This window comes from Sarcophilus harrisii, chromosome 3, assembly GCF_902635505.1.
Source record: "Sarcophilus harrisii chromosome 3, mSarHar1.11, whole genome shotgun sequence".
In the NCBI taxonomy this organism is placed as follows: Eukaryota; Metazoa; Chordata; class Mammalia; order Dasyuromorphia; family Dasyuridae; genus Sarcophilus; species Sarcophilus harrisii.
Window position 1 is genome coordinate 2,534,687 of NC_045428.1, and position 140,757 is coordinate 2,675,443.

Sequence of the window (140,757 nt, forward strand, 5' to 3'; positions counted from 1 at the left end):
AGAGGAGCCCACCTCCAGGTTTTTTTGCCCTTTCACTGTCCATACAGTGCTTTCTTGATGGTCTCTCGCAGCTTCCTTGTTAGCCTCTTGTTTGCTGGCTAAAAACCAACTAACCACCAACCCTTTGGTTTCCCCTTGCCTGACAGTGTTGTTTGTTGAGCTCAGTATTCAAAGTTCTTCCTGGTCTGGGAGCCTCCTATCTTTCCTGGCCAACCTGCTTTCCTACTCTTCTTACTGGAAAATCTCAGTTCTAGCTAGGCGAGTTTCCTTACCTTTTCCTCAAGGTACTTGGTTATGAAGATAAGCATTTGCTCCTGGCCAGAACCCTTTCCTCTTATCTAGGCCCTTTCTTTTGGGGTTTATTCTGTTTCTCTGTAAGCACACTCTTAAACTGCTTGTGTTCCTAGGGACTTTTATATGGTCGTCTTTATAAAATATTTCCTAGTCTTTCTACGTAAAAGTTCTTTGAATGGGGCTTTTTGTCTTCTATTCTTTCTTCCTTGACATTCTCATTCGGTTGGGTGCTTTCAAACTCCATCGTATGCAACAATTTTTAGAACAACACATGTAGTGGATGTGGCAGAGGTAGGTGATGTTGTAGAGCTCAGAAAATGGACATCTTGAAAAGTTACAGGTCATGGATCCAGGAACTCAGAAATCATTTGGGCTAGGATGTCTTTGACAGCAAATTATTAGTCATATGATACTTGAAACTCAGGGGATCCTTATTGCACTTAAGAATTGATGCCCTTTTTTTTTTTTTTTTTTTTTTTTTTACATCTGTCATTTCCTGATCTATGTCTCTCACCCAAAGTGAAACATAATGGGCAGAAGAAAAAAGTGACCATATTTGACCATGTGGGCTTTATCCCATGGTCCATAGTCCTCTTTAACTCTAATAGAAATGGTGTATGATATACCTCCTGTTCTATGAAATCAATATTGTTCATTGCAAGTAATCAGTGAAATGGGCTAAGGATTCTTGTGGAACCCTCCTCTCACTGAGCTTCTCATGAAAGTAAAGGCCTCTCTTTTCAGTACTGATATCTGACTGACTTTCCTGTATGGTAGTAAAGGTGAAGGTCCCTTGCAGCTCATGTACTACCTAGCAATGGGACATACTCTAAGGGATTGGAGAAGTGTACCATGACAGGGATGAGGGGCTGCAACACACCATCAATGAAGGAGGCTAGAAAATCAAACTCATTCACTTTAAAGTATATTTCTAAAACATTCCAATATTAGCCAAGTTGCAAAAAAAAAAAAAAAATCATGAAAAGGAAAGTAAAAAATAATATGCTTCATTCTTGACTCAGTCCATCCCTCTGTGGAGGTGGCTAGCAGTTTTGATTGTGGGTCCTTTGGAGCTGTCTTGGATCATTGCCTTGATCAGAGTAGCTAAGTCCTTTGCAACTGATGGTTATATTATTGCTGTCAGTGTGTATACTGTTCTCCTGCTTCTGTTCACTTTACTTGCATCAGTCCTGAAAACCTTCCCCTTCTGTATCTCTTACAACACAGTAATGTTCCATCACACTCACATGCCAAAATTTGTTCAGCCGTTTCCCAGTTGGTGGCCATTGACTCTATTTCCAATTCTTTGCTGCCACAGAAAGAGCTGCTAGAAATATTTGTGTACGGATAGGTCCTTTTCCTTTTCCTTTGGTCTCTTTGGGGTACAGATCTAGCAGCAGTATTATTGATTGAAAGGGTATGCACAGTTTTGTAGCATAGTTCCATATTGTTCTCCAGAATGGTGGAACTAGCTCACAACTCCACAACAATGCATTAGTGTTCCTGTTTTCCCACATCCTCTCCAGCATTTATCTTTTCTGTCTAATGCCCATCTGCATGATTCTACACAGGTCTCCTGGAATGCTCCCCTCCATTCTGCACTCCGTTATCCAAGAGAGTCCCTCTTCCTTCATGAGGCGACAGAGCTCTTCTCCGTGAGGTCTTTCTGGATGCCCTGTAGCTAGAGCCTCCCCTCCCGAATGACTGATTTTTTTTTTTTTTTTTACTATTATGTGCATGTTTACATTTATTCACTTTCCACTACGTGTTTACCGGTGCACTTGTCACCTCTTCCAGCAGGACGTCAGCTCTTCAGGGGTTGGGATTACTTCTTTGTCCTTGTACTCACAGGACCTCACATGGGGTTTGCCATGGACTATGTGACTGATTGGCTAGGAATGAATGATGCCATCTGGTGTTTGGAGGTCAGAGGGGTCCCATGAGAAGAGTGAGCGATGAGAGGTAGGCCCTGGGGTGTGACTGTGAGGTGGGGAGGCCGTGGCCCTGAGTCACAGAGGATGGGCAGGGCCTGCAGGGCTGGTGATGGGCTTCCTGCCACAGTTCTTTATGAGTAAAGGCCTTGAGCCAGGGAGGCCAGTCTGACTATGAGGCCGCTCTGATCCATCGTGACAGGCGAGTTACGTGGTCTCCCCCTTGAGTGAAGTGCTGGGAACTAGATGCTATTAGGGGCCCCATTTTACAGCTGAGGAAATGGAGGCCATGAGGGAAATGGAGGGGAAAACGAGGCCAGGTTCTCACAACTGGATGGGGGGTGGGGAAGGGGCATTCCTGACTCAGACCTAGCACTTTGTGCATGGCTGTAGCCTCGGCTGCCTTGACAGGACCATGCTGTGTCTGGTGCCATTAGAAGAAGATGCCTTTGTACTTGGCACCCATAACTCACCGAGCCCGTTTTCAGTGTATCCTAGGACAGGTGACATTGATGGGGGCCGATAGGTATGACTGGCCATGGAGACACCCAGCCGTGTCCCACAGGCTCATCCATTCGACCCTTGCTGCCCTTCTAGAAAGGGCGTCTTCTTCCAGGAGCATCTCTGGGACTGATGGGACACTCCCTGATTCCAGGCCATCCTGCTCAGAAATGCCCACCCAGCACCGCTTCCAGGATCACCTTGGGACCGTGAGTGACTGTGCCCATATGGGGCCCTTCACGCTGGCGCTGGGGGCCAAGAAGTGGAAATGGCAGGTCCTCCTCAGCCCCTCAGGCATCTTCTTTTCCCAGGAACTTTGAGAGGAGGCCATCACTTTGTGCTCACTCGCACTTTTCAGAGCTAGAGCCAGTGAGGAGCCCAGTTGTTGTGCCTGAGGGGGACTCCTCCCCGGGCTCCGTCTCCCCCCAGTTTTTGCTGCGGCTGCTTGTTAGGAAACTTGGCCTCAGAAAACAGGAAATTGGGCTGCCACAGGAAGTAGAGACGACAAATGGTTGGCACACGGGCTTGCCCGGCCAGGGGCGCGGGCCCATCTACACAGCGTTCCCCCTGGGCTGCAGTCCTGGTTCTTGTTTCTCAGTGAGTCTGGGCGCATGGCGGAAGTAGCATCACCTTAAAAATGTGATAGATCGCGTCTTTCCGGGTCCCCTTCCTTTGTTGTCCTTCTGGGGGATTGGAGCTATGATTTGCCTCCACTCAGTCCTCCCCCGCATTGCCCTGAGCAGCTTCCAGGGAGAGGAGGGCACTTGCCCAGGGTCACACAGTCACCATGGACCTGACTCCACCATGTCCTGGCCGCTTCACACAGGAAGTGCATTGTGGGCCTCCCTGAGCTTTCTGGTCTCTCCCCACTGTGCCGAGGACAATTCTCCCAGAGGGAGCGGCCTGCCAGCCTCCTCGTCCCCTCCTGGTGTCCCTGGCTGAAAGGCCCCTTTCCAAGGAAGTCCTCCTGGTCCCCCTCCACTGCGCCCCTTTTCTCTTGGGGTCACCTCACTAAGCTTTGGGGTTTTGCCTTTCTTTGTATACCAGCACTGAGCACAAGGCTGGCAGCAGAAGAGGGCACTTAATAAATGTCTGTGGGCTCAGGGGAAGCTTGCCCCCCTGCCTCTCGCCTTCCTCCTGGTGAGAGCTGCAGAGGCCGCCCTCCCTTTGTTGTTTCCAGGCTCAAGTGGCTGGGAGCATTTGCCCAGCGTGCACCTGCCTGAGAAAGCCTGGAAGGTTAGTCACTGTGCCGTTCTAAACCAAGAGTTGTTGACCATGGCCTTGCAACAGATGACCCTTTCTTATCCCCTGGGACCCTTGGGACCCCATGTGGTGCGGGGTATGTGGAGTCTCAGTTTGGGGGTGAGCTTGGTGTTGGACCAAGTGACTGCTGGGGCTTGGAGTCAGCGATGGTCAGTGCATTTGTGGGGGAAGGCAGAGGCGGGGATGGGGTCAGGTGACCCCTTAGGCCCCTTTTTGGAGCCTTGGTTTGTGACAGTCAGTACAAGGGGGCTCCTGAGGAAGGAGCAGGTGGTCATCATCCCTGAATGGCTGCGGCCTCATCAGACTGGGGCTTGTTAAGACCTGAGCTTAAAAAGGCCAAGGGCTCCCATTGCTTCTGTCCATGTGAGAGTTGACAAGTTTCTTTTTCTTCTGGCGGTAGTGGGGCTCTTCAGGATCCCATGGGATCTCACCAGAACCAGAACCTCGGTTGGTTTTCAATGAAGATCGCCAAGTCTCTCATTTGGATGATGCCTCTCGGTCCTGCCTGGTGAACGCCAGGCTCTCCATCCTCATCAGCTACCATTCACTCCCAGGAAAACCAGTTGACTTTTGTCCCTTCCTAAAGCAGTGTTCACCAAGCCAACAGAGAAGGGAATCTTGGGTGAAAGGTCATCCTATTTTCCCAGGAACTTGCAGAATTAACCTGGATATGTGACCACCATCTTGCCACATCAGAGCAGTCTTGACAGGGTTGAAAAGGCTGAGAAGAGAGAAAGCTGGATTGTAGGTGCTTGAGCTGACTCTTGGCAATTTTGTCTGCTCACTGAAGTGTTCCAGGGCCTGCAAGTTACTCTCTTTTCTTATATTGTCTGTTTTCTTACGCAGATTATTACCTTTGTGACGCTGGACAACTCACTTCAGCTTTTGGTACCCAGTGTCCTACTGTAAAATAGAGGTGAGGTAGATGGCCTGGGGGCTGTGGGCTCTTTCCATCTCTGGCTCGGAGCCTCTGGGGACTCTAGGGGGAAGATCGAGGCCTGAGCTTCCTGACCCCCATGCCAGCCTTTTCATCACCGCGCCAGGCCGCTTCTTGCCCATGGAGAAAGTCCTGGCAGCCGTGAAGCCAGTGGGATTTCGTGGGTTGGTGCCTGGCACAACTTAGGAGACGGCTACAATGTGCAGTATTGTTTAATATTATCCAAGGCTGTGCAGTAGTTGATTGAATAAAAGTTTCACATACTCATGCGCTTCTACAAATTCATGCTCTCGAGGACAGAGTTCTTCAGTGCTCAAGTCCCATCTGTGCTCTTTCCATCCTGTTTCTAAACCTGGAGAAGTCCCCAGGTTAGGGAAGCATGTGGACCAGCTTCTGCAAACACAGCTACCCGCCCCAGGTTCGCTCAGCCCGACATTGTTGGAAAGCGTTGCTGTCTCATTTGCCTTCCAGCTCTGACATTGTAGGACTTGTTTTGTTTTCTTTTGGTTTATCTGCCCTTCCCACCATCATTTTATTTCAGTGTCATTAAAGTTCCTGAATTCTTCTTTGCCTTTGCACTTTGACAATAAACATTTATGGCTCCTTGTATTTGTTAATTATTATAACTGTGGAGAAAGGCAGTGTTGGACTTGAGAAGTCCTGCTTTTAAATCTTTCCGTTCTAGACCACTTGACTGAGTTATTTAACTCTCTCAGTCTCAGTATCTTGCTCTTTAAAATGGGGTTAACAAGACTTCTAAAATTGTGCTGTAGGATTGTCTTTTTTTTTTTTTTTTTTTTTTTTTGCTGAGGCATTGGGGGTTAAATGACTTGCCCAGGGTCACACAGCCAAGAAGTGTTAAGTGCCTGAGACCAGATTTGAAGTCGGGTCCTCCTGACTTCAGGGCTGGTGCTCTATCCACTGTGCCACCTAGCTGCCCCATGTGCGCTAGGATTTTGAAGGTCAGGCAGGTGCTAGAATGGAGAGGCAGTGCTTCTCAGCACTAAGTTTCTCAGCTTAGAGCCTTGAATTCTGCTGGTGATGCTTATTAGGTCTGACCAGGGGCAAATGAGGAAGAGGAGGTAGCCTTTATCCCCTTCCTTGCAAGGTTCCTGGGGAGCTTGACTTCAAGAATGGCTTTCGGGTGTACAATGTAATACTTTAGATCACTGTGAACATTTATTTGTTTTTTTTCCTTTGGACCAGTTCTGTTTTTATCAGTATGGAAGAAAGTTCTTTTTCCAATGAAATTGGGCACCTGCTCTGCTACTCAGGTATTAAGGAGTTGTCGGTGAGCAGCCGGCAGAGGAGACCAGGGACCCAGGGCTTTCTCAGCCAGTGAGGCTGGTTTTCTGCTCCCTTTGCCCTCCTTTCTTAAATTTTAGACTATTCAGATGAAATGTAACCTGTGGCAGCTACTCAGACCTTGTTATTGCATTCTTTCACTAGCTTTCTAGATAGTAATACTTTTGATAGCCCTTTAAAAAAATCCCTCAAAAAAGTGGAATTGAGGAAGTGATGAGTGAGAAAACAAGCTCTTAGAATATATTCCACTAATAAAGGCTCCTTCCCACAGGGCAGATGGCCCTTAACCTGTCAGTGCCCACATGTCCTGTGTGATTGTTGCCATCAGCCACTGGGGATTCTTCCCTTGTGGCTGAAGGCCTACCTCCTTCTCTTGACCTTGCTTGTGTACTTGTGGGTCATAGAAACTGTCTGTCACCCAGTGCTGATTTTCGATACTTTGCCTCCCTTTTCCTGGATGGATTTTAGATACTGGGGCTTTGTTTCGGGAAGATAACAAATTTCTCAGGAGTGCTTCAGCCTCTTATGGTTGCTCCATGCTCTCCTTGCTTTTTTTCAAGTCCCAGCTCAAATCCTACCTTCGAGAAAAAGCCTTTCCTGGTCCCCTTCATGCCCGGGCCATCCTCTGTTAATTATCTCCACTTTATTTGGCTGTAGCTTTTCTGTGCTTTTTGTTTTGCTTGTGGTCTCCCTCACTAGACTGGGAGCCCTTTGAGGTCTGGACCTGCTTTTTGCTTTTCTTTGTACCCGCAGGGCTTAGTTAGCACAGGGCCTGGCACATCATAAATGATTACCAGCTTGACTTCTTTTCCTGTGTGTATTTATTATTGATTTTGTGTGCATGTGTATCTACGTGTATGCATGTGTGTATATTATGCACAGACCGGGAGAGGAGGGGGGAACAAGGAGGGAGGATGTCAGCACAGCTTTTGTGGGAGAGCCAAAGTCACTCTCTTTCTCATAAACTATTTCCTTAGCAGGCAACCCCCATTAGTAAATGAAAATGGCTCCTTCCTAAAAATGTGCTAGACTCATAAGTGCAGTCATGGGAAAGGGGAGGGAGGCTCGCTGCAGCAGAGAGGCCCAGCCTGGGTGCTCTGTGGCCTGCTGGATCTGCAACTCTGATGTTGACCTAAAGAGTGGGAAACTGCTTTGGTGGTCTGAAAATAATGTTTCTGCTGTTTTAGTAACCCACTTCAGGGTTAGAATTGTCAGAACTGAGATTTGGAGGATTATTAAAGGGATTTTGGGCTGTTTCAGATGGTTTTATAATCACGGCAGCCTAGGGGAAGTTTGGGGATGGGGCGGTGGGCAGAGTCCTGGACTTGGAAGTGGGCAGACCTGAATTCAAACCCAGCTTCAGAGTCGCAGTGTTAAGCTGGGCAAGTCATATAACTTCTCTCTTAACCTCAATTTCTCCATATGTAAAATGAGGAAACAGATTTTTCCGAATCTCACCAGATTGTTGTAAGGGTCAAATGAAATAACATTTGTAAAGTGCATTTGCTGACCTTGAGGTGCCAAATAGTGCAGTTATTATCATTATTGTTATTATTGCGTTTTTGATAGAATAGGTGTTAAGTGCTTCCTGGGGGCCAAGCACTCTGCTAGTTGCTGGAAAAAAAAATACAAGTGAGCAGGAAAGCCCCCATCCCTAAGGATGTTTGCATGGTAGTGAGGAAGCTGGGAGCCAGGAGGAGTAGGGGTCTTCTACAGGAGTCAGAGCGTGTCTGTGCTTAATGGAAAAGTTATGTGAACCACTATCTTGTGCTGCTCCCAGAGGCACACATATTTTAAGGGGCTGACTAGGGAGAGGGTGATCATGGAAACTCCATCCCCCAGCAGTCTGGGGCCAGCAGGTCCCTCCTTGAAAGTCCTGAGTGAAGCTTTCTCCAGACAATGACATTAATTGGAAAATTCTTTAAGCAATGTTTCCCGTCTTCGTTATTTTTATCTGTGAGGTGCCTCGATTGGCGGCTGAGCAAGATCTGGTGGAGGGAAAGAGTTTTAGTGACAGACTCAGGAGCTGGGAGAATCCTGCTTTAGGAAAATCACATCCCCATGCTGTTTGCTGCCCCTTGGCACATGATGGTGATTCTAGAGGCTTAGAATTCCAGGATTTGAGGGCTGAAGGAGAGTTGGAAAGCTCTTGTGGCTTACAGCCTCCTCCCTTATCCAGCCTGCTGCCTCAGGCTACACAGCCAGCTAGCATTAGTTATTCTGGGTGTCTCTGCCCTTATTTTTTTTTTTTTTTTAAAGGGGATAGACACTTTGTTCCTTAAAGACTTCTGGGAATGGAGGGGCAATCTTAAAGAGAGCTGCTGCTTGTATGCTGGGGACTCAAGGCCTTCCCTGGTTGCCCTCCCCAGGATGCTGTCCAATGTCCAAAGCCTCTGAGTCATGCTCCTGTGCTGACCAATCTGCAGAGGAGCTTGGCAGGATTGCCACCCCCATCTTGAAAGTTGTGCATTTGCCTTTACTGAGCTTTCTCCAGTTGGGAGGCCAAATGTAAGACTTGGGCTTAATCTCATTTCCTGTTCTTCCTTTCTGTGCTTTTATATCGACAGTATAATCTCTAGCCTGGATAGTTAACTTTGGGCCAAATTATTATCATTTATGCAGAGTAGAATTTACCATTTTTCTCCCTCTATCTTTAGAAGGCTTCCAAAGATAGTTTTCAACATTCACCTTTGCAAAATCTTGTGTTCCAAATTATTCCTCCTTCCTCTAGATAGCAAGCAATCTGATATAAGTTAAACATGTGCAGTTCTTCTAAACGGATTTCCATATTCATCCTACTGGGCAAGAAAGATCGGATCAAAAGAGGAAAAACTATGAGAAAGAAAAAAAAAACCCAAGCAAGCAAACAAAAAAATAAAGCTGAAAATATGATGCTCTGATCCATACTCAGGCTCCATGGCTCTCTCTCTGTGGATGCAGATGGCACTTTTCATCCCAAGTCTGTTGGAATTAGAAGGCTTTCAAATTTAAGGTGCTTCTTGGATGCTCACATCCAGGCAGGTTCTAGTATGCTCTGACGACCAAAATGCTTCTCTTTCCCCCTCTTTTGGTTATTGTCCATTGGGCTTTTCCTGCTCTGATTCCTGGATTTCCTTACAGGAGTGTCCCTGCAGACTAATGTCCCCACCACCCTCTTTTTTTTGGAATAAGCTACATCATCTGGAACCATGTCCCCAGCCTGGGTTTTATCCTGCTAGCTCTTAAAGATGAGATGGAAAGTACTTCGTCCTGCATTGATTTCCAGTTCCTTTGGGTTGTTGCAGAGTAAAGGATCTAATGAGCCTGTTGTCAGATCGTCATGAATAAGTAAGGAGCCTAAATCTGCAGCTCTGCCTCCCTGACTGTTAGGTGATGATTCACATCAAAGGAAATTTGGAGTCAAAGCTTCTTGCAAAATGTCAAATACTTTTCATATATATGAGAAAAGGTATTTTCTATTATGTCAAAATAAATGGATAGTAAGAATTTTTTTCCAAGGTTCAGATTTATTACTTTAAAACATGTTCTATCTCTGGAACATTAAAATTGATTGTTCCAAAGTTTAACTCATTAAAAACACAATTTACAAACATTTAACCTGCCACAAAAAATTTCCAAGTTAAGAATAAAAATATATATACACTATATACAGTCAAAATACCTTGGTTGAAGCTTCAAATTCCTTCAGCTCCATGATTGTTTTTGGTTCTTCAAGGTCTTCTGTTAAACCTCTGAAGCTGTTTTCCATGACAACAGAAGGAATAGAAATTCTCATCACTTTGTGGATCCCATATATGCTCACTCTGTCACCTGGGTTTACTTGCTGTAGGAAGAAGTTTTCTATGCATCTTTCCAAGTAGAGATTTTAGTTTTCTCGTAGAAAGTTTGTCTTGACCATCCTGAGTTCCAGTGTCCAATAGCGGTCTTTATATTAGGTGATCAGTTACTCTCCAGTTCTGTCAGTTTTGTTCAGAGGTTCTTTGTCTTGTTTCTGCTCTTAGGAAGGATTTCCCCCCCCTCAAGATCACCTTCCTCTGCTCCTTCCACTTCTCCTTGTTTCCTTTTTCTCTGTCCCTCCACTAACAGGCGGTTAGGAGAGTGGATGACTTGGCCTCTTGATGCTGGGGGGGGGGGGGGGGGGCTCGAAAGAATGCTTACCCTGCTCTGTTAAGAAGCAGCAAAAAGGAGTACTTTTCCTTTTTTATTTTTTTCTTCTGTGATACTTTTGTTGTCCAGGATTTAATTGTTGTTTAAGAGATTGAATTCCTCACATTTCTATTTTATGACTATTAAATTGAGCCTCCTTGGTGCATAGAGTTTCCTCTCTGGGAGCTTATGGGATTATAGATCTGGTCCAACCAGAAAAGGAACAGAAAGAGAATGTGTTAAGAATGTCTCGGGTCAGGGACAGCATCTGACCATGTCCCTTTTCTAGAAGGGATTTGGTGACACAGACCTCACCGTCTCATTTGTCAGAGCATCCCCTTGACCTTCCTGCATGGCACAGACGTGAGCCTTTTGTTATTCCAGGGAACTTTGTGGCCAAAAGCTTGCTCCTTAAGTTGGGAAGAAGGTGATGGAAGTCCCGGGGACGGGACCGATGTAGGTTGGGAAGCGAAGCCATCTTAACTAAGTGCTTTATGGTAATTCTTGCAGGGCCGCTTTGGAAGAGGTGGAAGGAGATGTGGCCGAATTGGAACTCAAACTCGATAAGGTAAGTCCAATCAGACTTCCCCTCACGATCCACAGACTCTCAAAATCTGTAAGCAAAGATCGAAGTCACCCTTGTCTTCCATTGTTTCATAGATTCATGAAAGAAGGTTGGGAGATATCGATTTGATCCACAAGATGGCAGCTATCATTCTCTGTTACTTTATAATCTGATAGTGAAATCGTTACATTAGTAATATGATGGTACAGATTCAGCTCCACCGAGTTTCACACCACTTTATAGTAGGAAAAAGTTTGTTTCCTATCTATGGCTTTTCATTTTTAGATACTTTTCCAGAAATGGTCACGGCCATGAAGAAACCTCAGGAAATCAGTTTGCTGATTACTGATCTCTGTGTTGCTGGTGTTTTCTGTGATCTTGCTTTTGAATTTCCTCTTTAATTATTGTATAGAGAGTTAGAATATTCCTGAGGTTCATAGCACACCAGTGATATGGTTCATGTCAAAAAATGCTTATTAAGTACCAGCTGGAAGAAGAGTGCTATGTGGGCTTCTGGATCCAAATAAAAAGATTAGCTAAGACACAACTTCTGTCTTCTGTTTATAGTCCAGGAACACCAAGAGTACTAGAACTTACTGCAAGATGCAGGAGCAACACATGGAACCAGAGACCTGGATTTCTTTGCCTTGGCTCCACCAGCCACCTGGCTGCCTCAAGTGGGCACCTCAGGAAGCCCTTTCTTTATTTTGCCCTCCCATTTCCCAGTTCCCACCTGGCTCTAGACACACCCATTCTTGTCTGGATGTTGACCTACTCATCCCTACTCTTTCCTGAGCTGAAGTCCAATCCTTGGGTCTAAGATATACTTCCCAGCAGCCAATTTTTGGGGGGCCATCTGTCCTCCAATTGCTTCCTAAGCTCTGGTGGGTCTTGCTGCTTCACTCTTTGGACCCTAAATATCATCTAGTATTTTCATTGACTATAAAGTCAAAAGTCAAATCTTCCTTAGTGAGTCCCTCTCAGAGTGCTCTCTGAAAGTCATTGTCATTGTTGATGTCATCCTTCCATATTCTCTGGGGCTTAAAAACCAAGGTGATTAATTAGTTTCCAGTGTATCAGCATTGGTCTCTTTAGGAAAAAAATTTTTTCCTCATCTGAATTATTTCTCTTTGTATGTTCAGAATTTACTTTTGAGCCCTTTATATCCTTTCTCTAGTTCTTTGAAATCTGCTCTTCCTGAATCTAGAGAGCACATCAGATTATACCCGACTTTTCCTCCATTCTCTACCACAGATTGTGAGCTAGAAGCATCTTTTTCCCTGTATTCTTAGCACTCATCCCTCTGTTAGTAACTCTTCCTTGGTGGTGAGATCCATTCCCTCTGGTTCTTATGCCCTTTGGACATTGTTATTGGCTCTTCTGTTTTGGATTGAGTAAGAAAGAGCTCTGTCACCAAGTCTAAATACATGAAGTCCCTTTTCCCAGGTTATGTTTCTCTGTCAGGCTTCTGGTGTTCCTGTGACTCCCAGTCTCCTACTTCCTTCTTCGTTCTTGCCTATGTTGCCCTTTTACACACACCATCTGTCTTCCACCATGTCTCCTTCTGGGTTCCTGGATTTCCTTGGGAGTGTATCTTCTCTGTACCCAAGGCTGCTCTGTTCCTTCTTCTCCCACTCTCACTTTCCTCCCTATTCTACCTTTGGCCAGTCTCTTTCCTCTAGACTTTGATGTACTTTTCCAGTTCTGTGCCCTTCAGGGGTTCCGTTCTGCCCTGATTCAGTGATCCCTGTGAAACCCATCCTTTCATCATGATCTCAGATTCACATGGCTTGTTGCCCACACTCAGTGCATTTTGGAGACTTCAGAGGCTCGGGAGTGAAGTGGTTTGCTCCTTTCTTAGACCTTTTTGTCACATGAATTTCTGGATGCCTTTGCTACTATTCACACTGTTGTAACTTTTTAAATTTGTTTCCATCTTAGTGGGTATATAATAAATAGGCAGTTTTCTCCCTCTCTCTTAACTTTTTAGGTTTCCTTTTGATTGGAAGTACCAGCTATCAGTCAAGCATCCTTTTCTTCTTTCAAAAACTGCCTATTTTCTTGTAAAAAACTTCACAAAATAATAAAATCAGACATTATAGTAACTTAAGTTGTTCAGTCATTCTGGTTGATGGGCGCTCGTTCCCAGTTCTTTGCTACAACAGAAGCAATTTTGGGTTATGTGCATCTTTTCCCTCTTTGCTTAACTCTTCGGGTTGAATGCTGAAAATGGTATCAGCTCAAGAACAAGGGAATAATGATGATGATGGTGGTGGTGATCAGTATTTTTGTGACACCTACTGTGTGCCAGGGATACTATCTCCTCTGATCCTCACAACAGCCCTGGGAGGGAGGGGCCAGTATGATCCTCCTTGTCCAAATGAGGAAACTGAAGCAAGTAACAGTGAAGTGACCAGGGTCACACAGCACAGGGGTCAGGTTCTCCTGCCTCCAGGCCTTACACTGTATTTGATGGACTTTAGGTAGAACTTCAGTTATTTTTGTTAGTATTCATTGCATTATTAATCATTTGGAGAAGTGGTTTTCCCCTCATGTAGCCATCGATTGTTTGGCTTTCTTCCCTTGAGAACTGACTGTTTACAGACTTTGACTGTTTATCTAGTTGGCAATGGTTCTTGCTCTTTTTTATTTGTAAAATTCCCTACATCTAATTGGCTGTTAAGAGTTTTATTTGCTCCAAAAATTTCTTCCCCCAGCAAATTAACTGTTTCCCTGCTATTTTTTGCTTTCATTGGCTTTGTGCTAAAGCTTTTGATTTTATATAGTTAAAATTGTTCATTTTTTTCTCTTCCCCTTGGTCAATCAAGCATTTTTCCCCCAAATGTAAGAAAGACATCTTTTCTAACTTGTTGGGGACTTTTTCTGTCTCAGTTTTATTTCCATGGAGTAAGCTACTGGCGTGTATGTGCAATGCTGATTTAACTCTAATTTCTGGGAGATTGCTTTCCAGTTTTCTGTTCTGAAACCCTGGCCTCCAGCAGTGCTTCCTCATATCTGTGAGGATTACAAGAAGGTGGGTGGTAGGGAGCAGATTTTCTGGTTGCCCTGCTTGGGATCAGGCTCTAGGATTCAGCTGAGCTGCTCCTGTGAGTCCTTGGGAGTTTTGTTCTTAACAGATAAGAGTCTGAAGTGAGTTTGAAAGGGCTCTAACTGGACCCCATGGGCTTAGGGAAAGTTTGGTAAACTGGAGCTGTTTCTGTGACTGGTCATTTTGTTTACTTAATGATGAAATCAAGTGGTCTTTCATCTGTCTTGCAAATAAAGTGTTAAAATTCTGTTATGTAAAGGATTTGTAAAATTGAGATTTGTAAAACTGAGGGTTTTTTTTTTTTTTTTTCCAGCTTGTAAAGCTTTGTATCGCAATGATTGATACCGGAAAGGCCTTTTGTGTCGCAAATAAGCAATTTGTGAACGGAATTCGAGACTTGGCTCAATATTCTAGTAGAGATGCTGTGGTGGAGGTGAGTGTGAAAATAAAGACAATTAGAAAACCCAGATTTTAGACAAGGGCAGCGATCCTCATTGTGCCCAGAGTGGTCCTGCTGGCCCCAGAGAGCTTCTCCCTCCGCCCTTCTTCCCCTCTGCCGAGGCCCAGAGAGAGATGGGACTTAGCATCCATGTCTCCAACTCCCTGGCAAGTCTGTGGGTCATTGTGGTGGCTTTGTCACCGGTGGGGGAGGCTGATGCCATCATAGATGACTGTCCATCCCAGTCAGATGTGCCCACATGGCACTTCATTCTAATTTCACAGTGTTGGGAGTTCAAGGGCTTTCTTCTACAGGACTTGGAACCCAGACTTTGCAATGTTTCACTTTATATCCCGGGAATACTCAGTCCGACGTCATTCATAGGCGTGAACAGGCTGAGAGCAAAGCCAGGCAGCCTGTTTCTTGTTTCAGGGGATTCAGAAGGCTACGGGCACCTTGATTCCAGTATATTCCTGCCTTCACAGCCTTATTGACTTAGACTGTGCAGTCCGTGTCTGGCGAGTCATTGGGAGATTGTCCCTTTGGTGATCGGGAGAAGTATTTGTCCCGCAAATCTTTGCCCAGCTGAACCACAAATATCTGTGGCCTCTATTTTAGTTTTTTATACTAAAAAGAGAATAATATTTATTAAAATAAAAGTGCTTAGCCCAGTGCCTGACACATAGGAGGCACTTTATAAATGCCTTTTCCCTTTGCTTAGATTAGCTCTTGATTTCTTTCTTTTGCAGACAAGCTTGACCAAATTTTCTGAAAGTCTTCAGGAAATGATCAACTTTCACACAGTAAGTGGTGCCACTAACAAGGATGTGAAGAACTATGAGCAATATTTTCCTAAAAATTCCTTAGTGATGTCCAAGTTCTGCAATTGGGAAGGGAGGGGGCAGTTGTTTGGGAGAAAGTTGGAATTCTCTGAGTATCATTTACCGATTGGCCACAGATTGTGTGGCTGGTCTGATCATGGGCCTTCTTTGCTCTTCTTACTTTTGGAATTTTGGATCTAATGAGGTTACTTTAAAATGGAGTGGAATGGGGCATTGAGGGTGGGGTCAGACTCTTGAAATAACTCCATTTAACTCACTAGCTTTGAGGAGTTTCTTTTTTAAAAAAAGAACATTTTATGATTTTTTGCTACAAAATCTCTATAGCTTCAATTTGTTTTAGGATGGAAGGACTGCATTGACTCAGAAGTAACGTCTCCTGTTATCTGAATGTTAAAGAAAATAACAAGTAAAAACAAGTTAAAAAAAAACACTCAAGTGTTTTAGAATGCACTTTATACATTGGTCATTAAAAAAAGAAATCTTTACTTAAGTATTAAAGTACTATGTCTCATTTAAATTTAATTTTTGTTTCTATATTTATTCCTAATAAGATCAATGAGTATAAACAGCTTATATTTTGACAAATGATAAATATTAATTTTGATTTTTTTTCCTTCTAAAACTTCTGATTGTTAATTTTTTTTTTCCATTTCTTTCTTAGCTTCTTTTTAGTCAGTCTCAGGAAATAAATTGCTTGTTAAGATTGACTTTTGGAGGAGCCATTTCAATCCAATTCATGCCTCCTGCTTTCTTTCTCTGGGGAAACATCCCTCCAGTCCCCATCCTGGTCCTTCTTCATTCTCTGTCCTAGTTCTTGGTGACCTCGTTGGCTCTCTGTACACAACTGATGATGTTTAGTGCTAGACTTCCATCTCATCCAGTCACGAGCTCTGTGACCCTGGGCAGATGGCCAGAGCCTCAGTTTTCTTGTATACACAAAGAAGGTCTTAAATGGGACTTCTGTGAGATTCTGTGGGGTTTTTCCCATCCTTTTTCTTTCTTTCTATTTTATAAGGCAATTGGGATTAAGTGACTTGCCCAACGTCACATAGCTAGTAAGTGGTGGCCAGATTTGACCTTAGAACCGGTGCTCTAGTCACTGTGCCATCCAGCTGCCCCCTTTCCTGTGCTTTTTATATGGAAATGCATGTCAGTATTTTTCAAGGGTATAATAACTTTTGTTAAATTATAGCTTTTTATTTACAAGATATATGCATGGGTAATTTTTCAGCATTGACAATTGCAAAACCTTTTGTTCCAATTTTTCCGCTCCTTCTCCCCACTCCCTCCCTCAGATGACAGGTTGACCAATACATGTTAAATATGTTAAAGTATAAGATAAATACAATATAGGTATACATGTCCAAACAGTTATTTTGCTGCACAAAAAGAATAGGACTTTGAAATGGTGTATAATTGGCCTGTGAAGGAAATCAAAAATGCAGGCGGACAAAAATAGAGGCATTGGGAATTCCATGTAGTGGTTCATACTCATTTCCCAGAGTTCTTTCGCTGGGTGTAGTTGGTTCAGTTCATTACTGCTCCATTGGAAATGATTTGGTTCATCTCATTGCTGAAGATGGCCCCGTCCATAAGAGTTGATCATCCTATAGTATTGTTATTGAAGTATAGAATGATCTCCTGGTTCTGCTCATTTCACTCAGCATCAGTTCATGTAAGTCTCCCCAAGCCTTTCTGAAATCACCCTGTTGGTCATTTCTAACTGAGCAATAATATTCCATAATATTCATAAGGGTATAATAACTTTTAAAAACTTCATAAAGCATCCGTCAGTTAGTAAGGAGATGGGCTGTTCTCTGAGAGCAGCTAGGAAGGCCGGGCTTGCCGGGCGTAAAGTACATGAACCACAAAGTTGGGAGGGAAGAACCAGGACAGGTCACACTCCAATGAGCTGCTGTTTGACCCTGGAGGTCCTAGAGAGTGGCGGGGGTGACAGTGGCCCTACCTACACTAGTGGAGAATCTTCTCAGTGCCAGAGCAGGGAGAGGTGCCAGGCAGACCCATGGCTGTGGGGACCTAGAGGACAAGACTTGACAACAGGTTGTCTACGTTGGATGAGCTGTGGACATTATCCTCAGCAGATGCAGGGAATGGGGAAGAGGAGCTTTGGTGAGCGAGATGAGGACTTTTGCTTTTGACAGGGGAGTTTGCTTATGGGACATCTGGCTTGAGATGTCAGAGATGTGAGACTGGGGCTCGGGCTGGCTCTGTGGGCCCGATGGTGCTCCTGAGAGCTGATGACCTGAGCTGTGGACATCCCAGAGAAGGGGAAGCTCAGGAGGGAGCCTTGGCCATCTCCCCTGTGAGGGAGCTGGACCAAGATCCAGCAAAAGAGATTGAGAAGGGAGGAGGAGAGCTGGGGGAGATCCATACTGTGGAAATTGAAAGGGAAGGGGGCTCAATTGTGTCATGCCACAGAGCAATCAAGAAGGACCAAAGCCAGGAAAAGAGATTTGGGGACTGTGGGGGGAGAGTTTTGAGTCCAGGGGAGAGTCAAAGCTCGATTTCTGAGAACTTAGAATGAAGCAAGAGGATAGGAAACGGGTGTGATTGCAGAAAGCACTTGGCCCAAGAGGAGAGGAGGTGGCTAGGACATTAACTACCAGGCTAGCTTCTGAGTGTTTTGTGGGGAGCAAAGAAAAGCTACCACTTAGGGAGGAACTGGAAAGCTTAGAGGGAGAATGAGGGTGAGGGAGGGGACATACAGATGGAGAAGATGGGATCCCGGATGCACATGGATCTGGCTAAAGACCTCTTCAAGAGAGATGTGGATGCTGGGGGAGCTGCTGGGGGAAGGTGTCTGAAAGATGTGAGATGAGCAACAGGAGAGAAAGAGGAGCTTTCTTCTCTGTGGTTCTTCTGTGTGAAATCCTGGGAGCTGCCCCTTGGCTGAGGGAGTGGGAAGATAGGGAGCCAAGGAAAGCTTTGGGAAGCTGCCGGGGCAGTTGATTAGGAGCAGGAGAAGTATTGATTGCTGCAGTGAGAGCCCTGAGGAGATTATGGAACAAAGTCACCGTAGCACACAAAATCATAATAGAGACAGGATGCATATGTGCAGGATGTGTATTCTCTCTGACCTGTGTGGTGACTGTGCCTTTGTGCCTGGAGACACAGATACATGGAGACGTGTATTGGAGGTAATGAAGCCAGCTTTCCCAGTGCTTTCCTTGTCTGGGCTCTCTAAAGTAGTCCCGTTTTCCCGAGGGCTGGCAACAGAGTGGCGACATGAGAAACTGAATTTTACAGAAAAAGAAAATGGGGCTACGAGGGGTCACTGATTACACGGGGCAGCTTCCAGAGCTCCTGCTGGGCATCTGTGGCTCTTTTGACTGTACTACAGGGCTGTCTGTGAGGGAAAGTCAGCTGAAGAAGCATTGTCCATTAAAAGAAACTGACAGAACAGGCCCCTCCCCAGGAGGTCGTTCACCCTGCATGATGTCCTAGCCCATGTGATTGCCTTATTCAGAGAAATCTGCTCTTGGTTAATTGAACTGTTTCAGACAGGATCAGATTCCGGAAAAACGGCAAGTTTGCCAGGTTACTTGTGAAACAAGTCGGGCCCTTGGCTTTTGTTTAAAACAGAAGCAGAATCACAGAAATTAGAGATGCGAGGCTCTCCCTGCTCCATTCCAGCCTTCCCTCACCAGCAGAAGGGATTTTCCTAACACTGGGGTTTAATTGCCACCTCTTCCCCCTTGGTAAACCCCAGTGACTCTGCAATAATTCTTGCATTGACTATGAAATACTCCCGCCTTTAAAGAACTTCAGAGTTGGTCCTGTTCTTACCTTTCCCTCTTGCCCTCTGTGATCCAGTCATACCGGCCCACGTGCTGCTCCTCGTATACACCTGTTTCCTGTCTTTATGCTTTGGTACTTGCTTGTCCCATAGAAGTTGCCCATTCCTCTTCTCTCTTTATCTTTACTTCCTGGAGTCTCTGGCTTCGTCAAGACTCAGCTCAGATGCCCCTTTCTGTAGGAGGACTTTCCCCATTTCCCCAGCTGCTGTTACCAAATTTTCTTGCATTTACTCTATAAACCTTATATGTACCTAATTATTTGCATCCCGCTCCCCCACTAGAAAGTAAATTCTTTGTGGGCAGGAACTATTGATACCTGATAGCACTTCCTTATCAAGAAGTGCTTACTGCTTAACATGAGCAGGCCCACCTGGGCTGGGATGCTTCCCCTGACCCATCGCCTTCCCACACAGCCTGTCCCAGTTAGAGAGAACTTCCCCAGCATAAAGTCTGAAGTCGCCCTTTGGCAGCTCCCATCCATTGTTCTTGCTTCTAGAAAACGAGCAACACCGTTTCCAAACTGTTAGCTTTGACAAGCTTTAGAAGCAGATATAGCCATGGGGCAGCTAGGGGGCGCAGTGGATAGAACACCAGTCCTAAAGTCAGGAGGACCTGAGTTCAAATTTGGCCTCAGGCACTTAACACATCCTAGCTGTGTGACCTTGGGCAGGTCACTTAAACCCAATTGCCTCAGCAAAAACAAAAAGACAGCAGCAACAGCCGTGGGGGATCTTGTCCTTACTTGGAGCTGTGTGGGGGAATGTGAATTTTGGCTACTAGAACAGTATACTAGAACCGAAGACCATAAGTTCCAAAGGAGTTGTGTGCCCAGTGACCTCGAATAGACTTGGAGTACATTTGGAACAGGCATCTTGTTTGCTGGAACTCAGAGGTTTCTATGACGTCGTGAGTGACTTTAGGTTCTGAGCAGCCTTAAGTTCTAAGCTCCTTTGTATTATGGTTCAGTTATATCTTTGTCAGTTGGATGAGGTTTCATAATGGATTCTTGGATAAGGCACATGGAAAATGCCTGACATAATTTGGTAAGCTCTGGAAGCAGTCGGCCTTAGCCTGCTTTAGTCGACCACAGATTTGTAATGCATTTTTTTCATCGGAAAAGAGACCGAGCAGATCTGTCACAGGCCTGGTTTGTTTGGACTGTGTCAGTTGGTTATTTAGTCTTTTTTTTCTAAGTGCAACAACATATTACTAGACCCAGACATATATTAAGCATATTAGGTTGAAGTAAATGTGTTAATGTAAAAGACATTGTGACAGTTGTTAGGATTTAAGAGAATTGGAAATCTCTTTGTTTTCATAAGATGCTGTAATTTGGCATTGAATTTTGGCCTTTAAGTGACTATAGTAAAGTTGGAAGAACTCAAGCGACAGCCTTTTTTTTCCTTTCTATTTTATGAAGTTGGGTTGTATGTCACTAAGCTGCCGCCTTCTCCTGTTCCTCAAAAAAAAATGACATTAAAAGATTTTTTTTTTTTAAAGATCTCTTTTAAAGATCTGAAAATGAGTCAGTCATTTTAAATCATCAAAACTGTTTGGTACTGGTTGAAAAATACAAAAGTCGACCAGTGGGGAAGAATTAGGTCTATGAGCTCCAGAGGCAATTGAAAAGAGTAGTAGTATGGTATTAGATAAACCCAAGGATTGCCAATGCTGGGATATGGATTCACCATTCAACAAAAAATCCTGGCAAAGTTGGAAAGTTATCTGTCAGTAGGGTTAGATCAGTGTCTCACACCATATGCTATAATATGATCCAAATGGATTGAAGACCTAAATATGAAAGATCATTTCATAAATAAATTAGAGGAGCAAGAAAGGTGATATTTTTCTTAGTTATGGGATATGGTTAACAGTTTTGGTTTTTTAATGTAAAATTTCAATTTCCAAATTCTATTCCTTCCTCTTTCCCCTCCCCGAGACAGAAAGCAGCCTGATATAGATTATACATGTGCAGTTATGTACAACTTTTCCATTAATTAGTCATTTTGAACAGGAATTCCTGAATAAAAGAAAGAAAGTGAATAATAGTGTACTTCCATCTCTGTTCAAATAATCTGTTCTTTTTCTGAAGGCAGATAGTATGTTTCATTGTTAGTCCTTTGGGATTGTCTTAGATGATTGTTTTGCTGAGAGTAGCTAAGTCATTCCCAGTTCTTCATCAAACATTATTGCTGTTACTGTATATGACATACTCCTGGTTCTGTTCACTTCACTATGCATCAATTCATAAAGGTCTTTCTAGGTTTTTCTGAAATTATTCTGCTTGTCCTTTCTTATAGCAAGTAATATTCCGTTACAATCATATACCCCAACTTGTTTAGCCTCATTAGTCCAATTGATGGGCCTCCCTTCGATTTCCAATTCTTAGGCACCACAAAAAGACCTGCTATAAATATTTTGTGCAAATAGGTTCCTTTCCTTTTTTTTTGAATATCTTTGAGAAACTGACCTAATAGTGGTATTGCTGGATCAAACAAAGGATATGCACAGTTTGATAGCCCTTTGGGCATTCCAAATTATTCTCCAGAATGGTTGGATCAGTTCACAACTCTACTGGCAATGCATTAGTGTCCCAGTTTTCTCACATCTCTTCCAACAGCCAGCATTTTCCTTTTTTGTCATAGTAGCCACTCTGATAGGTGTGAGGTAGCACCTCAGAGTTGTTTTGTTGCATTTCTCTGAGTGATTTAGAGCATTTTTTTCATATGACCATAGATACCTTTGATTTCTTTGTCTGAAAACTGTCTGCTTATATCCTTTGACCATTTATCATTTGGGAAATGCCTTGGATTTTAATAAATTCAATTCAGTTCTCTATATATTTGAGAAATGAGAGCTTTATCAAAGATACTTGTAAACATTTTTACTCTTTTCAGTTTTCCTTATAATTTTGGTTGCATTGGTTTTGTTTGTTCATAACCTTTTTAATTTTACATAACCACAATTATCTGTTTTTTATTTTATACTGTTCTTTTTTTGGTTCTAAATTCTTTCCTTATCCAAATCTGACAGATAAATTATTCCATACTCTTTTGATTTGCTAATGGTATTATCCTATACGTCTAAATCATGTACCCATTTTGATCTTAGCTTGGTGTACAGAGCGAGATGTTCTATAGATTGTCCTATAACTAGTTTTTCCCCTACTGTTTTTTTAGTTTTTCCTGAAGTTTTTGTCAAATGATGAATTTTTGTTAAAAAATAATGAGTTTGGGTTTATTATATGTGTAAGATACTGTAGTCATTTCTTATAATGTAATTTGTATCTAATCTATTCCACTGATCCACCACTTTCTTTTTTTTTTTTTTTGCTGAGTTAATTGGGGTTAAGTGACTTGTCCAGGGGTTACACAGTTAGGAAGTGTTAAGTGTCTGAGGCCAGATTTGAACTGAGTACCAGATTAGCACTTTATAGTACAGTTTGATATCTGGTACAGCTAGACTACCTTCTTTCACATTATTTTTCCATTGATTCCCTTGCTATCTTTTGAGCTTTTGTTCTTCTAGATGATTTTTGTTATTCTTTTTCTAACTCCATAAAAAATTTTTTGGTGGTTTAATTGATGTGGCACTTAATAAATAGATTGATTTAGGTAGAATTGTCATTTTTGTTACATTGAGTTGCTTACCCATCAGCATTGAACATTTTTCTAATTGTTTAAATCTGACTTTATTTGTGTAAAAAGTATTTTATAGTTGTATCCCTATAGTTCCTGAGTTTGTCTTGGCAGGTAGATTATCAAATATTTTATTTTTTCTACAGTTATTTTAACTGGAATTTCTTTTTTTATTTCTTGCTGCTGGACTTTGTTGGTATTATGTAGAAATGCTGATGATTTATATATTTTGTGTCCTGCAACTTTGCTAAAGTTGTGAATAATTTCAAGTAGTTTTTAAGTTGAGTCTTTAGGATTTTCTAAGTATATCATTCCTGTTGTCTGAAAAGAGTGATAGTTTCCTCATTGCCTATTCTAATTTCCTTAACTTCTTTTTCTTATCTTCTATATATAGCATTTCTATTACAGTATTATATAAAGAGGTAGAAATGGACATCCTTGCTTTACCTTGATTAATGGAAATGCTTCTAGCTTATGCCTTTTATCCTTGCTAATGACTTTAGGTAAATAGTACAAAACATTTTAAGGTAAGCTTTATTTATTCCTGTGCTTTCTGTATTTTGTCAAAGGTGTTTTTCTGCATCTATTGAGATAATTATATGATTTCTGTTGGTTTTGTTATTAATATTGTCCTAACATTGAATCAGCCCTGCATTCCTGGCATAAATCACTTGACTAAAGAAAGGATAGAGATCATGAAAAATAAATTTTCCTTGCATAAAATTAAAAGTTTTAGTACAAACAAATCAGAGCAGTTAGAATTAAAAGAGAATGTAACTAGGAGAAATAATTGCAGCAAATTTATCTGATAAAAGTCTTATATCTATGAAATATATATATGTGTGTGTGTGTGTGTGTGTATGTACGTGTGTGTGTAATTGAAATAAGTAATTACGAGCACTAGTCATTGTCTAATAAGGGCATAAACAGGCAGATCTCAAAAGAAAAAAAGACAAACTATAAACAGTCCTGTGGGGAAAAATGCACCTCACGAGAAATAAAGCAAATGCAAATTAAAACAATTCTATGATTTCATCTTAGACCGAATGCCAAAGATTACAAAAATTGAAAATGACAGAGGTGCCACTACAGAAAGATGAAACCATTGTTGCTTTCTTTTATTGAATTTGTGAATTGATCCAATAATTCTGAAGAACATTTTGGTGACTATAAATAAAAGATTGTTACTGTGACCCATAGTTGATATCACTTCTGGGTATATATCACAGATTAATCAGAGACAGAAAATGGCCCTTCAGTACAAAAATATTTGTACACTTCCCCCTAGGAACTGCTTTGACTGAATCCCATAAATTTTGGTATGTTGTCTCATTATTGTCATTCTCTTTCATGAAATTAGCAGTTGTTTATGATTTCTTGTTTATGTTTATTTCTTGATTTATGATTAAGTGTTTATGATTTCTTGTTTCATCCACTCATTCTTTAGGATTAGATTATTTAGTTTCCAATTAATTTTTGGTCTATTTTTCCCTGGCCCTTTATTACATTTAAATTTTACTGTATCATGAGCTGAAAAAGATACATTTATTATTTCTGCCTTTCTGTATTTGATTTTGAGGGTTTTGTGCTATAATACATGGTCAATTTTTGTGTAGGTTCCATGTACCATGGAGAAAAAAGATATTCCTTTCTGTCCCCCTTCAATTTCCTCCAAAGATTTGTCATACCTAAGTTTTCTGAAATCCTGTTTACCTCTTTAACTTCTTTATTTTTGTGGTTCAATTTATCTAGTTCTGAGAAGGCAAGGTTGAAATTCCCCACTGCTGTCTCTTTCTTCTTGTAGTTCTCTTAACTTCTCCTCTAGGAATCTGGATGCTATATCTCTTGGTGCATACATGTTTAGTATTCATAGTATTTCATTATCTATGATACTCTAGCAAGATGTAGTTTCCTTCCTTATCTTTTTAAATTAGATCTATGGCCCATGCACATATCTTGTAAATAAAAAGCTATAATAATAATAATAAAAAAAGAGATTAAGGTTCACATAATGCTCATGCTCCTCCCTTCTTCCTTCAGTTGTAATTTTTGCATTGTCATGTGATGTAATTTACCCAGTTTTGCCTCCCCTTTACTCTTCTTCCAGTACAATCCCTTTTCCATCTCCTTTTCTATATTATCACAATAAAGTCAAATTATACCTATACCCTCTAAGTATATATATATATATTTTTTTTTCCCTGAGGCATTTGGGGTTAAATGACTCATCCAGGGTCACACAGCTAGGAAGTATTAAGTGTGTGAGGCTGAATTTGAACTCAGGTCCTCCTGATTTCAGGGCCGGCATTCTATCCACTGCTCCATCTAGCTGTCCCTTTAAGTATACTGCTAACAAAGATACAGTTCTCAGGAGTTAAACATATCTTCTTCTGGTATAGGAATGTAAGCATTTTAACCTTTTAAAAATATTTTCTCCTCTTTACTTTTTATATGTTTATGCTTCTCTTGAGTTCTGTATTTTATGATCATATTTTCTGTTCAGCTCTGGTCTTTTCATCAAAAATAAATGAAAATCCTCTATCAAATGTCTATCTTTTCCCCTGAAAGATAGTGCTTAGTTTTACTGGATAATTGATTCTTGGTTGCAGTCCAAGCTCCTTTGCCTTCCAAAATATCATATTCCAGGCCCTTCGATCCTTTAAAGTGGAAGCTGTTAGATCCTGGGTAATCCTGATTGTAGCTCCTCCATATTTGAATTGTTTCTTTCTGGCTGCTTGTGGTATTTTCTCCTTGATCTGATAATTCTTGAATTTAGCTATGATATTCCTTGAAGTTTTCATTTTGGGATCTCTTTCAGGAGATGATTGGTGAGTTCTTTCAATGGGTATTTTCCCCTCTACTTCTAGGACATCAGGACAGTTTTCCTTGATGATTTTTTTGAACAATTTTGTCTAGGCTCTTTTTCATTGTGGTTTTCAGGTAGTCTAGTAATTCTTAGATTATCTCTCCTGGATCTGTTTCCAAATTGATTGTTTTTCTGATGAGATATTTCACATTTTCTTCTATTTTTTCTTTTTCTTTTTTTGTTTTGTTTGACTGACTTTTGATGACATATTGAGCCATTCAATTCCATTTGTTTAATTCTAATTTTTAGTGCATTATTTTCTTCAGTTAGCTTTATACCTCCTTTTGTATTTGGCCAGTTGAACTTTTAAGTGAGTTGTTTTGGTCATTGGATTTTTTTTTTTTTTCATTTCACTGATTCTATTTTTTAGGGAGTTCTGTTTCCATTTCACTCAATTCTGTTTTTCAAAGAGTTGGATGGTTTTTTTTTTTCATTTTGCCAAATCTATTTTTTAAGTAGTGATTTTTTTAAAATTAAAACTTTTTATTTGCAAAACACATGCATGGGTAATTTTTCAACATGAAACTTTGTAAAACCTTCTGTTCCAAATTTTCCCCTTCTTCCCCTCCCTCCTCCCCTAGATGGCAGGTAGTCTAAATACATGTTAAATGTTACAATATATATTAAATTCAATATATGTATACATAGTTATACAGTTATCTTGCTGAACAAGAAAAATCACATCAAGGAGGGAAAAAACTGAGAAAGAAAACAAAATGCAAACAACAACAGAAAGAGTGCGAATGCTATGTTGTGGTCCACACTCAGTTCCCACGGTTCTCTCTCTGGGTGTAGATGGCTCTCTTCATCACTGAACAATTAGAACTGGCCTGAATCATCTCATTGTTGAAGAGAGCCACATCCATCAGAGTTGACATCGTATGGTCCTGTTGTTGCCATATACAATGATCTCCTGATTCTGCTCATTTTACTCAGCATCAGTTCCTGTAAGTGTCTCCAGGCCTCTCTAAAATCCTCCTGCTGGTTGTTTCTTACAGAACAACAATATTTCATAACATTCACACACCATGACTAAAGGTATGCAAGAGAAAATCAACAGCTTGGAAAAGGAAGAACAAAAACATTTTTAAAAGTAGAATTAGCCAAATGCAAAAGGAAGTAAAAAAGCTAACTGAGGAAGACGATACATTAAAAACTGGAATTGGGCAATTAGAAGCTGATAACTTGATGAGACATCAAGAATCTGTTAAGCAAACTAAAAAGAATGAAAAAAGAGAAAAAAAAACTCACTGGAAAAACAACTAACCTCGAAAATAGACACTGGAGAGGCAATTTAAGAATTATTGAACCACCTGAAAGGTGTGATCAAAAAAAAACAAAACCCTGGACAGTATCTTTTAAGAAATCATCAAAGAAAACTGCCCTAGAACCAGAAGGTAAAATAATGATTGATCATTTCCCGAAAGAGATCCCACAAGGGAAATTCTAAGAAACATTGTCACTAAAGTCCGGAATTGTACAGTTAAGAAGAAAATAATCTCATCAGATTTGGCTTAAAGAGAGAACAACATACACACTTAGTTGGTTATAGAAATTTATCTTACCCTATAGGAAAGTAGCAGAAGACAGGGCAAAAAAAGGGAGGGGCTAAATAGAAGGGAGGGCAAAAATAATAGGAGGAAGGTTGATATAAGTGAGGGCAGATTGAGGGAGGGGCTACTCAGAAATAAAACACTAGTGAGGAGGGATAGGGTGGAAAGAAAGAAAAACCTATAAATAGGAGAATATAGATATAGGGAAATTCACATGTATATATAATGGAATGGGATGAACTGTCTCACAAAATGGAAGCAGATAGCAGAATGGATTAAACAACAATCCTATAATATGTTGTTTTTAAGAAACACATTTGAAACAGAGAAATACAGAGTAAAGGTAAAAGGCTAGAATAGAATATATTATGCTTCAGCTTAAGTTAAAAAAAAAAAAAAAAGCAGGGTAGCAATCCTGATGTCAGACAAAGCAAAAGTAAAAATAGAACTAACTAAAAGAGATAAGAAAGGAAATTACATCTTGCTAAAGAGTGCCATAGATAGTGAAGTAATATCAACACTAAACATATATGTAACAAGTGATATAGCATCCAAATTCTTAGAGGAGAAGTTGTCAGCTATAGGAAGAAATAGCAAAACTATACTAGTAGATGACTTCAATTTCCCTTTCTTAGGGTTAGATAAGTTTAACTACAAAATAGCCAAGAAAGAAGTTGAGGAGATGAATAGCATTTTAGAAAATTTATATAAGATAGATCTCTGAAGACAATTGAATGGAGAAAGCAAGAAATATGCCTTTTTCTCAGGAGTGCACGGATCCTACATAAAATTTGACTATATCAGGACATAAAAAGCTCACAATCAAATGCAGAAAGGCAGAAATATTAATTCATCCTTTTCAGATCATGATGCAATAAAAAATACATGCAGTAAAGGGCCATGGAAAGATAGATTAAAAACTAACTGGAAATTAATAATCTCATCTTAAAGAATGAGTTGACCAAACAACAAATCATAAAAACAATTATTTTATCTAAGAGAATGATTCAGAAACATATCAAAATTTATAGGATGCAGCCAAAGCAGTTTTTAGGGGAAATTTTATATCTCTAAATGTTTACATAAATAAAATAGAGGAGAAGATCAGTGAATTAGGCATGCAACTAAAAAAGCTACAAAAAGAACAGATGAAAAATTCCCAATTAAATATCAGATTAAAAATTCTGAAAATCAAACTAACAAAAATCATATGATTATATCAATAGATGCAGAAAAAGCATTTGACAAAATACAATATCCATTCCTATTAAAAGCACTAGAAAATACCGGAATAAATGGAGTTTTCCTTGAAATGATAAGTAGCATCTAGATAAAACCATCAGCAAGCATCATATGTAATGGGGATAAACTAGAAGAATTCCCAGTAAGATCAGGGGTGAAACAAGGTAGCCCGTTATCACCATTACTATTCAGTATTATATTAGAAATGTTAGCTTTAACGAAAAGAGAAGAAAAAGAAATGGAAGTACTTAGAATAGGTAATGAAAAAACAAAATTATCAATCTTTGCAAATATGTGATAGTATATTTAGAGAACCTTAGAGAATTAACTAAAAAATGACTGGAAGCAATTAACAACTTTAGCAAAGTTGCAGGATGTAAAATAAGCCCACATAAAGCTTCAGTATTTCTCTTTGTATCCTGGAAAATATTATTCCAAGTCCTCTAGTCTTTCAATATTGTGTTTTCATGCTACATCTTGTACTATTATGGCGGTTGTTCCATATTTGAATTGTTTCTTTCTGACTGCTTGCAGTATATTCTCTTTGACCTGAGACCTCTGGAGTTTGGCTATAGTATTTCTGGGAATTTTATTTTGGAATCTCTTTAAGGAGGTGATCAATGTATTCTTTCAGTTTCTGTTTTACTCAATATCTTGGCAGTTTTCCTTGATAATTTCTTGAAATATGATATCTAGGCTCTTTTTTGACATCATGACTTTTAAGTGGTCCATGAATTATTAAATATCTTTCTTCACTCTGCTCAAGGTCTTTTATTTTTCCAATGAGATATTATATATTTTCTTTAATTTTTAAAAATTTATTTTATCATTTCTTGATGTCTCATAGAATCCTTAGTTCCCACTTATCCATTTCTGGTTTTTAAAGACTTTTTTCTCTAGTGAATTTTTATAGCCCCCTTTCAGTTTGACCAGTTTTGTTTTTTAAGGAATTCCTTTCTTCAGTGAATTTTTACTTTAATTGTACAGAACAAGCAAATGGGATTTATAGAAGGCATTCAAAGAATCAGTAGTCCAAACTATCTGAGATTTCATGACAGTAAAACAAACATTAAGATTGATGTGTCAGGTTAAGCCTCCATCTTACAATGGGATTAATCCCTAATAGGAGGTTCTGAGGCAGCGAGGTGAAGAATATTGGGCATGGAGTCCAGGTGTTGGACACTCCTATTTCCAGTTAGCTCGATGAGCCTCGTGGCAAAGCATTAAAAGGCTCTCAGCCTCAATTTACTCATCTTCAAGCAGGGTGTTACTGCCCGTCTCCACAGGTGACTGACACATGTAATGCTGGATATGGTGGCGCATTTGGTGCATGTGCCTCCAGGGAAGGCTGGATTGGGGCTCCCCTGTCCATCTGGCGCCAGCTGTGGTCCCAGGAGTGGGTCACCGGCGTGCTCAGGACCGTGAGGGTCTGCCGCAGTGCCGCCAACTCAAGCAGTGTCCTCCAAGGCAGGAGCCACTGGACACAGCAGGTGGTGGGTTGGCGGGCGCAGCTAGAACAGCTCTGAGGAGGAAATGACCATTTGGTCATTTTCATTTCTACACAAGGAAGAGTGATGCAGAAATCCCATTTTCTTCATGTATTTCCAACCCCTTGAAGAGGCAGTTGTCCTCTGTGCCAGCTTGGTTCACAGTCGGGGAGGGTCTGAGAGGCAGCTGACAGGGCGAGCAGGGTGGCTGAGACCCCCATGGGTGCCTTGAAAGGAGAGGGTGCCGTGCTGTCCACTGGTGCAGCGCGGTGTATTTGGGCAGAACAGGAAGCAGAGGGTTTGCGTTTGGAAGTCCCCAAAGAAGGAATTCTGGGAGGGTGGGGAGAGAATCCTCATCTGCCTTTACCAGGGCTCATGTCCTCCTCTGGGGATCACCTGGCCCAGAGAGTTTTCTCCAAGTGTCCATTGGCCTAAACATTTCCTCCTCTTTTGTTCTCTAGATCCTGTTTGACCAGACGCAGAGATCCATTAAGGCACAACTTCAGACGTTTGTTAAAGAGTAAGTTAGCCCTTGGCTCTGTTGCCGAGGCCGGGGAGCTCCATAAAGAACAGAATGCCATCAGATAGTGGGGGAGTTAAGATCCTCTGCAAGAAGTCATGGAGCCTGAGTCCCGGGGCCTGGGGCCAGCCCAGGGGCTGCGCTTCCAGCGGGTAAAGTGGACATTCCCACGCAAGGGTGAGAGCAGAAGAGAAGACCTGCCCCAGATGACCCTGCCGGGTCTCTTCTGTCCCTGGCATGTCTTTTTAAGGCAGCCTGAAGCCCGGGCAGCCTGATCCACTTCTCTTGGCTTTGCTCGGGCCTCGCTCTGTGCTGCTTTTCAAAGGTGCTTCGGAAACCCTTTTGCTGCTGCGCTCCGGATCTCCTGCCCCCTTCCTATTGGGGAAAAAAGAGCTTTGCATTGTCACACAACCACATCGCCCTTGGTTGGGTCTGGGTATATGTCTGGCTTCTGGTCATTCCTCTTCATCAAACTCCCTCCTTTTCTGTGACCAGGCCCGAGAGCTACAATTCCTCCCCTGGCAGCCTCAGGCTCCCCCCTGTGCTGGTGTTGGCCTCCCGGAGGATGGCCGTGGGATGGTTTGGCACAGGCAGGGTGCCATGTTGCTGTTCTGGGGTTCTTGGGCTTCCTGATGGGGGCATGCCAGCTGTTCCTGTGGGTGTGCCAGAATCAGAGCCACTGATTGGAGGCTGCTGCTTGTCCTCTTGGACTGACCTATCTGCCCAAGGCATTTGGCTTGTGGTTGGCAGTGGTGGTGAGGGTTGGTACCTCTGGCAGTGACTCTAGGGGTTAGGGGGGAAGGATGGCCAGTGGTCAGGACTGGCACTTCTGGCCTGGGCCTCTAGGATAGTGGGGAGATAGACCCAAAGGTAATATTCCGCAGCCTCCCCTAGGGTCTGTGGGTAGGCATCCACCCAGAGGAAAAGGCCTGGATCTGCTGGTCATCGACTGTCTAGAGTGGTAGACAAGAAACTGTTGAGATTGTCAGCTCAGAGACTTAGTCAGGGATAAATGGATGTTTAGAAGTGTTTCATCCTTTCTTAAAAAATTAAGTTTTATTGAGTGCTCTTGATTTTTATATTGCCTACATTTCCCCATTTGTCCCTCCCTGCCTGCCCCTTCCCAGTGACATCACCAGAACACAGGAGACTTCTGGCTCAGTCTGTCGCCCTCCTGGGTACCTGGCTCAGCAGGTCAGGGAGCCCTGCTCCTTCCCTCAGCTCTGGGGGAGCCTTCCTGTTACTCTGACCATTCTCACTTGTTGTCATATTGGCCGCCATTTTGAAGTCCAGCCACATTCTTTTGCACTCATGGCTACCATTGCTTTAGCTGGGGCTGGCCCATGAGCATCTACTGGGTCTCTGATTTTTTGTTGCCAAAAGAGCTGCTATGAGTCAGTGAGTGTCTGTGGGGGCCTTTGTCCGTAATCTCCTTGGGGGATATGCCCAGCATGGAATCACTTGGTCAGAGGGTCTGGGCGTTCTCAGCCCAGAAGATCTGGTGTTTCTGAATTGGGAGAGACAGACATGGGGGACAAACAGAGGCACAGCTGAGGGACAGTGGACAGAATGATTTTAAAGTAGATTCTGCCAGACTTGAATCGGCGACCTTGTTCTTTTCTAGGGATCTCAGAAAGTTCAAAGATGCCAAGAAACAGTTTGAAAAGGTCAGTGAAGAAAAGGAAAATGCCCTAGTGAAAAACGCCCAGGTTCAGAGAAATAAACAACATGAAGTAGAAGAAGCCACCAACATTCTGACGGCCACCAGGAAATGCTTCCGCCACATCGCCCTGGACTATGTCCTGCAGGTAGGCTGGGGAGCTGAGCCTCGTGGACTCTGGGCTGCAGAGGCCCCCGTGGTTGGAGCCTGGAGACAGAGAGTGGGATGTAGCCTCAGAGCAGAGGGGGAGCCTCTCCTCCTCCCTCTCAATTTTCTGTCCAGGAGAGGGAAAGTCACCCCAGAATTTCATAGTGGTTGTCATTTGTTAAATGCCCCTTATGTGCCAGGTACTGGGTTAAGTGCTTTTCAAATATGACCTCACTCGAGCCTGGCGACAGCCCTTTTGTTATCCTCATTTTGCAGTAGAGGAAACTGAGGCAGAGTTGCAGTGAGTTTTCCCGAACCACACAACTAGTGAACTCAGGTCTTCATGACTTCAGACCCCACACTCTGCCCTGAGTGTCCCCCTCACCGCCTTCTGCATACACATTTTCCTTTCCAGCGAGTACTTGTTTAGTGGATTTTTTTTTTTTTTTTTTTTGCCTGGCCCAGGTCAGTATTCTGGCCTGCTTGGGCTTTCCTGCACCTTCCACTGCCGGCCATGCCATTAGTAAATGTGGTGGTAGATCCTATGGACCCATTGATAAAACTGAAGGCCAGCCCATACGTGTGGCAAGGGCCCTCCCCCCACCTGCCTGGCTCTAGAGCTGTCTCCACTGGCTTGCTGCCATCTTGGTCACAGCAGACGCATGGAAATGCTCTCAAATGCAGTTAAAAGTTTGTTAAATGCTGCCTTCCTTGGCTTTCTCTTGGGCTTAGGAAGGACACAAGGTGTTTGTTAACCTTGAGTCGATTGTTGACCCTGCTCTGCATGTGCCTCTTGGGATTGTCCCTTAACTCAGGGCTGCTGAGTCAGGAGCCTCACCAAGTGAGGAGAGCCAGAGAACAGAGGACGATTCTTTGTCTCTTGGTCACTGGGAGGATTAGGGTCAAGGCCCTTGGTCCCTGCCTTTTGTGTCCCTCTGAGAGCTTGACTCCCCTCCTTAGCAACTCTAGGTTCATGAAGAAGTTAACTTAAAATAGATTCCTTATGAAAAATTACTTTTCCACTCTCTGGGGAAGGTGGGATTTTTCTCTTTTTTGTTCAAATGCTTCCAGTTGCCCCCTTCCCCTGCCCCTGGTATGAACCCTCTCCACTGGTGTATAGCATCGGCTTCCTTGGAAAGCTCAGGCTAACCGGGGGCTGGGGGAGTTGGGTGGCTTTGCGGTGGTCACGTGGCCAGCTCAGACTCAGAATAACTTAGTCACTCACGGTTGTTCTCTGACCAGTCTGGCTGCTTCTGGAGACAGTATTCTCTGGTTCTGCTCTTTTCCGGCTTCATCATTTCATGCAAGACTTGCCTTGTTTTTCTCCAACCAGTCTGTTAGCTCTGTTTTAGAGCATGAGGGCATCATACCATGGTGTGTTCAGCCATTTCCCACCTGGAGAACATCCCCTCACTTTCTAGTTCCTTCCACCACAAAGGGAGCCGCTATCAGTAATTTAGAGCATTTTGCCCTGAGCACCTTGGGATGGAAACTTAAGAGTGCTCTGGTTGGGGCAGCTTTACAAGCCTGGGCCGTCCTTCCCCATCACCCCATCTTCCCGGGTCTCCTCCCACATTTGTCATTTTCCTCTTTTGCCATTCCAGCCAATCTGGTGGGTATGAGGGGAGAGCCAAGTTTTCATTTGCAATTTTCTCATCAATGAGGAGGTAACACCCTTTTTCTGACTGTATACATTTGATTTCTTCATTGAAGAACTGCCTGTCCATATGATTTATTAGATGGAGAATGGCTCTTATGTTTAGAAGTTTGATAGAATTCTCCATCTAGTGGAGATAGGAGGTCTTTGTTGAAGAAACTGCTTCTCGAGCCCTTCTCCCAGTGTTCCATCTTCCTTCTGAGCCCTCTTTCCAGAAGGGCTTGGTCTTTCTTGGGATCACACCAGTCTCTTCTGATTTGGTTTTTCAGCTGTTCCCAAGGGGTTTGCACTGTCACAGTAGTCATCAAACTGTGCAGGTGTGAAAGAGACCATCCTTGGTAGGTGCTTTACAAAATCCCATTGACTTATATTTTGGGAGAAAAACCCCAGCCTGCTTGTGTTAGCTGCAGTTTCATGAGTTCAGCTTTCTGACTTAAGTCTTGACTTTTTTATTTGAGGTCAAGAAGAGGATGAGAGGAGGGAATTTTCTTTGTTAATTTTCCACTTTCCCTGTGAGTACAAAATATCCAACAAAAGCCCTTGGAACCTGAGGCTGCCCTGGGCGAGCCCTCCTGGAGACCTTCCTTTGAGGCCTGTGTTAATGAGCTGGTTTCCCTGGCATGTGTCTTTGGTCTTTTTCCTGAAAGGAATCACTTAACCACTTCCTCTTTTTCTCTCCCCAGATCAATGTGCTGCAATCAAAAAGAAGATCGGAAATCTTGAAATCAGTAAGACATTTTATGAATCCTTTCAATATTTCTGTATTCCAATTTATAAAAGGAGACCCAGTTGAATCCCTCTGAGCTTTTGGAAGTGGACACCACGGCCTGTAAGCCTTGGAACTGTTGCTTTATTTGGGAATGTTTGTGAGTGCTTCAGTCCCCACAGCCTTCTGGGGTCTCCAGGACAGTCCCAAATGTTAAAAATAGTGTGGGCTCTGGAGAGACTGGCTTTCTATTACAGACTTCGGGGGGGGGGGGGGGGGGGCTGACTCCCCTGGAATCAAGGCCTAAAAGGAAAAAATCCTCAATGCAGATTTGCTTCTAGCCTAATTGAGTGAATCTCAGGAAAAGCTCCTAGCTGAGAAAATTTTGGATGATTTCAGTCAGGATCAAGAACCTTTCCATTTGTAGGGTATGCGTTTGTATGTACAAGTGTGCATGTGTGTATGTATTTGTGAGTGTGTGTGTGTGTGTGTGTGTGTCTGCTGGAGAGCCAGGTCCAGTCTAATAAAGGGATGTGCATTTATCTAAGTCAGTGTGCATCAAATCGATCTGGTAAAAACCAGTCAGGAATCCACACGCTTAGACAGGAGTCTGCAGTAGCCTGTAACAGGCCGGGTCGATTTGTATTCTTTTCAGCAGGGGCAGAAAGTGCCGCTTCTGTTTAATTTGATTTGAAAAATGTGAATTCTTCCCTTGAGACACTTGGGATTGATTGACAAACGTGACTATGAGGTGGTAATGCAGGTTATCTTCAGCTGAGAAAATAATTCCCATCATGCTCCAGATTATTTCTCTTAACACCGTGTAGTAATGTTCTTAATGAATCAAGTCTGGATTAAATGAACTTGGTTGCAACTATTGTGAACTGTTTTTCTCCCTCCAGATGTTATCTTTCATGTATGCCCACCTGGCCTTCTTTCATCAGGGATACGATCTTTTTAGTGAGCTCGGGCCCTACATGAAGGATCTTGGTGCACAGGTAATGCCTGTTCCCTTGGAGGGACCCTCCTTGGTCTCCCATAGGGTGTCGAGGGTTGCTCACCCATAGTGCAACCTGAGGGCCACCTTTTCCCCAAGCTGCCCATGATCCGGGTTTTCTCCCAGCGCAGTATTTTGTGTGTTTATGGGAGCTCCTTGAAGGCAGAGACTGTTAGATTTGTTGTCAGGACCTAGGACAGTGCTTAACATATAAGAAACCCTGCAGGTATCGGCCTTGGATCAGATGAGTTAAGATGAGAAAACACGGACTTTCTCAAAGAAAGATTTCAGATGTACCCATTAAACAGGGATAAAGACTCCTATTTTACACTAGTCTTCCTTTGTAGCAATTGGCCTCTTTTGTCATCCAAAGCTCTAGTCCGAGCCTGAGAAACAGGACTTTGGAATCGTGTGCCCACTTGACAATATTCATAGAAAGGATTTTTTCTTTCCTTATTTCTGACATTCTGTAGCTCATGAAGCTCGTCTTGTTCCTGCCGCTCTGTTGGCTACATCAGCACTGACATCACAGGCTTCTGAGCATCATCAAACAGAATTTAAAACCCTCATGACCCCCAGGAAGACATGAATCCATTTCTGATGTTTTAATTCCTCTGATGAATTTGTGATATGCTCCCTTGCTTTCCTCTTCCCTCACAGCTGGATCGACTGGTAGTGGATGCAGCCAAAGAGAAGAGAGACATGGAGCAGAAACATTCCACCATTCAGCAGAAGGTACTGGCCAGCTGTGAGGCACTGGGAAAGATGGTGGGCAGCAAGTCAGGCCCCCACAGAGAGGGGGGGAGGGTACCTTCTTTTGGGATGAACTAGCTTGTCTTGGGGATGAGGTCTTCCCTCTGACCCTTTGAAGACATGAGCCTGCAGGTTATGACGACGTGTTTTAATGAGAAAAGGAGCCAAGAGGGCAGTTTGGTCTTGGACCTAAGGGCCCCTGTTACCCAAGTAACTGGAAAGTAGTAACTGACTTGAAAGGAAAACCTTTTGGGGGGACAAAGCCCCTGGACCCAGGCCCTATTACCTTTGCTCGAGGGAAGGGAGGCAGTGGGGGGAAGTGTATTCCTTTAAATGAGACTCTGGGTCCTCATCCTCTTGGTGCTTCTGCATTCACCCACATTCACCTGAGGATAATGAAAGGACTCAGCAGATAGTCCTAAAGGCGCAGTACTAAAAGCTGCTTTTTCCACGAGGAAATGCCACAATCCACCATAACAGAAACTCTGTATGCCCAGCGGGTGCAATAGAAAACACATTCTTGCAGAGGTTTAAGGGTCTCAATTTGTTATGATTTATCGAGAGTAGAAAGGAAAAACAGAGCCAGAGGATACAAAGAAAGAGGAGGTGATCATTAAGGAAGAGAATGTTGCTGTGGATGGGACCAGAGCTCTGCCCAAGAGCATTGAGAAGTTCAATCCCCTCCTTAGGAACATTTTATAGACCCAAGATACCCCAAAGTCAGAGGATTCCATTTCCATTTTAAAATATCAAAAATCAAATCAAATTTGTATATGAAATACCTAGATGATCAGTAACTTTTGAAATATGAAAATGGGCTTAATTTTTGCTTCAAAATGTCCTTGACCAATCCCCTTTAACTGAAGAGAACTGTCTCCAAATTCCCCTGAAGATAGAGGTTTATTCAGAGTATTTCAAACCAGTATTATGTGATGTACCCCAAGATGTGGTCAACATCTGTGATGGCTGCTCCCTCTCATTATTCAATTGCATGAGCAAAGCCTTCGCTTGTGGAGCTAAATGTAATTTATTTTTAGAGTAAAACTCTGAATGGAAGAGAAGAAAACTAAAGACAAAAAGGATTGTTAAGTAATGTTAGGTAGAAAAAGAGGATTGCCAAAGAGATGGGCCTGTGCTCAGGGGGCCTGGAAAGAAGGTAATACTCAACTAAAACAAGGAAAGGCAAGCCTGCCTCTGGCTACCATGGCTTACCCCTTGTAGGCCACGTGGTGGAAGCAAATCGTGGTCAGCAAGACTTGGCCGGGCTGGGCCACTGGCCGGGAAGATTCTTGGTTATTGGACTGAGAACCATCAGAGCACCAAACTGAGTTGTAGAACACTGAATGTAATTCTGATTATGACTCAATTTTAAATCTACTTTTTAAATTGGTTTCCTTTCAAAGGTATATTTATATTAATCATGATGTATATTTTACTCTTTTCTCTTAAATGCTAACACAAGGCCGCATTACAGGTAAAAAATGTAAATTAACCAAGAAATTATTCTTAAAAGCTATTTTATAAAGGAAAAAGTTTCTAATAGTTCTACTTATTTATGCCCTGTAGACATTGTAAGTTTTAATATACTTTTCAGTGATTTTTACATATTCTTTATGTCATGCATTTGAATTTATGTGTAATTATAGAAACATTCACTTTTTTGCATTGTATATTAGATTTTATTCATAATATCATATCTGATAAACTTTTTGATATTAGTACAAGATCAAAGCCTCTATGAAAAGTCAGTGCCCTATTTATAATTCGCAGCCTTTTGTTCTTATTCTGCACTTATGTCCTCCCAGCAGCAGTCATGTTGGAAACTCTCTGTATAAGGCCCTCAAGAGTGGATAAGATGAAGTGATTTGTGTTGTTTTTCCCTTCCTTTGTATCCCCAGCACTCACACAATACCCGATGCACAGGAAGCACTTAAGAAATGTTTGTTGGCCAACTGTTGTAAGCTGAAAAATGTTCTGCCTGAAATGATCATTTAATCTCTTTGTGGCCATTTCTTTCAAAATATGGCTTTAATTAAGCTTTATGCCTTGGTTCCTTCCTGGTTTGTTGAACTCCCTTGTTATCACTTGTAAAATGATGAAGTCTTGGTCATTTGTACTTAGAGATATATTGGTTTTCAAAAGCTCATTAGAGATATCTTGAAAAGACTTTTTAAAATGAACTCCTCATTCAGGAGAACGTCTTGGTCTTTAAAAGACTTTGTGTTTAAGATGTTGTCATAAGTGAAGGCTGCAGGGGAGGGGGTGGCAATTTTAAAAAACAGCCAGGAGACACCTCCAAGACTGTCTGAGGTGCCACAGAGTCCCTAGAGATGGAGATGTTGGCGATGGTTTCTGCTGCTTTGTTTGCCCCACACGTGCCGGCTGTGCCGGTGAGCGTGCATCGGTGTGTTTGCAGCAGGAATATTGTGTTCCGGCTGTGGAGGTACCTCCTGAGACCTTAGATTGCCTGCCTGCCAGAAGGGCCTCAAAGGCTTTGTGAAACCTAGACTGTCTGCCAACGCCAGGCCAGGAAATGGATGCTTCCATTTGGATTGTCTTAGGAAGATTCTGAAGATCACCAGGCAGAGTCACGGGCCAGACACTGAGGTCCTCGTTCCAGCTGAACTGCCAAGTGTCCACATGCTATTGTGGACGGCCCGATTCCATTGGGCTGGCCATGTGGTTTGCCTAAAAGACAGTTTTATAGAGAATCGCCACTATGGAGATCAGCAGAATAAATACAAGGACACTCTCAAAGTCTCTCCAAAGAACTTTGGAATCGATTGTGAGATATGGGAGACCGTGGGCCGGGATTGCCCAGCACGGGCATCTGCTCAAAGAAGGCCCAAATATAGAGCTGTCCCTACTCCAGATGTTGATGTGGACTGTGTGTGCCTGAGTATGTGGAGCCTTCTGAGCTGCTTTTGGTCCTCTTTGAGCATGAAGGGCAGCAACCAAACCATCTCCTGTTCCAAATCAATTCCAACGATGAACATCTGTTAAAGGGACAAAAACTTGTCCCTTTGGGGGGGATATAGCATAAAGGAAGATTCCATGGTCTGTATTACCTGTTTTGAAATACTCTTAAGGATGTGTCCTGATACCTGATTTCTATTGAAAAGATTTTTTTGTTGATCCCAAACAATATGGAATAAGAAATCATTCATAATTAATTCAAAAATTTCAGGGAAGAAATGCAGTGTGTTGTGTGCATTTTGAGCAATGCTTCCTTTGGCAGGGATCCAGGGGCATCACGACTCCCCACCCCCAGTCCAGTGCACTTAGCAATCTCTCCTCAAATTCTCATTCTCTGTCCCTCTTGTCCGTGTCTTCCACACATTTGCTGCAGGAAATTGTGTGAATTTGTTGGAGTTCTAAAGAGTTCTCAAGCAGCCTCTGGGATGCCTGTCTGTCCTTCCACAACGGTGTTCTTGCTTCTTGGATGGTGTCTTTTTTTTCTTTTTTTTCCATGGCACTCTACAATTGGTTGATGATCCTGTGCTCCCTCTTCTCTCCTTCCCTTAACCCCCTGGACAGATGTCCCTCCATTGTGAGGGTGCTGATGGAGGCCCCAGTTCCTGACCATGCTATAGAGAAGAGTCGGAGGGACATTAGTGCGAAACCTGACATGTGTGCATGTAGCATCCAGTGCTTCATTCTGGCTTGTTGGAGCCTGCTCAGTTGGTCTTGTTTAAAAAAGCAGTTTTCAAACAAGGAAATTGTAATTTCAAGATTTTAAAGTGGAGGAAGGAGAAAAGGAAGTAGAAAGGGTGTGGATCAGTTCCCTTTTCTGTGTTACTTGAGTGAGTGACTTCAGGAGAGAGTTACCACCTGCAGAATCAGACTCCACAGGCTAGGGCCTTTGCTCATTTCTATTATAGAAACATTAAGTGTCATTGAAGTGCGTTGGTTGTTGGGGTCCTGTCTGCTCAGGTGGCTGAGAGCGGTGGATGAAGAGCATTAGGGTGGCCCTGGCACCATTGACTGAGCCTCCCTGTGCTTTCCCTGCTTTATAATTCCTAGGAGAAGGTGGCAGCCCTTGAATTTGTTTTGTTTTCTGAGGTTGTGATGCTGACTTCTGAGGCATCTTGGTTTTCACCGAGCCTGGTGGGGTGGATGTGTCCAGGACATGGTCCTGCTGTGAGGAGGACCTGAGTTCAAATGCAGCCCCAGACAGTTTCTGGCTGGGTGACCCTGGGCAAAACACCTAAAGCAGAATAGGCCTTGGAAAGCTTCTCTGTGGTGCATTCGTTGTGTTTGCTGGAGAAACACAGCAACATGCCAGTCTTGGGAGGCCTTTATTGTGTATGGAGATTGGTGAGTGTGGAAAGGGGTGGCTAGGCGGGGCAGTGGATGCTTGCTGGGCCTGGACTCAGGGAGTTCATTCCGGATATTTGGACCCAGAAGAAAGACCAGCTCAGGAAGCACGAGCTCTTCCTTTGCTTTCCTCATCCCACACCGCCCCCTGCTTCCATGTCTGTGGCTGTGTCTACCACCCCTGTGCCCCCTCCCCATGCACCCACCTGAGCAGGCCGAAAAGGTTCCACTTCCTGCAGGAGCTACCCTTCCAGGTGGTCCTGGCTCAGCCACAGATGGAATCACCTGCCCTTCGCCTCTCATCGCTCCCAGCTGGCATTTCTTGTCTTGGTCCCATTGTGCATAAATATATGGGAGGCACATAGCTCCATCATCTTCTCTATCTTTGAGAAGCAGAATCGGAGCTGAAGTGTTTGCCTTTGCTTCTGCCCGCTCGCTCATGTTCCTTTGCAGGAGTAGCTGAGGCTTCCGAGCAGATCCAAAGCCAGCCTCCACTCAGCCTCCTCCACAAGGCCTCTCCCGGAGCTGCACATGCTGCGCTCTAAGGCAGCCACCATCATAGACCTGGTGTGTTCTGGCTCCAGTTACAGAGAGACCGAGGAGAAATAGAGGCGCAGTTTGCAAGCCTTCATGGTCAGGCCTGGACCAGTCCATGGTGTCAGTGCTGCAACAAAGAGTGCTCCTGGATGTCTGGGAGGACCCTCCACCCTTGCTGTAGTGACAGGCAGCATGGTGACTCTGGACATCCCTCGATTGCTGTCACTCATTCCGAGAAGGCCCCAGGAGCGTGTCCTCATCCCTGGCTCCCCTCTCCCAGACTGACGCCTTGGTATCCATTGCTCAGCGCTCCTGGCTGTGCTGCTGCTGGCCCCTGCCTTGTGCTGGATCTCGCCCGGCCTCTTGCGTCTCCCGTCTCTTCCAGAGCACCCTAAGGGCATGAGGTCCGTGTCCTTGGCGGAGCAGACTGCATCTTCTCTTTGGGATCTGCCTTCCAGTTTCATCCCTAAAGGCCTTGGGCTTGCCTTGCAAGCTTAAAAAGCCCACAAAACTCTCTTCAGTGTCACTGCTCCTCTGTCCTGTGAGAAAGTCCCACTCGAGATTGTCCACCATCTTGGTTTGTCAGCTGGCTGATGGGTTTAGTCCCAATCCCTGCCTTTGGCGGCCATTTCTCCATTTGGGAACCGATCATATAGTTATTGACTAAAGGACTTTCTGAACTTTTGGGAGCTTATTGGGGCATTTAATTTGCATTAATTAAGATTCTAGCTACAGTTTCTATTGTCTGTTTCCCCAGATTTCACCTTGTTTGAATAGTTCGAGGTTATTTTTCTTGTACACCATCGGTTTTTCTCATTTTTCTCTTTGCTCTTCACTAATTCTGGTCTTCACTTATGTTGATGGTCTGATTGTCCACAGCCAACTAACTCTCTGTAAGCCTGAGACAGTCACCCCATTAATCACCAGCCTGCCCCTGGCCTTATTTGACATTGGTGGCAGTGGGGAGCCTCTGGGGCATGTCCACACCCATCCCTTGGGAGATCTGCCCTCAGTCCGCTTCTGTCCCCCTCACAGGTTTGACCACTGAAGAATCAGTTCATCTTTGAACAGGTCCAATACCAGAGAAGCTCCTGCCCTCTGGGGGACCCTGAGAGGCAGTGGTCCAGCCTTTGCTTAAAGGCCCTCAGTGGTTCCCACCAGTGTTCTCCACTTGCCCTTGTAGCGCTAATGTTCTGTTGGCTCTCATTAGACTAAAGATGCTTCTCCTCTAGAGGAGCCAAAGTCTGGCTTCTTGCCATTTCTGTTCTGGTTCAGCCCGGGCCTAGAGCCAGGTACCACAAGCCCAGCCTCTCCTGTCGGGGCCCTCCCCGCACCCCCACGCCTTTCCCTCCAAGCTCGCATCATGCTCGGACAAGGGAGAAGCCGATCAGGGGCCAGTCCCCAAGGGCGGCCATCAGATACTGGGCACGCAGGTTTTAAAATTTGCCTGATGCTTTTTGACCAGCTGAGAGTTTTCGGTGTCTCTAAACAACAGTGAGGGTAATTCTCCCATGAGGATTGTCCAGCCACGGCACCAGTCTCCTTGTCTTTCCGAGCCTCTGCCTCCTGTGCCGCAGGCATAATAATCAGTCTAGAGCCCGGACCCGCTGTCTCCAAAAAGTGCCCCGCCTTGAACTGAAATGCCATTTAAAGATTTGTCTGTCATTTGACCTAGGATTTCTCCACGGATGATACCAAGCTAGAATATAACGTGGACGCGGCCAATGGCATTGTCATGGAAGGCTATCTGTTCAAACGAGCCAGTAACGCCTTCAAGACTTGGAACAGGTAACGTGTTTTAAATACCCATGTCTCCACACTCCCATACAACCTCCGTTTTCTGTCTTTCCTCTGCTCTCAGGCTTTTACATTGATCACTTAAGTTGTATTTTAGGGAAAAGGATGGGGAAGTCATTATACCAGCAATCTTCAGTTCTAAAAATTAAAAGAACCCATTTGTTTATGTCAATGACACTAAAAAGTCTGCTGGTCCTTACAAATGACCAGGCTTGTGCTCTTTTTTCTGCACAGTATAGCCAACACATGGGACCTGCAATACTCAGTGAATAAATCTCGTACACATGGTGTGCAGGTCTCACTTAGCATCCATCAGCCCCGTGCAGGGAAGCCGCCAACAAGTGAGGTTCGGTTTGTCTGGGACTGCCACAGTGGACGGATTTCCTGGGGACTTTTCCGAGTTGGGAACAATCCTGTAAAAGTGATCGAGCCTCTCTATGCTTTGGTATCATTTAGGGAACATGCAGCAGGGACATCATCGAAGAATCAGGGAGAATAGGATGAGACCTGAAGGCCGAGGCCCTTGGAGCCACTTCTGAGGGGAGTTAGTGTTTTGTCTCAGCTCCTTAACTGCAGCTTCTTGTGTCCCAATTCATTTTTCTCTGAAAAGAGAAGGGCCAAAACAAGATGGCTAATTGAGCATCCGCAAGAGTTGGATTCTCTTTTGTGTGTGTGTGTGTTTTACAAAAGCTGCTTTTCGAATAAAATATTGTGGTGGGTTTTTACCATATCTGCAGGTTTTAGTGTTACATTTAGTTAAATGTTAATAGAGAAATGCACAGTTTTGTTTATTTGTTTATTTATTTGTTAATTTATTTATTTAATATGTAGACTAAACCCTGGGTGTAGCTATCATTTTTGTTACTGATTTTTTCCAGGTCTGTAAGCATTTCTTAAGCTCCTCCTATATATTCCAGGTCCCGTCCTAGGTGCCAGTGTTCACAATACATGGTAGACCCTTGTCCTATAAAGAACCTGATTTTGGCTTCCTGGGGGGTTCACATGTTGTGGGAGATCCATGCCCCTCTTGGGAGTTTTTTCCTGATGGCAGTGACTACTGGGAGAAAGACCTCAGACTGGAGATGGCTCTGTGCCAGCCACTGACTTGGTTCCTCTTGGATCACATGACTTTAGTTGGCTAAGACTTGGCTCAGAAAAGCTTGACTGTGCTCTTGGGAAGAGGGCAGCTCCCCTGTCCTGTTGCCCGACACAGGGCTGAGAATGAAGACCTCGAGTTGTCAGGGGCTGTCTGGAGAGAGCCAGGAAGGAGAGATGGCATTGCACCCATTCAGCCATCCTGCTGCAGGGCCAAGATGGTGGACCTGCCAAGTGGAGCCTTGGAGCTAACGGGAATCAGGGACCACAGGAGCCAGTCTCCTCCTTGGGGAAGAAAAAGTAATTTTCCTTAAGGTTGTTGTTTTGTTATTTCCGTGAACTGATATAAAGAATCAATAAGACTAAACTGTTCGGAGAAGAGACTTCTTGCTCGTCACTTGGTCAGAGGGAGCCAGCTTTAGAATCAGAGAGATCTTGGTTCCAATGGGACCTCTGCCCCATTGTGAGCGGCCAGAGGGCCTAAGGGTCTGCCAGGTTTCACCCTGATGAAGTCACGGGTCTGCCTAACTCGAAGGGCTCCCAGGGCTTGGGAAGTTCTGGTGAGATCCTGCCCGCCTCTTTAAAGTGAGCACAGGTGGGTGCAGCTAGAACGTTTTCACCTTGGGATTGGAAATGGAATCTCTGCATCTTCATCTCCTTTTGTGTGATCTTCACGGGATCATCCCATGGTCCAGAATGACCAGCCATTTCCATCGAAATGGCTAAAACAGACAGGATTCATGAAGAAAGACGTGACGGTCTTCTCTGGACAACAGAGGAACTAGTGGGCAGCTGCTACGAAACCAGAGAGAAGCCTCTGCCGCGCTGTGGAGCCCCCTCCCAGCAGGAGGCCTGGGCCTCTTGGGGCTGCAGCAAGGGTCCCTTCCTCTTTCGGCACTACCTTTAGCTGTGTTCCCGGCCCTGAAACCACTGCGGCCTTTGTGCTTTTTGGCTCCAAACCCTGAGTGTGTAACTCGTCCCAGATCTTTCCTTGCCCTTTGCCTGGTTCGGCTCTTTCCCATGCCCCCGGCTTTTGTCTTCTGAACCGGAGAGGGTGTGTTGGAGGGGGGCCTGGATTCACACGCTCCCGTCAGCTGCCAGGGGCTGAGGCTTCTTTGTCTCTCAGTCCATGGGGCTCACTGGGTCCTGGAAGAGTTTTCAGTCGCCAAGAGGCCCGGCATCAAACATGACACACTGAAAGACGGAGAACAGGGCAGGTGTGCTCTAACTGGCCGGGAGGCCATTTGGATTCAAGGCCCGGGGACTCTATTTAGGGGGAAACTTGTTGCCCCACAGATTACATTGATTGAAAGAAAAGCATCCATATAAACAAAAAAAATACTTTGTATAAACATTGGTCTAGGTTCCTCTTTAGAGTACTCTCTAACAAGCATAACTAGATCTGATATGCTCCAGTCATCATTTTTAGTGGTGCTTTCACTACTTTTCAGCCTTCAGTGGGATCCTATTGGCCCAGCTTTGGTTAGAAAGGATTTCAGGCTTTGTGGAGCTCACAGGTGTGTGCGTATATGCGAGCACCCCTGGAGAAATCATTAGAAAAGAAAGCATTCAGGGGCAGCGCAAAGTGAGTTGGGATGGGCCAGAATCCTTACTGACTTCTCAGGGCACGAGGGCCCTGGATCAGAGATGAAGGTGTTTTTTGTGATTTAAGTAAATTAGAAAGTCTGGTGAGGCTGGGACATTTCAGGTTTAGGAAACTGGAGGAAGACTGTGTACATGTGAGGATTTATAGAGGTAGTAAGTAGGCTACTTTGAGGGGGAAAGGAGGAATAAGCATATGTAATTCAGATAGATAGCAGAGAAGACTAATCCCTCACCCCTAAAGTATTGATTCTGCACCCTGTACCCCACCAATTTCTGTTTATGAGAAGACTATACTTAAAAGAAGAACATTACAAATCTTCACTTTCCAAGAGCTTGTACAAGCCAATCCCTGAACTTAGTTGTACACAACCACTCCCACCACTTTCCCCCTCTTCCCCTGCTCCTAGTGCCACAGAAAATCAAAATGCAGAAACTTGTTCTTGCTGGTACAACTTGTTCTTGCAGTGTGTGAGCAACAGAAAGAACTTCTTGGTGTGGGACACCAGAGTGCCTATGGATCTACCAGGCCTGCTCAAAGTAAAGAGTGTAGCAGCAGCACCATCTGGGGCCATTCTGATTTCTCTTCTTCCTATCTTCCCATGCAGAAATCATTTGAGGCAGAGACTAAGACCAGTATTATGACCAGCTTGGGAAGAGAATGAATCAAGCTTAGGTCTAATCCCCAGGGGAAAGATCAGTCAAAGTGGAAGGAGTCAGAATGTGACAATAGGGGAATATAAAGAAAAACAGGGAAATCACCCAAGAATTCATTTAAAAATCTTGAGTATAAGCAGATAAACCAATAGGGAAGATATTAAAAACAGAAGGGAATGTGACTTCCATCAGTAAAATAATTCTAGATATCTGTAAATAAATATTATAAGTCATAGGAAAATGAATTAGTCCTCTGGTACCCGGTGGATTCCTGAGAGTGGAACATAGCAGGTGTGCGTGAATGATTTAAAAGAGAAGTAAGAATTATATAAGGCTATGGCTAATGGAGCAGATGTAATTGGAAGAATAGAAAAAACTTGAATCCACAGTGACAAGTCTTCAACAGAAAAGAGAATAACTGATTGGGAATGCAGATACACAAAAATGAAGGACAATCTGAAAGAAGAGAAGTGAAAGCAATAATGTGTTTTTAAAAATATGATTTCAAAGACAACTTAAGGATTATAGGTCACACAGAAGAGTACAATACAAAAATCTGAATGCCAAATAAAGAAGACTGCCCAGAACGTGAACACAGAAAACTAAAGTACCAATTGAAGGATTCCATAGATGGTTTTCAGAAAGGGGAAAAACCCACCTCTGATCCAAACTCCAGGATGCATGGTTGTTACAATATACAATTTCAATGTCAAACAACAAATTCTGTATATTCCCAAGAGCATCAAACATAAAGGAAAAGCGATTCTAATAAGGCATAATTATTGTGACCCTGCCAAAAACCCTAGAACAGAATGGTATAGTATATTTTAAAAAAGAAAAGTAGTTCTAGGTAGAATCCAAGATAACCCACCCTGCAAACCTGTTCCTAATCATGAATGAGGAGAGGAGGATATCTAATACAAAAGGGACACTCAGAGCTTTCTTAGAAAGAAACCAAACCTGAACTAAATATTTGAGACAATTCAAATACCAAAGGCAAACAAACTGAGCAGCCTAGAGCAATCAGGAAGAATGAAGCAAATAGAATTGACAATAGAGAAACAGACCTGAAACAGGAAAGACTAAACTTCTTAATATCCTATCTAAATTTTTATGGGACTGAATTTCAGGGTGAGAGGGCTCATTAAAAAAAAAAAAAATGAGAGGAAGAAGATAGAAGGAAATATACTTGGTTTAAGTCAAAAGAAAAACAAAGTATAACTCCCATAATCTCGAGAAGAAGAGAGCTTACAGAAGATTGGGTAAGGAGGCAAAAGAAGCAAGAAAATCAATCAATAAACATTTATTAAGAGCCTACTATATGTCAAGTGGGTTGGCTAGATGGGGCAGTGGATAGAATGTAGAGTCTGGAGTCAGGCAGGAATGAGTTCAAATCCAGTCTCAGACATTAGCTGCGTGATCCCATGCAAGTCTTTTAGCCTACTTGCCTCAATTTTCTCATCTGCAGAATGAGCTGGAGAAAGAAATGACTAACCACTCAAATATGTAAATATGTGTAGCACAGAAACCTCCCAATGAGGTTACAAGAACTTGGATACAACTGAAAGACTACATGTGCCAATTATTATGCTAAGTGCTGAGGATGCAAAAAGAAAGTCCCTGTCCTCTAAAAGCTTACAGTTTAATGGGGGAAGCAACAGTTTATACAAAACAAGCTATATACAGGATAAGTAGGAAATAATTAACAGAAGGAAGAGAAGGTAGGATTTTAGTTAGCACTTAAAAAAAGCTAGGGTGTTCAGTAGTTGGAGTGGAGAAGTGAGAACATTCCAGGCCTTCAGAATGCCTAGAGAATGCCTCAGAACCAAGAGGTGGAGATCTTGTTCATGGAACAGAAACAAGATCAGAGTTATGGGGTCAAAGAGTATGTACATGGAAAGGTTTAAGAAAACTGGTAGATGTAGGAGGGGCTAAGTTATGAAGGGCTTTGAATGCCCTTTTTTTTTTTTTTGTTTGTTTGTTTGTATGTGCTGGAGGCAAGAAGGAGCTACTAGAATTGGTTAAGTAGAAAGGTGAGAGGATCAGATCTGCACTTTAGGAAAATGACTTTGGTGGTTGAATGGAGGGTGGACTAGAGTAGGAAGAGCCTTGAGTCAGGCAGTCACTGAAAAGGCTATTGCAGTAGTCCAGGTGTGAGGTGAAGAGAGGTGAGGGCAGGGTCAGAAGAGAGAAGGCAGGTATCGAAGCTGCAGAGGGGACATTGACCAGACATGCTGCAGGGGGAAATTGACCAGAGATGTTGCAGAGGAGAAATCAACCAGGGATGCTGCAGCGGGGAAATTGACTAGAGATGCTGCAAAGGAGAAATCAACCAGGGATGCTGCAGCGGGGGAATTGACCAAAGATGCTGCTGGAAGGGAAATCGACCAGAGATGCTACAGAGGAGAAATCAACCAGAGATGCTGCTGAGAAGAAATAACAGGCCTTGACCATAGCTTGAATAGGAGAGGTGAGAAAGAATAAGGGATCCAGGATGATTATTAGGTTGTAAGTCTGAGTTAGGTTGTAAGTCTGAGGGACAAGAAGTAGGGCATTGCCTTCCACAGTAATCAGGAAACTAGGAAGGAGGGGGAAGGTTTAAAGGGAAGGAGAATGAGTTCTGGTTTGGATATTTGAACATCTGCTGAACATCTAGTCGAGATGTCTAAGAGGCAGTTAAGGTATGTGAGATTGGAGGTTAGCAGAGAAGCTGGGGCAGGATAAGTGGGTTTGAGAATCATCTACATAGAGATGGTCATTCAATCTTTTGGAGATGATGAGCTCACCAAATGAAGACATCTAGAGGGAGAAGAGTAGAGTTTATTTACTAAGAGCAGATGAAATTAGAGGACAATAGTTACCAGGGATGGAAAGATCCCAGAGAGGGTTTTATCAGGCCAGGGGAGATGTGAAGACCGAGTTAGCACCCTGGATGCCTTAGAATCATCCGGAGTCAAGATAAGTAAAAGTCCTTGGTCTTTATTCTTGGTCTTTAGGGGTAGAAGTCAAGGGAATGGACATAGGATCTCCACGACCTTCCTTCTCCTCGTCTACTGCCAAAGTGACCCTGGCTTGTCTTACTCCATCCCCTAATCCTTCTTATAATTCTCTATATACACCAAAAGATCAAGCCAGCACAGAATAGTGTGGGAAGGGCCATTTTCCAAGCATAAGCTAATAGAGTATTATCCAATGAGTGACTAGCCTTAAGTGCTCCGTTGTCTGAATCCAGTGCACCTGCTCAAAGTTTCAGCCCTTTTCATCGAGACTAGAATATTTTGTGGGCATTAGGAAATAACTAGGAGAGAGGGAGAGATGGAAGATAAAAGAAAGTAGGGGGCAGTTTGTTGGGAGATATAGGATGAAAGGGAATCAGTTGTGCATGGAGAGGATTGATTTTGATCTGGAGTGAGATCATTTCATCATATGAGATGGGAAAAGGAGGAAAGAGGGACAGAAGGTATCTGAATGATGGGAATTGGGGAAGAGGGGAAAAGAAAGAACTAATCCAGTTTTTTCCTATAAATTCCTATAAGGTCTCAGCTAAGAGGATTGAGGGAGAGGAAGCCATGGAAGATTTGAAGAATAAAACAGGTGGAGAAAAAGGGGAAATCTTATTTCAGTTGTAGAAGTACCCTGAAAGAACACTTCCACAGGGGAGGAGAGTGTGTAAAAGGAAATGTGCTGACTTATTGTTTAGAACAGAAGCCCTCCTAAAATCAGAGGACCATAAAATATATTACATCAGAAAAGATAAAAATTGATCCTCCTACCAGGAGGGAGCCCCTAGAGCTTCTTGAGTAGAGGAGCAACAGGTTAGTTCTGTGTTTATCACTTTGGGAACTCTTTGGAGGATAGCTAGAGATGGAAGGGGCTTAAGTCAGAGGTATGGTAGCTGTGATAGAGCATCATGACATATCAGAGAAGTGCTGCTCAGCATCCCTGCGATGCATCCTGATAAAATTCCCAAACCCTCTGATCCCCTATGTCTTCTAGAAACCCCATCATTTAGATCTTAACAAAGACAAGTTCCAGGTGTGGAAGTGAGAACAGAGTGGGAAGTATTAGCTGACTGGTTCTGAAGGCAGTGGGACAAAACCACGGAGTCAGATTGAAGACTGCATGAACATTTGTGTCGTGGATCTAAGATTGTCTCGTACATTACTACAAAGGAGCCTGGAATAAGGTCCTCTCAAAATTTGTAGCATACATTTTTTTGGATTAAAAAAAATTATTTGACCCAAATTTCTGAATTCTCTGGATAGAATTTGTCTGTGCCAAATCTGGGACTCATAAACTTTAGGAAAAGTATCTTTTGGTCATTGTATTTCACTAGAATGGTTTTCCTTCTATGACTCTGTATTTTATTTTGCTCTTTGACAAACATGACTCTAAGGAGGGAGGTTTCCCAAGGCTGCCTGTTCCTGGGGGCCAGAATCTGATGTTAGGCCATCCGTGTGAGTGTAGGCCTTTGGCTGTGATCTGCAGGGCTGGGCTGACCGTGCTCTTTTTTCAGGCGGTCACTTCATTCTTGCTTGGTTTTCACATCATGCTCGGCCTTTTGCTTATTTTGCTCATTTGCATTTCATTCTTTTTTCTACCTTTCCCTTATGTTTTAATCCTGCCCCATTTTTTCACATGACAGGAGAAAGCCAGATCATATCAGGTACCAATTGGCTTCTTTTCTTTTTCCGCCCTTTCCAGTGTTCTCTTTGGCATGAGAAAGCTCACAATTAACCTCTGTTGTCATTTCATGTGGATTACTTGCAATGGATAGAAAGTCTCTTTTTATACCAAATCTGAACCATCAAAATGGAAGAGCTCTTGGGAAGGTCTATCACAGTGTCCCGTTTTTAACCTGTCAAGGAGCATTTGTCATATCCTGTGCCCAATAGAAATAGACCAATCTCTGTACCACTTCATGGTGGCCATGCGGGAAGATTGTGGTGGCTGCTTTCAGTGGGAACCTCTAGTTCTGTGACCAAGAAATAGTGAGTCTTTTCTACATAGCTTCCAGAGCCTTTTGTTACCATAGTCTTGCTTTAAAAAGACAAAAGGGAAGCAAATAAGTGGAATTTGACATTATCAGCATTATATAGGTTGCCCACATTCAGGCATATTCCCTTTTCAGCTGCAGTGTTTCCCATGAGAACATGAATGAATTAGTCCTTTAGGCCACCTCTTGATATTGGGGATGAACCTGAGCTTAGTGTGGAAATAGGAAACAGACCTTTGTTCTTGACTTCGAGCATAGCTGTGAGACTAGTGCGCACCGAGAGCTGAAGCTGGTGGGATGGAGAGCAGTGGACCATTTGCTCGCACTGCCTTCCAAAAATTTGATTTTAAAGTCCTCATAATCTACCCTTTAAAAAAAAAAAATCAACAGGAATATTTCATTTTTCCTGATTTAATTTTCTGGCCTTCAGTCCTGGCTGTCTTTCTTACATATGAAGTGCATGATATTAAGCTGAGACTATTTCTACAATTGTCTTAGACAGACTTTGTTTCCTTTCTTGAAGTTCATGTATTATATGCCTTTGGCTTTCATTGTGGTCACTGAAAATAGAAAATTCTGGTGGTCACATGGTAGCAGTGTATCTGGCATCCCAAAATTTTGGACCACAGTTGGATGTGGCCATTTGAAGTTGGATTCTTCACTTGCTGAGAGTACTCCCAGGATCAGGAATCGTATAGTGTCAAAAATAGATTTCCTTGTTAGTCAGTGGACCTTCGTATCCCCCCCTTCCCAGCCACTGCTCACATGTTCACACTGATCTGCTGTTTGTCTATTCCCTAACAGAATCTAGGGGGGGAAAAGAATCTAGAGTCAGTTGAAAGCCAGGGGGAGTAGGGGAGGACCACTTCACGAGGAGCCGAGAGGAGCGATGATTCCACCCATCCTTTTGTTGTTGCTTTGGCTCTGAGATCTGTTATTTCATTTTTTTTTTCCTCAGTAGCTGCCCTAGTTTTGTTTGCTAAGTTAATCTGCTTTCTTCAAGTGTACAGAACTGAGCAGAATCTTAGCAGACTGGGCTAGAGTGATGTCAGGGTAGAATTGCAGAGTGAGTGCGCACAGTCCACAGACAAAATTCCCCATTGCCTGTAGCAGGGCCAGGCAGACAAGCTCAGTGGCCATCTTTCCCGTCATCCTTTTTGAGAAGAACATTCTAAAATAGCCGCAAGTTTGGCAGCTTGTCACATATTTCCCATGAGGCCTTGCATAAGCAGAAACTCTCGGCCACTCTCTCTGTCCGTGACAGCAGATGGAGACAGAATGAGAGTCGCTCTGCAACCCTGAGCGAGTGCAGGCATTTGATCGTTACCAGAGATCTGTTCCATTGCATGTTCTCCCGTGTGGCTGGGCTGGGCTCTTTCTCTTGCGTGTGTAGACATCACTTTAACCCATCTAACCAACTGTGGCCAGGAGCAAAGAGTAACCCCCGAATGTCTTCCTTCCCTAGCCTGCACTTTGGGGATTTTCCCATAGAAGTGACATGTACCAGGCTGGCACCTGGGTGCTTGGCTCTGCCAGCTGTCTTGTTAGATGGCAAAGACAATACAAGAGGAAGAGAACTTAATAGCAAAAGGAGGAGCTGGCTGAACCCACTGCCTTGGGATGGAGGCTTCCCTGCCTGTAAGACGTGGCTTTCATTGTGGTAACTGGAGGGCTCTTAGGAGCCGCAGTTGTTCTGTGGAACACTTCTGTGTGTTGTAGTTAGAATGAAAAGGCAGACTTTCCACCTGCTAATAGATTAATTACTAACGGTTGAAATTGAAACCATCTTCCGTGGGGCTAATGGAAAGTGGCTGGAATGGCGTAGCTTGAAGCTCGAGGGATTTTGCTTCCTTTAATGGGTGGCCTGATGGAAGCGGCGAAGTTACAAGAATGGGGGCCCTTTAGCTTTGGCTTCTTGGAGCTCAGAAGGAGTCCATGTTAGTACATCGGATCTTTTTTTCCGAAGGAGATCCCAGGCACTCTGGTGAGCAGGAGCAGCACCCGTTGCTACACAACACACAGGGATTCAGCCTGGATGACAAGGCATACGGGCCGCCTAATTTGGGGTTTGGAAGCATTCAGAGCGGAAGTGGGGGGGGGTGTGGTCTGGATGGACGCACATCCCCGATCCCCACACAGGCCTGGATTTTGGTTTTCTTCAATTAAATGTGATGAGTTGTCTGCCCCCCCTTCAGCAGGAAAGCTCAGCAGTTAGAAAAGAGCATTGATTTGACGTTTCCTGTGATGGATGGGTGACATGGAATAGAAAAGTACCTTCTCATCCATTCTCTCTCCCTTTTCCACTCCTGCAATGTTCATCTCCATCCAGACACTAAAAATTATAACTCCATCATTTGAGGTTCTTCACAAAGAATTACTTCAAAAAGATGGGATGATTTTTTTTGCAATGCTAATTTTTCTATCTAATGTGGGAATACTAAAGAATAATATTTGTTAGAGACTCATGTGCCATAGAGGAACTAATTCCAATAACTGTATTTCCTTTAATCAAAATTAAACTCTGCAGTTTAAAAATGCTGGCTTTCCCCCTTTTTCATCCTTCTGTTTTGCCATATGCATCTCCTACTGACAAAAATGGTCATGACTTAGTTCTAAAAACTTCATTTTGTGGCCGATTTGAATTAGTTTTCCAAAAGTAAAAATGTTATTTTGATCACAAATGAAATAAAAAATGTTCACAAATAACTCGGTTACTTTCTGTTTGTTTAGACGCTGGTTCTCAATACAGAATAATCAGCTGGTATACCAGAAAAAATTCAAGGTAGGTGCCGCTCTGGCCCGGGAGTCCCGGCCATTTCCAAAGGCTCGAGCCGTGAGTCTTCCTGAGCAGCCGCAGGCTTCGGGAAGTGCCCGCTTTATGCTTAGCCTTATGTACTGGCTTCCGGTTACCTCCAGTGGGGTTTGTTGAAGGAAGGGAGGGGTAAGTGGTGTGATCTGGCTTCCCTTTCGAAAGGTCACTTGGGGAAGGACTGGAAGGGAGAGACTGGGGACATGCAGACCCCATCCCACAGCAGCCATTACAGTAACCCAGGCATGTGGGCTGAGGGCCTGGGCTGGTCTGAGAGGAGGGGGCAAATGGGGGAGATATCCCAGAGATCTGATTGGAAATGGTCCAAGAGGACGGCAGCAGGGAAGAAGGGAGGTTGGGAGGGAAATCCGTGGGGCTTGGCCTGGGGCGTGTTGAGTCCATGATGTTGATGGGACGTCCAGGTGAGGATGTTCACGAGGTGGTCGGAGATGTCAGGTTGGAGGGCAGGAGGGGTGAGGGCTGCAGGGGGGATCTTTCTCGGGATGAGAATTGAATCTTTGGGAGCTGGGGTGATGGCCCAGGGTGAGAAGTGGAAGGAGGAGGGGCCCAGGAGCAAGTTTGAAGGGGGAGGATTGGGGAGAGGGGAGCAGGGTCAGGAAAATGGAGAAGAGGCTGATCCCTGGCCCAGGCTGTCGGCAGGAGTGACAATGAGGATCTGGCCAGGGAGGGATCATCGTGAACTCTGGAGAGGCTGGTGGACGATGGAGCTGGACCGTGGGATTTTAAGGGGATTGAGGGGGAGCAGCAGAGGCCCCTCCTGTTGGCCACCTCCTCAAGGAGGTTACTGTGAAAGGGAGGGCGATGAGCTGGCGCAGGCCTCCATGCCATGGCTGTGGGCAATTGAGAGGGAGAGTGAAGATGAATGGGGAGCGATGGGATGATGGTCCTTCTGGACGCCAGAACCCCGGCCTGGGTCTTGGCCTTTGCAAACGGGCCCATGGCTAAGCCCTGTGGCCTCCTGGTACGCCCGCCTGCAGCGCAGTCTCTTGCTTCGGAAGAAGGGGAAGCTCCTGGCAGCTCTGCTCGGTTGACGTCCCCGGGCTCCTTCCCTGGGCCTGGGGCAGGTTGGGGGCTTTTTGTCCCTTGCCCCCTCCACTATGAGGCTCGTTGCCCCTCGAGGCTGGCCTCGGTCACCCACCAGCTTGTGCTGTGCTTCCCTCCTAGGATAATCCCACGGTGGTGGTGGAAGATCTGAGGCTTTGCACTGTGAAGCACTGTGAAGATGTCGAGAGACGGTTCTGCTTCGAGGTGGTCTCACCTACCAAGTGAGTCTGGAACATTCCCGGTGCCCCCTGAGCCCCTTCACCTGGGAGGGTAGGGGGGCTGGATGGGGCAGAGAGCATGTGCCCTACAGAGGGGGTGTGTAGGCCTGCCCCCAGGGCCCGGCACAGCTTCCAGCATTGGTCAGCACGGTGCCATTTATTTTGTCCCTCATTCCTCAAGGGCAGAGTCTGTCCTTTGCTTTTCTTTGCATCCTGGCACCGAGCCCCAGGCCTGGCACATGCTTATTGGCTGACCAGCTGGGGTGGGCTTTTCCTACTATTTGGGCACATTTCCAGAATTGCTGCCCCAGTTGTGACCACCCCCTCAGGCCTTCTCATGGCCCAGAAACTGAACTAGGGCTCAGGCTGGCGAGGTTGTCATGTTCCCTGCTCTGGGGTGCCCATGAGTCCACAGGGTCAGTGACAGCTGGCATCAGTGGCAAGGTTTCGAGTCTGCAGGACAGCGGGTAGTTGCTCTTTCACTGCTGCAGTCTCACTGGTAGCACTCTGCTGGGGGAGCCAAGGGACTTGTGTGTGGTCCCACAGCTAGTAAGCGTCCTGGCTGACCTCAGGCCCAGCCCTCCGATCACTGTGGCACCCCTGGTGCTTCTGAGGCTTTTCCAGGCCTGAGAAAGGACCCAAAGCTTCATTGATGCCCAAGTCACTGGTTGGTAATCTTGTGGAGGGAGGAGCTCAGAATCCCTCATCCAGCTAGTGGGGGTGATCTGGCCGTCGTTTCCTTAAGCAGGGCTGCCCCCAGCTCTGCCACCCATGCCAGGGCTGCCCCTCTGCCCGCCCAGGAGCCTGACTCCGCCCCCCGGTCTCTTTGCAGAAGCTGCATGCTTCAGGCCGACTCCGAGAAGCTGCGCCAGGCGTGGATTAAGGCCGTCCAAACCAGTATCGCCACTGCCTATAGAGAAAAAGGGGATGAGGCGGAGGTGAGCATTGCATGCTGTCTGCTGGGGATGTTGGGGGCCCCTGGCACGGGAGCCCCCCAGGACCCCACCAACTGAGGGGTAGGGGAGCCCTGAGTGATGTGGTGGCAGCGCAGCTTGAGGCTGGAACTTAAGAAAGACTAGACCATTTGTGGGGGTTGGAGGCCAGTGGGAGCCCTTCTGCCCATACTGGGCACTCACCCAGACCCCATCAGAGTGGAGCTGCCTTGCCCTGGGGCCTTGCAGGTGTTCTGGAAGATGTGCTGCCTCCACGTAGGCTCCCCTAGGAAATGGTCTCCCCAGCCAACCCGGACGTGGGGCTTCCCCTGGGCCCGGCCCTCTCCAGGTAGCCCTCCTCCCTCGGGACTGCGGGAGCTCACCACCCACCGGGCACCGTGCCCACTCAGGAAGCTCAGAGGGCAGATCGTGCCTCCCCAACTTCCTGGTGGGTGAGCCTGGCCAAGTCATCAGGAATAATCCCTTCCCCGGGATTGTGAGGATCAGGGTTAAAAGCATGGTGGGTGCCTTGGAGCTCTCCCACAGCTGTTACTCCTGCTGCAGCTTCCATCCACACATGGGCCCTTAGGTGGGGGTCTCCCCATGCCCGGTGCCCCCTTAGCCTCTCCTCCCTCATCCTGTTTCCCTGTTGGGTTAAACTCTGAAGCTGCCTTGTGGAAGCCTCCCCCTCCAACCAGCCTGCTAACCCCTCCGACCAGCCGGTGTCCCTAACGCTGCCAGAGAGCTGGAGAGGGCTTGAGAGAATTGGACAGATAGGGAAACTGAGTCTGTGGAGAGAGGCTTTGGTGAGAGTTAGGAGCTTGGTGGCAGCCGCAGGGTTGGCTGGCCCAGCTTTCCCCGGGCACTCTGCCCGCTCACTGCCTGTCCAGCCGGGGGTTCAGCACGAGGCGCCAGGAGGGGACGGTCCGTGCTTTTCTGCGCGGCGTCTCTTCCGTAGAACTCCACCATGGCTTGTCTGTAGAGTATTTCTGTAAAGTAAAAATATGCGGAAGCTCCAGCAGAGGCGCGGGCCTCAGAGCCTGCTTCTTCCTTTTCCTTCCCTCAGAAGCTGGATAAGAAGTCATCTCCCTCCACGGGAAGCCTGGAATCTGGGAATGAGTCAAAAGAGAAATTATTAAAAGGAGAGAGCGCGCTCCAGCGGGTGCAGTGCATTCCCGGCAATGCCAGCTGCTGCGACTGTGGCCTGCCTGACCCCCGGTGGGCCAGCATCAACTTGGGAATCACCCTGTGCATTGAGTGCTCAGGTATACACCGGTAGGTGCTCTCCTTGCCCCGCCCCTCCTCACCTGCCGAGCCCCGGGAGCGGGGCCCCCTTGGGCTGTCCTGTCCACGAGCTGGGGAGAGCCGCTTCTGGGGGCCGGAGGTTTGCCCCAGTGCCTGTGAGGAGTGTGGTGCATTCACGTGGGGGGCTTGGGCCCTTGTTACATGGCTCTGAGGGGTGGGGGGGGCCGGGCCGGGGAATGTCGCCAAAGGAGGAATGAGTTCAGAATGGACCGTCTTGTTTATTGATGCCGTTCCCTTCTGTTCAGGAGTCTTGGGGTCCACTTTTCCAAAGTGCGCTCTTTAACTTTGGACAGCTGGGAGCCGGAGCTTCTCAAGGTACTCGTAGCTGCTTTCACTTTGCTAACATTTGGGGTTTTCACATCACTTTCATTTCTATCTCTCTCCCTTTCCTACCAACCGAGTCACCCTTAACAAAACGCATAAAAAAAGGGGGAAAACTATCTCTGAGCCCCCAGAACACATTGCGGTTTCGGAACTCTCCAGGTCCAGCCCACCAAATGCCGGGTAGCAGGAGGGGCTTTGGACCCCCAAAATAGGGTGGTGTCTGGGGCCAGCGAAGCAGGGTGTCTCAAAAGAATTTGTAGCTTTAGACCGTCTCCAAATGAAGAGGCAGAGACCTCATTACGCCGCTGACAGCGGGCTGATTTCTATGTGAGACTTTACCCGTTCGCAGAGGGATAAGTTCCCTAGTGGAACTTGCCAATAACAAGGGGGATGGGACGTAGTAGTGTAGGGAAAGCTCTTGATGAGCTTAGCTACAGGTGGAGCCTAATGAACCCCAGAGAGAAGTGGGGTACCAGGAAGTTCTTTTATAGGAAAAAATAATCTGGGGCGTTAATATCATAACCCGGCCTTTTGATTGGCTGCAGCAACTGGTGGGTCATGACGATTTTGTCAGTGCAAGGGATTTCCCAAGGAATTACAAGCTAATCCTGTCAAGTACGCCTTCCGCTTGCTGTGGGAATTCCAGGAGCAGTGCCATTATACCAAAGACCACTTAAATCCCACCAAGTTCCTCCCTCTGGCCTACTAGATACTGCGTAGTAGTGGGGATGTGGCCCTTTTCTGGAGTCTTACTCACCCCGTCTTCTCCACAAAACTTAACAGAGACCTCCACCGTCACTGATGTACCCGTCTGTGCCATGACCAGAGTTTGCAAAAGAGGGAGGAGGCTGGGGCTCCTTCATTCGGTCACATCGAGGGCAGTTGTAACTCTGCTGTCTGTTTGTCATGTCTCCCTGGGCTGCTCCCATTTCTCTGGACTTGTTGGTTCACAAAGCACAGCACGGTAGTGATCCAATTATATCAGTGTGCTGTAATTTGTTTAACTGCACGGTTGGGCGAGTGAGAGGTGCCATAATCTGTACAGAGGGCACAGTGGATATTAAAATGAGAACGCCTTCTTCTCAGGCTTGGCTCTCTGGTTTGAAATCCACCTGATGCAGAATCAGAAACTATGTAATATTTACTGCATGTGTTTTGAGCATTAATATTGTGCTTTAAAGACTATATTACCTCTCCTTTGTGTTCTTGCCACTCAGCTTATGTGTGAGTTGGGAAATGATGTTATGAATCGAGTTTATGAAGCCAAAATTGAGAAAATGGGAGTAAAGAAACCACAGCCTGGACAAAGGTACTAATTTAGATTATCCTATAATACCTCTTCTAAATGCAGGAATTAAATGTGATTTTTTTTTTATTTTGATTTTTTGAAAGAATTTTCTTGGAATCAGTTATTCAGTGAGCATTAGTTAAGTGGTTGTTCTGTGCCCTGAGGTAAAAATACAAAAGTGAAATGGCTCTCAGAGAACTTTTATTCTAATTTAGGAAATAAGAGGCATAGACAGAAATACAGATTATTCTAATTTTTTAAATAATAGCTTTTTGTTTTAAAAAAACACGTAAAGGTAGTTTTCAACATTCACCCTTGCAGAACCTCGAGTTCCAGATTTTTCTCCCTCCTTTCCCCTCCCCCTTCTCATAGACACCAAGCAATCCAGTATATGTTAAACATGTACAATTCTTCTCTATATATTACCACATTTATCATATTGCACCAGAAAAATCAGATCAAAAAGAAAAAAATGAGAAAAAAAATCAAGCAATAACAACAAAAAAGGTAAATGTACTATGTTATCATCCATATTCAGTCCCCTCTTTCTGGGTCTCCATCACAAGTTTATTGGAATTGGACAATACAGGCAGAATTTCAAATTACTGAAAATCCATTGTTCCTGAGACATTCAGCAGAGAAATGAGAATTAGGAGAGCAGAATTCAGCTTAGCAAAAATGACAAGCAGAATGGAAAAATCGGAATCTATATTGGCAAGCTACTGCAAAGAAACAGTGCAAATCCACAAAAGTCAAGGAGAACCTAGAACAACAGTTCTAGGAAATATGCACAAGTGGAAAAGAAACAGCCTAAGAATCTTCATTCTCTCCTTAGAACCAGATGGGATGGTATACCTTATTACTATTTTGAAGGAAATAATTAAAGAGACCAGCCCAGAACTTCTAAATATGAATGATATTCCAGTTGAAAGAGTTCACACATTGCCTCCAAAAAATGCTATAAACTCCTAGAAGTTGGTTAAATGGTACCATTCAGTTAAGAAGCTACTTCTGTACTCTATCTGGAGAAAGACCTTCAAAGAGAAGGATATTGCAGTAACACAAGACTGTTGCACATCCTTTAGCAAAAGGAGGAGAGAATGAAATAAAGTATTAGGAAGAGCACTAAAGATCTGAGGGCTGCCCTCAGTGATCTCTCCTGCAGTTAGAGAACAAAAGATGGGCTTTCATTTATGAAGAAGAGTTTGCAAAAACATTTTGAAAGAAAACTAGAACTGGAGAGAGCCTGTGGGTGGCTAAAGTTGAGGAACTGAAGGAACCCAGTACTGTGCTTATGATGTGATTAGATGAAGTAGATTTGGGAGAGCACAGTGGTTCAGTTCATGACATGAAACCATCATGGCACAGACATTTACCACAGGTTACAAAGATTTGCCCTTTATTATCTGATGTAGATCATGGGTTTAACCAAATATGATTAGCAAGGCAGAATCATAGGTAATTAAGCAACTTGGTATAACGGAAGTTTGGGAACCTTTCAGGGCTCAGAAAAAAGAAGGGAAGAATGTGGGAAGAGTGGGAGAGGCCAGAGAGGGATCAAGGAGACAAGTGTGACTGACCAGGTCCCAGACTTGTCTAAAGATAGCCTGAGCCAGATGGTCTCTGAGAGATAGATTGATGGATTAGAGTTTCTGACCATGGAGGTTGGATGAGCTGATGAAGAGAGCTACAGCTTCACAGCCTTATATGCTTAAAAAGACATTTTGGGAAAACTGACCTCTAGCATTTCCTGACAAAGGGAACAGAATGAGCTGGTTTAGCGTTCACATCACTTATAATCAGAAGAGGGGAGAAAAAATAACTTGGGGGGAAACACCCCAGTTTTAGAGACATGGAGGAAAATATGAACCTAACTCTTATAGCTCTCAATGTGAATAGATTAAGTAATCCAGAAAACCAGAAAGACAGACTAGATAAGAAACAAAACCCTAAAATCTAATCTGGCTTACAAAAAACATTAAAAAACAAAGACACAAAATAAAACTATCTACCAGATGAATCTGAAAAAGCAGGAGTTGTCATCCTTCTATCAGACAAAGCAAAAATAAACATTCAAAAAATAAAAAGGGATGAGCAATGAAACTATATTATGCTGAGAGGAACTATAGACAAGAAACCACTCTTAGTAATAATCTCATATTCTCCCAATGCCTCAGCATCCAAATTCTTTTTTTTTTTTTTAAATAACTTTTTATTGACAGAAGCATCCAAATTCTTAAGGGAAATATTATCTAAGCTTCACAACTTGGGAAATAACACCATAGTGAGAGGAGACTTCAGTATCCCTCTATCAGTTCTAGATAAGTCTAATGGAAAGATAAACAAGAAGGAAAATGGCAATGGAACAAACATCTGGATAAACTAGAATCAAAAGACTTAATGGTATCTTCCAAGTGAGGCAGCAAAAGAATATTCCACGTATTCTTTATTTCTCTGCACCATGGGGAATTTTTACACAAAATGATGCGTAGGGTACAGAAATATTATTCATGTAAAGAAGTCAGAAATAGTCATACACCCTTTATAAATCATAATGCAATAAAAATAGAACTTGGTTCAGACCACAACAGATCCAAATGGAGACTTTGAATGGGTCAAAGAACAAATAGTAGAAACAGAATAAAATGATAATGATGAACAATGTATTAGAATTTCTGAGATGCCCTTAAAGCAGTCCTCGGGTTGGTGGAGGGAGGCTGCTGCTGGTGGGGCTGTGGTAGATGGTGGAAATCATATGCTTTTGAAATAGAAAAAGAAAAAATGAGCTGAATATGAATTTTTTTTGTTAAGGAATAGAAAGATCATTGAAATCGAATAGACAAAAGAGATCTAGAAACAATAGAGCTCTATAACCCAGTGTTTGATTAAGTGGAAAACAAATTATTCTAGGGGACAAAGTACTTAACATGATAAAAACTGCTGGGAAAATGGAAAAGCATTGTAGTTAAAATTAGACTTCATTGGATTTCTACCATACTCCACAGTATATTCTGAGAGTAACCTTAAAATTTTTAAATTATGATGTAGTTGTAGGCACTGAATGATATGATTTAGGGGAGCAGTTCTAGGTAGGCATCAAATATTGGGGTTCATGTGAAGAATTGGCAAAAGATAGGTTTATTTAGGAGAAGGGTAAATAAAAAATACCATAGACAGCAGGAAATGTGAAAGAGTTGGGAGAGCCTATAGTTAGCAAGGAAAGGGGTTTTTAGTAGTTAGTGATGGAAAAGACAAATTCCCTTGTGGAACTTAAAATTAAACAGAGAAAGGGAGCACTCCTGAGAGGTTGGGGCATGCCCTTATATTGGCAGTTAAATTCTAAAAGGGATTTAGCAAAAGAATTAGCTCTAAGAGGGAGAAAGATACCAAAAGGCATAGTGCAGGGCTGAGAGAAGAAATACCAGATGACATGGGGAAGGGGTGAAGGGAAAGACACCATGAGGAAGAGTTCTCTGGTGGCCTGTGACCCCAAAAGGGATTCAGCAAAGATTGGCTGGGCCATGGACAGATTTATGGAGGAAATTTAACCTTGGGTGTGATAGAATTTGGATTTTCTGGCTGGACACAACAAGGTGGGGCCACATATAGGAAGGAGAGATGTCTATCTCCATAGAGCATGGGACCACGAGGCTAAACTTTCAGTTCCCTTCCTTAGGAATCAATTTTTTTTTTTAAATTTACAAAACACGTGCATGGGTAATTTTTCAACATTGACCCTTGCAAAACCTTCTATTCCAACTTTTTCCCTCCTTCCCCTTGACGGCAGGTAGTCCAATACATGTTAAATATGTTAAAGTATATGTTAAATCCAACATATGTATACATATTTATACAGTTATCTTGCTGCAAAATCCAATATATTTATACCTATTTATACAGTTATCTTGCTGCATAAGGAAAATTGGATCTAGAAAGAAAGGAAAAAAACCTGAGAAGGAAAACAAAAATGCAAGCAAACAATAACAGAAAGAGTGGAGATGCTATGCTGTGGTTCACACTCATTTCCCACAGTTCTCTCTCTGGGTGTAGCTGATTCTCTTCTTTACTGAACAATTAGAACTGGTTTGAATCATCTCATTGTTGAAGAGAGCCACATCCATTAGAATTGATCATCGTATAATCTTGTTATTGCTGTGTATAATGCTTTTAGGGATCAGTTCTATCAATGATTCATTCTTTCTCTGATGTCATCAATTATGCTATTAAAACATTAGAAGAGAAACAGTTCATATACCTCTCACAAGTATAGGCAAGAGATGTGTACATATGTTGAGGTTGGGAAGGGACCCCAAAAGGTTGGTGGTCACAGACCAGTGTCACGAGGTGTCTCAAAAGAATTTGCGGGCTTGAACCCATATCCAAGTCAAGGGCCAAGTTTATTATAATTGTAATGCCAATTGAAGTGGGCTAAAGTCCAGAAGATTTAGCAAGGAACCTAGGGAAAGGGAAGGTTGAAGCTCTAAGATACGTAGATCTCATTGACTTAGATGCAGCAGCACCTTCTGAAGTACATCCGAGAAGGGCCGTGAGTGTCATGGACTTAGGAGACCAAAGACCACAATTGGATGGGAAGCTGTTGTTTGCCGGAATGAAGAAAAAGACTGACTTCCTCGCACTCTTGAGGACAGGGAGGGACTTTGCTGCTTTGCTGTGCTCTCTGTTTACCACACTGGATCCTGGCTTGATGTTCTTAATGGCCTACTTCCTAAGTGCCCATCGGTTGGGAAGTATTCTCAGTAGCTAAGAAATGGTGGGAGTTCCTGGGGTGTGGCCAGACCATCGTTTCACAAAGCTTCTGGGGCAGTAGGAAATCCCTGGATATTATTGAGTAGAGAAGACACCTACATGACTAAATCTAGGTATCTTTTATCCTGGCCTGGCTCTCTGATGTCCTTGTCTATTGAAGGCCCAGCTGAGAGAGCTGTCTCCGGTGCTGAAGACGAATGCCTTGCCCCACTTGGTGGTATGGAAGATTGGGCTTAAAACCTTCAGGACAGTTTGAGTCAGCTGTGGGATAAAGCAGGGATGGGGAAAAGGAGAACATCCCATGCTCTCTGGACTAGAGAATCGCGTGATGTTCAGAGAATGACCAAGTGTTTAATGGTCTCTATCTGGTTTGGACCAACAGTCACTAGGGAATCGTCTCATACATCTTCTATTTTTATGTATCAGGCAGGAGAAGGAAGCATATATCAAAGCAAAATATGTGGAGAGGAAGTTCGTGGATAAGGATTCTGCCTCTTCATTACCTCCAGAGGAAGGGAAGAAAGCTCTGTGCCACGGTCGGGAGGAGAAGGGGCTCATCACCTCCAAACCGGGACTAGAAGACCAAGTTGGAACATCAGGCAAAAGTTTAGGTGTTGATCCTTTTGGTAAGTAAATGTGGCACACAGGTGGTCATTGTTTTAATGAGCTAAGTTTATGAGTTGTTAGCTTATGGCAGGTAACCCAATTACTTCCTTTTCAGTCTTTACAGGAAATGGTAGATTTCTTTGCTAGTTGTCATTCTTCACGCCCTTTGAGGTGTGGCTCTAATTCACGATCAGATGTTGGGCCCACCCCCAAAATCAAGCCGTCACCTTTAGCTAGGCTGACCAAAAGGGCATGTGGTTCGTTGTCTCCCGGAATCTAACCCCACGCCAACAACTTCTTAATTACCTGACTTCCTTAGTGCTCTAAATCTGCCCCAATAACACTCTTTCCTGCCCTTTTCCCTCCTTATTGCCTGCTCTGTGCTTTGATAACTTGCATGTACCCAGCGGTGGCTGTAAATAGCGACGAGGCCAGGCGGGAATCTCTGTTCTGTCCTGATGAGCTAGATTCACTCTTCTCCTACTTTGATACCTCTTCAAAACTACGTAGTAGTAAGTACTCCTCTCTCTGGTGGAGCCTTCTGAGTCTATGCTAGTGGTCATTGTGTGGTGGGACCATTTTTTTTTTTTACCTGTGAACCCATTTGTCTCAGAGCATTACTCAGAACCATGTCAGAAAATCAGCATTTTGCTTATCCTGACGTTTTGCTGGGATCAGACCCTTTAAAAGCTCTCGCGGTATAGGCCATTTTGAGACTCTGGTGATCCACAGATCTGGATAAGCGAAGTGCTTAACAGTTGTGAAGCGTCTGGTAAATGTATCTCATTGTTTGCAAATTCATCGGTGGTGGTCGAATTCTGGCTGAATTGGAGGCCCCGAGCTTGAGCATGCTGTCTGTGAAGCCCAGTCCCTCCCTGACAGGGACTCATTCCTTATTTACCTTTTCTTTCAAACAGTCAAAAGCAATGACAGTGGAATCCAGCAGTGTGCTGATGAGGCCCGGGAAGGTCTGTCTTCAGTGGTCTCAGCTAATAGCTTATATGAGCCAGGTGGGTTTTTTGGATTACATTGTATTTAACTTGGTTTTGCCCAAACGTATGTCTGAAAACGGCACTTGCTTGTTTTTGAAAGCGTCACCGAGTAGAGCGAAGGGCCGATCGGAGGAGCTTCCCACTGGGCCAGAAAGGTCCCTGCCTTTTCTCCTTGGGGCTCCATTTGCTAGCAAGACCCCAGAGTCAGTGCTAAAGCCCCCACCATCTGCTGGAGAATGCCGGATTTGGAGTTCTTCCTCCTTTCTTCTCTTTGCCTTGTGTCCCTTGGATACTCTTCCAGGACACGTTAGTCTTCCCAACTGGCTTTTTTTCCTCTGATGTTTAATTGGTACCAGTGTTCAAGACCTTCTGGTTTCACAGCAGAAACTGTTGTCCCAGCAGAAGCTGGGTCCTTTCCTAGTTATCTCCTGGAGCATCTAACCATCCACTGGATGGTGACCGTGTTCCCAAGTTGTCAGCCATCGCCCGTCATTTCTGTCTGGGAGGAAGACCAGAGGCCCATTGGGGGACCCGACTAAGGCTCACCATTCCCCTAAGTCCATGGGCCTTGGAGTTTGCCTCTGGGAGGCCCTTTAAGCAGTTGGCACTTGGCCCTTGCCAGCCCAAGGCAAGTATTGATTGATGTCATCTGGTCCAAGCAGAGTTGCCTCCCGGGCCCCCGCGAGCGTTTTTGCACCACAGATCGTGGCTCATGGATGTGTTTTTTTCCCAGAGGGAGAAAGACGAGATTCTTCAGTGTTTCTTGAATTTAAGCATCTTCATCCAGGACTCCAGCTGTATCGGGCTTCATATGAAAAAAAACTTCCCGACATGGCCGAGGCGCTGGCCCACGGAGCAGACGTCAACTGGGCGAATCCTGACGAGAACAGATCCACCCCCCTTATCCAGGCCGTCTTAGGGGTAGGGAAGCCCCGCGTGTGCACCGGAGGGGTGGGGGGCGGCTGCAGAGAGGAGGCCTGGTGCGTCCATCTGGGGAACAATTCCAGGGCGACTTTTGTTGTCAAGCTTAGAGGAACCTAGATTTAGAATGGGAAGGGATCTTGGAGGCCGGCTCCCTGATTGTGCCCAAGAGGAAGCTGAGGCAGGCAGATGTTAAGTAGATAGCCCAGGGCAGGATTTGAACCTAAGCTCTAACTCCAAGTGGGGTGACCCAACTGCTACACCTGGTGCACTCTGGAAGCAACAGAGAAGTGGCTCAGGATTGAAAATGGGTGTTCTGGGTTGTGTTCCTGTTTAATGGAGCTTTTCTGTCGCCGAACCTCATGTGTTCACAGGTCAGACATTCATTAGCAAAGACTTAAAGAAAGCCGTCTCCTTGACAGGGTCACTGAGAGGGAAGGGCAGGAGGGGCTGTTCCCTGGCTGCTCCTCCCCAGGGCCAGAGGCTCTGTCAGGTCTCGGGCCCTTGCCATTCATTCGGCTGCCCGTTCTTTCCTAGGGCTCCCTGGTGACCTGCGAGTTCCTCCTGCAGAACGGTGCTAACGTGAACCAAAAGGATGCCAAAGGGCAAGGCCCGCTGCACCACGCCACCGTCCTGGGGCACACAGGGTAAGAGCCAGTGACTGGGGGGCGCTGCTTGGGGCCCGCTCTGTGGGAAGATGGACTCTGAAATGGGAGGGAAAGCAAACTCCACACCCTCCAGTCTCCCGTGAGTGGCCTTGGAGCCATCTCTCCTATTTATCAGCGAGTCAGTCACCAAAAACGCCCTTGGGGTTTTGGGCCCCTTCTCGGTCCCTGTGTAAACACTGAGGCCATCCGGGTGGTGAGCATTGTGCCAAGCACTGCGCTAGGGGGTCTCTGCCCCTGCCTCATATTCTATGGGAGTGGAAGGAAGCTTACCACAGGGCGGAAGGCTGTAGGAGTTGGGGGGATCACCAAAGGCCTTTGGCAGAAGGAAGGGTTTGGGCCAAGTCCTGACGGTAGCAAGTGGCGGGGCTGGACATCAGGCCCAGGCCTGGAGAGGGTAAATGAGCAGAAGCAGTGACCGCTGGGCTCTTGTCATCCACCATGACTGCTGTGAGTGGAAGCCTCTTAGGTGTCCTGAGTGGGGCCCTGTGCCTGTATTTGTTGTGTCAGCCACGTGCGCCCCCCTCCCCTGGTGAAGATTCAGGTCATTTCCATCATGGGGGACTCTTGTCCAAAGATGGCCCAGCCTGTGAGCTCCCGGTGGCTGGCTTGGTCACGTGGCCTTTTCAGGCCTCCCCATACATGCTCGCCTTTGCCAGTTAGAAAAGGTGGTGTGAAATGCTTGGATTGGGGGGTGAGATTGTCATTTGTATCTCTTTACCTGCCCCTCTGGCCTTGTACCCGGACACTCCGTCCTTGCCCGTCGAGGGAGTAGAACAGGCTCTCTATTGAAAAGCTGCTCTTGGGGTAAATGGTGCCCTCCTCATCTAATCCATGCGGGCTTGTGGGGCCCCTTCTCTTACCCAGGCAAGTGTGCTTGTTCCTGAAGCGAGGGGCCAACCAGCACGCCAGCGACGAGGAAGGGAACGACCCGCTGAGCATTGCCGTGGAAGCCGCGAATGCCGACATTGTGACCCTGTGAGTCTGCTGGGTCACGCCGAGGGGTGGGTAGAGATGGAGGCTGCAGGGGCCGGGAGAGAGACCCCAGACCTTCCTCCTGCCCCTTCTCAGGGTCTGGCCTGGCAGAGGCCCCGGCTCCTGGGGAGTGGGGCCTGGCCGGCTCACGGCTCTGGCATCAGCCTCTCCCAGAAGTGCTGAAGAGACTGATGGAGGGAGGGAGAGAGAGACCCCTGAGCCAGGCTTGGCTGTTTTTCTAGAGCAGGTTATCGAGAGGCGTACAATGGGGAATTTCTTCACATTAAATAAGTCCTTGGTGAGATCCACCTTTGGTTGTCATTTGATTAAGGCAGATGATGATGTCAGTGAACCGGTTACTTCATTTCTTGGGCTCTGGAAAGGAGGCCCCTGCTCCCCTAACACTCCCTCAGGCCCTTTGTTAGTGGATCCGTGGAGCATCTTTGTTCCGGGGATCGAGCCCTTGCCACCTGTGTCCAGCGGTCTAGGGACGCAACTTGGTCTCACTGACAGCTGGAAGCTGACTTCTGTTTGCTCCTGTTTTCCTTCCCCTTGTCTTTGGGCTCCCTAGCTTAGAGACATGAATTCTTCCACTTTTTACCTTTGCCATTTTTTGCTGGAAGCTCGGTTGTTGCTGCTGTGACGTTCACTGGTGGGTAGAAAGTGTGACAAAGAGACAGAATTGAGGGACAGACAACCAGGGCCGGCCCCGTGGGCCCTGAGGGGAGGGGGTGAACGGGCTGCAGTGACATAGAGCCTCTCCACCCTTTTGTCTCTTGTGGAACCCCTTGCCACCCCCTCGCTCACCATCATATTTGTCCAAGAAGTCCCCTACTGCACTCTGCACCAGATTCCAGGTCTCCCCCTTGGTACCAGGGATGCCCAGTACTCTTGCTCGATGCCCACCTCCCCTTCTCTGGTCCCATATTTCTTTGATGGCTTTTCTGGGATTTCACAAGGAGTTAGGGAGGTGCCCCCCCACATGTCAGAAGAGATCAGCTGGGATCTGTAGCCATGATGGGAAAGCCTCAGAGGTGTAGTAGTCCCATTGAAGCCCCATGATCCTCTTCTGGCCATTTCTTGGATGTGCATTGTGTGTGCTGTTTTGAATAACTGCTTATAGATCATAAGAACCCCTTCTTTTAAATTGCACATTTTTCTGAGTGGACCAAGCACATCTGGGCCTCCTCCTGGGCCTCCTTCCTTAACCTCTCTAGGAATAAAGGCAGCCTCACTTCATGTGCATGGGAGAGCCATGAGGAGGGAAGGGTGCTGAGCCCCAAGAGCCTTTCCTTTTAAGCCAGGTGGTACTGGAGGAGCTCAGAAACAAAAGCCCTTGTCTGAAAACTCCAGGGATCAGCGGTCTTCCTTCCCAGCCTGTTGGAACAAATATGTCAAAATCATGACATTCTTGAAAGACTTTTTAAAATCTTAAAAGCAGAGTGCTGGCTGGCCATGATTTTCTGTGTCTTTAATCTCGGCTGCGGGGAGGCTGAGGCTGGCGGATGGAGGGAGCTCGGAGCCGATTAGGGGTCCCCACAAAGTCTGGCACCAGACGGTGACTCCCCAGAAAGTTGGGCCCGAGCAGGTCAGACATTCCAGGGGTGGGATTGGTCTGTGAGGAGCTGCCCCCTTCCCAGCAGACTGGGCCCAGAGGGAGATGAAGGCTGCCATGTGGGAGCCTTCTCTCCACAAGCTTGGCTCAGGGCAGCATCCCCAGCCGTGCGGCTGCGTGACGTTCCAAGTGGCCGGGGAGGGTGTAAAGCTGCCCGTGGCTGCTCGGCTTTCTCTCACTAGGTCTTGTGTGTCTTTTGACTCCAGGTTGCGTTTGGCCCGGATGAACGAAGAGATGCGGGAGTCGGAAGGCCTTTACGGACAGCCAGGTCAATATTCTCCTAATAATCACACGGAGATGCAGTATAAGAAATGCATTCAGGAGTTTATCAGTTTACAGTTAGAAGATCCCTAATTCTTAGCAGAATATGTCCTCTTGGTACAATCGTGTTTTTTAACTTGACTTGTAAGTTGTGACTTTCTTGGCTGATACGTGTACAGTATTCAGTGGTTTCCCCAGGGCTCCTTGGCAGGCCTTTAGACACCTCCCCACCTGACGGGCCCAAAGGTGGCTCCCTCCTGCCTGCCGTGGACTTTGATTCTCTGCTGTCTGTCCTTCCATCCTTAAATATTCCAGTGAGTGGGCAGGGGTGGCCAGGCCTACTTGACACACTCACGGAGTTTTCCGATGAGAATCCCCCTGGAACAGCCTGTTTTTCAGGTGGGGGAAACTGAGGGACTCTACAGTCCAGGTAACAGTCCTTCCTTGGCCAAAGAAATCCTAGTCTTTTTGATACATGGGGAAAGGTCAATTTGGGGAATACAAACAGAGAAAAGTTTTTGTCAGAAAAAAAATCACTTAATTTGGGAGACTCTGAAATAAAACTGTCAAGTCCAGGCCAGAGTGGGATTCAGTAGCTAATTTATGGACAGAAGTATATTCCGGGAGGAGATTTAACTGTGCTTCAAGTTCTGGCGTCTACACAATGCCCAGGAACTGATGGAAGCTGTTTAAAATGTCTTGCCCCATCTGGTTTAGTTGAGCAAAACCCCGAGTTGCTGATGTCATTCATTCTCAAGAATGAGCAGCCCCCAGAGGCATCAGCGTGCAGAACTGGGGGCGCCCCCGGCCCGTCAGCCATCTGCACTTACTGTTCTCCACGAGGGCGGTCAGCGGGGGCCTCTCGTGCCGTTCCATCTTTTCAGTCTTAGTGATTCAGTTAAATTCTCATTCCTGTCCACCTTGGGGAGATTCTCAGGTTCGGACCTTTGTATGACACGGGGACCCAGGAAGTTCTGGGGGGCGTTTGGGCTCAGGAGCACCAAGAGACTTTCTCCAGCTCATAGAAGAAGGCCTCTTCCCTTTGCTGGCCTCCATCTTTCTAGTCTCAAGGTGTCTCTGGTCTTTGAGGACAAAAGGCACTCCCTTAGGTGGTAATCAGATGCTGCTCTAATGAATTTAGACTGAAAGCAAAGCCGAAGGCCGCCCTCTTCTCAGTCAGGTCAAGGTGGAGGCCGAAACCTCCAGGGAACGAACAGCTCTGGCTTTGTCCTCCACCTGAGACAACGGCCCAGACTCTGCAGCTCTCGGGCCATGGTTCTGAATGTCGCCCATCAGTCTACACTTGAATATTAAGGGGGAATTTTATATCAGATATTTAAATTATTTTATGTTTAGTGGGCCGTTTTTGAGGCCTCTGTATTTAAGCACTTTAAAATCGACTGTGTGTGTGTGTGTGTGTGTGTGTGTGTGTGTGCACGCGCGCGTGCACGTCTATACATAGATCTATATATCAAAGCTGGCATTTACGGGACAGGCAACGTTCAGGTTTTCAGAATTTCCCTGACGTTCTCGACTTGCCCACCCCCGGTCGGTTGGCCCTTTTCCTGCTGTGTTTGGTGAAGGTCGTTGCTGTGATTTTGGGGGGTGGGGAGCAGGAAGTTAGGAATTGTGGGGGGGGCGGTATAGACAGCTTTCCTGGCGTCCCTCCCATAGTCCACCACCGTAGGACCCTCTTAAAGGCTTCCTTGGACCTTTCTGGGGATTCAAAGCAGAGAAAAAGTGATCGTGCCGGTCTGCTCAACTGGAAATGGGAAATACTTTCTTAATAAGTGTCTGTCTTTCAAATTTTACATTTGGATAATTTTAAGAATAAGCTTCTCTCGCAATAGTGATACGGGCAGACTAAAAGCGAGCTGCGGCCCATCCTGGGGCCACCTTTCCCTCCTGGGAGGGCCAGCGCTTTCTCTCTGCTATTTGGCCTTGGGGGCTGGCTCATCAGGTAACCTTCCTTTCTCACCTCGGCCTGGGAGGTGAAGTCAGCTTTCTAATTTTGCCCGTCAGACCTTCCTTTGGGTTTGCAGGGGCCAAGGCTTCCTGCTCGCTTTGAGGGGGAAGTGAAAAGGGATTCAAGTCTTGCAAAGCGAATCCCTCTGATCTCTTTCCAAAATTCTGGGAAGCCCTGCCTTGGAAGCTGAGCTCTCAGCCTTGCTCCAAGTGGGAGGGGGGGGGGGGCGCCAGCTTGCTCTGGTTTGCCTAAAGAGTTGATGTATCCCAACGGGGTTCCTGCGCTCAGCCCATCTCCAGGGGACAGGACTGCCCCCGAACCTGCAGTCCCTTGGGGCATCATGTCAAGGCGACCATGGATCCGTCCGTCTCTGAAGGGGAAACTTCCCAGATGCCGACTAGCAGTGTGGGAGCCATGGTCAGAAATCTTGGGGAGAGTCGAGTGGAAGCCCAGGAGGGGCTGAGGATCCCAAGTGTTCAGTGGCCCAGTACCTTTCAGAAACCCCGCAAAGGGAGCTCCCATTTAAAGGGAGAGAGATTCCAGCCAACCTGAACTGGGGATCTTTCCGGGAAGCATTGCCATGGGTCCTTCCGGAGGGAGTGGGCCAGCAGGAGGAGAAAGCCAGCCTGGCTTTTGGATAATTAAATGCCGGTTTGTTGTAAGGAGTAACGTTCAAGCCTGACTGTTACCGCCCCTGTTGTGTGTGTGTGTGTCGTCATCCCATTTCTTCCTGACACTTCATTTCTGGCCCTTACTGTTGGAGAGAAGGTGGACGAGGGAAAATAGGGTTCTGGTGTCCATTTCTTGTTAAACTAGGCTTCTGTGGGTTCTATGTGTGTGTGTGTGTGTGGGGGGGGGCGAGTGGGAAGCCTTGTCTTGCTCAGTCACCTCTCGGCACTAGCACATTTGGTTGAGCGTAATCTTGCCCTGGGCAGTGGTCCTCCCCAAGGGGCCGCTTCTAGCTGGTGGGCCTGGCCGGGAGGCACGTCTTCTGCTGTCCTCGGGTGCTCCTTCCCGAATGTCTCCCGTGTGCCTTTTCCATTACCTTTGGTGTTGAAGAGTGAAGCCTGTGCCAGAGTATTTTTGTATTAAACTGACCTGCACTTTAAACACACTTTCTGGAAGCTCCAATGCCAGACTCCGGTTTAAACAATGGGGACTCACGCTGCTTTGCACTGTTTACAATAAGTATTTTCTTGTAGCAGTTAAGAGAAACTTTGTTCAACTTCTCTTTTCTAGAATGAGTTCCTCTTGGGTTGCCTCCTTCGTCTTGTTTGTTTTTATCTCCTCCAGGCTTCCTGAGACCTCCTGAAAGGCTTGGCTGGGGTGTGTGTGTCTGTGTGTGTATGGGGGGCGGGGGGCCAGCATGAGGGTGGCCTCCCTGGCGGGGGGGTGGGCTGCCCCTCTGTTCAACCATTTGAATATGGATCCTGCTGCCTCGGTCCCTTCGTTACCTGGGCTCGATGTTGGTCCCCTCCGACCATGGGAGTTCCTTCACTTTCACTTAGACACGGCATCAGATTATTTGGGGTTCAACTCAGGAAGAATCTCAATCGTCAGTAACTCAGTCGTCAGCTGACTGACTTCAGTAGCTTCGAGATTGATTTTAGCGTGGGGATGTGTACGGAGGGCCCGTTCATAAACTTCTCCCTCTCTTTGCCCAAACGTACGAGGTTCAGATAAGTAGGAGATGTTTGACCACTTCCCCCCCCATTTGGGGGGTCGAGAAGCCCAGCCTCGTTCCTTGTCCTCCCACGTGGAACTTCTTGGACAGCCGGGGCTTTGCCGTGGGCCGAGGGTGGAGATGGGTAGCCGGCCGGCTCTGGAAGGGCCATGTCATTCAGACAGGGGCTGCTCACCTCCACTTTGGCTCCGGGGCCCGGCCCCAAGCTCCTGTATATGTCCCCCAACACCTCCCAGCCATATCCTCTCTCTGGTCCCCGGGGCCTTGGGTGGGGAACGGGAAGATTAAGTGTATCTCAAAGGATGCTTTAGCCAGATGTCATTCTGAGAGACTTTAAGAGTGCCTTACAAAGAAGGGAGAAGCCTGGGAAGAGGAACATGGACCCCCCCCCCCCCCCTTCCCATGCTCACTCTGGCTGCCCTTCGAGCCGGACACGTCTGTCAGGGGCATGAGGAGGCCCATGGGGAGTGAGGTCCAGCCTGGGATCCCAATGCCATTCCCCAGGACGGCAGTCGCTTGTGCTTCTCGGGGGTGCTGGCTCTGAGGATCCTTTCCTTAGAAGACTAGAGAAGGTTTCTCCAGATTGCCCCTGCTTGCCCCTTCACCTCCTCTCTGCTCTTTGCCCTCTCTAACTCTGCCCTTTCTCCTCTGGCTGCGCTGAGGCACTTCTTCCAGGTACTGCTTTACTGTTTCCTTTTCTGTCGTTGACTTGGAACTCGTTTCTTGTCTCTAAAATTGCTTCGTGATTTTGACTCAGTAAAAGCACGAACTTCCAGTTGTACAGAGTCCTAATTAAGAGACATCAGATTTCATGTACGTTTTGCAAATGTGTCACACGTGTCTGACGAGTGTCCTCCTTTTATTTTTATGCAGGTGATGAAACTTACCAAGACATTTTCCGTGACTTTTCCCAAATGGCCTCCAATAATCCAGAAAAACTAAACCGTTTCCAACAAGATTCACAGAAATTCTGAATTTTTTTAAAGAAGGGAAACAAATTAAATCTGGTCCCCTCTTCTTCACCCAGCTGCAAATGCCCATTTTCCTCCTGCTTTCATGCTGCACATTCAGGTTTTCTAGATATTGAACGAGTGACAGGAGAAGGTACATTCCTTGCCAGTTCCACGGGGAAACGTTTTTGTGAATTCTTGTCTCGGTGCCTCTGCAGCCTCGGGGGGAGGGGGGGACCCTGTTTGGGGCCTGTTGGGGATGGGTGCAATCCGCTTTAGGGGCTTGCCTGGACTGAAGCGAGGTCAGCTGGGTGAGGGACTTGTGGGTGCAGATGTAGTTCGGGGGCGCTTTTCAAAGCCCTCCTTTTTAAGGGGGGACAGCTCCCTCTTTCCGTGACTTATGCTTAACACATTCCACTAACCACGTCCACACAGCTGGAGGAGCTCAGGGCCAAGGCTGGCTCTGTGGCCCGGTGGGACAGACACCTCCTCCCCTGTGCGGTCGTGCCAGGGAAAGCCCCCGATCCTGGGGCCCGATCCCGGCGTGGCTCCCGGCTTTGTGGCCCAGAGAGGAGAGGTGTTTGAGCTCCCGCAGCCGCAGGACGTAGCGCTTGGGAGGCTAACTTGACGGTTCAGCTTCCCGGTCCCTTGCCCGATTTAGGGATGTAATAGAATTCTTCTCCAAAAATGACTTGAACGGTTTCCAAATTAAACCCTAATTAAGATGTCCCTTTCAAAGTAGTTGATGGACAAGGAAGTTTTTAGAGGTTTGCTCTTCCCCAATCGAGGGCTCACCTTTCCCCCTTCTCGGCTCTGACCTCACGGGGAAGGAACCCTTTCAGCCCCGCTGGCCAAGGGCCGGCCCTGCCCCGGCTCTGCCTTAGCTGTGAGACGCACCTTTTCTGTTCGCAAACCATATTGATCGTAGTTCTTTTCGTTCCAGAGCCTCAGAGAAGTAGCTCTTGACTTTTTTAGCACAAGGCTCCTTTTTCATGTCTGATGTCCCAACATCATCCCGTCCGCTCTCGACGCTTCCTCTGTGATTGTAGCCACCCTTTGTGTCTAATTGTCCATTTCCCATGAATCATGTCACTAAGGAATAAAATTGGAATGCTGACACGGTCTCCAAGGAGAGCTTTGGAAAGTTGACTTCATTTTTGCATAAGTGGAGAAATGTTATGTTGTTTGAGGAGCTCATGATTTCCAACACTGGGTTTTTAAATAAGGCATAATTAAGTTGTCAAGTGATTTAATGTCAAATCGAGTAGTTTGATGAAGTAAAACCATGTTAGAGACAAACTTGAGTAATCTCATTTGTTTAAATTCTATAAATTATTCCAGTTTACCTAGTGATCAGGAAACACTGACGTCTTGGACAAACGGGAGAGACGTCTTTTTAAAAGTAGAATTGAAGTTCTGTTGCTTCCCTGCAAGGTGGCTAAGATAAAATGGGAACTTGAAAGCATGTTTTTCTGTTGCCTTTAGAATTACTTCCTTTTAAAAAAAAAAAAACAAAAAAAAACTCCTTAGTAAAAACCTTGATTGCAAAGTAAACCACTAGAGCTTTGAAGCAAAAGTAATAATTTGCATAAATAAATGCAAGGGCCCAAACCAGAGCTCTCTTTAAGTATTATTTTAAAGGAGGCTCTGATTTCTCCCCACCGCTCCAGCCCTGTCCCCATCTGTGGGCCTGCAGAGCCAGGCCCCGTTCCCACCCTAAGGCTCCTAAGCCTCTGCTGCTCTGGCCCCTCGGTGCTAAGTAGCTTCCTTTGGTGCTGGGAGCCCCTCACCTCTCGCTCCCCTGCAGGCAGCTGCTTCTGGCTGCGCTTGCTTGGCTGCGCACTTAGAATCAATGGGAAGCGCTGACTCCAGCCGCTGCTTTCTAACATCTTCAGGGCAGGCTTTCTTTGGGGACGAGGTTTTGGCAACCAGCTGCCACCTTGCCGCTGCTTGACCTCTTGGGGTAGCTGGGAGGGCGCCTCGGCGGTGACGTTGGGGAGCTCCCGGAGAATGACGTTCTGGGCTCGGCTTCCGGACACACAGTCAGCCGGCTCATTTCTGAGCTGTGGCCCATTTCCAGCCAGCCGTGGTACAAGCCCTACGCCATAATGGCTTTTTACTGTATGTAATACACCTGAATCTTACTAAATGGTGACATCGAGTGGGTCAGGGGACAGACGCCTGCTCGGCCTTGGGGGGCGGGCGGATGGGGACCATCCAGCTCCCCGTTGGTGCTGCTGCCTGTAACTCCATCACGGCGCAGATTGTCTGGCTCATTAGCATTTTAGAAATCTGAACGTGCAAGAAAAGAGTCTTAGATCTGAACAGAACACAGAAGATGAAATTAATTTTGAGAGCTCTCGTTGGTTTAGGTTATCCGCTGGTTCAGTATTTGTAACGCCTTCATTGCAGCAACAGGTATACGCTAATGAACGCTAGTTTTTCTTTTTTTTTTAAATTACTCTTGGTACAATGCTTCAAAATTCAGGTATTTCTGAGTCCACTGCATTACAGTGTGTGACTAATCGGTCTTGGGCTTCCTTTGGTCTCAGTATCTCCTGTGCTTTCGGAAGGTTGTACATACGTGCTGAGATGAGCTTCTCACGAGTGAATTTTTCAAGTTTTCTTTCGTTTCATTACCTAAACACTTTAATGATCTGTAATATGTTAAGCAGTATTGTAAAAGGTAATCTTACACATGTAGCAACGTTTTTTACTTTTTTTGTAAAAGGACATGATTATAATAAACCAAAAACGATTGCCACTATTTATGTTTTCATTTATAACCGAATGTAATCCCTGTTTTGAAGAGCAGCATTGTTCCCAAACGGCTGCACTCTCGTTACTCTTTAAAGTTTCATGATCATTCCTTTTTCCAATGTGGATATTGACTCCAAAAATGGCCTACATGCCCGAGGCTCCGCGCCTTGGAAACGGGCTGGAAGGATGCGTCACTGTGCTCAGCGCCCCTTCACCAGGAGAAAATGGAGGCAGGAGCCCAGGCTCTCCTCTCCCAGGACGCTTGCGCTGCATTGATCCGAAATGGTTTCATCTCCTGGTGGCCCGCGGCCCTCCATCTTACTGGCGTGACCTTTGGGGAAGTCTGGGCTTTTTAGAAATGTGAAGATTTTAACATTTTCACCACATCAGAATTAACCTGTTGACGTATTTTAAATTGAATTTCAATGAATCAGTTATACAATCGATTTTATTTTTCTTAGTCTTTTCTGTTTACATAAATTTGCTGTTTTCAGGTATATAGTGAGTAGTTTTTCTAATTGCAAAAGATGAAATTTTTTTGTGTTGCCTGTATCTTTTTAGCCTCCTTCCATATTATGTTCCATCTAATCCTATTTTTTCCCCCGAAGAACTAGAACTTAGTCAAGCCGTGTGCTTGTGAGCAGGGAAAGGTGGCCACCCGGTGAGGAGCTTCCCGGAGCTCTGAGGGCCAGAGCCGGCTCGCGGGCTCTCCCTTGGCGCTTCCGGGCCCACTCCTCACTCCATGGGCCTTCATCAGTCCGTAGTTTGGTGTGTCCGACTTGGCGGTTATTTGTTTTCATTGTAAATGCGATTGTAAACGTACATGCTTGTTATTCTACAATGTACATGATGTAAGAATTGTAAATAGTGTACTGGAATAAAGACTTCGGATGCTGAACTACTCCGGAATTGGGTCAGTTAAAAAGCCTCCGCATCCAGGCCTTGGTTGGGAATGGAATGGCGGTCGCCGTTCAGTCGCCAAGGATTGATGGAGCCCCCCACCCCCCAGTGCCAGGCCCTGTGCTGGGCGCCGGGCACAAGTACAAGGTGATATGGCCAGAACTGCATTGTAATGGGCCCAAGAACAAGTCACGACCGGGAGCCTCCCCGGCCCCACCCGAGGGGTTGTCCCCAGGCATTGGCGGACCTTTGGGGGCTGTGGTGGGGGCCTGGGCCCTCTCCTGCACCCTTTGTTCCATTCTTTCCCTGCACCCCGGAGTCGGGGGTCACCCCTGGGCTGCTGAGGCCATCCCCAGCTGGAGGTCCAGGCCAAACTCCTCCTCTTCCTCTGCCCCCTCCCCATCTTCCCTTCTCCCGGGGAGGGAGCCGGAAGCAGGGGTGGGTGTGTAGGAAGATTAGGGGAATGAAGTTGTGTTAGGGGCCATTTCCGGAGTCTCTTTGGGAAGGGGGGGGCGCTGAAGTCGGGAGTCAGGAGCCTGGGGCCATTCGGCCTCTAAGTGGGGGACTTGCCCCCCCCCCCCAAGCTGGGCCTCAGTTTCCACTTCTGTGAGAAGGCTGAATGGGGGTTTTTTCAGAGCAGGATGGACGGGAAGGACTCTCAGTGCTCCAGCTCCAGGCCCTCGCCCCCCTCCCCTTCTCCCGGAGCCCCAGGGATGAGTTCGGTCCCGGGCCTGGGATCCTTCAGCCCTTGGAGAGGTCCTTCTGGGTTCTAGATGGCGGAGCCTCCTCCTCCTCTCCCTCCTCCCCTCCCCTTCCTCGGCATCCCTCTGCCCCCGCCGGGAAGAGCTCACTTGGAGGGAGGGAGGGAGGGAGGGGCTCTTCCAACTCCCCCCTCCAGCTCAGTCCCTTCCCTCCCGCCTCGGGCCAGGGAGAGCTCAGTCCCAGGGCGGGGGAGGGGAAGGGGCGCCCTCCCGGCCCTGAGATCGGGCTCCCGCTTCCTCCCGCTCCTTCCTAGCTCCTCCCCCACCCCGGCAGAATGAGCTCAGCCGCGGGTGGGGGGAGGGGAGGAAAGGGGCGCTTTCCGAGCCCTAAAGGTTTGTGATCGGGGTCCCCCTCCCCCCCGCCCCGCCCTGGCGCCTGGGGCGGCCCGAGAGAGGCCGGAATCCGGGTCCCTCTCGCCCCTCCCTAGCCCCGCCTCCCGGGCCGGGATGAGCTCACCGGCCTGGCCCCGCCCCCGCCCCGCCCCCGGGCCGGGATGAGCTCACCGGCCTGGCCCCGCCCCCGCCCCGCCCCCGGGCCGGGATGAGCTCACCGGCCTGGCCCCGCCCCCGCCCCGCCCCCGGGCCGGGATGAGCTCACCGGCCTGGCCCCGCCCCGGTGGGCAGGGCGAGTTCTGGGCGTCGCGCTCGGCCTGCAGGCTGCGGGCACTGGGGGCCCGAGGCCCGGAACCGCCGCGGGCGCCCCCTCCGCCTTTCACCCCCCGACTCCCCCCTCCGGCGGCCTCCGGCGCTCCCGCGGCCCCCGTCCGGGCCCCCGAACCCCCCGCCCCCCCGGCCGGGCCTGACCGGCGCTGATCGGGCCCGAGGGGCCGGCATGGCGGGCGGCGGGGCCGGGGGCGGCGCGGCGGGGAAGGCGGCGCGGGGCCGCGTGCGCGCGGGGCCGCCTGGGCTCGCTGCGCTCCCCCCAGTGCGCGCTGCTGCTGGCGGGGCTGCTGGCCGTGTGCGCCTTCTACTACGCGGGCTCGGGCCGCGAGACCTTCTCCAGCGCCACGCGGAGGCTGAAGGAGAGCCGGGCGGCGGCCACGGGCGGCCCCGAGCCGGGCCCCGCCTCCGACGCCCCCCCGGCGCCCGAGCCCCGGGCCAAGGCGGCCGAGGGCGGCCCCGCGGGGCCCGGCGAGCGGGACTTGCACGTGCTGATGATGTTCACCAAGGCCGACCGCAGCCCCGCGCTGCAGGCCAAGGGGCGCACGGCCCTGCGCTCGCTGCTGCGCCGCGCCAAGCTGGGCGCGCGGGAGGCGCTCAACGTGCACTTCGTCTGCGAGGCGGCCAGCAGGGAGATCGCCAAGGACCTGCTGCGGGAGCTGCTGCCCGGGGTGCCCTTCAAGTACAAGGTGAGCAAGGGCGGGCGCGGGGGGCGCGCGGGCGGGCGCGGGGCGGGGGCGCGCGGGGTGAGGGGGGGCGCCGGTGGCGCAGGGCTCGGGGGCGCGGGCGGCGCAGGGCGGGCGCGGCTGCCCGCCCCTGCCCGCCGTCTGCCTGCGCCCCAGGCCCCGGCGGGCTCGGGGGGAGGGGGGAGGGGAAGGGCCCAGCCCACCTTGGTCTGAGGTCCCCAAACCTCCCCGAGGGTCACAGGGGCCGGCAGCGCCGCCGAGTAGGGGGGCCGGCCGCCAGACTCTCCCACCCCGGCCCGGATCGCCAGTGTGTGGTTGCCGCAGTGGTCTGGGGTCGGGATCCCTCCTTGGCGTCCGCCCAGGCCGGCAGGGGCTTCTGAACAGGGGCGTCTTCTCCTGGAGAGCCGTGTGGGATGGCTCACCTGCCACGCGCAGAGGGCCGGCCCGCGGGGACGGGGGACCTCTGTGACCGTGGAGTCGCTCTAGCGCTTGGACAAGAGGTCCCTCCCCCCTCAGGCCCGGTGGGGGGGGGGGGGCGGGTAGCGGCTGCCGCTCTGGCCCCTTCTCCCAGTCCATGGGGGCCTCGGATCTCTCTCCCCGCCCCCATCCCCCCTCGCCGCCTTCCCCACACCAGGGCCCCCCCTGGACACGAGCGTTTCCTCTGGGCTCCCGGCCCCAGCCTCTCCCCTCCTCCCGCAGCGTTCAAGGAGTTTGCCTGGAATGGGGCTCCGCGTCCTTCCCCCGCTGAGAAACCTGCCTCCTGCGCCCTGTCCGCGGTGCTGGGAGCCAGCCCGCCCCGCCCCCCCATTCCATTTATAGGCCGCTAAGGGGCCGCTCCCCCGAGGCCCAGGAGCCAGGGAAACACCCGAGAGAGGCGCTGCTGTGGGGGGGGGGGGAAGGGGGGGGCTATGTCTCCTGGGGTGCCGAGGAGGAATCCCAGCCTTCTCAGAGCCACCAGGGCCCGGGTTCCATGGGCACAGCCTCCGGAGCTGGGCCGGGCTCTTGAGACTTTGGAGGGAACGTCCTTCCCGGGTCTCTGTGCGCTTCTGGGCCCTCGGTTCTGTCCTGGGGGGGCCGTGAGCAAGGAGCCGGCCCCCCTTCCCTTCAGAGTTCTGCGCCCCCCTGTTTGCCCAGAACTGGCTCCGAGCAAGCCTTTCACAAACGCTGGCTTTGGGGGATTGGGACCTCAACTCCCACAAGCCCTTAGGGGAGATCGTAGGGACAACAAAGCAGAGCTAAAGGGAGCTTCCTGGGAGTTAGTCATTTAGTCAGTAAGCATTTATTAAGGACCTACTGTGTACTTGCTAAGTCAATTGGATATAAAGACTCCCCCCCCCCCCAAGCCATAACCAAACCAGCCAATGTGTCCGTGTTCTCCAGACGCCCACAGTCTAATGGAGCCGCCCAGAATCCCCGAGAGAGAAGGGACCTTTGAAGCCATCGCACACAGCTTGTGTGACCCAGAATCCTCCCCAAATGACCCCACAAGTGGTCGTTTGACCCTTGCTTTGGGACCTCCCCCTCGAGAAGCTGCTCAAGCCCGGAGCTCTGATTGGTAGGAAGATGTTCCTGACTTCCAGGTGGCCTTAGTGTGTTATACCAATGGCAGCTGTTGTTAGTCATCATCACTTTACTCCTCGGCCCTTGACTTCTGCCCTCTGGGCCAAACAGAATCTTAATCAAATCCCCCCCTAACCGGACAGTCCCCAGCACTATCGTGACAGTGATAATGATAAAAGCTGCTCTTCTCCTTCCCCCCTTCCCCACCTCCGTGTGCCAGGAACCGTGCTGAGCACCCCAGACCAGTCTCCTTTAGTTCCTGCCCAAGCCAGGAAGGTGCTGTTATCCCCATTTTGGCGAAGGAAATGGAGCTTGAGACGTCTCGCCCAGGGTCACACAGCTAGGAAGCGCCTGGGCTCAGATTTGGACGCAGATCTTGCCCAGTGCTCCGTCCAGCAGACCCCGGGGATCATTCCTTTTTCAGTTTCACTCCCGGGACATGCCTAGTGTCTGCCCGGGGGATGCTCCCAGGAGATGGGGAGTCCTCCCTCTGAGGAAGGCCCGGGACTCCGCTCTCTCCCCTCCCCTGCCTCCATTTTGGTTGTTTAGCTGGAAAGTTTGACTGTGTTTATAAGGAGAATAAGGTCCCATCACACGAAGGAAGGCGACCTTGGGCCCCAAAGGGCCAGGCCTTCAGGCGGGGGATGGACCATCTGTTTCTTGCCATAGCAGGTTAGTCCCCACCTCCAGCTGGGCCGAGCCTTGTACCAGAAGGTGGAGACTTTCCTTCCACTCAGGGGCCTGTCCCTGGTGACTCTGGCCCCAGGCCCCGTGTTCTCGGAGCCCAGTGAGCCCAGGGGAGGAGCTGGTAGGGAATCTGGACTGGGGGGAGGTGATGGCTTGTTTTATTTCCTGGGCCTTGGGAAGATGAATTAGACTGAGAGAGGGGGAGTTCCCCTGCTGATGAGGTATATAGATCTTATATAGTCCCTGCCTGGGCCCCAACTGCTCCTCCTTCCTCAGGTGCCTGGCTTTCCAGTTATAAAGGTGCCCCATTGTAAGAGAACCTAATAAACCCAAATCAGAGCTAAAAAACCCCAACCCAAACCAAGCAGCATTAGCAAGTAAGGGGTTTTCACTGTGAATCCTTGGATTCAGCCCAGAATATCAGAATTCTGCTGGAGGAATTAAAATGTAATTCTGATAAGAATGTTGCTTATTGTTCTTGAGGAACAACCCTGGTTGCTTAATTCACCAAAAGCACCAAAAGCACACCAACTGTGTGCATATTATTGCAAAAATGGGTTTTTTCAGTTCCAAATTCTCTTCCTACCTGTCTCCTCCCCACCCTTTGAGAAGACACGGGCAGTCAGGCAGAGCATTTCTGCATGAGCCACATTGTGGGGAAAAGGAAGAAAAATACTGAAAGAAAAGTGTGAGAGGTCACAAAACCGGAAATGAACTAGCTCCTGCCCTCAAGAAGCTCCACTCTATTGGGAGAAGACATGTAGACACAACAGTAAATATACAAAACCTTTGGAAGCCATTACTCTAGAGAGAGAGGAGAAGGGAGGAGGAGGGAGAGGGAGACAAGAGGAGGAGGAGAAAGAGAAGGAAAAAAGGAAGAGGAGGAAGAAGAAAAGGAGAGGAATAGGAGGCAAGAGGAGAAAAAAAAGAAAGAGGAGGCAAAGAGGAAGAGGAGGAAGAAAAGAGGAATATGAAGCAAGAGGAGAAAGAGAAAAAAAAGAGGAGGAGGAAAAGGGAGAGGAGAGGAGGAAGAAGAGGAGGACGCTTGGGTCCGGGGATGCCATCTGCCATAGGGAGATCTGATCAGGTCGTGTGATCTGATGGCGCTAAATAAGAAAAAGTAAGAAATAAACATGGGGAGGGGAAGGAGATGCCCCCGGAAGCCCATCGGTGACAGTCTGGGGTTCCTTGAACCTTTGGGGGCCGGCAGCGACTGCCCAGATGAGCGCGGGGCGGGGGGGAAGCCGGGCAGAGTCCCGGGCCCCGGTGGGTAGGATGTTCTTCCGCGTTGCGGGCGGCAGGGGGCGCTGGTGCTCCACGCCCGGCCCCTCTGTGGCAGCTGCTGCCATTCAGGCAGAGGGGGCGGTTGCAGCAGCTGGGAGGGTCCGGCCCTAGAAAGCTGCGTTTCTGTTGTTTTCAGAGCTCCCGAGGAGAGAAAAGAGAGAGATGGTGGGAATCTCCTTCTTGACCCCCATGTTCGGCCCAGTTTTTAGGGCTCTTGAAAAAGATGGGCGGATCCTCCTGGGGGGTTGGGGGCTCTCCCCTTCCTCTCAGCTGTCCTGGGGCTGCTATCTGCATGAGGGGCTGCCTCCTCAGGCCCAGAGCTCCTCAGGAAGGGGCTGGACTGGGTGGGGCTTTAGAGTGCCTCCAAGTCGGCACCCTCTGCACAGGAGGCAGACTGAGGCTTGCCTGAGTCACAGGGCGCCCAGGAGCTCCCCTGTACTTTGTACCCATTCCCCCAATGAGAGAAACTAGACAGCTCCCCCCCCCCCACCGCCCCCAGGGCTCCTCCCAGGTTTTCCAGAGGCCTCCTGCCCATCATTTCTTAGGCTGATGCCCCCCCTCCCTCCCTTCCCCCCTCCCCGTTCCTGCACCACGGCCCGCTGGGCGGCCCCTTGGATTCTGATTCTTTGCCCCCACACAGAACCGCTGAGCATGTTGGGTACAAACGGGCCTTTCCCCTCTCTGCTCTCTGTAGAGCTGCCGAGGTCTCCTGGGTTAAAAGGTGTGCGAGCTCCCTGGTGACCCCCAGGGGTGATGAGGAGGACTCAGAGAGGCTGTTCCCGGCTTGTTTAATGAGCATTAAGTCCCTGCTGGGAGCGAGGTCTTGGGCTTGGAGCTTGTGGTCAGTCCCGCCAGGCCAAATGGCTCCAGGCCAAATGGCTCCAGGCAGGGAGCTTCTGGTGCAGGTCCAGGGCCGAGGGCCAGGGACCGAGCGCCTGCTGCGGGGGGGGGGCCTGGATGTGACCCCAGGTGTGCCGGGCCGACCCCTCCAGACTCTCACTTCTCGTTCTCCCACAGGTCATCTTCCACGATGTGGCCGTCTTGACCGAGAAGCTGTTCCCCGTGGTGGAGGCCATGCAGAAGCACTTTAGCGCAGGCTCTGGGACCTACTACGGGGACTCCATCTTCTTCTTGTCGGTCGCCATGCACCAGATCATGCCCAAGGGTAAGGAAGCTAGGGGCCGGATGGGGCGGCTGCGGGGCCCTTCTTTGTCCTCGTCATTTCCTGAAGTCCCCTGGATGCTCCGTGGAAGGAGTTGGAGATTGGGAGGTGACCAGGGGGGAGGGAAGAGGCCCCATTTTCTTTGTAAGATTGAGGGGGGGCAGTTGCTGGACTCTGGCCTGGGCCCAAGGAGGCCTAGTTTGGAATTCAGGCTCTGCCATGGCAGACTGTGTGACCTGGGCCTCACTGGGCGCAGCCATAACCCGGTGTTCCCCACTGGAATACAGGACTCACCCCCGCCATCTTTTTCTGCTGGGTCTGTCTTTTCTGCCCTCTATCTCATCACTGACTGCTAGAAAGGATGATTGCTGCTCTGCTACCAGGGCTGGGGAGCTGTCCTTGGTCATGCTGGGGCTGAGGGGGGTTTCTGGATGACACTGGGGGATGGTGTGCTTGGTGTAGGTGGCTTTGTGAGCTCTTGGAAACCTGGTCTGGTCCAGGGGATCTTGGATAGGGGATCTTCTGGGGAGGATGGAGATTCCTTCAGAGTCATTACCAATTGGACCCATGGAAAGATCTGTGCCCAATGAAGCCAAGACCAACCACAATGGGGCTGGTTTGGGGATCAAGTTGTGTTTTTCTTTAGTGGGTAACGCTGTGCCAACCAGTATGGAGGAGAGAAGGGCAAGCATGCACCTTCCCTTCCCAGTCATTGGCATAGACCTAGCCCTACTATGGGGGGCAGAGGGGAGCACCTCTTACCTGTAAGTTAGGATTTGGCACAAGAACTGCTTCCAGTGACCGAGTTGTGTGTTTGCACTAATGGGCTCCAAATTTTTTGGCTCAGTCTTCACATCCATGAAAAGTTTTCAAGCACGCACCCCCAGTATGTATATGCTGTTTGTTATTTTTCAGTAGTTCCGTAGAACCAACTCTTCATGGTTCTATTTGGAATTTTCTTAGCAGTGATAATGGAATGGTTTGCTCTTTCCTTCTTTAACTCATTTGACAGATGAGGAAACTGAGGGAAACAGGGTTAAGTGATGTGCCCCGGTTCACATAGCTAATAACTACCTGAGGCCAGATTTGAACTGAGAAAGATGAAGGCTTCTGTGCACTGTGCACTATGGCACCACTTTACCCTATATACTCACCTCTTTATAAATTTTACAAATAAATGTATTATTCTTATTTGTAATAATGAACCTTTTTACAACTAATAACAAAAATGAAGATTTAAAAAGGATGAGATAAAGATGACAGTAATTGAGGTGATGGGGAGCCATTGGGATTTATTGAGTAGACGGTTGACATGGTTAAACCTGCACTTTAGAAAAAAACATTTTTATGCCTGAATAGAAGATGAACTAGAATGGGGAGAGGCAGGTAGACCCTTCAGCAGCTATCCATTGTGAGATGAGGGGGCTGCAGAGTGAGGGATTTGTCCCAAGGAGGAGAGTATATTGAGGGGATGCGAGAGATGAAATAGATAAGAGATGATGGAGAGGGGAAATAGAAAAGAAATGTTGCAGAGGTGAAATAGATGAGAGGCGCTGCAGAGGTGAAATAAATGAGAGGTGCTGTAAAATTGAAACAGATCAGAGATGCTGCAGAGGTGAAATAGACAAGAGATACTGTAGAAATGCAATAGATGAGAGATTCTGCAGAGGTGAAATAGATGAGAGATGCTGCAGAGGTGAAATAGATGAGATGATGGAGAGGGAAAATAGATGAGAGATGCTGCAGAGGTGAAACAGATGAAAGAACCGGAGGGGAAAAAAGGGAATGAGAGGTGAAATAGACAAGAAATGAGGAGAAGGGAAATAGATGAGAGATATTGCAGAAATAAAATAAATGGGAGATGCCACAGAGATGAAATAAATGAGAGATGCTGCAGAGATAAAGTGGGAAATTAGGGGGAAAGAAGAATAGAGTTGAAAAAAATGAGATGCCAGAGATGAAATAAATGAGAGCCAGAGAAAAGATGGGGCCAGGGTGAAATAGAGAAAGATGGAGAGGGAAAATAGAGATGCTGAGAGGGTAAACAGAAAAGATACCAGAGGGAAATAAAAAGAATGAGATGAAATAGAAAGAAATGAAAAGGAGAAAAATAGATGAGAACAGAAATAAAAAAATGGGAGACCACAGAGTGAAAAAAAGGAGATGCTGCAGAGATGAAATGATGAGAGATGGTAGGGTGAAATGACGAGAGGGAGGAAAAGTTGAGAGAGATGTGAGAGGGAAAAAATAAATGGAGATGGCGGGGTAAAAGATGAAAGATAGAGAGGGGAAATAAATAAGAGGGCCAGAAGAAATAAATGAGAGATGCTGAGAGGTGAAAAGACAGGAGAATGATGGAGAGTTGAAATAGACGAGAGATGCTGCAGAGATGAAAAGATGGAGATGCTGAGGTGAAAAAGAGAAATAAAGGTGAAAGTGAGAGATGAAATAGAGAGAAACCCCAAGAGGGAAAAATTGAGAGCGCAGAGTGAAATGGTAGATGCTGCAGAGGTGAAATTGATGAGAGATGCTGCAGAGGTGAAATAGACAAGAAATGAGGAGAAGGGAAATAGATGAGAGATATTGCAGAAATAAAATAAATGGGAGATGCCACAGAGGTCAAATAGATGAGAGATGAAAGAGATGAGAGATGCCGCAGAGATGAAATAAATGAGAGATGCTGCAGAGATGAAATAGATGAGAGATGGTGCAGAGGTGAAATAGATGAGAGATGCTGCAGAGGTGAAACAGATGAAAGATACTGCAGAGGGGAAATAAATAAGAGATGCCGCAGAGGTGAAATAGACAAGAAATGAGGAGAAGGGAAATAGATGAGAGATATTGCAGAAATAAAATAAATGGGAGATGCCACAGAGATGAAATAAATGAGAGATGCTGCAGAGATGAAATAGATGAGAGATGGTGCAGGGGTGAAATAGACGAGAGATGATGGAGAGTTGAAATAGACGAGAGATGCTGCAGAGATGAAATAAATGAGAGATGCTGCAGGGGTGAAACAGATGAAAGATACTGCAGAGGGGAAATAAATAAGAGGTGAGATGAAATAGATGAGAGATGCTGCAGAGGTGAAATAGACAGGAGATGATGGAGAGTTGAAATAGACGAGAGATGCTGCAGAGATGAAATAGATGAGAGATGCTGTACAGGTGAAAAAGATGAGAAATGAAATAGATGAGAGATGCTGCAGAGATGAAATAGATGAGAGACACCGCAGAGGTGAAATAGTTGAGATGCTGCAGAGATGAAATGGATGAGAGATGCTGCAGAGGTGAAATTGACGAGAGATGCTGCAGAGGTGAAATAGACAAGAAATGAGGAGAAGGGAAATAGATGAGAGATATTGCAGAAATAAAATAAATGGGAGATGCCACAGAGGTCAAATAGATGAGAGATGAAAGAGATGAGAGATGCCGCAGAGATGAAATAAATGAGAGATGCTGCAGAGATGAAATAGATGAGAGATGGTGCAGAGGTGAAATAGATGAGAGATGATGGAGAGGTGAAATAGATGAGATGATGGAGAGGGAAAATAGATGAGGATGCTGCAGAGGTGAAATAGACAGGAGATGATGGAGAGTTGAAATGGACGAGAGATGCTGCAGAGATGAAACAGATCAGAGATGCTGTAGAGGTGAAATAGATGAGAGATGAAATAGATGAGAGATGCTGCAGAGATGAAATAGATGAGAGACACCACAGAGGTGAAATAGTTGAGATGCTGCAGAGATGAAATGGATGAGAGATGCTGCAGAGATGAAATAAATGAGAGGTGCTGCAGAGGGGAAATAGACAGGACATGACAGGGATGAAATAGACAAGCGATGCTGCAGAGGTGAAACAGATGAGAGATGCTTCAGAAGTGAAATAGACGAAATAATGAAGAGGGGAAATAGATGAGAGATGATGGGGATGTGAAAAAGAGGAGAGGTAATGAAGACCTGAAATACATAAGAAATTCTTCAGAGGTGAAATAGAAGAGAGGTTGCAGAGGTGGAATCAATAAGTCTTGGCACCATACTGGATCTGGAGGGTGAGAGAGTGAGGAGTCCAGGGTGGTCTCTAGGTGGGGAGCCTGAGAGTCTGAGAGGATGGTAGTTCCCTCTGTCATAAGAGAGTGTACATGGTGCAGTGGACAGAGCATGGCACTGGAGTTAGGAGGGCCTGAGTTCAAATTTAGACTCAGGCACTTAACGCTTCCTAATCAAGTCACTTAACCCCAACTGCCTTGCAAAACCCCCCAAACTGAAACCAAACAAAAGCATAAGAGAGAAGGTAGGCGGCATGTGGGAGAAGTTTTTGGGCAAAGATGACATAATGAGATCTGCCATCTGTCACAAGCCATCCATGCCTGCTTCTTCAGTGAAATTCAGTTTGTCCCATTCAAAACAGGGACTGGGAGTTGGGCCATCATTTAGCAGTAACTCCTGGGCTCCTGCCAAAGGCAGGAGTGAGCTAGTCCTGGGGGAGCAGGGACTACTAGGGGTAGTAATGCTGGAGGTTTCCAAGTGACCCCTGCTCATCTGGTGGTGAGAGTTTCTGGTCAGCATTTCAATTATAATTGTCTTGAAGAGTCTGAGATCTGTTCAGGAAGGGGGAAGGTGGAAGCTTGTACAGGAGGAAGGGATGAGGCAGTATTGGGGTCCAACGGCAAGAGTGAAGGCCCATACTGACCACAGCTGACACGGGAGGGCGTGGGATAGCCCATCTTTCTGCCTGTTTAATGAGATTAGTTGTAAAGCCCTAGCATGGCAACTGGCACATGGCAGGCACTCAATGCTCATCTTTTTTCCCTTCTTCCCACCTTCAGGTCGATTCATCACCTAACCCCTGTGAAGGAGTCTGGCCACAGCCCCAACCCCGGGGTTATTTGTAGAGCACACAAGGTTAGGGTGTTTTATGTCACACACACACACGCACAATGTGCACACATGTACGGCAACATGGATCTTCCTATTGTGTACTTCTAATGAGTCAGGTTGACTGAGGGAGAATGCATCAATGGGGCCTCCAGCTTTCAATCCGAATCAGAGAACATTTAGTGAGCGCCTACTGCATCCTGGTACTGGCCATGGAGAGACACAAATTTCGGCCTTACTGGGATAGATGAGAAGACATAGATATGAGTGGATGAGCAGTCAGAGGTGAATGAGGGGTGTGTGTGTGTGTGTGTGTGTGTGTGTGTGATTTCCCTTCCTCTCAAATGTGATGTCCTTTCCTTAAAGTATATCCTGGGTCTGTGCCCACCCCTCATGCCAATTGAGAATCTGCAGAGATGCTACCCGTGTGTATCCCAGGGGCTCTGGGGTTGGGGGCGGGGCTCACTGGGCTTCATTTTGGGCTCTTTGCTCTGTCTTCAGCCCTTGCCCAGGACTTTCCCAGTCTCACCGTTTTCCTAGAGGGAAGAAGAAGGAGGCCACGCAGCTCTCCATTAGCCTGAATCTGGCTGCTCTTGGTCTCCCCTTGTCCTCCTAGGGGCCTGCTAAGTCCTCCAAGAAGAGCCAGGCCTTTCCAGGGCTCCTGATGCTCCCTGGCAGGTCTGACTCTTGCTTGGGGGTCCCAGAGTGACTTATTGATGCTAATGCTCATCCCCTCCCCGGATCCCTGAGGAGGCGTCTGGTCAGGATCCCCCTCCTCATCATGGGGGCCCTTAGGGGCCCACGCAGGACCAACTGGTCCTTTTGCTTAGGCCAGGGGCTCTCTTCCTGGCTCAGATGTTGGAGCCTCCTGGGCCTTGGGGTTGGACACTGGCCCCTGACTCCATGGCCAGTCCTGCCTCCTCATCTGCCCAGCCACTTGCCTTTGTGCCTTCTTCGGCTTCCTGCCCAGTCTGCCAGTGGGGTCAGCTGGGGCATCCAGGGGCTGTGGGATCTCACCTGTGCCCGGTGACTGGCAGGCTTTCTCCCCCTGCCCTCCCCCAGCCGGGCTGCCTCCTGACCCCTGTGGCTCATGGTCTCCCTTCCTCACCAAAGCCTCCCAGCTAGGCTGACCCCCTGTGGTCCGTGGCTTCCCCTCCCCCCACCCCTGTGGTCCGGGGCTTCCCCTCCCCCCACCCTGCATATTTTCCCGCTCAGGGCCTCTGGGGAGCTTCGGCCGTTTCCTCCGCGAGAGATTGGGGGGGTCTCGGCCCCAAGAAAACAATGAAATGCCGCCCCCCACCCCCATTGCCATCCAGCTAGTCCGCTTCTGAAAGCGCTGCTCTGGGCAGGATTAGGGGAAGCCGCTAGGGGGCGCCGGAGCACCGGGCCTGGAGTGCAGACGCCTCCTCAGGCGGTTCCCGGCCTCCCGCGCTCGGGCCCCTCCTCCCGCACCTGTAAAACGTTTGGCCCGAGGAAGCCTCCGGCCTCCTTCCCAGAAGCACGTATTTAGAGGCAAAGAGAGGAAGGAAATCATTTCTTCTGGAAATTACGGACGTTTGGGCCGGAGCGTCCGCAGCCAGCCCTCCCCTCCCCCACGTTAAGGGGGCCTCGCCGCTGGGGGATGGGGCGCCCCTCCCCCCCACCTCCTGCCCCTCCCCCCTCTCCCCTCGCTTGGCGGGACGGCCCGGGATCAGGGGGCTCTGGTCCGTCCCGGCCCCTGGACCCCTGTTCCGGGCCTGCGTCTAGGGCCAAGGCTCAAACCCAAGGCTTCCTGGCCCCTCCCCCTGTCAGCCCCTTCAGCGGCCGGCCGTGCCCCCTCCCCCCCCTCCCTCCCGCTCCCCCAGGGCCGGGGGGCGGCCCGGGCGGACAGAATTTCCCCTTTTTTCTCCCGCTCCTGCTGCGGGGGGCGGGGCCCGTGAGGGGGCCGCTGGGGGCGCGTGACAGGCTCCCGCCTGCCGCAGAGGGGCTGGCGAGGGGGAGGGAGGGGGGTTGCGGGCCCGCGCTCAGGGCTCGGGCTGGCGACGTCCTCGGGATGCTCCGGAGGCTGCTGGCCGGGAGGCGCGGACCCGGGGCCCGAGGTTCTTCCGTGGTTCCGGGCGCGCGGCCCTGGGGAGCGGGGGGAGGGGCGGCGTGGGGGAGGGGGCTGCGGTGGGGGAGGGGCTGCGGCGGCCCCCCATGGGCCATCGGGGCCCGGGCGCGTCAGGCGTCCCGGTCCTTTTCGGGAACAGGGGCTTCGGGTCCGGCCGGGGGGAGGGCCCAGCGCCCGGACATCTGCTCAGTTCAGCAGGTGCCCCGGGGTCCCCAAGGGGCCGAGCCCCCGGGGGTCGCGGGGAGGCCCATAACCAGGAAGCGCGGGGGGTGCGGGGGCCCCTGGCTGTCCGCGTGACCCTGGGGGACCCCTCGGCCCGCGCGGGAGGGGGGAGGGAGGGAGGGGCGCCAGACGGCCCGGGGGGGGAGATAGGCCGCTTTTGCTCGGGGTGCGCCGGGCTGTGATGCTTGTGCAGCTCCCGGGCCTTCGGAGGATCAGAAGGAGGCCTTGAGGGCGCGGGAAGGGAGGCCGGGGCTGGGGGGAGGCGGGAGGGAGCCGCTTTCTGCGCTCCGCGGGCTTCCCTTGGGGGGGGGGCGGGGCACCGGACGCGGAGAGACTGTGCCAGTACACCCCCGGTCTGGGGCTTCCCCCAGGATTCCCTACAGAAGTGGTCGCGGCGGCGGCGGCCGCGGCCGGGCTCCAGCTTCCCCGGCACATCCGGTGTGGGAGGAAGGAGGCCTTCCCAGGCCCTGCAGCCACAGCCCGGAGGATGCTCGGGAGGCTCCAGCCCCGGGGAAATGGGCCCGGGGCCTGTGGGACTTGGCCCCGACCCCCGGCCCCGGCGCTGCCTCCCCCGGCCTCAGTCCCGGCGGCCTCAGTCCCGGCGGCAGAGCCGCGGGTCCTGCTCCTGGCGCATCCCCGCGGGGCTGCCGAGCTCCCCCTGTCGGAGAGGCGGCTGCTTCAGGAACTACCCTCCAGGCTGCCCGAGGGAGGGGACGCGCTGGCAGAGGCCGGGAAAGGCCCCGCTTGTCAGGGACCCTCGGCCCGGGGCTGGCAGGGACCCTGGAGTCTCGTGTCTAAGGCTGGTCTTTCCCTGAGGAGGAAACTGAGATCCGGAGATGGGAGGGCCCAGGGCCGAGGCAGAGGCAGGGCTGCAACCGGGCGTTCCTCCTTCCATGTACTAAGCGTTCTTAACGGCTCAAACCTCCTTTTTATTTTTTTTTGGATGATGGAGTTAAAAACTTATAGAAACACTCTCCCTTCCTCCTTTCTCTCCCTTCCTTCTCCCTTCCTCCTTTCTTCTCCCCATAGCCTTTGTCCTTCCTCTTTCCTTCTTCCTTCCTCCTTCCCCATCTCCCTTCCCTTCCCCCCTTTCCCACCTCTCTTTCCTTCTTCCTTCCTCCTTCCCCATCTCCCTTCCCTTCCCCCCTTTCCCATCTCTCTTTCCTTCTTCCTTCCTCCTTCCCATCCCCCTTCCCTTCCCCTCTCTCCCTTCTCTCTTTCCTCTCCTTCCTCCTTCCCCATCCCCCTTCCCTTCCCCTCTCCCTTCTCTCTTTCCTCTCCTTCCTCCTTCCCCATCTCCCTTCCCTTCCCCCCTCTCCCGTCTCTCTTTCCTCTCCTCCCTTCTCCACCTCTTCCCTTCCCTTCCCCCCTGCCCTTCTTCCTCCCCTCCCACTCTCCCCTTCTCGCCTTGGCTGTTGGGACAAGTTATTCAGAAACGTGTCCGTGGTTGGTGTGGGAAGGTCAGAGACGAGAGGAGACTTGAGCTTCCTAAAGTGACAGGTATCGGCCGCAGGTTTACAAGGGTCCGTTTTCGAGGATCTTGGCTCTATTTTCTCAGTCAGTTTTCTGGGGGTCCCCTTGGTGTTTGAGGCTGAGATTTAGTCTGTTCCCATCACCAGGAGGCCGGTCTGACGATCCCCATCAGGGGACCGGGATGGACCCGGACATGATATTCGTGGTCAGCCTGGTGGCACATCGGTAGAGCGCTGGGCTGGGAGTAAGGAAGACCTGAATTCAAATCCTGCCTCAGACACAAACTTGCTGTGTGACTATGAGCAAATCATTTTAATCTTTCCTTGTTTGTTCAGCTGGAACATGGGATAATCATAGTACCTGCCTCTCACAGATGTTTGTCAGGATCACGTGAGAGATAACTCACGTGAATGCTTCACAAGAGAAAAAAAAAAGAACCCAGCTCGCCTCCGGGGTACAGTGCACAGAACAAGCTGTCCCCCTTTGTAGAAAGGGCGGGCGCCGAGCGGGGCGGGTTCTCAGGGATTTCACAATGTTCTCTCGACACTGTATGCCATCTTTCTTCCAGTTTACATGACCGTAGTTACGGTGTCTAGTGTTTTCTTTTCCCCCTGTGTCAATTCATATACATCTCCGCAGGCTTCATTTCTTACAGCATAGTCATGTTCTGTTACAGCGATGCACCACATTCTGATGAGCCATTCCCCAGCCATCATGGGCATTGACTTTGCTTTCAATTCTTAGCTGTCACAAAAGTTGTGCCATGAATATTTTGATATATATGGAGACTTTCTTCTTAAAGACAGCTTATTAGAATTAAAGCTCAATAATGGAATCTCTGCTTCAAAGAATATGGATGTTTAAGTCACTTTAACCACATAATTCCAAATTGCTTTCCAAACGATTGTACCACTTCACAGCTTCACCCGCAACATTAGTGTGCTTATCATTCCAAAATCCTACCAACATTGACAATGGCCATTTTTTGCCATTTTTGCCAATTTACATCCCAGGAGGTAAAACCTTAGTGTTGTTCCATTTGCAGTTTTTTTTTTTTTATTAGTGATTTGGAACACTTTTTTCAAATGTTTGTTACTAGTTTTCATTTCTTTTGAAAGCTCATATCCTTTTGACCACTCGTATCCTCTCTGAAAGTTCATATCCTTTGACCACTTGTATATTAGGAAAAGGTTTTGGCTGGTTTTTTGTATGTATGTGTGTACATGTGTACATACAAGTATCTGTTATGTGTACATATATGTATCTATTTATACAAGTTGGACATCAAATTCTTATCTGAAAAATTTGGTAGTCTCCTTCTTCCGTCTTCTCCAAGACAGTAAGCAATCTGATATAAGCTTGATATGTGTAATTCTTCTATTTTCTTATTCGTTATGCTGCAAAAGAAAAGTCAGTTTAAAAGTGAATAACAAACAAAACAAGTAAATAAACAAAAACAACCCAAAAAAGGTGTGAAACTATGTTTTGATCCACATTCAGTCTCCATAGTTCTCTCTCTAGATATGAATGTTACTTCTCATCACACGTCTATTGGAATTGCCTGAATTGCTTCAAGAGCCAAGTCCATCAGAGTTGACCATTACATAATCTTCTTGTTACTGTAGACAATGTTCTCTTGGTTCTGCTCACTTTGCTCAGCATCAGTTCATGTGGGTCTTTCCAGGCTTTTCTGAAATCACTTATCATTTCTTATAAAACAATAATACTCCATAACATTCAGATACCATAACTTTTCAGCCATTCTCCAAACGATAGACAGCCACTCAGTTTCTAGTTCCTTGCCACTATAAAAAGGGCTGCCACAAACATTTTTGCACGTGTGGGTTTTTCCTCTTTTATGATCTTTTTGGGAAACAGATCTAATAGAAACATTGCCAGATCAAAGAGTATGCACAGTTTTATGTTCCTTTGGGCATATTCCAAATTGCTTTCCAGAATGGTTGGGTCATTTCACAACTCTACCAACAATACATTAGTGTCCCAGTTTTGCTACATCTCTGCCAACATTTATTATTATCTTTTCCTGTCATCTTAGTCAGTCTGAGAGGTGTGAAATATCTCAGATTTGTCTTAATTTGAATTTCTCTAATCAATTAGAGGATTTTTAATATGACTAGAAATGGCTTTAATTTTTTCATCAGGAAATTGTTATATACTTTGACGATTTATTAACTGGAGAATGGCTTGCATTCTTATAGATCTGAGTCAGTTCTCTATGTATTTTAGAAATGAGGCCTTTTTCAGAAACATTGGCTATAAAATTCCCCTTCTCCCCTCCCCCCCAGTCTTCTGCTTCCATTTTAATCTTGGCTGCATTGATTTTGTTTGTGTAAAAACTTTTAAATTTAATTTTAATATAGTGTAATCAGAATTATCTATTTTGCATTTCATAATATTCTCTTGTTTTTCTTTGGCAATAAATTCCTTCCCCCACAGCTCTGAAAAGTCAATTATCCCTTGTTCTCCTAATTTACTTATAGTATCACCCTTTATTGCTAACTCATGAATCCATAAAGACCTTATCTTGGGATAGGATGTTAGATGTTGGTCAATGCCTAGTTTCTGCCGTACTATTTTTCAGGTTTCTGAATTTGTCAAATAGTGAGTTCTCATTTGTTGTTGCTGCATGTTCAATTTGACTTTTTGCTATTTCTTTTGCTTTTGAAAGTGTTCAGAGATATAACATTATCCCAAGTACTGCCTTGGTTGTATCCATTAAATTTTGATATGTTGTCTCACTGTTGTTATTATCCTTAATGAAATCATTGAATGTTTCTACGATTTGTTCTTTGACCCATCTATTATTTGGAATTGAATTATTTAGTTTCCAATTAATTTTTAATCTTTACTTCAAAGGCCCTTAATGAATTTATCACATTATGGTCAGTAAGACATATGTTTAATATTTATGGTTTTTTGCATTTGTTTTATGGCCTAATTTATATGATGATTTTTTTGGTGAATGTGTCATGCACAGTTCGGAATTATGTATGCTTCTCATTGTGCTTATTCAGTATTCTCCAGAGGTCTTGCGATCTAACTTTAAAAATTATGTTCAGTTTCTTAGCTTCTTTCTTGTTTATTGGGTTTTTGTTGTTGTTTGTTTGTTTCTAATATGATTGATTGTATTGACTGTTTTCCTAATCTTGGTCCAGCATTCCTGGCTGCCACATACCCCAAGTCCAACAGATGTCTATGTGTGGCCGTGGTCAGTCACTGTCTGTGGCCGTTCAGAACCGGGGCTGGAGGCTCCTGCCTGCTCCGTCCAGGGACCCTGATCTTGGGAGACGAGACAGGCTGCAGAAGCCATGCTCTCTGTGGCGGGGAACCCCAGGTGATTTGGACCATTTTCCTGGACTGTCTAGCTTGGCTGTGCTCAGGAAACACTGACCCGAGCTCCCAAAGGTCTTTGACTCCGGGCCAGGAATCCCTTGAGGAGGGCAGCTGCTTTCTAGAGGCTAAATAGGGGCTGGAAGGAAGTCTCTTTCTCAAGAAAAATGAAAATGTTTGGCTTGTCCCCCCAATGGGGCTTGTCCCCCCTTGTGGGGCTTATTGCCCGTCGTGGGGCTTGTTCCCCCTCAAGGGGCTTGTCGCCCTTCATGGGGCTGGTCCCAGAGTGCAGAGGAGTGGCTGCTGCCTGCTAGGGCTCTGGGCGCTCTCCGTGGTCCTGCCGCTCCGTCCCGCTCTCACCTCCAGCTTCCTCCAGGCCCCCAAGTCTCAACATGGTATCTTTTGTCTTGGTCCAGACTGGTGTCAAGCGTTCAGTGTGGACATCCGCCTCCCCCCAGCAGCTCTGTAAGGCCCCCCCCCCCAAGTCCTGGGATTTGGCTCCTGGCCCAGGTGACTGCGTCTAAATCATATTTCATGGCTGTGGATCTCAGTTTTCTCATCGGGAGGATGGACTAGATTAAAGGTCCATTGTGGCTCCCTGATTTGTGGAGGCTGTTGTTCTTATGAATGAGTCGGGAGTCGGGAGTGGCCGGAGGCGGGCAGCCCAGAAGTGTGGGGGGCTGCAGGGAAGGAGAGACATTCAGAGACAGTCGTCCTGGAGCACCCTCCCTTTCCCGGCCCTGCTCTTTATGGAATAGCCTTCCTTGAGACCTGCCCCGTCTTCCCTTCTCCCATTCCTGAGTTCCTTCTGGAGCCTCCATGCTGTTAAGGACCCCTGCCAGCCTGCCTTCCTGCCCCGGGCTTCTGGGCCTGCCCCTGTACCTTCATTCCTCCCCTTCCTTCCCCCCTTCCCACATCCTCCTGCCATCTCCCTTTTGGGGGCAGTTCTCTCCCATGAATGGAAGCTCTTTGAGGACAGGGACTGTTTTTCTTGGTGGACACCTGGCACACAGTAGGTGCTTAGCAATTGTGTGTTGATTCATTGACTGACTGTCTAACTTCTGGTAAATCCCAGCACAGACACCAAGTCTAATGTATGGACTTAACTCTTGTCTCAGTCTGCCCAGTCTTATACAGTAGGTGCTTAATGGATGCTTCTGGATTAGTTCAGTGCCTTGCCCAGGTTCACACTGGGCCTCCTGCTCTGACTCCTCCTCCAGTATTCTCCCTCCCCCCCAATCCTCACCTGTGCTGCCAGCCCGGGACCCTCTCTCTTCCATGACATTCTCACCTTGGCTCCTTGTCTTCCCCACCTGGGCCCAGGTAGTTACAGTTATGGGCAGGCACTGGTCCTGTTTCCTCCTTAGGGACTGTCAGTGTTTAATGGGGACGCTTAGCGGGACCCTGGCCGGGCCGAAGGGGTGTCTGTGTGCTGCCTCTGTTAGCGATTCCCAAAGCGGTCGGCGTTTCACAGCTCTACCAACGATGCACCAGCGCGCCTCTCCTCCCCCACCCTCCCCCACTGACGTCCCCACCTTGTTCTTTGTCACTTTGCAGGGTGAAGAATCTCAGGGTTGTTTGGAGTGCATTTGTCTGTTAATATATTGTTAATAGTTTGTAATTCTTCCTTTGAGAGTGATTTATTCTGGGGCAGCTAGATGGCCCAGTGGGTAGAGCATTGGTCTTGAAGTCAGTAGAGGAGAACATGAGTTCAAATCCAGCCTCAGACACTCATTAGCTGTGTGACCCTGGGCAAGTCATATAACCCCAGTTGTCTTGTCAAAAAAAATCCCTAATTTTGAGAATGACTTATTCCAATCCTTTGATTCCTTATCTACTGGGAAATGGCATTTGGTTATTTGATCTCTCTTTGTCTCTTTCTCTCTCTATATATATCTATTATGTATAATGTTAAATAATATATAATATATAACAAAAATATAAAAGCATGTAGTTGTATATACATATGTATATATTATATATTATTTATAATACTAATAAATGCTTGGTATTCTATAATATATGTGCATATAGCCATACATGTATACGTATGACTTGTTGTCTACATATCTTGGATATCCAACTTTTTAGAAATTTGACCACTTCCCTTCTTATCCTGTGCTTGTCAGAGTCGACTATCTGCTCTTTATGATCGCCCCGATCCCTCGTTGGGCTAAAAATCCATCTCCCGTCCATATCTGAGAAAGGTGTTTGATCTACTTTAACTTTTAAAACATAGTTTGTTTTTCAATATGAAAGACATGTATCCATTTAGAATGTCATATGGAGTGTGGTTTAAGGTACTGGTCTGAACTAATTTTTGCCAGATGGCTTTTTGGTTTTCTCGGGTTGTTGTTGTTGTTGTTTTTTAATCAATAGGCAGTTCTTTCCTGATTTATTTGTCTAACACCAGGTGATTGAGTTCCATTTCTTCCTAGACTCTTGTCTAGTCTGGCCTATTGCTCTCTGTCTCTTAAAAAAAAAATTCTAAATGGTTTTGATGATTGCTTGCTTCATAATGTGCTGTTTCCCTCTGCCTTTACTCCTATTCATTATTTGCCTTGATATCTTCCGCTGGGAGAGAGGGATCAACAGCAGACAGAAGGGGCCTTTGTGCTTCAAGATCAAAGACAGAATGGAAGAATATTGCATCTACGGAAATGTTCTGTGGCGTCTAATCTGACAGAAGAGGGACCCCCAAACTCAGGGGGGATCCCTGTGGGTGCTGCAGTGACTTACAAAACGACACGTGAATGCTGTGTCTGCTGGATTTTTATTGCTGTTGTTCAGTTTTTCTCAGTTTTATTTTAATCCGGCTCTGGGTGCCCTTAAGAATATCGTGGCCTCCGGCCATTGTTGGATTCTGGGCCTTAGTGTCTCCCTCCATTGTTATTTTGATGGAATTTCCCATTTATTTATTTATTTTTTAATTTTTGCATCGTGGCTGTTTTATGAGGAAAATACTGATTTTTGGGTCTAGTTCTGTCGCCTGAAACTTTGCTGACTGTTCTCACCCAGCATCTCTGCTGGTTTTCTAGGACTTTCTAGGAAACAGCATCTTGTCAGCAAATAGTATTTTGTTTTTTCTTTCCCTCTCTTTATACCCTGAATATCCTTCTCTTGTCTTCTTGCTGCAGCTTGGCACAGTTCTACGCCTTCCTCTCTAGTGCTCACGGCAGTTCCAGCACTGTCAGGTGGTAGTGGGGGAGAGGGAACCCATGTGACTCCCCTCTCCTGGGGAGTCTTTTCTGTGTCTCTTGCCCATAACCCTCACTTTTGATTTTTAGTAGGTATTTTTAATATTAAAAAAGGTCTCTCTCTGCCTATAAGGGACCTTTTAAAAATGTAAACTTTGGCTTCCTAATAACTAATTATAAGGCAGCTGGGTGGTGCAGTGGATAGAGCACCAGCCTTGAAGCCAGGAGGACTTGAGTGCAAATCTGGTCCCAGATACTTAGCACGTCCCAGCAGGGTGACCCTGGGCAAGTCACTTTACCCCAATTGCTTCAGCAAAAAAACAAAACCAAACAAAAAACTAATTATAGTTTTACTCTATAATAATAAATAAAAATCTGCTTGAAATTTCCCGGCAATCAGAGAAATGACAGTCCAGAACCTAAAGCTGCTGCTGAGCCCCTCGACTGGCAGAAATGGCCGCAGACTGAGTGTGACTGAGGGCTGCGGGTGGACAGGGCCGCCTCTGCTTGGCCCAGTGGCTCCAAAGCTTGTGCCCGGTGCTGGGGCTGCGCCCCTCAGTCCTGGGGGGGGGGGGAGGGCGCTGCTGCACAAACACGGCCACGGCTTGTGTCTGAGAGTGAAGGCCGAGGAGTCGTCTCCCTGGGCGAGGAAATTGTGCCGTGTGGATGGGGGACGGGGGAGGGCCCTGGCCCGTGAGAGCAGCCGACCAGCGACTGCCCCTAAAAAGTCAAACCCGGGCAGAACCGCACACAGAGCAGACTGGCGGCCACAGCGTGGGGAGGAGCCAGGGCTGAGGACACGGGCTCTCTGCTCCCCGTCCTTTGGCTGATGCTCTTTGCAGGATGTAAAACTGGGCCTGAATCCCAGAGAGGTCCCCGAGCTCCAAGATGGCCCCGGCTGCCGCCGGCCCTGTTCCCCCGGCACAGTCAGAAGTCCCTGGCAAAGTCAGGAGCCCCCGGCACCAGGGCCTTATGCATGCCCTACGCTTAACGCTCCAGGTTGAGTGGGAACCCAAGCGTGCGCCCATGACCTTGGGCAAGCAGGAGAACCTGGGGACCTGGGCTGGATGGCCTCTGGGCCTCCCACGGGCCTCTGGCTCCTGCTTCTTTGGCCGCCAGCTCTGCTCTGTTTCCCCCGGAGTCGGTCAGTTGGTAACTGGGCCAGGCGGCGCAGCCGGGACTGTCTCCGTTTAAGCCTCGTTGGCTCGGAGCCCAGATTCCCAACCTGTGGCCGGCGGGAGGGAACGGAGAGTCCGACAGTGGACTCTGCTCCTCCGTGTTTGCGGCCCGAGTTCTTCCAGAGCAGGGCGGGACGCGGGCGGGGTGGTAGTGCCCGCCACACCCTCCTTGGCAGAGTTCTTGGGGGCCCCACCCTCTGGCCAGGCCATGGACACTCAGAATCATGGCAATTATTTAATTATTTGCTTTGTTGCTGCCTTTGTGTGTTGGGTTTTTGTTGTTAGTATTGTAAAGCCTGTACAGCCCAAGTACTTCATACAACTTGCTATAGATAGAAAGAATATTTTGCCTTTCCCTGGTATTCGTTTCTGGGATCTCCTCTTAGCTGATTTTTGTGATTTGATTTTTTTCCCTTCCCTTTTCTTCTTTGAGAAAATTGCCTTTTATTGGCCTTAAAAATATACACATGTGGAAGAAACAATCAGCAGGATGAATACAGGGAGGTTTGGAGAGTCTTACATGAACTGATGCTGAGTGAAGTGAGTAGAACCACAAGATCACTGTACGCGGCAACAAGAAGATCAATTCTGATGGATCTGCACCATCTGCACCCAGAGAGAGAACTGTGGGAACTGAGTGTGGATCACAACATAGTATTTTCACCTTTTCTGTTGTTTGCTTTTTGTTTTTTCTCATTTTTTCCTTTTTGATCTGATATTTCTTGTGTAGCATGGTAAACGTGGAAATATGGAGAGAAGAATTGTAATATAAAGAAACCCCATGCTTTGATTTCCCAATTTAATTAGTCTTTTGATAGCTTCAAAATTTCAGTGTTAGAAAGAGTCTTAGGGGCTGTCCATTGAAGGAAGCTCACTTAAATTTTTTTTTTATTAAAACTTTTTACTTTCAAAACATATGTATGGATGACTCAACATTAATCCTTTTTTCCCCCTTTTAAAAAAATTATAGCTTTTTCTTTACAAGATATATGCATAGGTAATTTTTTAGCATTGACAATTGCAAAACCTTTTGTCCAATTTTTCCCCTCCTTCTCGCCCCTCCCCCCCCCCAGATGGCAGGTTGACCAATACATTCAACATTAATCTTTACAAAACCTTGTGTTCCAAATATTTTCCCTCCCTTCCCCCCAACTTCTGTCCCAGACAGCAAGTAATCCAATGTCTTAAACATGTGCAATTCTTCTCTATCTAATTCCACATTTATCATGCTAACCAAGAAAAATCAGATCAAAAAGGAAAAAAAAAAGAAAACAAAATCACAACAACAACAGAAAGAGTGAGAATACTCTGTTGTGGTCCACACTCTGTTCCCACTGTCCTCTCTCTGGGTATAGACGGCTCTCTTCATCACTGAACAAGTGGAACTGGCCTGAATCGTCTCATTATGAAGAGAGCCACGTCCAACAGAAGTGATCTTCCTATAATCTTGTTGCCGCCACGTATAATGATCTCCTGGTTCTGTTTATTTTACTCAGCATCAGCTCATGCAAGTCTCTCCAGGCCTCTCTGAAATCATCCTGTTGGGTCTTTTCTTACCGAACAAGCATGTACCACAGCTTATTCAGCCATTCTCCCACTGATGGGCATCCACTCAGTTTCCAGTTTCTGGCCACTTCAAAAAGGGCTGCCACAAACGTCTTTGCACATATGGGTCCCTTTCCCTCCTTTAAGATCTCTTTGGTTAGAGAGGGAGCTCACTTTAAAACAAGCTGCTGGAATATTCCCAATGATGGGAACCTGCTTCATGAACTACCTCACTGCATTTGGGGTTGATTCTGATGGTTCTGGAAGGTTTTTCTTAGGCTGAATGCATTTCCTTCCTTGTCACTCTTTCCCATCCTCATCAAGCCCCCAGAAGAACATAGATGTGCATCCAATCCCATGCCAGACCTTCTCTGCGTCTGCCATTTTGGATTTTAGATCCTGCTTCCCCAAGATAGGAGAGTCTTTCAAGTCTCTCTTTTGACAGATGAACAAAGTCTGGCCTTCCTTGGAAAATGAGCTCTATTTGCTCACAGAAACAGCTGGGAAGAAGGGTCTGTTAAGGAGCTTTTGGGGGCTGCCATCGGTGCCCACCATGCTCTGGGGGACTTGGACAAGAAGAGCCCCCCTCCTTAGCCTGAGCCACTCTAAGGTCTGGAGGATGGAAAACAAATCAAGCTTTTTCCGTGGGTTTGCAGTCAGAACGAGATGCAGGAGCTTTGGTCACTCCCAGAAGGTCCCTCATTTTTAGAAACCATAATGAGAAGCAGAAGCAGACAGGGTGGAGTTCGGGGGCTGGCAGTTTGCCCCCCCAGAGGGAGCATTACAATGCCAGGAACACACAGTTGGGTTTATTGGGACTTTCCTAACAAACTCATGCTTTTTCAGGGAAGAAGTCTGTGGCTGTCATTACCCAAGTGCGAAGCTAAGAAGCAGGAAAAATAGAAAGGGGGGCAGTGAGGGCCTTCTGGGTCATGTGAATAGCAAGATGAAAGACTCGGTGTTTTCTCCAGTGCTCATGGCCTTTTAAACTTCTTCAGGTTAGGAGTTTGTGCAAGAAAGAAATCAATTTTAGCCATCTTGGCACCAAGGAGAACCCAGATGAGGTAAAAGCCAAATGAACTGATAGTAGCAAAAGCTAATCTCTCTTTTCCTTGACAGTAAGTTAAAGGGAAGAAGAGGAAAGGGGGAAAAAATTACTTTACTGTCTGTCTGAGAGAGGGAGAAAGGGGAAGAAGAGTTAAATAACTAGGGAAAAAAAACGAAATCAAAAGGAACAAAAAAATTAAGCAAAATTAAGGAAAAAGGTAATAAATGGGAGAGATGAGTAGGTTTGAGGATAAGAAGAAAGCTAGTGGGAATAGAATTATTTCTTTTTTTTTTTTTTATAGTAACTTTTTATTGACAGAATCCATGCCAGGGTAATTTTTTTACATTATCCCTTGCACTCACTTCTGTTCCGATTTTTTCCCCTCACTCCCTCCACCCCCTCCCCTAGATGGCAAGCAGTCCTATACATGTTAAATAAATTACAGTATATCCTAGATACAATATATGTGTGCAGATCCAAACAGTTTTCTTGTGGCACAGGGAGAATTGGATTCAGAAGGTAAAAATAATCCGGGAAGAAAAACCAAAATGCAAACAGTTCACATTCATTTCCCACTGTTCTTTCTTTGGGTGTAGCTGCTTCTGTCCATCATTGATCAATTGAAACTGAATTAGGTCTCTTTTTCAAAGAAATCCACTTCCATCAGAGTACATCTTCATATAGTATCGTTGTTGAAGTGTATAATGATCTCTTGGTTCTGCTCATTTCACTTAGCATCAGTTCATGTAAGTCTCTCCAGGCCTCTCTGTATTCATCCTGCTGGTCATTTCTTACAGAACAATAATATTCCATAACAGGGAATAGAAATATTTCAAAGTAGATTAGCTACAATAACTGAAGAGGAAAAAAATACTATATTTATAGAAGGAAAAGGAGGAAAATCCTAATCTAGACAAACACCAATAGTATGACAAATGGAGGACATTTTAAAAAAAAAGTTAAATTCTTGCTCTCAATTTTAAACGGATGGATTAAATAGTCAAAAAAGAAAAAAGTGACATTGAATAAGAAACCAAAACCTCCCAATCTGTTACTTCCAAGAAATACACTTAAAAACCAAAGATATATACAAAACAAAACAAGGAACTGGAGCAAAATTGACTATGAATCAGGTAATTCCTAAAAAGCAAGAGTTACAGTCATGCTATCAGGCAAAACATAAGTATACATTCACAACCTAAAAAGAGGTTATCAAAGAGCTTACACTATACTGAAAGGAACCATAGACAAGAAATCGATATTGGCAATCAACTGACATGCTTCAGATGTCTTTGCATCCAGATTCATAGCAGAACCATAAACTGAGCCACTAGAATGCCTAGAATGTACAGGGGATTTCAATGTCCTACTCTCGGTTTTGGGTAAATTCAACAGAAAGATCAACAAAAGGGAAAATATAAAATTTAGCAAGTTGCCAGAGAAGCTGGAGCCAAAAGACTAACCCTAAATTGCTAAAATATTGCCTGTATTTCTCAGCACCTCCTAGAACAAAAATTGACTATGTACTAGGCACAGAGCTATTGCAAATAAAATTATAAAATCAATTAAACATGTCCTTTAGAGATCATAAGGCAGTAAAAGTAGTTCACAGAACACATACAGAAGACACAAACCTAATTGGAGATTTAGCAACAAAATCCTAAATTATTAGTAAGTCAAAGAATAAATCATAGCAACAATTGTTAAGCACATAAAAGAAAGTAATAGTGATGAAACAAGCATACCCAGATCTCTGGGATGCAGTGAAAACATTCCTCAGGTCAAAAATAACATTCAGAAATATATATTCACAAAATTTAAAAAGTAAAGATTAATGAACTGAAGCTTTTATAAAATTTAAAAGGCAACAAATAACTCTAAAATGAGCACAAAAGAGGGGATATTAAAAATTAGGGGAAAAACAGATCAGCTGGAAACAAAAACCTTCTTCACAACTGATTTTTTTGAAAAGATTAATGCAATTAGCAAACCTTTAGCCAGTCTGTTTAAAAATATATACTCATTCAAATAGTATTAGACTCTATGTGATCCCATTTGGGGTTTTTTTGGCAAAGATATTGGGGGCCGTTTGCCATTTACTTCTCCAGCTTATTTTGCAGATGAGGAAACTGAGTCAGAGTGAAGTGACTTTCCCAGGGGCACATAGAGGAAGAACTCAGATCTTCCTTACTCGAGGCCTGGTACTCTTGAGCCACCTATCAATAAAATAGTATACGAAAAAGGTGAAATAAGATCCCAGACATTACAATTAAGAAAGTATGATCAGATCCTATTAAGTGCAATTATATGTTAATGAAACCAAAAGCATAAAAAAAAAAAAAAAAAGGAATACATTAAAACATAAAATACCCAAACTAACAGAATTCCCTATTTTCTCCCTCACCAACGGGTAAGCGCCATATGGGCAGGGATTGTTTCCTTCTTGGTCTGTGTATCTCCTGGTACGGTGCCTGGCACGGGGTGGGTGCTTGATAATCTCCAGGCTGACGGAGTGATTCCCCAGGTTGCCAAGGTGAGCTTCTCTGGCCCTGGGTGGGTCTGAGTCCTCCCTGGGGCTCCAGAGTGTCAGGTCAGAAAGGCCAGAAGGGCCAGAGGTCACCCTCCTGCCTACTGAAAGCTTGCAGCTTTTCGTTCTTTGGATGAGTTGCGTCATTGCTGCTGGGAAGGACTGTGGTCTGCCCCGGCAGATGCTGGGATAGCATCCCACTTGATGCTGGGAGCAAGGGCTCTCCATTTTCTGGCAGGACGTTTCCTCCAGCTGGCCCGGGGCCTTCTGGGTGGGGAGATCTTTTCCCAGTTGACGTCATGTGAAAGTCCAGAATTCCTGGTTTTCCATTTCCCACCATTTGACCCTTTTCTCTCCCCTTGAGAATCTTAGTCTGAGATTTAAAGTGCCCTCAATATTGTAAATATTTTCCTTTGCAAAGGTCTGGAATGATTTTAAAATGGGAAGGGAGGGAGGGAGGGAAAGAGAAAGCGAGGAGGAGGGAAAGAGGAAGAGGGAGGGCAGGATGGGGGGAATAGAGGAAAGAGAGAGAGGAGAGAGAAGGGGTCTCCGGCATCCTCAGCCCCCCTTTATTTCTCCCCATCCTTGTTTCTGCCCCATCATTCAGCCCTGGGCGCAGTAAGGTCAGGCTTCTCACAGTTTCCTGATATGTTTTGGTTTGGGATTTGCAGCAGACCCAGCAGGACTTGCAGCCGGAGGGGGCAGGATTGCACCCCCCCCCTTCCCTTGGGATTTGGGCGGTTGTTTGGACTTTTGAGGGACAGTCACTGGCCCTGGGCTGTAATTCCATCCCTGGTCAGATGACGATCCCGAGGCTGTTTAATTGGAAGCTGCTGCAGCTCCGGGGCCAGGTTTCTGAGGCCTGGATTGGGGGGTGGGTGCGGCTCTGTGGCTCTCCCCCTCCCTCCTGGGGCTGTGGAACCTCCGGCAGAGCTCAGGCGCTTAGCAAGTCCGGGGAAGATGTTCTTTGTACAGGAGCCTTTATTTAGCACCTGCTGTATGTCAGGCCCCGGGGCTCAGAGCCTGCCCCTGCCCCCAGCTTCTCCAGCCCCGGGCCCAGCAGGGCCAGTGCTGGCTGTGCTCCTGCGGGGAGGGGGCAGCTGACGGATGGCTCTCCCCCAGCCCCAGGCTGCGCCCCAGGAGCCCTCCACCGACTGGCACTTTCTGGGCGACTCACTGAAAGCTCTGCCATAAAAACAGGAAGTTCTGTGATGTGCCAGGGCAGAAGTGCCTGCATCCTCTCCAGGATCACTGACCTCCCTGGCAAATGTGAATATTTATCGCAGTGTCTCTAGTCCCTCCCAATGGCCGGCCCTGAGATCCAGGCTCGGGACACCCACATGGGGGGAGGGGCCCCCGCAGGTGAGTCAGGCTGGACCCTGGACGCCCCCGGCCCCTCTGCCCCCCTCCTGGGCCCTCCCTGCCAAGAATGAGGGGATGTCTCATCTCTCCCCCTGCTGCCGAGTCCATTGGGGAAATCCTGGTCCTGATTCCTCCCCTCAGGCCCCAGCCCCCACGGGGCTTCAGGACTTTCCTTCCAGGCTCTGGCCCTTTTAGGGGGCGCAGACTTGAGGGTCACCCCGATCTCGGCTGCTCAGGGCCGGCTCCGCCCTTGATGCGGCCCTTCTGCCAGCTTTGCCCACTGGTGGGCAAGGAGCCGGCTGCTGGGGAGACACAATTAAGCTTTCTTCCTTCGAGGCTCTTTCCGGGGTCCCCTGACCTGTCCGGAACTTGTATTGACACTTTTTGATGACAACCAGAAAAGGCCTCGAACCCTGGAACAACAGCAAAGCAAAAGCGCCGAGGGTGATTCTGGAGAATGGGATGCTCTGCCCGGGGTCCCCTGGCCTCTGTGCTTGGAGGGGCCCTGTTCTCTCAGGCCTGGTCGCTGTGCCCGTCTCTGAGGTCATGGAGCGCAGCTCACGGCCTTTGTGGTCGCGACTTCAGCCTGTAAGTTAGCTCTGGACCTGGGCAGTGGCCCTGCTGTGCCCACCATCGGGGTCCCGGGACCCCTCCAAGCGCGGGCTAGAGCTCCCTTGAGCCAGACTAGGCCCTGTCTGGGGGTCAGCCTCCCCTGCCTCCCAGTGCCCCGGCCGTGGGCGCTGCTGGCAGAACCCTAACCCCACCCCCATCCCCGGCAGCCCCGGGCCCAGCGCCATGTCTGAGCGGAGCTTGGAGCCGCAAAGACCTTTCCAGGAAATCCTGCGCTGACTAAGCCTGGAACCTGGGCCGGGACAGGCCCGAGTGGGGCGGCTGCTCCGCTCTGGAAGGAAGCCCCAGGCTGACCTCTGGCCTCTGCAGGAGCTAGAAAAACAAGGTTTCCTTTCGTTTTCGGCCCTCTTCCAAGGCCGGGCTGAGCTCACAACAAGGTTTTCCAGCTCCCATTGTTGGGCAGGCCCGGCTCTTCCCCTGTGCTTCTCCCCTTCTTCCTCCGTTCTCTCCTCCAGACAGCCGGGAGGAGAGTCAGCGACCAGTTTTTACAGCTCTTTGCTGTGTGCCCAGCCCTGTGCCAGGTGCAGTGGATACTGTGCCCACTCTGTGCCAGTTGCAATGGATACCACAGGGACTGTGCCCACTGTGTGCCCACCCCTGTGCCAGGCACCACGGGGACTGTGCCCACTGTGTGCCCACTCCTGTGCCAGGCACCACGGGGACTTGCCCACTGTGTGCCCACTCCTGTGCCAGGCAGTGGGCCTGTTTCATTAAGAGGATGGGATGGTGCTGCTGTTTGACAGCCCCTTGTAGCGTGGGCACCTGCTCTCAAGAACTTTACATGGCGGAGTGGGGCAGGGAGAGGGAGGGGATTATCATCGCTGTTTTCCAGCTTGTTTAGTAGACGGGCCAGGCTGATTCACAGCTGCACTGACAGTGCAGGAGTACCGGGTTCCCGTGGCCCTCCCAGCACTGGCCATTTCTGTCCTTTATCATTTGGCCAGTCTGACGGGTGTGAGAGGATTTTGATTTGTATTTTTGTATTTTCTTTGTTGATCACCGCTGACTCGTACATTTGGCACCCACCTATTGGGCGATGACTTTTTGGTTGGACGTCAGATTTTGTCAGATGTTTAAAGCAGAGGTTTGTTTTTTTTTTTCCCCTTAACGCAGAACTTTTCTTCTTATTCTGGCAACATTGATTTTGTTGTGTAAAAGCTTTTAAGCTTTTTATGACTAAAATCGTTTCATCTTTATGATTTCCTGTGTCCCTCTTCTTGTCATCAGTTTCCCCCTTTCACAAGTACCTGACCTTTCATTCTGCTCTAATTTTTCAAATGAAGCAGCCTTTTATATGGAAGTCATTTATCCATTTGGAATTTGGTGCCATTGGCTATAAGATGTCAACTTAAATAATGGGGTATATTGGGAAATACCAACATAACAGTATTTCATGCCAGAATTAACAGTACTTTGTTTCTCCGAGTTTGTCAAAGCCCAGCCTGTTCCTGTCTCTATCTACTTATTATGATTCTAACTTTTTTCTATTAATTTAACCAGTCCGAGTAGCTTTGATGATTAAAGATTTTATAATGGAGTTTGAGATCTGCTCATTGTAGGCTTCTTTCATTCCTTTTTCTTCCTGTGAATTTTCCAAATGAATTTTGATATTTTGTGGAGTTCAAAGACTTCTCGCCAACTTGTTTGGTTCAATCTAAATCTTTGAGTTATTTTAGCTAAAAAAAAAATCGTTTTTATTATATTGTCACAGACCAATTGTGGACAAAGATTGTATCTTCATTTTTGTCGGTCTTTATTTCTATTGTAGTTGTATATAAGTCTTGTGTGTGTCTTGGTTAGGTTAGATGTTCACCAAAGTGAACAGCTGAACATTTTATGTGTTTGCCCATTGTACGCTGGATTTCTCTTTTTGGCATTTCTCCTGAGGTTTTGTGAATGTTGTACAGACACACTGATGAGTTTTGGACTCGTTTTACATTGTGCTACTTTGAGAAAGTGATTGAGCTATGGCACCGTGTTGGTTAGTTTCTGGTTAGTTTCTTCATTTTGCCCCCTTCTCCTCGGGGTCGCTGATCTCACTGATCTGTAGATTTTAACCCCCCCCTTCCTCCATCACTCTCATCTTCTAGAATTCTGCCTCAGGCGATCCACCCGGCTTGGTGGATCTCCCCCCACCCCCTTGCCTTCATAATAGCCAGCATTTATATTACACTTTCAGATTAAGCCAAGGGTCTTACAATATGATCTCATTATCCTCCAAGCTTCCTTTAAAGCTAGCTCAGGTACCACTTTCTACTGGAGATCTTTCCTGACCACCAGGGAGATCGGTAGCACTTGCTTCCCCTGATTCAAAGGACACTGATTAAGCTCAGGCCTTTTGGGAGGTGTTAAGGCAAAATTGGAGGAAAATTCTTCTGAAATTACTCTTGACATGACTTTGTAATTATTTATCTATTTACTCACAGGTATATTATGCCCCACCCCCCTATAGTAGACCTTTAATTAGGTAAAACTGAATTGAATTTTCCCCCCTTTTACATATGGTTATGCTTTAATTTTTAAAAATCTTGCCGGGTCACGGTGGAGAGCAGTATGATACTATGGGGGGAAAAGCCACAAGAACTTACTGAACAGTGGCCCAATCCTAACTGCTGCACTTTCTGGGCACGGCTCTCAACCTCTGAGCCCCAGTTTCCTCATCTGTAAAACTGCCTTTGGTACCTCCGAGGTTTCAGGACCACAGAATCTCTGAGCACTCTTATTTTACCCCTGAATTATTGGGAAAGCTTCCAGGCATCCCCCCAGCAGGTCACACTGGCTCTTAGTTTATTAGGCTTTTCTGGGCCCGTACCTCTGCAGAAAGCTGCCTTGCTCTTTGATTTCACCTGACGCTCAGGACCCAGCAGGAGAGGGAGGGATGGTACATCTGTGCCCGGCTTGCAGGGCTCTTCTGGCGCCGCCGGGTTCCCCGTCATCCCCTGTACTTGTCCTTTCCTTGTTAGGGAAGGAGCCTTTGGCGTGGTCCCTCCGTGCCCAGGTGGGTGCCCCAAGATCCTGGGTCTGAACAGCATTTCTTTCTCTCCCCCTTCCAGAAATCTCACAGATAATTCAGCTGGACTTGGACCTGAAGCACAAGACTAATATCCGCGAGCTGTTTGAAGAATTTGATAATTTCCCTCCTGGAGCTGTCATTGGGATTGCCCGAGAGATGCAGCCGGTCTACAGGTACTGATGTGGGGGACGGAGGGTGGAGAGTCTCTCCTCACTTGGGGGCTTTTCCCCATCACTGGGGGGTCCTGGGCTCTTCCCCATCACTGGGGAATCCTGGGGGGCACTTGGCTAGCATCCTGGGCCTGAGAAGCTTAGGATCCTTCCTGGCACGATCAGACTGTGAGCTTTTGGAAGGCAGGTCTCTGTTTGAGGCAGGACCTTATGCCAGGGATGCCTAATAAATGTGCACTGAATTGAAGGAATCTGGCGTTGTTGGGCTTCTAAGCTGCCCCCTTTCTGATCTAGGGCATCCTGGGCCTAGAACCGTGGCTGACTTTTTAAGGCTTTGTTCATGTCCTGTGACTCACAGACAGGGAGGACCCTCGGACCCCCAGCTGGCCCCGCAGGGCCAGGGGGAGGGCCCCTGATTGCTCTGCCCGCCTGGGGAGGGGAGGGGCAGACCTCCGCCACGGGCCAGTTATTGGAAGACACCGCTGGGCTTTTGCAGCCATTGGAGACCGTTGCCCAGAGCAGTCTAGACATTTCCCTTGCACGGTCCCAGAGTCCTCCTCAGCCTTGGCCTCCCTGTGTCTGTGGAGCACAGTCACTGCAACGGCCGAGATGTGGCTCCTGTTTGACCATGATGGGCTGTGGTGCTTTCTGGTCACTAACGGGATCATTATTATTATTGATGATTAACTGTAAACCAAGATGGGCTGGCCGGGAACTCTTCTAGCCCCTCATCTCACAGAGGAGGAAGCTGCCTCCCAGAGGGCCGGTGGCTGGCCTAAGGCGCAAGCCCTCCCTGCCCTGCGTCCTGGGGAGAGTGGCCCCTCCCTGCACTGACCACAGTGGCCCCTCCCTGCTCCTGCCACACAAGCTCCCCCGCTGATCCATCTGTCCCTGAGCTGTGGCTCCACATCCTCCCCCCTTTCTGCCTAAACTCCTTGGGAAGAATGCCTGGCACCCGCCTGTCATCCCCTGCCCCAGCCCTGCTCCTCCACCTCAGCCACCTGGATGCTTTCCCTTCCCATCTCGCCATTCTACACAAAAGTGTCTCTCCCTGTCTGTCTCTGTGTCTCTAACTCTCTCTCTCTCTCTCTCTGATTCTTTGTGTCTCTCTCCCTCTCATTACCTAGTGATCACTCACTGCCCCATCTTCTCAGTCCTCCTCTTCCTCCTCCTCCTCCCCCCTCCCCCTCTCCACAGCCTTGGCCACCAGTGTTCCTCTCTTGTCTCTGAATTTTCAGGGCGCCCCCTGGACCCCACTCTGTCTCTGACCTCTCCTGGCTGCCCCCAGGACCCTGCCCCCCTCCCCTCCCTGCAGATGCTTTCCCGGATGAGCCCATCGGTTCTCGGGGGTCTTTCACCGTCTCCCTGTTGTTGCTCCTCAGGTCTCTCTGTCCAGCCCCGGCTCCGCTGCAGATCTCTGGCTTTCTTCTCTGCTGTGGGAGGGTGGGAACCACCATGTCTCCCCCCTCCTCCCCATTCCCTGTTCCCTAGGAGAGCCAGGCCGGGGCTGTCTCTTTGCTGCCATCTTGTCTTTGTCCCCCACACCCCATGTCCCCTCACACCTGGACCATCAGTAGCTGGGGGGTGGGGTGGGAGGGGGCGGGGTCTCCCCATCTCAGGTCTTTCCTCACTCCATCTCCTCAGCTGCCAAAAGCCCAGATCTGGACCCGGCCCAGCCCACCCCGGTGCCTCCCCGTGGTCTCTAGGATCCTCTGATAGCGTCAGAGCCCTTCCTCCTGCGCCCTCCTCCCTTCCCGGCCCTTCGTATGACCCCAGTCCAGTGACCCCGCCTCCAACTGGTCCCCACAGAAGGCACCGGCATCTCCTTTGCCAGCCCCCATCTCCAGCCCCCCCATCCCGATGCCTTCCCTCTGAGAGCCCCGGGCTAAGCTGGGCCCTAAGCCACCTCCCCCTCAGACTGGGGGCTCCTGCCTTTCTTTGCATCCTATTCTTTGGCTTGACCCAGAGCCTGACACACAGCAGGCGCTTAATAAATGCTGGCTTATTCAAGGGAGTGATGCTCAGGGGCCAATAAGTGTTTGTTGGGTGACCCAAAATGACCCGTGCCGGACCCGGATGGATGGTCAGCCTGAAGAAGCTGCCGGGCTTCCCCTGTCTGTGCCGCCGAAGGGAAAGCAGAGCCCGTGGGCCCGAGCCGCGGTCCCGGCCAGCCGAGGCCCGCCAGCCCGCGGGGGCTGCTCCTGATGTCTGGTGCCTCAGAGGCTCTGCCCCCCCTGCCCCAGGCACTCCCTGACCTTGGCCCGGAGCCGTTTCCCTTTTATTGGAATGATTAATTTCCAAGCCCGAGGAAATGCTTTTCTGACTCCTAACCTGCCCGAGACAATGGAGAGCTGGGGGGGGGGGGGGGGGGTGACCTTCCACCTCCTTCAGAGGGGGGACTCCTGGGCGCTGTCCGGGCCCCCTTGGCCCCTCCTGACCGCGGGTGCGCGTGGCCGCTGGTCCGGGGCTGGGCCTGGGCCTCCCCAAGCTCTCACACCGGGGCCCTGTCCCCGCCCCCCATGAGGGGGCCGGACCGGGGCGTCTGCTGGGGGATCCAAGAGCGAGGCATGGGAGCCCGGGGGCAGCACCGGGCCTAGAGTCTCCCCCGGGACTATTTCTTCTTCCTCAGAACTGAAAGATGGGGGGGGGGGTGGCGCCCGGGCTGGGCCCCCCCTCCGAGGCGGGGAGGGAACTAATGCTCGGCGGGAAGCCAGGGTCCCCCTCCGGGGCGGGCAGGGCAGGGACAGGCCGGAGGCCAGCCCACCCTGATGGAACCCCGGGCTTGGGCTTCCCTTGGGCACCTTGGGGGATTCTGGCTGGCCCGGACGCTCCCTGGGGGCAGGACGCCTTTTTGTTAGCCCCGCCCCCAAGTGGGCGGAACAAGGGCCGGCCGGGCCAGAACCGCCTTTTTGGGGCTCAGAACTTGTAAAAGATGCCCCGGGAGGTTGTTGCAGGCCCTGGCGCTGAGAGGAGTCGCCCGGTGCCCGGGGCAGCGCCTGCCCCAGCGAGGCCGCAGCGGTCTCTGAGGGGGCCGGGAGATGGAGGCCCGCGGGGAGCTCCGGGCTTAGCTGCCCACCCACGCCCATCCCAGGTCCTCTGGGCCGGAGCCTCCTTCCCTGCTCCTTCCCAGACTCTCCCTGCTCCAGGCCCTTGTCCGGGGGCTCCAGGGGCAGGGGACGGCTCCCTGGGGGGAGGGACAGCACAGAGGGCTGTGTGAGTGTGTGCCATAAAGAAGAGGGAGAAGGAGGCTCAGCCCCCCCGCCCCCCATCTCGGCTCCCTCTGGCCCCCGGGCCCGGCCCCTCATCCCACCTCCCGAGACACAGCCAGGCCCGGCCTGGTCTTTCTCGGGTTCCAGGTGTTGGGTTTTCTGAGGGGCCAGGACGGGGCCTGGGCCCGGGGAGAAGGGACTTGTCATTGTGGGAGGTCCAGGGAGGAGCCCAGTGCTCAGTAGTAGAGGAGGAGCAGAGGGGAGGAGGGGGTTTGGGGGAGGGGGCAGAGTGACCCAGGCTGAGGGGTTTGGCGATGGGTCACCCGGGGAGTTCATTGGGTGGATCCGTGAAGAGACTCGATGCAGGACAAAGGTCCGAGGATATCGGGAGACACTGGTCCCAACGGCCCCCAAACTCCCGGATGCAGGAAGTAGCCACGGGGAGGTGCCCGGTGGAGGCCCCTCCTCAGACAGACCCGGGTGGGCTTTCCCTGGATTCTCAGCCCAACAAGTGGCCGCCTCTGCTTGGAGCCCCGCTTCCCCTCTGGGCAGCTCTTCCGGGGCTCCCCCGCCCCCTCACAACTTGCCTTGGCATTGCTGGTTCCTCCTGCGCCATCCCCCCAACCTGACGGCCTCCTGCTCCCCAAAGGCGGCTGCCCCTCCCCTGCCGGGCCCGGACAGACGGAGGGGCCTGGGAATGAGGGCAGACGGCAGGGGGCACGGCCGCGCCCTGGCACTCTCCGCTTCTTACGTCAGGGCCCTGGAGCCGTGATCTGGGGCTCGCAGCTGGCGCGAGAGAGAAGGGGGGAAGCTCCTTCTCCTGCCCTGACCCGGGGGACTCCTGGGTCCGGAGGACAGGGGGGAGGGGAGATTGGCCCCCAGGACGGGCAGCGTCTGGGGAGCGTGGGACTGGGCCTGTTGCTGCCTCCAAGAGGGGCTCCCCTTGTGCCTGCTCAGGCCTGCTGGGCGGAGGCCCCTGGGCACTGGTGAGAGGAAGGTCCCATCTGTCTGCGCAGGGGCTTCCACAAACAGGCCGCCCTCCATACAGGGGGCACAGCCCACTCCCCTCCTGCCACCTCTGCCGCCGTCAGCTGTGAATGTTGTTCTTGGAGAACCTTACATGTCTTCAGGCCTTTGATAGAAGAACAAAGAGTCACTGGGGACAAAGGGCAGCTCAGTGGTCGGTGCCATGGGGGGCCTGCACGGGAGAGGGAGGGGTGCTGGCCGAACCACACAAGGAGGGCATCCGCCCCCCAACTATCCCTAACAAGGGGAACCTGCCGCCCCGATGGAGGCACCCGCCTGGGAAGTGGGCTGGGGGGGGGGCACAGGAGGACAGAGAGCTCCCAGTGGGGCGTGTGCAGCAGTGCCGGCCCTTGGGGGCGAGTACAGTCGCCAGGGGGTGCCACAGGTGGGCCAGCTCAGTGAGACATCAGGGAGGCAGAACAGCCGTTACCTGGTCACGCCCGTGGGAGTCTGGGTCCATGCCACCGGAGGGCTGCCCTTCCCTACTCGCTGCTGCTACAGTTATGGGGGGATGCCTCCCGCCTGGTCTTTCCTGGGCACTGAGGGATTGTGGGCAGCCTGCCGGGAAGGGGGAGGGGCCTTCCCTCAATTAGGATCCATCTAAATGACCCGACTCCTTGACGCTGCATCTGTTCCCCAGAAGCTGCTTTGTCTTATTGGGTCGTTTCAACGGTAACGCTCCCTGGTGAAAGATGAGCCTCAGGAGAAATGGGCGCAGACCAGGCCGGGCAAACCCGCACCTCTGTCTGCCCCCCTGGGAAGGGCAGCGGCGAGATGAGCTGGGAGAACACGGGAAGGGTGATTCCGCCCCAAGCGCCCCTTCCTCTTTCCTTCCAGAGCCTTGAATGTGGAGCGGTCCGGCCAGGCAGAAGTGCCCCCCCAGTCCTTGGGGTACTGGGGCCGCCTTGGAGAGCGCCACGTGGGGCTCCTGGCGAGATCTCTGCAAGGGAACTCCTGGGCACAGTGACCGCTCCCACGTCTGCTGGGAGCCTTTGCCAGGGCTCTGGCTCCTGACCACAGGCTGCCTGGCAGGGGGTGGCTCTGGCTCCTGGGAGGGCAGACCCCCGGCCTTTCTTGGTGCGCTGCCAAATTCAGGGACGTCCCTGCCTCCCTGGGGTCGCCGCCCTCCTGGAGCTTGTGCTCGCGGGCCTTGGGGGTAGGTACAGCCTCGGCAGAAGCTGCCAGGTGGGCGAGTCTGCAGGAAATCAAAGCACTTGTGAGGGAGGTCACGGGCAGCACCTCGGGGGTGCCCGCAACTTCAGCTCCAAGGGGAGCAGAGCTTCCCACCCCTTCAGGAGAGGGGCCGCAGGGTGGGCTTGAGCCCCCGTGACCCCTGGTGATCAGGCTGAGAGAGCCACTTGCTGTGCTCCTCCTCCTCTTCTTCCTTTTCTTTCTACTCTTCCTCTAATTCCTCCTCCTCCTCTTTTTCTTCTTTTTCTCCTTTTCCTCTTCTTCCTTTCCTCCTCTTCTTTCCCTTTTCTTCCTTCTCTTCTCCTCTTCCCCTTCCTCCTTTTCCTCCTCTTCCTCTCCTCCTTCTCTTCCTCCTCTTCTTCCTTTCCTCCTTTTCCTCCTCTTCTTTCTCTCTCCTCTTTCTCCTCCTTATTTATGTTTTGACGACAGCTGCCTCGTCAGACTCTCAGGTCGAGGAGCCCCCTTCTTGCCCTGGTTCCTCCCATTATGTCCCTTGATATCCCCTGTGTTCTTCCCAGTGACTTTTGTTATTCATGGAATAATAGAAATAGACAGTAGAATAAATAGAAAGGGAGAGGAGGAAGAGGGAAGGGGAAGAAGGGGAAAGAGAGAGAGACAGAGAGAGATGGAGAAAGGGAGAGCAGGAGAGGGAAGGAGAAAGAAGAGAGAGGGAGAGAGTGGGGAAAGGGAGAGGAGAAAGGGGGAAGGAGAGAGTGGGGAGAAAAGGGGAAGGAGGGGGAAAAGGGAGAGGGACAGAGGGAAAGACAGGGAAAGAGACAGACCCACAGAGGCAGAGCGAGAGCCCCCCTCCTGTGCAGGGCTGAGCCAGCTGGGGAGGCCCCAGCCTCTGCATCCTGCCAGTCCTGAGCATCTCAATGCTGGGAAATGCTGGGCCCCAGATGTTTCCTGGTGAAGCAGAGTCTGCCGGGGAGGAGGGGCTGCACCGGCTCGGGAGTCCACGTGGTCCTACGGGTGCCTCTAGGGTCCCCAGGGTCCCTGCAGATTACTTTAGACACCCCTCACTAGAGGGCTCTGGTTGGGCCTCCCGGGCAGGATGCCTTACTCCTGGCTCTGGGCCTTGGCTTTCTGCCCGTGATGGGGCGCTCTCCAGAACCCCCTCCCGCTGGCTGCTTGTCGCCTCCCTGTCCCGCAGGGACCAGCCTGGCTCCCCCCGACTCCCAGGCCTTGTGACTGGCGCCCCGTTCCGAAGCCTGTGGGCTAACAGCTCCTCTCCCTCCTCCCAGGCACACCTTTTGGCAGTTCCGCCGCGAGAACCCGCAGACCAGAGTCGGGGACCCCCCTCCTGACGGCCTCCCCGGCTTCAACAGTGGTGTGATGCTCCTGAACCTGGAGGCCATGCGTCAGTCGGCTCTCTACCGTCGGCTGCTGGAGCCAGCCACCCTGCAGCAGCTCACGGAGAAGTACCGCTTCCAGGGCCACCTAGGCGACCAGGACTTCTTCACCGTGGTGGGCATGGAGTACCCCGAGCTCTTCCACGTGCTGGACTGCACCTGGAACCGGCAGCTGTGCACCTGGTGGCGGGACCACGGCTACAGCGAGGTCTTCGACGCCTACTTCCGCTGTGAGGGCCACGTCCGCATCTATCACGGGAACTGCAACACGCCCATCCCGGAGGACTGAGAGCCGGACCCAGGGCTCCTGGGAGCGACCGAGGCCTTCCCACCCCCCAGGTTCTCCCTTGGCTTCTCCCCGTGTGGCCAGCTGTGGTTCACCACCGGTGCCCTCGGGTGACGGGGAGGAAGGAGAAGCAGAGGATGGTTGTCTTGGCAGGGGTGAGGGACGGTTGCCCGGCTGGCCGGAGAGCGGGGATGCGGGATGGTCACCTGGCTGCCCAGAGAGCGGGGATGTGGGATGGTCGCCCGGCTGGCCGGAGAGCGGGGATGCGGGATGGTCACCTGGCTGCCCAGAGAGCGGGGATGTGGGATGGTCGCCCGGCTGGCCGGAGAGCGGGGATGCGGGATGGTTGCCCGGCTGGCCGGAGAGCGGGGATGCGGGATGGTCGCCCAGCTGGCCGGAGAGCAGCACTGCCCGGGAGGGAGGGGCAGGAGGAGAAGAAACACCCAGAAGGCTTCTCGTTGGCCATCCCCCCCTGAGCCAGACTGTGTCACATCAGGGCTCCCAAATGCCATCCTCGCTCAGACCACACACAGACCACCCTAGCAATCCAGGCTGCCATCTTGGGCAGGCACCCGACCATTGGCGTGGCCCGGGGGTACCGAGGCTAGGGCAGGCTGGCTTTGTGCTTAGACGTCCCACCACATGTTGATGGGGGCGGCTCGTGTACCCCGGCTCACTCTGAGGAGCTGGGAGCCCCGGCCCTCCCCGAGGCTCCCTGTGGTCCGCTTTGAGCTTGGGCCTGTGAGGGCCGCCGGCTCCCGATCATGGTCATCATTCACCGTACTGTGGCTCTGAGCACTCTTGCCCTGTAGGCTAGGAAGACTGGGTTCTCCCCTTGGGAAGAGCCGGTCCATCTGGCATTATTGCGCCTCGTGGCTCAGCGTCCCGGCCCGGCGTTTGGCCCCGAAGGCCGGCTGAGGGAGGCGGCTTCTCTGGGGCTGCGCCAAAGGCAGCGGGGAGCAGAGCTCACACAGGAGACGCCGAGATGGGGACCGCGCCCTTCCCGACTGGGCCCAGCTTGGTCAGATGGCTCGTCTGCAGACCTTGTAAGTAGCCGCCCCGGAGGCCAGTGCCCATCTCTGCCCTCAGCTTCAGAGGGGACACATGGACTTGTCCGTTATGGAGAGCCTGGGGGCGTCCCCAGAGTGCTAGGACGTGCCGAGAGCCCTCCCTTTGTGCTGGCATGTAGGTTTGCCCAAAGCTGGCTGATAGCTCACAGTGGCTGGCACACTGCCCGGGGCCGTCTGTTCTGTGAGCCCGAGGGCTCCGGGCCAGAGCTTAATAAATTCACTAGAAAGAATCTGTCCTCCTCCATTGATTGTGTTGGGATGTGGGAAGCCACAGCCCTCAGCCTTCACAGGGCTGTTGCGGGCCACCATGCCGAGGGACGGCCCCGATGCCAAGGGACGGGCCCTGATGCCAAGAGACGGGCCCCAATGCCGAGGGACGGGCCCGATGCCGAATGATGGGCCCGATGCCGAGGGACGGCCCAAGGAGTCTACTCCCAGAATGGGAAGGAAGCCATTGGCTGCAGCATCGAGTTGGGATGCTCGCCCATCGGCGGTGGAGCCTCCACTTTGCCCCATGTTGGTTTCCCAGAGAAGCAACGGCCACCGCTTGTTTGCACTTGGCGAGCCAGGCTCGGACTCTCCCAGAAACCCCTTGGCTGAGGGGCCCAGGCTGAATGGCAGCATCCCCGCCCTCATGGCCTTCATCACGGACGGGCTGCAGTGTGGCCAAAACAAGCTCCTTTTAATGGCTGCATGGATCCGCTGGCTGCCACTCACTCGTCCCCAGGCAGCGCTCTGCGTTAACTGAGGGGGCTCGGCCGTGTATGGAGACAGACGGTTCTTTCTGGTAAAGAAACGCCCACATTCTTCCTTCCCCTCCTTGCTGGCGTGGCTGCCTCCGTGGCCCTGGCAGCGCTCCGTCACGCTGGATCTGCTGGCCCGGGGAGACCCCGCCACCTCCCCTCCTCCCTGGGACGCCCAGGCTGTCCCCACCAGAAGGGCCTCGGCATGGTGCCCCCCTCCTATTGTCCGCCATCCCCGCTCCTCCTTTGGGCCGGCCTCCCGGGAGCCTCCTGTTTGCAGAGTGAGCCTGGCTCCCGCCACGCCAAGAGAAAAGGGCAGCGGATGGGCAAACAGCCTCCATGGGGGCTGCCCCCTCTGCCCTTAGTGCCCACGGGAATTGGCCTACCTTGGGGTTGCAGGCAATGGAAGTGTGGTGAGTGGGGGTGAGGGACCATCTCCCCTTGTTCTTTGGGTCACTGGGAAAGCCTGGAAGGGCCTGTGCCCCCTCGGGAGCAGAGCTTGGACCTGCACTGGGCATGCTCTGCCCTCAGCCGGGGCTCCGGAAGCCTACCCGCTTGGCGGCAGGGCCCAAGGGGGTCTGGGAGGGCAGGAGGCTCTGGGCAGGAGCCCTCCTCATCTCTCGTTGGGAGCAGGAAGCCCCCGTGGGGCTGGCAGACTCTCCCAGGTTCAGGCATCCTTCCTCCTCCCTCACCCCCTAGTTTACCAAGAACCCCGGGCATGGGTTTGTGTTTCTGTGTGTGTGTGTGTATACATATGGTGCACCATGTGCACAAGTGCAAACACACACACACACACACACACACACACACATCCGTAGGCAGCCAGGATTCAGAATGACTTGAGTTCAAGACCTGAGCCTCAGACACTTCCTGGCCGTATGATCTCGGGCAAGTGACCTCTGTTTGCCTCAGCTTCTTCAACTGTAAAATGGGGATAATCACACCATCTACCTTGCAAGTTTTTGTGAGGATCAAATGAGATGCTGTTTGTGATCTGTGTCCTACAGTGTCTGCCATATGGTAGGTGCTTAATAAATGCTTATTATTACTGTTATTAGAGTTTTGCATATTTTTTCAATAAATCTCAAAAATTTTAAAAGTTAAACATTCAATTCAACAAATAAACAAATATTTATTAAGCGCCTATTATGTGCTTAAGAAATTACTCTGCTTGGACAGGGGTGGGAAGGCAAAAAGGAAATGGTTCTTGCCTTTCGTGACCTCACGTTCTGCATGAAACGTGTCAGGTAAGTAAATGAGAGAGAAAAACAGAGAGAGGGAGGGCGGGAGATAAATGGAGAATTAGATAGAGATGGATGGGTAGAGATGGAGAGAAAGGATGGATGGATGGAGAGAAAGATAGATAAATGGAGAATTAGATGAAGATGGATGGATAGAGATAGATGGAAAGAAAGATGATAGAGGATCGATGGCTGGAGAGAAGTAGATAAATGGAGAATTAGATAGAGATGGAAGGAGATATAGTAGATGGATGTTTAGAGAAAAAGATGGAGGAATGAATGGCGAGAGAGAGAGAGAGAGAGAGAGAGAGAAGATAAATGTTTACTTGTCTCTTTCATGTCTGACTGTGACCCATTTGGGTTTTCTTGGCAAAAAGACTGGAGAAGTTGGCCATTTCCTTTTCTTTAGCTCATTTTATGGATGACAGAACTGAGGCAAACAGTCCTAAGCGGGCCCCCCCCCCCGCCCCCACTATCTGAGGCTGGTTTTGAACTCGGGTCTTCCTGGCTCCAGGCTCGGCTCGCTCCCCTCTGGGCCACTTAGCCAGCTGTTATATCTGTGCCCAGAGCCGCGGCCTCCCCGCTGTTCTACCTGCTGCAAAGTTACCTCTGACGCAGGCCGTGCTCTTCTCCCGTCTGCCTCCCTGCCGTGAAATCCCCCTGGATCTCCGGCCCCAGTGCAGACCCTCCTCTTGGGCATTCACAGCCCCTCGCCCTGGCTCCTTGCCAGCTCTCCATTCTCTATGTCCAGGAGCTCCCTCCACATTCTGTGGTCCGGCAGGAGGGGCTGACTTCCTCTTCTGCACTGTTCTCTGGGCTTAAGCTCCCTTTTCCCCCCCCCCCCCCATTTCCAGCAGCTAGTCCCCCCCAGCTGCGAATCCCCCCTTCCTCTCCGGCCGCCTCCCATCCCCTCCAGGTGGATCTCTGCATCCCTTGCTTCTCCCACTAGACCGTGAGCTCCTGGGGGCAGGACTGTGCCCAGTGCCACAGCGCCTGCCGCGGAGCTGGGCCTGATACATGTTTGCTGAGGGACCAGGTGGAAGGAATTGGACCGGCCCTGACCTCCTTGGGCCATGGGCCATGTGGCCTCTGCCCGCGGGCCGGTGCTTCGGGAGCATTGGAGCGCTCAGTGACCGCCCAGGACCACACAGGAGACTCAGACCCGGCTTCCCCACACCCTCCACTTTGAGCGGCTCCAGGAGCAGACAAGGAGGCGTCTGCTGGGTGCACAGACCCTCCCATCAAGTACAAGGAGCCACCGAGTTCAAACTTCAGCTGCTGGACAGCTCCTGCTTCCCAGACTGCGAGGGTGGGGCTGATGGGAAAGGGTGACTAAGGCGCTTACGGGTACCTGGGGGCAGAAATGTGTGGCTCTGGGCTCTTCCTGGGTCTTGCCCAGCCCGGTGCCTCCTTCCTCCTGTGGCATCTTCCCTGGCTGGAGGGGAATGAACCCTTGAGCGGGCTGGGCCAGGCCTGGAAGGACTCACATAGACCCAGCTTGACCCTCGCTGCCTCCACTAGGATCCTGGGGCCGTCCAGTCCAATGCGGGCCAGTCTTACTCCCAGCAAAGATGTGCTGGGTCCGTCACCAGGGAGTTCTGGGAAAACGGCCGAGCTCCCTCCGGCATCCCAGCTCCCTCTGTCCCCGGTTCCCTCTCTCCCAGACTCCTCCCCACTGTAGCTCACCCCCCTTTGTCTCCAGGCTTTGTTTGGGGGGATTCCCTGTCCGGGTCCTGCCCTTCCTGTCAGGCTGGACTGGAGCATCTACAACCCAAGGGGAGGAGGTTCTTGGATCATGACAGCAGAAAAAGGAAAAGTAAGTCCCCGAGGAAGCCATTGGGGGCCTTCTCAGGGAGCTCCCCGGGTCCTTGTGGCTCTTCAGCACAGCCCGAGGGCCAGGAGTTCAGAGAACACGGGAGCTGTGCTGAGGCCGGACGCCTCAAGGGCCGGGTCCTTTTGGGTTGTCTGAGCCACAGCTGGCCCCTCTCCCTTAAATGGCTCCCCAGGCCCACCAGCAACCGGGACTGGCAGCCTTTGCTCCTCTGGACGGCCCCGGCCCCCTCGGAGGAGCTGTGGTCGTGCTTCTGCCCAGGGCCGCCCCGGACCTTAGTTTTGGTGAGAGACGGCGCTGCAGTGGGGAACCGGGCGGGGAGCTTTTCCCCTGGAGCCTTTCTCCTGGACTTCTCTCCTCCCAAGGGCTGCTGGGGTTCTCTAGCACCGGGACCTGCTTGGTCTGAAAGCCTAGAAAGGGATCGATCCCGCCTGCAAGAACACCAGAACACGCTGCTGTGAGAAATGGAGGTCAGAGATCTAGGAGGCCAGAGAGCCAGCCCGGTTGCCCAGAGCCACGTCCTGCAGCACCCTCTTGCCACCTGTGAGAAGGCAGCTGAGCAGGGTGCTCTGCCCCTCACCCTCCCAGTCTGCCCATTGGACCAAAAGTTAAAAAGCTGCTGGGACTCTGTGCTCATGGAGTCCAAGGCAGGCCGGCAGGTGCAGAAAAGTGGACATTGTGGGCCAGTTCTAAGGGGAAGGGGGCTGGGTCCCGGGATGTTCTGTCCTGACCCGTGTCTGCAGCCAGAGCCAAGCCCCCGGGGCCCTGGGGCCTGAGGGACTTCCTGCCGCTCCTGCGTCCCTGAGGGATGCCCCCCTCCAGGGCCAGGATGGGGAGCAGCTGGAGAGCTGCAGGTGTGGGCCCCCCTTCCCCTTTGATTCATCCCTTTCTGTTCAGTTGAGCTGGCCCTAGATGCTCACTCCTTTTGTTTTATTCATCCCTTTGCTCTTCCTTAACCAGTGAGCCGCCCCCCGTAACAACAGGAGAAGAGGGGGAACCTCCAAGAGCGGTCCCCACCTCGGCCACACCTGGCAGGAGCGCCGTGTCTGGCACCCATAGGCCCCCGCCTGGCACAGATCGCACGTTTCCCTCCGTCGGGCCTGGGCCACCAGTAGCACGTTTAGTTGCTTGTGTCCCTTTGTGGCTGCGTCCTGGTCATGGGGCTCTGGCGTCTGCCACAGGGGTCTGGGCACCGACCACGGGGGATCTGGTGCCTGCCACGGGGTTCAGCCCCTGCCTCCCCCAGGACTTGGCGCCTCCATCATCCTCCCGGGGCACGACGGCCCCACAGCCGGCTCCCACCTCCCGGGACTGGCTTCCCAGTGGGGCCGGGGCATCCCCTGCTCTGGCCCCGTTCTGCCCTGGGGGTGGGGGGGGGGGGGGCCCGGGACGCTGGAACTGTTTGAAAGCCCTGCTGACGGGGAGTGCTCTCGGCGCGTTCCTTTTTAGACAGAGCAGAGCCGGGGCCTCTGGTCCTTCAGCTTCTCCGCATCTGGCGAGGAGAAGGGGCTTGGGGCCCCCACGGAGCGACGGCCCCCGCTGTGCGCCCGGCCCGAAGAGCCCCTTGGCGCTTGCTCCCTTATGGCATTGTGAGCGGCTTGATGGTCCTTGCAGCTTCAGCCTATCCCTGCCATTATGTGCAAGACCCCAGACGGCGACGCCGCAGCTCCGGGAGGAGGCCGCGCCTCGGGAGGAAGCCCCGCCTTGTGGGGGGGCGTGGCAGCAGGTGATTGCTGAGGCTGAGGCTTCTTTAGGCCCCAGCTCTCACCTCCCACTCCCCCTCACAACCAACCCCTCGCCCGCCTGGCCAGGCCCTGGCCCCGGCCCCCGGCCCAGGAGGAGGTGAGTGCAGCCCAGGAGGAGGTGAGCGCACGGTGGGCCTGCCCGCCTGCAGGTGAGTGCCGTGGGGGGGGGGCAGGAAATGGGGGGGGGCGTCCCCTTCTCTGCCCGGGCCCAGCTTCCGCCGCCTCCCGGAGCCCGGCCATGACCCCTCAGCGTTTGGGGGAGCGCGGGGGATTCACACCCAGCTCCGCTGTGACTTAGGAGCTGCGGCGGGAGGAGCTCAGGTTAGATCTGAGCTTGGGTGCACACAGTGGGCACTTAATAACGGCTTTCTCCTGGCTCTAATTTCACGCCCTTGTGTTCGGTTTTCTCCGTCAGGAAGTCAGGCAGCGAGCATTTATTAAGCACCTACGTGCCCTGGCCAGGCCACGTGCCAGGGATACAGAGCGCCCCTTGGCTCTCGCCATTTAGCCCGGAAGCAGGCGGACTCTCAGGCCCTTCCGGCTCTTCCTGTGCCCGCCCCGGCCGGGGGGCCACCCGTGCCCCAGAGACAGCTCCGACATCAGAGACTTCCCGGGTTTGCGTAAGAGATTTCCCTCCTAGAGTAGAAGCTCCTGAGTGTGGGGAGAGTTCATTTCCCACTCTTGCATCCCAAGCACATAGTAGGGCTTGACACACAGTAGGTGCTTAGTAAATGCTTGTTGATTGTTTAATTTTAGTGCAGAGCATCCCCGTCTCCTCCCCCTCCACCCCAGTATCTCCCAAACTTGGGAGAAGCAGTGAAAGGGAGTTCAGAGACCTTGGAATGGCCAGTGAGAAATGCGCTTTTGAGCCCGGACCCCGCCATGTTATGAGGCGTCTTTACCTGTAAAATGGGTCCTGGAGGGGGCTGAGGTCCTTCCAGCAGCATAAACAGGCGTGTGTTTGGGGGGGATGGTGGCTGGCCGTTCATGGCAAGCTGGGGGCAGTTTGGAGATTCATGGGGAGTCAGGACATCAGGTTCACTGCCCTCCCCTGGCCCCAGTCTCCTCTTCCCCAGGGGAAGAGTGCTAAGGTCCCTCTCTGAGTCCTGGGGGCACAGATGCCCTGGTCCTGAGCCCTGGGGGGCTTTCGGGGGTAAAGGGAGAGAACAAGGAGAGAGGGGAGACCAGAGGCTGTTGGTGGCTTGGGCCTCTTCCAGGGATGAGGTGCCCCTCACAACAAGGGCTCGCAAAGTCCTGGAGAAGCTGGCGCGTCCGGCGTGAAGTTCAGCTCCTGGGCTTCCTCTCTCCTGCATAGTGAAGGAGCCCTCTACTCCGAAGGGGACGAGGGATTTCCACTGGAAGAGGTTTGGGTGGAGATTTCCCCCGTGCTCCTCACCACCCCGGCCTTGGCCCGTTTCCCGGTTCTGCAGGGGTCTGCTACGCTCTCGGTTTAATGTTCGGGAGGGGCCCGAGCGTGACTTCTGCCCCCACTCGGCCCATCGTCCCCCAGGTGGGCTTGGGCTTGCTGCCAGCGCGCTTCCCGGGTGACCCTCCCAGAGGGCCGCTGCTCTCCCCCTGAGCTTGCTTAGTGACTGCAGTGACTCCTGCTTGTCCTTTTTAGGCCTGTACAAATAAAGGAACATTTCTTTCCTTAGCGCGGGGAGTGTCGGGGGGAGGTGCAGCTGCTCCTCCCTTCCTCTGCGGGTGTTTCAGGGGTCAGGGCCGGGGGAGCGGTGGGGGAAGCTCGCAGTGGGATGTTCTCCCGCAGTGGGATGTTCTCCCGCAGGCCAGACAGGAGTTTTACCTCCCAAGGGCTGGGGAGAATAAGCAGTGTCCAAGTCACTGGGGCCAACATGGAGCTGAGGAGGGAGTTTGCAAATAAGGAGAAAGGGTTACCTCAGGCCTGAGAAATTACTTGTAAGAGGCCGTGGGAAGAGCCTTCAGAACTTGTAAATGAAACGGTTTTTCTGTCACGCCCCGAGCCCCGGTGCTTGTAAGGGGAGCTTGTGACCTCCCTGCAGCATTTCTGTCAGATACGCAAGTGCCAGATTCTGGAGTCTGGGGGCAACGGGATAGAAGAGTATCAGCTCCTCTAAAGAGCTCTAGCATTCCAGGGCTTCAGGGCTAGAGCCGAGGTTCCACTCTGGTTGAGAGTTCACATAAACAGAGAGGTTGCATCTGTGGTGTGATGGGGAGAGCTCGGACTCGGGAGCTGCTTTGGGCTCTCTGGTGGGCCTGGGATTGGCGGGAAGGTGGCGGCGGCCAGAGGCAGCTCAGTGAGGTCCCTCCCGGCTCGATCCCTCGGGCCGGGGCTCCTCGAGGCCTGTCGTGGGCCGTGTGTCCCGGGCTCTCTCCCCAGCCGTGGTGATCCCCTCCTCAGTGCAGGCGGAGCATCGTCCCCCTGCTTGTGTGTGACTTACAAGCCTGTGGCCACCGGCGCGACCCAGGTCTGGGCTCAGCTCTGGGCCATCTCCTGGCGGCAGCCCTGGGATCTGCCCAACCCACATCCGGTGCTGGGCGGCTGAAGGGTTAGTTCTGTCCCAGACTGCGCCCTGGAAGCCCCCCACGGAGAGCCGAGTTTCAGCGGCTGCTGCCGGCAGGAGAAAGGCTCAGGGACGGCCCGAGGGGGTCAGGGACGGCCCCTAAGCCTGCAGAGAGCGGCACCGGGCTCCTGGCTCCCTCCCGGCCCGGTCTCCAGCTCTTGTTCCCAGACTTTAATTGTTTATTAATAAGAACAGAGTGCCCAGAAATGGGAGCAGGGGAATAAAGGCTAATTACAAACCCCAGGTAAGGGGGTGACAAAGAGGGAGCCTCGGCTCAGGGAGGGGGAGGCCCCCTGCATGGAGGGAGGGGCCAGAGGAACGTCATGGGTAGGTGGGGGAGAGCCGGGGCTGTCCCGTCTTCCCTGGCTTCTTGCCCTGACTGAACAAGGCAGATCCCAAAATGACTCGCCTGAGCCCCACCCCCATAAGTCTGGGGGCCTGAAAGGGCCAGCAGGGGTCCCAAAGGCTCTTGGAAGGGGGAGAGGGGGCTGCAGACCCAGAGAAGAGGAAACGCATGTCCTGATATCCAGAAAAGGGAAGAGAATTGAACTCACCAACTGCAGGCGGGGGAATAAGCATTTATATATCACTTACTGTGTTCCAGGGGCTATGCTATGCCCTTTACAGACATCCCATTTGAGCTTCACAACAACTGGGGGGCAGGCGCTGTTATTACTCCCATTTCACAGAGAAGGAAACCGAGGCAGACAGTCACACAATGACTTATCTGAGGCTAAACTTGAACTCAGATCTTTGACTCCGTGCCTCGTGTACTCTCCATGGAGTCACTAGTTACCTCTGCAGGCCAGTGAGCTTGACTTTGATTCCTGGGGAAATTGAATGAACTTGCAGGGAGGCGGGTGTTCTTGCTGGCCAGAACCAAAGCCCCAGCAGTGCCCCGAGAGGTGTGTAATTAGGGCGGGAAAGTCGGGGAGGTGGGTGGCGAACCCTGACCTTGGCTCCTCAGCTTACTTACCTTTGTCCTCCTGAGCTCATGTGCCAAGTCAGAGGCTCTTGGGAGCGTTTTAGGGAGTGTCCCTAAATCCACAGAGAGATGGGCCCGGAAAACTTCCTGGCTTTGTTAGCTGAGTGTCAGCTCGCGCTCCTCCTGGAGAGGAGCTGGCGGCCCTTCCCCAGGGGGCCGGGCCTGCCGGCTTTGGTCTCCCTGCAGTGGTGAGGGCAGGTGCCAGGAGCGGGCAGTGCCCGCCGGAGGCTTGTGCTGCAGCCACCTGGGCCAGCAGCAGACACACGGCCCCTCACGTGGGATGCTCATTGTCTCCTCGGGGGTCTGCTTGGGAGGGGGAATGTTTTTAATGACAGCTTTTTAGTTTCAAAATCCAGGCAGAGGTAGTTTTCAGCATTCCCTCTTGCAAAACCTTTTTTTCCAAATTTTTTCTCCCTCCTTTCCCCCCAGCCCCTCCCCTGGAAGCAAGTAATCCAATTTATGTTAAATTTGCAATTCTTCTCCACTCATTTCCACATTTATCACACTGTGCAAAAAAAAAAAAAAAAAAAAAAAAAATCAGATCAAAAAAGGGAACAAATGGGAAAGAAAAAAAAAGCAATCAAACAAACAACAGAAAGAGTGAGAATGCCGGGCTGGGATCCCCCCTCGGTCCCCACGGGCCTCCCGGGGTCAGACGCTCTCCATCACAAGATCCCAGAACTGGCCTGAATCACCAAAGAGCCCCCCGGCCTTCAGAAGGGACCCGCGTCTAATCTTGTTGTTGCCGTGTACGTGCTCTCCTGGTTCTGCTCACTTCACTCAGGATCACTTCATGCCAGTCGAGAGAATTTTTATAGTTTTGTAGGGACAATGTTTTGTTGCAAATGTTCTCACTGTGCTGTTAAACGGCTTTGTTTTGAATGAATCCTGTCCTCCAGCAGGACAAAGGCCATGGAAGGCATGGGGCCCCGTTTCTAGGGGGGCCGGTCCCCTGTGTCCCGGCGCTGCCGAAGCTTTGAGCTCTCCGGGCCAGTTTGGCCCTGGCGGCCTCCCCCATAATGTTCTTTGGATTTGGCCCCAGGCCCCCACCTGAAGGTGATCCTGGGAGATGCGGCCTAGGTGTCTGCCGCAGGCTTCTTTCAGCTCTGAGATCCCCAACTCCTGGCTTGGTCCCACACACTATCCTGGTCTCCCCCTGAGCTGCCCTGACCCTCTAGCAGGGCTTCCTCCCTGGCCCATCGCCGCAGCCTGGGGACGTCAGCGCTTCCTCCACCTCTGCAGCCTCTGCATGATGCTCCAGGAGAAATGGGCAAAATCGGGCGCATCCCCTCTGGCTCCTTGCTCTCTGGGGGCCCGGAGGCCACTGAATTGGCCACTGATTGAGCCCTCAGGCCGGCCTCCTGTGGAGAACTGACTCTGGACGGGGGAGCCCTGTTCTGGAGCCACTTATCCCAGTAAGGAAGAGCCCTGGGCTGGGAGGGGCAGGACCGGGCTGGCTATCTGCCTCTCGGAGCCTGGAGAGAGGACTGAGGGGAGAGGTGCTGGGTGAGATCATGAGGAAGCCGGAAATTCCTCCTGGGCAGCTGAGAGGGGGAGATGGGAGCAGGAGATAGCGGTCTAGACAGTGTCTGACTCAGCCCCCTCGGCCTCCCAGCCCGGAAGGTCTCCGCGCTGCCTGAGGGAGGTGGTGACCTGGACAAGCCCCCACACTGCGGGCTCCCGAGCTGGGCGTTCTGGCAGAGAGCGGGGGGACAGACGCCCCTCGGTGCCGTTGGGAACTTGCTCCCGGTCTTCTCACAGGCCCCAGGCTGCTGACAAAACCAGGACCACCGGGTCTGGGGCCTGCCTCCTGTCGTGTGCCCCTAGGCAAGGCCTGGAGGAGGCTGGAGGACGGTAAGAAGGGCAAAGCCCCTCATGTAAGGCTAAGAGCGCTCTTGCAAAGCGTGAGGACCCGGAGGGGGCCGAGAGCAGCCCCGCCCGACCCGGGGATTTGGGTGCAGGGGCTGGCCCTGCAGGGGTTCTGTCTGGCCCCGCAAGGCCCCGTCACCCTACCGAGAGCCTGGGAGCGCTTTAGGGGATTTCTGGCCCCTCTTGCTCAGGGCCCGACCTGGGAAACTGAGGAGCGGGCCCCTCTTCACACGGGTCACCGGCCCCTCTTCACCCGGGTCACCACCCCCCTTGTAAGCACACGTGCCCAGAGCTCATGGAGAACTTTTATACACAGACCGAAAGCAGCCAAGGCAGCTCAGGGGAGAAAGGCCCCCAGTGGCTTAACACCCAAGAACTCAAAGGCAAAGGTGCGCAAATTAAGTGAGAAGGAGCAAAACTTTACTAGTTGAAGGCCTAACGATCCCCTTTCAGACCTAAACAAATAAGTCACAGAAAGGGGTTAAAGACCACAGGAAAGTCCGATGTGATGGGTCTGGCAGTTAACAAGTCGGTACAGAAAGAAATCTAGAACTCCGGGACTGAAGGAAACCTCCCAGCCATGTCCATCTGTCCCCAGAGCCCCGCTGAGAGAGCCTCCACCCAGAGAGATGGGGGCTGTCCTGTAGCCGTCCACTTAAGTGTCCCTGAAGGCCTGGCCCGGGCACTGCCAGCCCCTGGGCACCGGCTCTCACTCTGCCCAGGAGATTCAACAGCAGATAGATCAGCAACGCAAAATGCTTCCTGGAGAGACGGGGAGCACAGAGTGTGGGAATCCAACAAGGCAGCCTGGAGGGCAGCAGGGATTCTAAGAAAGGGGAGGGAGGGAAGGAGGCGCAGCCAGAGACAGAGGAAGCCCATGGGGCCCGGGCAACATCCAAGGCATCAGTTTGTCTGGGTGGGAAAGGCAAAGGGCAGCCGGGTCACAGAGAATGCGGGGAGTGTGGGGGAACACGGCCGGACCTGGCTCTGGGGCAGGATGGGTTGTCTGGGGTGGGGGGCCTGGCCACGGGGGCCAGAGTCATCCCTCATCCTGCAGATCTCGCTCAGGCGGCTCCATCACTTCCCAGCAGGGGGCGGCTATGACTTCTAGGCTCCATGTTGCAGAAGGGAGTTCCCTAATTTCCAGGAGACACACCTTCCTCTCCGCTTCCAGCCCAAGCTCGGTCTCCCCCAGAGCACTCTACAACCTGACCTCACCCATCTTCATCTAGGATCAGAGTCTGCTGTTCCTTTCCATGGATGGAGTTTCTTACCCCAGTGAGTGCTTTCCTTAAGTCCAGATTTGGGGTTTTAAACGTGGGGAGATAGAGGGGGTCCATAAATTTGGATGAGAAAAATATCTTTATTTCAATATAATTTTATTTCATTTAAAAAATTCAATATGCAAATGTTTGCTATGATTGATTGATATAATCCTATTCTTTTTATTTTATAAATTTGAAAACATTCTAAGAAAGCTTCAGTAGGCTTTGGCAGACTAAGAGTTTGTTCATGACACAAATAAGGTTAAAAACCTCTGATTTAGAGTTTTCTTTCTCTGCCTTATCTCCCTCTGATTTAAGTATTGAGATCAACTTTGTACTGTAGAATTTGGTAGTGACTCTTTCTTTTCTGTTCTTTGCATATTGTTTGTTATATTGAAAATATTTTTTCTTTGAGTGTTTAGTAACTTATTTCACTTGTAAATCCACCTAGTTGGATGGAGAGATTCTTTGAGAGTTCATTTATGACATGTTTAATTTATTAAAATTATTTATTTCTTGTTCTATTAATCTGAGAGTTTTATATTTTTGGAAGTATTCATCAGTTTCATTTAAATGGCAGGTGTTAAAGTTATACGATGACCAATTCTGACAGACTGGCTCCTTCAACAACGAGATGACTCAGAGCAGTTCCGATGGTCTTGTGATGAAGAGAGGCATCTGTACCTAGAGAGAGGACAGTGGGAACCCAGTGTGGTTCACAACATAGTATTTTTTACTCTTTTTATTGTTGTTTGCATTTTGTTTTCTTTCTCGTTTTTTCCTTTTTGTTCTGACTTTTCTTGTGCATTTATAATAATTATAATATTATTAATAATATTTATAGAAAAATTGCACATGTTTTACATATTTGAATTACTTGCTGTCTAGGGGAGTGGGCAGGAGGGAGTGAAAAAATTTGGAAAACAATGTTTTGTTGCAAATTATTGAAATTTATGTTGAAAATTATTTAGGCATATGTTTTGAAAACAAAAAGCTTTAATAAAAACATTTAAACAATAAATTGCAGACATTAATTAATTTCATTTAAATGGATAAAATGTATGTTTTGTTGGCAATAATTGGACAAAACAGTTTCTAAAATTTCCATGATTTCCACTTTATTTGTTGTAACTTTCCTTTTTTTATTTTTGATACTGATATTTTGATTTTCTTTTCTTAAGAATCATGTTCATTATTTGCTTTTTTAAGTTCATAATTTTATCAAACAATTCAGTTATTGTTGTTTTGCTTTTAATTTTGTCAATAAGTTCTTTGATTTTCAATTATGTTTTACAGTTTGGTTGTATTTTTATTTTATTGCTTTTTGACATTTTAAAAAGTTGTACATTCATTGATCTGTCCTGTCTCTGTTTTTAAGATGAGAGTGTCTAGAAAAGTAAATATTCCCCTCAGGTTTGCTTTGGCTACATCCCAACAGTTCTGCTATCTTGTCTTATGACTGTCATCTTCACTGATGAAATTATGTAGTGTTCTGTGGTTTGTTCATTAAATTAAATTATTTAAATTATTTTATTTCTAAGTTCGAATCCTTTTTTCAAAGACTATTACTTTAATTATATTATTTTGTGAACAGTAAAAAATTTACTTAATATATAAGATTTTTATGCTCTATTACATGGTCAATTTTTAAAAAATAGAACCATGCACAGCTGACAAAGGTTTACATTTCTTTCTATACCTATTTATTATTTGCCAGAGACCCATCACGTTAACTTTTTCTAAAGTTCTGTTTATCTTTCACTTCTTTTTTGTTTGTTTGTCATTGTTAGATTTTGTTTAGGTCTAAAAGAGGATATATTTAGGTCTTCAACTATTCTAGTTTTGCTATTTCTTACTGTAATTTGCTTAACCTTTCCTTTAAGTTCTTAGGTGTTAAGCCATTAGGCAATTACATACACATGCATATATGTGTATAAAGTGTTGCTAATTTCTCATTATCTGTGATGCCTTTCAGGAAAATGTAGTTACCTATGTATCTCTTTTTTTTCTGCCTATGTATCTCTTAATCCTAATTTCATTGTTGCCATTCATAAAATCATTATCGCTAATCCTATATTTTTTTCTTTTTCCCAGTCCCTCACTTTAACTCTGAGTGTATCTTTATGTTTCAAGTGTGTTTCTTGTTAAAAGAAAACATATTGTTATATTCTGCTCTTGCATTTTACTAGAGTTCATTTCATTCACTGTTAGAGATGTTGCTTGTGTGCTTTCCTTTATCATATCCTCTTACAGCTTTTTCCTCCCTCCCCATCCTCTTTTTGATAAAAGATAACTTATTTTTCTTCTATTTTTCAATTGTTTGACTTTGTTCGGATAGTTGCTTTTTTCTCATGCAGCTGTTCAGAGTATCAAGTTTTATGCTTCTGTTCTAAATTATTTATTGTCCTTCCATTTCTTTGCTCCAGAGCTTTAACTTCATTCCTCATTTTGTCTTTATTTCTTGCTGTTTCTTCCAGGTAATCTCAAAATCCTTGTGACCGATGGGTTGTTTTGTTTTTTCCCTCTGGGGGCTCGACTCTTAGTGGTTGCGGAATTATTATTTCCTTCTCAGGAATCTCCTCTTATTTCCTTATACTGTTTGGCCTCCTCATATCCTCAGCATCTGTTCCTGACTTGTGGCTTTTGCCGCAGCCAAGGATTTGGGTCCTTCCTGCACTTTTGGGTGGGATGACTGGGACAGGGCAGTCTTTGATCACCTGCGCTCTTGCCTCTGGTTCCCACTTCCCCTCATGGGTCTGTGTCCCAGGAAGGTCCAATGCCCCTGGTCAGCGCTGGCTGCCTGGGAGGATGCTGGTTCATGGTTCAGGGAGCTCTGGAGAGGCGAGAGGCAGCCGGAAGGCAGTTGGACCCTGAGGAAGGAGAATCCGGGAGAGAGTAAGATGCAAAAAGAGTCAGCTTCCTCCCTTCGGCCTTGGAGGTTCAGCTCACACACAGTCCTTGGGCAGCCTCCGGCCCTCATGCAACCTGCATGTCCCCGAGTGACGTCCCAAATCAGAATAAAATGTAGCCCCCCCCCAACACTGACATGTGGGTGATTGATAAAAAGGAAATCTATGAACACATGTGGTTTCTAAGTCAATACTCGAGTTTGCCATCACTGAGCCGGGGAAAAAGAAGTAGGCGCTAACTGGAAAAAACACAGGACGCCCCAATTCTTCATCTAATTTCAGTTCCCATTTCCTCTGTGCCTGAGTTAAGTCAGCCCTTTCTCCCTTCCTCCCTCCTTTCCCCGCCCCAGCCTTTCCTTGTGGTTGCAGGGCCTGTAGGACCGGGGAAGAGTGCGCAAGGTTCCCATTCACACACCCACTTAACAATGCAGGTATAGAATACCGGGGGGGGGGGGGGGGGGGGGGGGAGGAGAGGGTGTCCCCTGGTCTCCTGACCTTGCAAGGATCACTGGCCATGGAGAGCACTGGCCACAGCTCAGTGCCTGGGCTCCCGTCCCTCTCCCAAAGGATGCTGGGATTGCACCAGACAGTCTGAGCCCCTTCTAGCTTTAACTGGGCTCTCACCCCGGGGTCCAAGAGAGCCATGAGGTGGATTCTGCATGATCCAGTCACTCCATGGGGAGGGGGGAGAGTCAAAGATGGCCCCTGTGGGAGGTGAGTGAATGGCAGTGCTGCTGGGAGAGGGAGCGAGGCCAGGAGGAGCAGGAAATGCCGGTGGCAAATGCTCTTCCTGGAGCGGGGGAGCCCATGGGAAGGGAGAGGTGCCCGTGGGATGTGGGATGTTGCCGGTGGGGAGTGGGAGGGCTGTCCGGCCAGGGGGATGCAAGGGCAGCCACTGGCTGTGCCGTGGGCTGGATGAGGGACTCTGGGTGGGGCTGGCGGGGAAAGCCTGAAGTATTGATAAGGTGACTTCCGGAGGCCAGCAGGGAAGGGCCCTGAGGGGGGTCAGCTCAGCCCCATAGTCCCCCCGCTGTGAAGGTCTGGAAAAACTTACTGTATCCAATCAGAAAGTCAAGGGATATCACCCTTCCCCCACCGAGGTGGAATTTCCCCTATTAATCGGGCCATGGCTTACACCATCTATGCTGAATCTCCATGGGGCCCTGGCTAGTGGTGTCTCCCCTTCATCTCCCCCATACCCCATGGTGTCCCCCCCATCCCCCACACCCCATGGTGTCTTTCTCCTTTGGGATAACTTTTGGGGTGCTAAACTCCCCTGTGGCTCTAGCCTGCCGAGGGTCATTCCCTTTCTCCTGATTGACTGCGAGTTTCCGGGGAACTCTCTTTTCCAGCAGTAACTGCTAAGGCCCCTTCCCAAGCTCACCGGGGCTCCCCCAAATCCAGATTTGCCATCCCTGCTGCCTAGTGCATCTGTCTGCAACTTCTGATGAATAAAAGTTCTTTTGGGGGAAGAGGAAGCCCTGGGAATTCTCCCCAAACTGAGCCCCAACGCTTGGTGCCCGCGCTCGTCAGGCTGGCTTGGAGGGGGGCCGACGCTGCAGGGACGGGGGCTGCCCCCCTGTGACTGCCTGACCTAAGGGCTTCGGACCCTTTGGTTGCTGTAGACCAAAGAGGGAGCAGCCCTGGGCCTGGGAAAGAAAGGCAAGGCTTGCTCGGAGCGCAGGCCCCTTGGCTCTCAGGGTGAGCCAGTCCGGCCCTCACATGGGCTTTATGGCCACTTGGATGGGCTTCCAGAGCTGGGGGAGCATGGCGGGTTTCCCTGCAGAACAACAGTGGGGGCCCCGCTCACGTGCCCCGGTTCCTGCTGCCTGCCCTCAGTTTGTAGGACCTGTGCCAAGCCCCCCCTCCCCCCCCCAGAGGTTGCCCTGAGCAGAATGAACAGCCCAATTCTGTCCCCCCTCCCCTTGTCCTCCTCACCCCGGGCCTTCTCCTGAGGATGCTGACGTTTCCAGCCTCTGACACTGGGCTATGCCCCGAGATTGAGGCCCCCGCTCACGGCTGCTCTGGCTGGGATGGCGGAGGTCCTGTGCGGTCTGGGGGGAGGCTGCCTGGGGCACTGGGTGAATGTTTCACTAAACGGGAGCAGATCCCCGAGGCGCGCTCGGCCCTGTCAGCGCCAGGGACGGGGGCACCGGCTCCTCCGAGGGGCCTGTGGCTGCCTCCAGTCGGGCGGTGGGACCCCCCGTGCCCCACCTGCTGCAGCCGTGCCCCTTTCCTGCCCTTTTGGTCCTTGTCTCCTCTCTCCCTCTGGCTCCTTCCAGAGCTCAGGGCCAGAGACTTCCTGTGGTGACACGAAGCAGAGTCTGTGTCTCTGAGGCACAAGATGCTCCCTGTGGGGACAGACTTCCTCCCTCCCACAGTGACCTTCTGAGGAGGAGGAGGAAGGCGGCCCACTAGAACCCCGAGGGGAGACGCCGGAGCCCCAGCCTGGGAACCGACTGGCCACCGGAATTGGGGCGGTCATCTGAGATCAGACATAGCACCTAACGAGATGGAGGCCGGAGGGGTCTCTGACCCAGAGAATCCGGTTCATGGTGCACATTATTGGCTGGCCAGTGGTGGTTGCCCTCCCTCTCTCCCTCCTTTCCCCTTTCATTGTGACACCCATAAATTGGGGAAAACCCTTCAGTCAGTCAAAAACCATCCCCAAGGAGTTACTTTGGCCCGAGTATGATGCTCATTGTTCTAGGGTTACCAAGGCAAGGGTCAGATCCCAGAGCCCCCGGCCTTGGAGTCTACAAAATACAAATGGAGCAGATGCAGGGCATCCTTCCACCCCCTCCCCCATGGGGAAGGCAGACACTTCTTCCTGGGACCCATGCCAGCCTTGCTCATGACTCTGGGCAGAGCCAGAGGAAAGGACCTGCAATGAAGAGGGAGGGAGAGGAGGAGGAGGAGGAGGAAGGCCCCCTTAAACCACCTACAGCGATTCCCTTTTCCTGCTGCTCCCTCTGCTCCATCAGCGGTCTCGTTCTCATTCCTGCACTTGGGAGTCTTCTGAAACGATTACTTCAGCCTCTCCTGTTCTCCCTAGTACCCATGGGAGATGCATCTCCTTAAACAAGCTTTTTTATTGCCTATCTGTTGGATCAGTTCGATTCCGCCATAATGTCGCCTCCCCTACCCCTTGGGACTCGATGCCCAATTCACCCCAACTCCGTCAAGTTGGATCCTCAGAAAGGTGGTTGTTACCTCCGTAGGAATCAGCCCTTTTGTCGCTCTTTCTCACACCGATTCACCAGCTCCTTTAAGAGATCCTATTAAGCATCCTATTTAGGGGCTCATTCCCCTGCCCAGTCAGCTGAAGGACTTATTTTGAGTGAATGTATGTATGCCAATGATGTAGCCAATAAGAAGACATTTTCCTCCACAGCAGGGGCAAACATTCCCACAAAGCTCCCCAAAGTTCAGGAAACTGGACTTCAAAGCACAAAAGTGATGAGCTACGTGTATGGGGAGCACTTCTGCCCAGGGTGTCACCGCTCCCAGACTTCGGGGTCTCGGGGTCCTTGGCCTTGCTTCCCTCCTTACGCTCCCATTTTTCCTTCAGGTGACTCAGAGTTCACAGCCCATATTCCCTGGGGAAGCTTTTGCAGTGGAATAGCTGGGGACGGAGGTAGAAAGCAGCCTTCTCCCTGGAGACAGGTTCAGTGTCTTGTCACCATGGCATTCATGCCTTCCAGCTTTTCTAGGTAGGAGCAGCTAGATGGTGCAATGGGCTTAGAATCGGAAAGACTCGTTTTTATTTTTTTTTAATTCCAATCTGACATCAGATACTTCCTAATTGTTTGCCTGGGCAAGTCAGTTAAGCCTGTCTGCCTCAGTTTCCTCATTTGTAAAAAGAGATGGAGAAGTCAAATGTCAGACTCCAGTGGCTCTGTCCAGAGGGAGCCACAAAGAGGCAGATGAACATCAAAAAGTTCAAAGCACTTTGGAAAGTGTTGGGGACTCAAAAAAAAAAAGTCTCCAAACTTAGTGACCACTTTCTAATGAGGGAATCTGTAAATGATTTTGGTGTTAATTGGTTAACTGCTAGCGAGGACTAGTCACGGCTGATTGGTGGAGAGAAAGGGAGCTCCAGCTGAAAGCGATGGAGAGAAATGGCCTTGAGCCCTCAGGAGTTTGCCTGGGACAGGGAGGAGGGTGGGAGGAGCTGTAGCTGAGGGGCGGAGTTCCCTTTGAGTAGGAAGTGAGATAACGCACCTGTGGTGGAAGCTACAGGGAAAAGGGAAGAGGCAAGCAGATGCCGGCGCCCCTCAGAAGAAAAATGGAGGGGTTTACCTCCTCACTGATCTATAACGAAAAAGTACCCCATGAGATCACCAAGGCCGGCCCAGGCCTGGCTGAGAATCCCCCCAAACTTCCCCCACATGCAGTCAGTCAGCCCAGGGAGCTCCTCCCCAGTTCCCAGCCCTCCTAAGTCCAAGCAGAGCAAGTCCAAGTCTTCCTCCAAGACCTTTCAGACTGGCCCCCCAAGTCACCATCACTGGAAGAAGCTCCAAATGGGACTGAAAAGTGCAATTTGGAGTGAGAGGAGGCCCTGAAGAGCGCCCAGGTAGGCCACTTGAGTTGGATTCTAATGAAATCCAATGTTTCCCCACCTCCTCAAGCCTCTCTCTCTCTCTGTGTGTAAGTGTATGTGGGTGGGTGGGGGGGTGTTCATGTGGCCAAATGCCCCATCTCTACCTGCTCCCCCCATGTCTACACTCCAAGAATTCTGGGAGTTTGGGTACTGGATGAGAATTAAGTAATCAGTCATTAGATTCAACGAGCACCCATAGAGCAATTTGTGGGGAGGGTAGGAAACACATGTATCCCGCCCCTCTCAAAACTAGAGTCCATCTCCTGGTACTTAACCTTGAGTGATCTTGTCAGACAGGCAGAGTCCCTCTGCCTATCTGTCCATCCATCAGTCTGTCTGTCTGCCTGTCCCATCCATCAGTGTGCCCCATCCATCATTCTGCTTGTCTATCCATTATCAGTTTGCCTGCCTGCCTGTCTATCCATCAGTCTGCCAGTCTGTCCCAAACATCAGTCTTCTTATCTGTCCATCCATCAGTCTGCCTGCCTGCCTGTCTATCTGTGTGCCTGCTTGTCTGCCCATCCATCTGCCTGTCTATCCATCAGTCTGCCATCTGCCTGCCTGTCTGCTTCTCTTCCTGTCCATCTGCCTGTCAGCTTGTCTGCCCATCTGTCTGCCTGTCCATCCATCAGTCTGCCTACCTGCCTGCCTGCCTGTCCATCAGTCTGCCTACCTGCCTGCCTGTTCATTTATCCATCTGCCTGTCTATCCATCAGTCTGCCTGCCTACCTGCTTCACTTCCTGTCCATCTGCCTGTCAGCTTGTCTGCCCGTCCATCTGCCTGTCCACCCATCAGTCTGCCTGCCTGCCTGTCCATCTGTGTGCCTGCTTGTCTGCCTGTCCATCTGCCTGTCTATCCATCATTCTGCCTGCCTGCCTGTTCATTTATCTATCTGCCTGTCTGTGTCAACCCATCTGTGCTGGAGATGCTCTGGCCCCAGTGGCCCCTCCTTGTTGTTCCCTCTCCAGGGCCTCTCTCTGCACAGTTCTCATTTACTCCTCCCTTTGGCAGAGCTCATGAGTTCAGCTCTACCCAATTAAGCCTCTGTTTTCTTTAGGGTTTTGCATTAGTGAGCGGGGTTTGGGG

The 140,757-nt window shown here is 49.2% G+C and overlaps 2 protein-coding genes and 2 long non-coding RNA genes across 11 annotated transcripts; all 4 read left to right on the top strand.

Annotated features, from left to right (window-relative positions):
• Window positions 1–2,035: 2,035 nt before the first annotated feature.
• On the top strand, window positions 2,036–78,321 carry ACAP2 (ArfGAP with coiled-coil, ankyrin repeat and PH domains 2). Of its 7 annotated transcripts, none has more exons than XM_031963598.1 (26): window positions 2,036–2,256; window positions 10,888–10,945; window positions 14,305–14,424; window positions 15,180–15,233; window positions 30,338–30,396; window positions 32,021–32,204; window positions 34,544–34,588; window positions 35,469–35,564; window positions 36,224–36,298; window positions 37,779–37,790; window positions 42,846–42,958; window positions 50,967–50,987; window positions 54,048–54,099; window positions 55,312–55,412; window positions 56,242–56,347; window positions 57,408–57,616; window positions 57,892–57,961; window positions 59,188–59,279; window positions 64,452–64,651; window positions 65,039–65,143; window positions 65,549–65,641; window positions 66,411–66,544; window positions 67,082–67,191; window positions 68,077–68,187; window positions 70,006–70,067; window positions 74,584–78,321. In XM_031963598.1, the coding sequence occupies exons 1-26, from the start codon at window positions 2,234–2,236 to the stop codon at window positions 74,682–74,684; spliced, it is 2,406 nt and encodes an 801-aa protein (XP_031819458.1). In that variant the 5' UTR covers window positions 2,036–2,233; the 3' UTR covers window positions 74,685–78,321. The 7 variants fall into 7 exon arrangements, with proteins under 7 accessions (XP_031819458.1, XP_031819459.1, XP_031819453.1 ...); XM_031963599.1 differs by having other exon boundaries at window positions 2,037–2,256; window positions 66,357–66,544; window positions 75,604–78,321; XM_031963593.1 differs by having other exon boundaries at window positions 2,038–2,256; window positions 66,357–66,544.
• A 1,476-nt stretch (window positions 78,322–79,797) lies between these two features.
• XXYLT1 (xyloside xylosyltransferase 1) lies at window positions 79,798–120,170 on the top strand. The gene is given in 5 exon segments (XM_031963601.1): window positions 79,798–79,951; window positions 79,953–80,430; window positions 84,976–85,123; window positions 111,673–111,805; window positions 118,473–120,170. Coding segments are annotated over 5 exon segments (1,194 nt in total). The 5' UTR covers window positions 79,798–79,913; the 3' UTR covers window positions 118,870–120,170.
• Window positions 86,631–89,308, top strand: LOC116422966. The gene is made up of 3 exons (XR_004233455.1): window positions 86,631–86,868; window positions 87,863–88,174; window positions 88,250–89,308. It is a non-coding gene; the product is annotated as an uncharacterized LOC116422966 (long non-coding RNA).
• A 9,388-nt stretch (window positions 120,171–129,558) lies between the features above and the next one.
• Window positions 129,559–132,887, top strand: LOC105750078. 2 transcript variants are annotated; one of them, XR_001120874.3, is made up of 3 exons: window positions 129,559–131,282; window positions 131,985–132,171; window positions 132,739–132,887. It is a non-coding gene; the product is annotated as an uncharacterized LOC105750078 (long non-coding RNA). The 2 variants fall into 2 exon arrangements; XR_004232712.1 differs by having other exon boundaries at window positions 129,559–130,878; window positions 131,210–132,171.
• The last annotated feature ends 7,870 nt before the right edge of the window (window positions 132,888–140,757 follow it).

Coding starts and splice junctions, on each gene's coding strand:
- ACAP2 (XM_031963593.1), top strand. CDS start 2,234: ATGAGAAGAGTGAGCGATGAGAG. Junction 54,100..55,311: donor TATACCAGAAAAAATTCAAG/GTAGGTGCCGCT, acceptor CTTCCCTCCTAG/GATAATCCCACGGTGGTGGT. Junction 55,413..56,241: donor GAGGTGGTCTCACCTACCAA/GTGAGTCTGGAA, acceptor GTCTCTTTGCAG/AAGCTGCATGCTTCAGGCCG.